This window comes from Malaclemys terrapin, chromosome 6 (genome assembly GCF_027887155.1).
Source record: "Malaclemys terrapin pileata isolate rMalTer1 chromosome 6, rMalTer1.hap1, whole genome shotgun sequence".
Classification (NCBI taxonomy): domain Eukaryota; kingdom Metazoa; phylum Chordata; order Testudines; family Emydidae; genus Malaclemys; species Malaclemys terrapin.
Genome location: NC_071510.1, coordinates 90569610 through 90713788, shown reverse-complemented (window position 1 = coordinate 90713788; position 144179 = coordinate 90569610). Strand labels below are relative to the sequence as shown.

Genomic DNA, 144179 nt, shown 5'->3' with positions numbered 1-144179 from the left:
GCCCATAAGCACAAGGTCTCACCCTGGCTTCCACCAGCCCAGTTATTCACTGCAGGGTGACACCAATGGCCCTTCCAGTCCTGAGTGTCCCAAATCTGTTCTCTCCAAGTTCTTAAGTACCAGACTTTTGCCCTCTGATTCATCACCCCTGAAGGCATTAACCAGGGCAGGCAGTGAGAGAACCCCTTACTGGTGTGCATGGTTCCCCAAAATGTGTCAACTAGAAATTTCAGATTTGTTTTATTTAGTACTCCCGAATGAGATCTGGCATGCCTGACTATTTTTGATAATGTCAGGGGCATAACTGTAGAGTTCTTTATAATGGATTTTTGGAACTTCTCAAGATATGCTGGTATAAAGATGTGCTGGCAGAGTCTGTAAATGCTGTCAGCTGAACTGCCCAAGTTTAAGAGAAGTTACACATGTGCCTCTAAAGACTTGATTTAAAGACTGTTTTGTCATATGTTCTATTAAATAACCTGTGTTCCCTGTACATCACATCTAGAATTGTAATAAAATATCTTTCTATCAGAAAGCAAAATAACTATCCTTAGCAAGCTTTCATGCAATATAGATATTTTTTTCTGAAAACTACTTTAAGATACAGTTCGGGCTTTAAATAGGTATCAGTTGTATTTAAACGTGAGTCTTGTACTTATTTAAAAATGTAAAAGCCTACACATTCGAAGTTAAGGTTCTCTAACAACCTTAACTCTGACTCTATTAATATCCATATTCTAACAGACCACCAGTAGCCTCCATACCTCAGTCACATCTACCATAGGCCACAAGCCCTCACCAACATACTGTGAATTACAGTAAAGATGTAGAACTCTTTAGCTGCTAGGATTACCTCTCTATTGAAGTTGTATGACTTTGGCTCCAGTTTGTACAGGAAACCATTACCTGCCATACTATAGGTCTACCAAATCTCACAGACTGGTGCTGATTCTAACCTAGCCTCTTCACCTTCATCTACTTCCCGAGAGCAATAAACACCAATATCTCTCTCAGCCCACTTAGTTCTGTAACTGTCTCAAACCCATTCCCCCATTTTGTTCCTCAGTGAAGGATATAGTGTGTGATAGTGATATTATAGTGATATAATCTTTTCCTGTGACATCAACACTGCTCAGTAAGATGAGTGAATGATCTATAAGATCAGTCGTTGATTTATTTAGATCCTTCACTTTGAATGTTATGCATTAACTACAATGTCCTAATGTCTTAATTTAATAGGAGCATAGTTACAGCCTTAACTGTCTCTTAATGCCTGGTGTGTGGGAATATAATTTAGTAAGGAGCCTGCTTGCTTTTTTTAATACTATGAAAATTCCTATTATATGTGTAACAGAGAACCTTACGCAGTCTTTATGAAGAAAAACATAATGTTTTCATTAGAATTCCTATTAACTCTTGTTCATGTTCTTCACTATGTTGATACAGCTGCACACGTTCTGGGTCGAGGCAGAAAATTACTGTACTGTGACAAAGCCGTGGTTTGCTTCAAGGATTCCATTTCCATTGAGTTTGTATCTACCTGGGAAGATGTCCAGGGAAGCACTTAACAGGATCCTGCTGACGAGGGGAGAGCCTCCACTATACAGTTTGAGTGAAGTAGAAGCACGGGTATGCTTTGCTTTATGAGTAACGTAGGTCACAAATTGGTACTGACAAGGGGAAGAACTGAAATGGAGACTTACATTGTGTAATGATAAACGCTGTTCTGCATACTAGTCTTCCCACTTTTTATTGCTCTTAGGTCAATTTTTCTCTTGTTAGATATACAGAGATGCCAAGGAGTGCCTAAATCTTCTATCAAACAGATTGGGAACATCTCAGTTTTTCTTTGGAAATATGTGAGTGTAAACCTTTTTATGATTGATAGTCATCTCACATATTGCATGCTCTAACATTATTGATTATGAATGTCTCATGCTGCTCCACAAGAGGTTCATGTTTAACATTTATCTTTGGAGGTAAGATCTGAAGATAAATGTATATGTTATAAGGAAACATAGTACTTCAGTGTCAAAGTCTATTCAGACAGGAGTCTTGGTGAACCAAAGATGATAATTTTTCACTAGAACCTTCTGTGCTTTCTCACTTACGTATATGTCTTTTGCTGGTGATGGCCATTGCTTGAACAAGATAATTAAAATCAGGCCCATCCACTTTAACTGTAGCAAACTCCCAATTTTGGCCACATCATGCTGCCTCAATCCCCAAGTGTGGAAGGCCCTAAATACAGTAGACCCACAGGTCTACTGTGCAGGTGGACATTCCATGTGTGCTAGCTCAGCAGCTCTCTCCAAAGTAGTTCTGGGGGATTTGGAAGCAGGAAAAGGGAGGGGCAAAGGCGTGGTAGTTATCTAAATCAATGCAGTGATCCCCCCACACTTAGTCAACTGCTGCCTACTTCTATTTATGGGCTGTAGTGCTGGATGTACTAGTGCTCTGTGGCCTGTGAGCGGATTCTGTTTCCCTGCATAAAGTTTGTTCACTTGGTCTCTGCACAGAAGACCAGACTGTTCCAGAGGTGGTGCAAGAAATGGTTTGTAATGTGACTTGAACGCCTACCATACATGGAATCAGGGCTGAATTTTAATTCTGAAATTATGCTGCTTGAGCTTGTAGGGCCCTCTCAAATTCAGAAGCTGTAAAGTCAGAGAAGTGCACCCAGCTGATGGTGTGATGGAGTCCCGGAATAATTGGTTAAATTGTGCTTTACATTTTTTTGGTGTGTGCTCAGAAAGTGGTTTATGGAGTATGGCATTGTTAATGTTTTGTCTGTTTTTACATTCTCTATAGGCCTACAACCTTAGATGCCTTTGTATTTGGTTTTCTTGCACCTCTTTATAAAGTGCACTTCCCTAGAGTCCAATTACAAGAGCACTTGAAACAGCTTTCCAACCTGTGTCGCTTCTGTGATGACATCCTGAGTGGCTACTTTAGACTTAACGTTACAGGTAAGTCATATTTGTTTTTCTTCTTTAACATGTATACTATATTCAAAAGAAGGATGCCTCTTTCCATTGGATGCCAAATTGAAACTATATTAGTCAGTTACAAAGCTACAACTTTGGCCTGTGGCTTTTCATGTTGAGGTTGTGGAGAAGAAATTAAGTCATGATCAGTTGTCAAGTTGTATAGTAGGATAAAGTAATGCTTTGGAACAGTGGAGTGACAACAGCACTTGTTTAACATTTTTAAGTAGCTTCTCCTGCCCCTTACTCTTATCGTATATTATTTGGAAATGGGAACAAATCTACATTTGTTATTCTGATGTATGAAACTGAGAAACTGGATTGTTCCTCTTCTTCATCTTTGTTCCCGCAGCCTAAACAGACATCTCCTTTGGGTTAAGAAGATAACTTAAGTCTATATGGCCAAATTTGGTGGTCCTTAAATTGCGTAGGTCTCCCACTGACATTGGGGGAGGTTTTGCTCAATAATGGATGACAGCACTTGGCCCTTATTTACCAATTTTTCCTCCTGTATTTAGAATCTGTCCCTTCAAAGTCAGATTTCTTTTCCTTTTCTAGAAAACAACCTACCAGTGTAAGCCACACCAAGACCCATAGTGTGCGTCTTTATCCCTCCTCTAGTGACTAGATCATGTAAGAGGTTTGAGTTTGCTACTGCTTCCAATGGATCTGGTCCTTTAACTGAAGCAGTAGAGTTTCATGCTTTTAGATCCAGAGATCCCAGCTTCAGTCCTGCAGATGACCCAACCCGAGGCATCAGTACACCAGCATTTCATGTTAGGATGTAGATATAAACACAGTACTGACAAAAACTCAAAAAGCCAGACTGATATTGCCTCTTCTGATTTGCCAGCTGATATAGTGTTAGATGTGTGTGTGTTGTGGGGGAGGTTTCCCTTTCTTTGGAAGGCTGAGGGAAAGGATAGAAGGCATGGAATATATCTGGGAAGGAAATGGGTACTCTTGCATTACAGTAGATAAAGGGTTACCAATGTCAATTGTACAAGAATAATCCCGTCTAGTCAGTCTAAAAATCCTACATAAAATATCTAATGACTTGGGATGGGGAAAGGAGAAGAGGAGAGTTCATAACTTCTCAACCACTTTGGACAAGTTAAGATTAGCATTGAATTTTGAAGACTAAAGGCTTGTCTACACTAGGGGGTCTCAACCTTTTTCTTTTTGAGGCCCTCCCCTCCACCCCAAAATGCTATAAAAACTTCACGGCCCAACTGTGCCACAATAACTGGTTTTCTGCATGTAAAAGTCAGGGCCGGCGTTAGGGGGTAGCAACCAGGGCAATTGTCTGGGGCCCCACGCCACAGGGACGCCACCAAAGGTACATTGTTCAAATTCAACTTCATCCCTGGCTGGTGGGATTCAGGGCCCTGGGCTTCAGCCCCATGCAGTGGGGCTTCGGCTTTCTACCCCAGACCCCAGCGAGTCTAACACTGGCCCTGCTTGGCGACCCCCCCCCTGAAATCTGCTCTTGGCCCCCCAGGGGTCCCCGGACCCATGGTTGAGAACCACTGGTCTACACTACTGCTTAAATTGATGTAAGTTACGTCACTCAGGAGTGTGAAAAAACTGCCCCCCCCCCCGAGCGATGTAACTTACATCGACTTAAAGCGGTGTTTACACCGCACTATGTTGGCAGGAGACGCTCTCCCACTGGCATAGCTTCCTCTTCTTGTTGAGTTGAGTAATTATGTCGATGGGACAGTGCTCTCCTGTCGACGTAATGAATCTTCACCAGACGTACTACATCGGCACCACAGCAGCACCAATTTAGCACAGAAGTGAAGACAAGCCCTAAGTATTTGACTATTGCAAATCTTGCTTATGGCTTTAACTTTGCTGTCAAACTTCTGTGCAAATGGCTTCTTTATGGCTAGATGGAGTAAGGAAAAGAATCACAATTTTTTTTAATTAAGGGGGGATCCTGAAACTTTCTTTCGTTGTTGTAACATGAGGACGTGGTTTTTAAAGGGTTGAAAACCACTTAATCCTTGCCTTTAAAGCATGTCATGAATTAGCAGGGTATACCTATATCTACATAGGAGTTCAGGTTCAGGATTTCAATTTGGAAACAAAAGGCTACAACGTTGTCTGCAATACAAAGTGTTTCTTTATTAAAGACCTGTTTATAGGGGTGAAAAACTGCATGATCTTTCTGTCCAAACAAGCTTTGCAAGAGACTTGTGAAGCTCTTCTAAATTTCATTTCAATCTTCATCTTTCTGCTTTGATGCTTTAGGCTTCTCTCCATCTGGACAGGATACGGTAGATGCAAATCTACAGAAACTCACACAGCTTGTAAATAAGGAATCCAACTTGATTGAAAAGGTTATTTCTCTTCAGTCTTTATTTTCCATTAGTTCTTGTGACTTCATTGTTGTTCCCAGTTATTCTTGCATATTGGGGCCTGGTCTACACTACAGATTTATGTCGATGTAAGGTAGTTTATGTTGACCTAATTCTGTAAGCATTTACACTAAAATGTCACTCCCACCAATGTAACTCACCCATTACACCGACTTCCTAACTCCACCTCTGTGAGAGGTGTAGCGCTTAAATCGATGTAGTTAGGTTGACACAGTGCCAGTGCATACATTGACTGTTGCTGCCTTTCAGAAGCTGTCCCACAATGCCCCACGCTGACAGTTAAAGTGGTGCAAGTGTTCCAAGTGAGGACACGCACCGCCAACATAAGGAGCACAGTGTGGCTGCGTAAAACCGATTCAATTACTGTGGTGGCTGTACGTCGATGTAAATTAGGTTGACCTAATTTTGTAGTGTAGACTTTCCCTAAATAATCATTAGAATTTGCACTTTAAAGTTACTTCTTTCCTTGTTTCTTTGCTAAGGCATTAATTTACATAGAAAAATATTAACATAATGTCATAATTCAAAATAAACCAGTAACAAATTCTTGTTCTTCCCGAAGTAACTGTTTCATTGTATTCAAAGCAGTACTGTTGACAAAGGAAATACTGTGTGTTCAAATGTTGAAGGATAACACAACATATTAATAGGAGTATGTATTATTTGTGATGCAGTAGCACCTACAGGCCTCATTCCAGGATCAAGGCCCCATTGTGCTAGTCACTGTACACACATGTAAAATACACAATCCCTGCCTCCAATCTTGTCATCTTCCAAAGACTAATGTCAGCAGTTTTCTTTTGAATAAATGCTGTTCACCAACAGAATTTGGTTAACTATGTCCCTATTAATAATCCAGACTTCTCCCTGAATTAAGGAATTGGTAATGAGAGAGGCAGCTTTTCACTGTTAGGCCTGCAGTTCAGATAATCCATCTGAACTAGAGACCAAAAGTCCTTCCCATGTAACTGTTCAGGGCCTTGTGTGAATAGTCTTGGCAATCTAGAGATGTCCACATCATCAAATCTGCTGCAGTCTGACACTACCCCTTTTGTTATGGTTTCTGTTATCACCACTTAAATCGGCAACTGACAAAGTTTTTTTCATGGTGTCCCCTAAGATGTGGAACTTGCTCCGTATGGACATCCATTTAAGCCCTTTCCTTTCGGTTTGAAGACCCAAAGACCCTTCTATGTAACTACTTGTTATCCCCTGTCTAGGAACAGTCCTTCTTTCCCCTACTCACCCTGTATTTTTAATCCCATATTTGTTCCCTCTAATGCTTGTTGGGTTCTTTTTTTTTTAGTTAATGGGTGAGTCAGAAGTTCCCCAGTCTGTCCTGTACTTGGTAAAGGGCACTTGTTTCCAAGGCTCTCTGTCAGAACCTTTCATAAGAACTAAATTACTGGGGAAAATATTTGAGGACACCAAGTATATTAATTCTCTAAAAAATGCTACCCAGATTTTACTGAAAATAACATTCAGAGAAAAATGTCAATGTATCAAATGGTTTGTTCATGAATAATGTGGAGAATTTCCTGCATTAGGTATTGATTGTAACATATTTGATGGACTTTATGCACTGTTCTATGTGGAGTGTTTCAAATTCCATTTATTTCTTCTGGGAAGTTAAAATCCTTTTATTCAGAGATTGCTTTTAACCTGTCTTTGAAAAGATCTTATCACGCTCTTTTAGCAATATATTTTATAAATCATTAGCTAATTGAAATTCCCCCAACTCCTTTGCAGCTTCAGGTGCTGAGCAGGTTAATGCACCAGTTGAATTTGGCAGCTTTATGACTTTTGATCCAACAGAATTTGGCTGTCATAAAACTTCGGTACTTCCTTGGAGAAGGTGAGCCACAGCATTCCCTCAATGCTCCCAGTTAGATGATTCAAGGAAGAGCCCACATAACTGTCCCACCTCTTATCTGTCATGATATAAATAGCTATCTCAGCACAAGCAGGAGTTTAGGGATGAGAGAGGAACTAAAGCATCCCTTATGACCAGGGCTGAGAGCAGAAATAGCAGGGTGAGACCACTCACAAAAACTTTCATGACTGGAACCTCGTATGCAGGCTCTTGGCATGCATCTGTGTTCTTCTGTATGCCAGATTCAGCTTCCATTTTGTTTCCTGCAGATGGATGACAACCTTCGTAAGAGTCCTCAACATCCCCCTCGGAAGTTGACAACACTCAAACTTAGTGCAGCAGGAGATGAAAGCAGTTCATTGAATCGCTTGTCGCCCTGACAGCCTGTGTTGCCATGTACGTGTGTTTGCCTTCAAGTAATCTGAACTTCACAGTAATTCTTTACATAAATGCGGTCTGACAAGGGGATGAATCACTAAATATGGTATAAAACCAATAAAACATCCCGTGCTGTCTATTCCTATAGTCCAGTGAACTAACACTAAGTTAAACAATGTACTGTATGAAATTGCCTTAACTTCTGGAGATTTCTGCCTTTTAGGCTAGCACATTTGTCGACTAAGATTTCATTTTACTTTTAAGATTTTTGGTTTTACTGTAACCATGTTATAGGTTGACCAGGTTGCTATACACTAGTGTAGCTACTTAATCATCACTTCTAGCATTTTTCTAGATTTTAGCAGATTACCAAATTCAGTTCTAAAATGGGTAGGCAATGAGATTATCTTTGATGGCAGACAAGAACTGAAAGTAATGAGGGGTGTTGGCCATTTGTTAATGTGCTTTCACAAATAATGTATTGTGTATGTCTTATATTTTAAGAGTATGTATCTTTTAAAAGTCACATTGCACTGCTAGGAGGCACAGTGACCAAATGTACTAGAACATCACCTCTGAACCTTTATTGAGATCTGGCCTTCGTCAAACAAGTTTCATCAGCCTACTGGATAGCCATGCTACAAAATCACAGCACAAACTATAGTATAAAAAGATTGGCTGTGTTGGTTCAACAAAGGCAAAAGACCAGACTAGCTGGTCTGGACTGAAGTGCATTGGTTAGGGTTGTGTGAAGAAGCTTGCACATGCCTTTTTACTTTATACTGCTGGCCAGTCTCTAACAAGTCATCAGTGTCTCACTTTTATAAGCACTATAATTCACCCACAAACTAAAACAAAAGCCATCTAATCTTATTCCTTGATCAAGTCCTTGAGAGCGTCACACTGCAGATTCTTCATTGAATTGTTAAGAGATGCACATGTAATTATGTTTCCTCTTAGCAGCACTGTCAGTTCTAGAAATCCAGATAATTCTGAAATGTTATGTTGACAGATGCTTTATTAATGATATCATCAGATTACTAAAAATGCTCAGCCAAAATGGGAGCTGCTTTTCGTCAAGTGTTAATTCAAGATTTCATCTTAGATAGAGATGATGCAGACGGGTATATGTGCAAGATTACTGCTAACTTTATTTGCCAAGTCAAACTAAGAAGTCTCTTGACATTTTTCTTCTCAACTATTTCCAGTGTTCAGTATATGTAGATAAACTATTTATACAGACAAGACTGTGGGTTGTGTAAATACTGTACTTTATTTGATCAGCAAGGAATGTAATCTTAACTTTAACATATCTTGTTATTTATAAATAAAATGTTGGGTCTCCAGTGGACACGTGGAAATAACTTTGTTACATGCTACTTCTAGAATGTTTTAGCAATTTGAGACATACTGAAACCACACACAATAATTGAATAAAATAACTTTCATGTACATCCCTAGGGTTGAATTTTTTTATTGTCTGCATCTTGATGAGATTTAGAATGAGATCATGTTGCATAATTTCTCCAAAGTTCTTTCATAATCTAACAAATGTAATTGTGAAGAAAAGTATAACTTGATTAGTCTGTTTTGTGAATATGCATGTTTTCCCTTTAAAACTTTATTTTGTAAAATAGTTGATCTCTTGCTTTGAGATTAAAGGGGTTTTTGAAGCACTTCTTATTCAGAACTAAAAGTTTGTGTTTGAGGTAAAGTTTCCTATGGAAGGGTTTGCATATGATCTATGAAACACTTCTACAGAGTAATGAAAGGGAAGCTTAATTGGCAGTTGGTAGAACAAGAGGGATCACGATAGGTAGATTTGTATATTACGTCATAGATTTTGTTTAAATTATAAGCTTTTTTGAATAATTTATTTTTTTTATATTATATATATATATATATATTTATTTATTTATTATCAAGGCTCCTCCAATCTGATTAAATCTGAGTACTCTTATTGTTAGAACCCCTTTGGCCAGACTGGAATCAAGCCCCATTTAGTCTTAATTTAACAATTAGTTAATATTAATATTAAGGGTTTGTATTTAGTGACTACTCATTCCAGTCAGTGGCCAATTGTTGTTAAATCTTTTGTGCAGACCAATATTTAAGCAATGTAACTCAAATGTAAAAATAAACTTTATGTGGAAATCTTAACCTCTGGTATGAAGACAGACATCAGATTATGTGTGCGCTACACGTAGGTGGTGGGCAGAGTTTGATGAATCAGTTGTGTCATTCAGTTACTGCCTCAGGCTCGGTCTGAGAATGAAAATGGGTGGGCCTGTGAAGTCACAATGCAGTTCTGTGTGAACTAAGGTATATAGTTTGGTGTGGATGTCAAGTTTTTAAATATGGCTTGTGTGTATAGGTCCTTTTGAAAACAAAAAACAAAAATAAAGCAAACTTTTCTGTAACTTTCTCTGTTCGAATTGCAGGGACATCTGTAATATCCTAACGAAATAAGATGAGAAGTATAAAGAATGAGCTGCTGTAAATGTGCTCTATTTAAGGCTTCAAAGGCTAACTTTTAAAATGGTCTTTATTTATTTTTGCCGAAAATCTTAGTGGGATATAGCATGTTCTTATAAATAATTGCATTTTTATAAAGTTACAGCACATATGCCAAAATGGCTTAGAATGGTATTAAGAAAACCACTCAAATTATTTTATTTCTGGTTAAAATAGTTTTTCAGACTCTCAAAATATGTACCTCTCTTACTCAACATTACTATTATTTTTGGCATTCCAGTGGAAACCATTTATAATGGTATTTCTTATACATAATATCAATAAAAAATGTTCTGTTATATATTTAAAACCTTGTTGCTGTAGATCAAATACTCTTTGCTGATCTAAGCTATTGAAAGAGCTGTTAAACACACTGGCCTTGTCTAAGACATATTACTTAATGACATGTTAGATTTAGAATGTACTGATGTAGACCCCAGTTTATCAAAGCACTTAAGCATGTACTTAAAAGCTAAGCCTGTGGCTAAGTGCTTTGCTGAATTGGGGCCGTAGATCACAATCCTGCAAGGTGCTAAGCAACTCCTGTGAGGTGCTGAATTCTCTCAACACTCACTGACACGTCTCACAGAAGTGCTGAGCATGCTGCAGTATTGAGCCCTTGTTCATAAAGGTTGGACTCGATACAGAGCAGGTTTAGGCATAGACACTTACGCTGAGACTAGTTGCAACAAGCGCTAAAAAACTTTAATGTTAAATTGCTTAAAAACATTTTCTCACTTGACAATGAAAAATCCACGTAAAGAACTGATGGCCTTAGGCTTGTACTTATTTTCCTCTCCTTCTCATGTTATAATGTACTCTATCAGGACTGTGTGGGCACAAGGGTTGTACCCAGTTTTATAAAAAGAGTATTTAAGGATAAGCACAGATGTCATTCATATGTGTGCGGACATTCTGCAATTGTCCCCATTTTAAGAGTGAACTGTCTATCTTTACTGTTAGGTGTCATTTAAAAACTAACCAAAAAGAGTTTACTAAAGAATCTTGCCTACCTTGTGGCAGTAGATAGTGCAATTTTATTGCCACACCATTGCCTTTAAAAACACATCTGCCAATAAACAACTTTGGGAAAAGATTTCCCTTTGGCACCATTTAGCCTTCATTCGCATATTCTGTCACTGCAACCCTATTTGTTTAAATCCTAACTGTCAAATATATTCAATGTTTTACAATATTGAAGTTACATATGTGGCTCTGCGGGTGCTTTTATTCCACTATCAGTATACATAAATATTCCTTTTCTCATAGTTAAGCCAACATTGAATGAGAGGGTAGAGAAATCAACTGCCTTGTGTGTCAAGAATGTTCATTTAAGTAGAAACAGCCTTCTTTTTAAGCATTCTATATTCAGTTTGAATTGGTTAAATTATTTTGACATGGGTGGCAAGGTAGTTTGCAGGTATCTTTGCTGCCAGACTTTCCACTGTAACATTTAATGCTTGACATTTCCAGGGCACTGCAAACATTGTCGGATCATTGCAACCCCTTTATGAGCCCAATGTGTAAGTGTTATCCGCATTTTTATAAATGAGGGAGACTTGAGCCACAGCAAAGTTTAGACTTACCCAAAGCACATCTAAAATAAAGGTGGTGGTGGTCCAGCTTCATCTTATGCCTTCCTGTGTTGCTTTTCCTCATTCTTTTTGTTAAACAAGCTAACTGGGCATTTATGATTTCTGCTCACTTGTTTGAACGATCATTTATCAGCTGACTTAGCTGCTTGGCAGGTACCTGTTGTGGAATTACTATTTAGATTCAATTAAGTTAGGGACTGAGCTTTTTTACTTAAAGAATAGAAAAAATTTCTTACCGAGGCTGTAAATATTCCTCCCTTCCTGATAGACAATGTCAGTTTATAGTGTCCCTACTGTTTAACTGTTTTCTACTTTTTTTTTTAATATGGTGTTTGTGTTTCCTTGGCATTTCCTATTCTGAAACATCTCTTGTTTGGACAGTTATTTCTGAATAAAGGTGTTTGGCTTCTCTCTCTCTCTCATCCCTTCCCTCCTTCTTTTATCTTGAGTAAATCTCTTTCTATAAACTCTTTCTATTACTGCAAGGCTCTTGTTCACTCCTAGCTTATAAATAATGTGAGTTGGAGAGCTATGGCATGCAAGACTGGGGTGCTAACAAGAAGCTCTCTAGTTTTCATGTGGTAGTGTCCCCTGAGAATAAACAAAAATATTTTTGTGGAGGGACACCTTCCTCACTTCCTTAATCAGATTGGAGTGCATATGAGAAGAATTTCTCTCTCACTCTATGCATCCGAAGAAGTGAGGTTTTAACTCACGAAAGCTTATGCCCAAATAAATCTGTTAGTCTTTAAGGTGCCACCAGACTCCTTGTTGTTTTTATAGATACAGACTAACACGGCTACCCCCTGATACTCTCTTCAACTTGGCTTCTCTCATTAAATTTTGCATTTTAGTTCTGAATATGGTGAGGTGATGCGAGGCGAATCATTATAAACTCTTTTACTTGCGAGTTCCAGTGTTAGGGTCCAGGTTTGAGGGGGGATGGTTGGAGACTATAGTCTTTTATTTGTCTCACGAGACTTCCCCCTGTTGAGTCTAAAATTTCGTTCTTCTAGCAGAACATGGCTGGTATTGCAGAGATAAGACTGAGACCTTGAATTGGACTCTGTATTTAATGGGGAGCCAATGAGCACCAGGATGATATGCTCACAAAAATCATGTGGTGTTCAATATGCAACATCCTGACGATTATTCCAGATGGAGATTTTACAAAGGTGTGCAGCTACTCCCTAAATATGAGTTCCAGTATGTGGGGAGGTGTTGAATGTAGGGAGTGGGGAGTTTCTGTTGTCATGGCTATTTGGGATCAAACAGCACTGAAGAGCCAAAAGATTGTGGATTTATTTAAGGCCTTGTCTACACTACCACATTTTGTTGCCTAAACTGCCATTTGTCAACCCAAACAGTGAGTGCGTACACACTGCGAGGTGACTTTTGTTGGGGAAAATGCCCAGTTTTGGAAACAAAATACATCCACCCTCACAAGAGATTTAAGAATTTTTCATCTATATTTTGGTTGACAAAGTGCCAGTGTAGACACCACTCTTCATTTCATCGCTTTAATTGGCCTCCAGGAGGTGTTCCACAATGCCCATCCTGACCGCTTTGGTCAGCAGTTTGAACTCCACTGCACTGCAGCCAGGTAAACAACCATCTGTCCCTCCCCCTTAGAAGCCCTGGGAATTTTTGAAATTTCATCTCCTGTTTGCTCAGCGTGGAGAGGTCTCATCGCGTCTTTCCAGATGACCATGGCAGGTTATCACAGCAAACGCTCTCCTGCTTGGAGCACTGTGGAACTGTTGGATCTGATCAGTATATGGGGGAGGAGGCGGTGCAGTCCCAGCTGCGCTTGAGCCATAGGGATTGGGATATCTACAGGCACATTTCTCGAGGCTTGTGTGAAAAGGGCTATGATCGGGACATGCTGCAGTGCAGAGCGAAGATAAAGGAGCTGAGGCAGGCGTACCATAAGGCAAGGGAGGCAAACCGTCATTCAGGCGCTTCACCTAAGACCTGCCAGTTCTATAAGGAGTTGGATGCTATCCTCAGGGGCGACCCCACCTCCATCGCCAAGAGCCCCATGGATACTTTGGAGGGCACAGAGGCGGTGGAAAGAGGACCTAACCTGGAGGATGAAGTTACTGATGAAGAGGTGGAGTTAGATGAGGATGTGCAGCTCCTGGCAGGGTTGCCCAGTGGGGCAGGCAGTCAGGAACTGTTCTCCACTCCAGAGGGGTCTAGCCAGTCTCAGCAGTTGCTCTCTGGTGAGCAAGAAGCAGGAGATGAGACTCCTGGTAAGTGGCTGTGGCTTGTGTAGTGTAGAGGTGGGTTCAGGATATAGAAATGTAGGAGGCTGGCTGTGTTTCTGTGTGCTGGACATTTCCATGTGTAGCTAATCAGTATGGTGGAACAGGGTGCTGATGCCTGTCGAGATCTCACGGGAATCTGCCAGAGAGATCTCTAGGAAAGGTTCCTGGAGGTAGTGGGTAATCTTCTGGTGCAGGTTCCATGGCAGAGCAGCTTTGTTCCTTCCCCCATTGTAGGAAACTTTCCGGCACCATTTGGCAATCACTTGTGCAGGGACCAAAGCAGCAAATAGGCGAGCAAGGCAGAAGCCACAAGCATGAAGTAGATGCACCCTTGTTTCTCTGCTTACCCTTAGCAGTGAGATGTCTGCTAGAATTAACCCCAGCTGTGGAAAAGTGTGGGAGAGTTTTAGAATTTGTTCCCTAGAGTGCTGCACCATGACCATTGCAAAGAGTGTGTGCTCTTTTCCCCATATAGAGTGCACCCCTCACTCCCCGCCACCAACACTCACCATGCTTTGGGTGTTTGCAGAGATCTGTGCCTGGCTAGGATCAGTGAGAGAGTGATGGCAGTGTTGCAAAAGTTGTATGTAACAGAAATGTTTCAATGCTCTGCGTGAATTTTACAATCCCGCTTCTGTACATTGTCCCCTGTGCTTCACCAGATGTGGCCTTCAGGAACACCCCATGTATCCCGCCCAAGTGTCGCCCCCAGATAAGAAAGCAGCCAAGATGCATCAAATAAGACATGTTCTGGGAGGTCCTGCAGTGCTCCAATGCAGAAAAAATGGAGCGAAAGGAGTGCTGGGAAGCCGAATGGCAGGACAGAAAAGAGAATCACATGTTTGTTAAGGACGCTACTGAGCAGATGCTTAAAGTAATGAAAGAGCAAACACAGATGCTGAAGTCCTTAATAATGCTGCAGACTGAGATCACTGCTTGAACTCCACTGCAGCACATTCAGAACTCTTTTTTTCCATGACCCCGCAATCCCCAGACTCCACGTGGACATTCCTTTCTACCTTCTGGGACTTCTCAGTTTTCCCTTCACTACACCCCCTTGGACAACTTTCACAATGATAGCTGGACTTACACATAGCTATCAAAGTCTGCCCGTCCCTGGTTCCTCCTTTCCCGCCAAGCATGTGTGTGTTTGTGTGTTCTGTTTCTTGTGCAGTAAAAGCAAACTGGTAAATCATCTTTATTTTTTTTCTACAAGGTGAGATCACAGGTGCTGCCAATACATGCCTAAGCATTTTAATCACTTTATTACAGGCATATAAGGCCACAAATGTCACCATTGCCTCGTAGGAAAACTACATATAATGTAACATTGAAGCAACTCTGACAGAAATATGTTAGTAGTGGTCATTGTCGAAGTGCTGCCTCAAAGACTCCCTGATTCGAATAGCTCCCCTCTGTGCTCCTCTGAAAGCCCTGGTATCTAGCTGCTCAAAATCAGCGGCCAGGCGGTCTGCCTTAGCACTCCACCCCTGAGCAAACCTTTCATCCTTAGCGTCACAGAGATTATGCAATGTACAGCATGCAGCTATGACCATAGGAATATTGTCCCCAGTGAGGTCCAAACTGCCACAAAGGCATTGCCATTGCACCTTTAATCTGCCAAAGGCACATTCAACTATCATCTAGCACCTACTGAGCCTGTTGTTGAACCTTTCCTTACTGCTGTCCAGGTGTCCCATGTAAGGTTTCATGAGCCACGGCTGTAAGGGGGACGCAGGGTCCCCCAGGATCATTATGGGCAACACCCCACCCTGTAATCTTCTGGTTAGGAAAGAAAGTGCTCGCTTACAGCTTTCTGTACTGGCTGGTGTTCCTGAAGATGAGTGCGTCATGCACCTTCCCAGACCACCCCATGTTGATGTCAGTGAAATACCCACAGTGATGCACAAGTGCCCGCAACACCATGGAGAAGTACCCCTTCCTACTGATGTACTCTGTCGCAAGGTGGTCTGATGCCAAAATTGGAATATGTGTGCCATTTATCACCCCTCCACAGTTAGGGAAACCCATTTCTGAAAAGTCATCCGCTATTTCATGCATATTTCCCAGAGTCATGGTCCTTTGTAGCAGGATGCGATTTATTGCCCTGCATTAATGCAGCCCCAATGGCCAACTTCCCCACTCCAAATTGATTCACATTCAACCGGTAGCAGTCTGGAGTCGCCAGCTTCCACACAGCAATTACCACATACTTCTCTACTGAAAGGGTTGCTCTCATTCTGATGTCCTTGTGCCGCAGGTCTGGGGCGAGCTCTGTGCACAGTTCCAAAAGTTCTGTAGCCACTGCTCATCATCCCAAACCTGCATGACGATATGATCCCACCACTCAGTGCTTGTTTCCTGAGCCCAAAAGCGACAGTCCACAGTCTATGCAGCTGCTCTGTGAATGCCAAAAGCAATCTAAAGTTGCTGCTATCCATATCACGCATGATGTCTGGCACCTGTGAGTCTTCTTCAGTAGGGAACTTCATGATTAACTGAACTGCCATCCACAATGTCTTCATGACAGAGCATAGGAAAGCAGTGTGGGATCCATCCCTTCTCACAAAGATGCTGGGGTGCACAGCGAAGAAGGGCCATTGAAAAAAATGCCGCGAAAGAAAGCCAGAAGTCCATGGAGTGCTGGGACAGAAAGCAATTCATCACGGGACACTTAGCACTGTCTCAAGATGCACCGCGATCCGCTCCGTCATCCCACAACACCTAGCAACAGAAGGATTGTGGGATAGGTATCCACAGTGCATTGCTCACACAGTCGATGATGGTGCCCGCACTGTGGATGCGATCTGCCAATAGAGGGAACAAGTGTGAACACGAAATTGCCATTTTTAACATGTCAACTTTTGGGGGTCAACATCACTTTTGTCGACACAAATTGGTAGTGTAGACATGGCCTAAGTCTGAGGGCAAAGTCCCATGGTCGTGAGGGATGTTAAGAGGTGGCAAGTTTTTTGAAGGTCTTCCATTTTCCTGCCAGTAGCATCACCTCAGTCTTCCACCAATTCAGCTTTAGCTACCTGCTCTTCATCCAAGAGCTGATTTCAGCTAGGGACTCTGAAAGCTGTGAGGTGGTGCTGTTTAAGTTTTACATAAAGGACATGTAGAGGTGGGTGTCTTCTATGTGCAGCTAGCACTTCAGCCTGTGTTGTCACTGCAGTTCTCCCAACAGCTTCATAGGGATGTTGAATAGTATATCGAAGCCTGAGAAAGATGATTATGGATGTGTTTTCCTTGTGCACATACAGGAGACAGTCATCCACCATAGCAACAAGTGCTGTCTCTGAACCAGAGTCTAGTTTGAAGCTTGACTGAGAGGAGTCCAGGATATTGGTGACTGATAGGTGCTGTTGGAGACTCTGCTCACTTCTCAGTTTGTTTAGCAATGGGAGGTGAGAACTAAGGAGCAATTTGTGAGGAGTCTAGCACTGAGTGATGCTTTCTTTTGTACTGGAAGGTACTTTGCTTTAGGGTGGGTGGTAGAGTTCTTAAAGGAGGATTTACAATCTGATATTAGCTGTCCCAGGTGTGTGTTTTTGTTGTTTTGTTTTTTTACTAAGGTCAGGAGTCAGTCCCATGTACGGCCTTGATTTCTGTCAGTGCTGCTACGATTGCTTCTTGTGTAAACAGGCCAAATTCTTGGAAGCAGGGTATTGTGTTCTGGGTGACTCATAAAGCCATCATGTAGGTGGGTGATCTCATGAAATGAGGGGCTGGTTTCCAGGGTTGAGTTGAGGCAGACTGAGTTTATGAAGTGATTTACAGTCTGGAAAACCTGTGGAGGGCATGACTCTGCTATTTCTGAGGCAGAGGAGACGTGCAATCTCTTTGCCTCCTTTGCACTAGTAGCATAGATTGGTAGAAATTCTTCGCCTGTTTCTGTACCAACTGTTTTCCACTACTGACACTCTAGCTTACCTGTTTGACATCCAAATTTCCTGCAGTTCTAGTGGCTTCATATACCTGGCAAAGTATGACGTAAGTGGAACATCAATTTAGAGATGCTCTTTGTTTACTAGAAATATTATTTCTGAGTAAGAAATCTTCTATTGATAGAAAAGAAAAGTATTACTTCTTTGAAATGTGGCTGAACTCCATATTGTAATGACATTTTGTGAAAGGAAAAATAAATGCCAAAATTAAATCCATTCTCTGATTTATCAACTTCATAAAGGGTGTTTGACAGTTCTGCACAATGCACTATTTCATTGCATCTTATCCTCTGTCAAAACATTATTAAAATAATACATAGGCATAGGGGGAAGGATATGTTGGGAGTGGGGAAGAGTAAATTGGATGTTTATCTTTCAGAAACCTACCACCCTTCTTCCAAAAAGCATGTGAATGAAATATAATAGGTTATGCTCACTGAAGGGTATGTGGAGCAGCTGAAATGTTACCCACAGGATACAGACCATGTGATTTCTATTAAGTAACTAGCTGGTGGTTCTTATGGATAATTACACTTTTTTCCCATTCTGTTTTAGTCTGTCTGATAGTGTCCCGTGGGGCTGTTGTCTGAGACTTTAATAATATTTTTTGGAGTATTTTCAGCTTTAGTAACATCTCCTTCAATCCTAGGCTTACCACACACACCAGACTCTCCAGGGTCTGGTCTGAGATACTTCTATAAACTTAAGTAACTGAATATACACCATGGACACATTCTGGAAAAAATGGATCTAGACAGACTCATTTTAAAGACTTGCACACACATTTCTTCTAACCACAACTGCTGATTTTATATATATATATCATGAATTCTAATCAACTAACTTTTTTCCATGTACTTTTCCTGAAGAATTCAGTTTTGTGTCAGTATTTTGCTAACAAAAAGTTATTGCTTTGTGGAGACAGAATGGCTTGACCTCCTGGTAAGAGATTATAGAGCCTTTCACCTTAGTCAGGCTCTTCCCAGTTCCCTAATGGCCGAAACATGTTCCGGTCTGACACCAGTCAAGTTTTGTGTGAAATGAGTTCACTAGTTTCATCCTGGATTTAATGAATATTTTTCCACAGCACAGGTGCAACCACTATTGGCATCTGTTTAGGTATTTCTAAGGTGCCCAAGTGCCATACGGTGACATAACTGAGAGTCTAAGGACTGAATTATGGTGGAGTATGAAATACCCTTCCACAACTAGAAATGCCTAAAATGGGGACTGATCAAAGCAGCAGGATAGTGCTAGGAAGCTTACAGCATCGGCTGCAGCAGTGCAGCTGTTCAGTGGATAAAGGATTTTAGACTGGAGTGATGTCAAGCTAATACCTTTCCTTTCAAAATCATAATTGAGAATTAAAGGAAAGAATTGAAACTGATACCGGTGCATAAAGGGATGTGTATTGTCCACAGTACCCATCTATAACTGCACCACAAAGGCGGGGTGGGGCTTTTCCATTTCTGAAGCGTATAGTGCTGCTTTTTTGGTACCAAAACTGAACAATCCTCTTTGGAAAAATGTGTAGACCTCAAGCTTAAATGTTTCTGTTGAAAAATTAAAGACACACAAATCCTTCTGTTTAACCTTATTCACCTGAGGTAGCAGCAAAATAGCTTATGAAACAATCACTGCTCAGACAACAGCAGTAGACAGAAAACTTGAAAAAAAGTGATTACAGGTTAAATTTATCAAATGGATATTACAGTTTGTAACTTAGGCTATATATTATCCCTATAACATAGCCTCCATTTAAGGACTTGCATATACTACAATTTCCAGTTGTGTTTTAATACCTGCTAACACCTGCTTTTAACACAAACGCAGACAAGGAGCAAACATTTGTGCCTTCTGGTTAATTCTAAACACAACTAAGAACTGTAGGTGAAATAAACCTGGGCAGAGTTAGATTTTTTTCAGAGGCTCAATTCTGTGCTTGCCAGGCTTATGTTCACCAGGGCATGAGGCAGACTTTCAAAGGCAATGCAAAAGCATTATTTCACTGAGGCCCAAAGTGCTGTTTAATCTACAGAAACCAATATTGTCTCATTGTTTACTTGTACTCTCCCATGGTCCGTGACTAGGGCTCCTCAGTTCTACAGTAATACAAATAAAAATGGGAGCACTTTACCCACCACAGAACTGCAGCGACCTGTGTGGGCAGCCCAGGAGCTGTTTTACAGCACATTGTACCACTCCACAAAAGAGTGAGACAAGACCTGAGAAGGATAGTGTACCTTACTGTGGCCTGGAATCAGGGAAAACTTAAGCATGTATTTAAGTGCTGCCCTAACTAGTGGTGCTTTTTGGAATCAGGACCGAAAAGTGAAGGGATGATTTAGTGATGCCAAATGCAACTATTGCATTGGAATAGGGCCAGCACACTAACACTACCAGCCCAACTTTTAGAGAAAAGCCCATGACTCTTTTCATTTTGTTTTTTTAAACACATTTATTCTCATTTTCTCAAATACTTCACCACCAATGGGAAAAAATACTTGATGATAAAAACAACGCGCTTCAGGTCATACAAAAAGGTGGGTAACGTGTGGATTATGTTCTCAGAAGAGCCACCCTGTAGATGCTTCAGCAAGCAAAGACCACATTTTAAATGAGGGTCGTGACGTTGTTTCAGAATGTACAACGGCGAAATATCCAGAGCAGCCTCAAGAAGACCATGCGCGCACTGAAACCAAGCAAGCCCACAAGGGTTTAGCTACAGCAACATGAAGATTATCACCACTCACGGTGGTGTCATTAAACCCCCTTTTAACTTGTTAATTATTTTGTTACTAACAGTTTGGCATCATTTTAAGAAAATGTATTTCTGCTCTTCAATTGTGATACAGCTTTACAAAAAACAAAGTGAAGTTGTCATTCGGAGAAAAATCAAACGCTTAATTATGTTTATGCTGTGCCTGCACTGCTTCAATAATGTCAGGGAATAAATGGGTTTTTTTTTTCTTCTCACTTCCAGATTTCTGGTATAACTCTTTATTTATCCAAAACAGACAAAAAGGAAAGCACTAAAATTCTGCATGTTATTGAAGAATGGAGCAAGTCAGGTCGAGATTCGGTCTTTATAGAAAGGTATTTTGAAAAATGTAGGAGAAGGGAGGAGGGCAGTTCTTGGGGAAGCTCCAACTCTGAAGGTGTATTGTCACGATAACTAGTTTCAGAATTGTCAGTAAGCCTCAAACAAAAACATGCCTTGAAGTTCACATTATTGTGATTTTTCCATGGAACAAACTGCCGTCTCTTACAATGGTAGCACAAATAAATAAATAAATTAATGGAGATAGCCTATCTCCTAAAACCGGAAGGGACCTTGAAAGGTCATCGAGTTCAGCCCCCTGCCTTCACTAGCAGGACCAAGTACTGATTTTGCCTCAGATCCCTAAGTTGAGGCCCCCCCTCAAGGATTGAGCTCACAACCCTGTGTTTAGCAGGCCAATGCTCAAACCACTGAGCTATCCCTCTCCCTGAAGTGCATTTACACTCCAATTCTGCACCTGTACTTCAGACCCCATGATACTGATTCTCAATTACACTATGCTTAATGTTCTTTTAACCGTTTCTTGTATGTTATAAATCTAGGGTGAAATTCTTCCTTTATTGAAGTCAATGGCAAAACTCCCACTGACTTCATTGGAGCTAAGATTTCACCCTTTGGTCAGTTTCTGACATTTTCAAACTTATATGGCTACCATTGCTCCCCCTGGCTCTCTAGAGGAAAGCAGTATTAGGCAAGTGTTTTTTATTGGGGGCAGGGGAAGAGGAGTGTGTTTAACATGCTTGTGATAATTTCTCAGTGGTCTTTGAGAGGTTAAAAAATATAAGGAAGAGTTAAGGAATGAGAGAGACCTCGTTAAGTACAACAAAATACCAAATTATAACAGTGGTCCAGCTAAAATAACCAGGATGAGCAAATATACTATTAATCATCAACTGGATCTCAAAAATAGCAATGGGCCAGCATGGGCTATACCACCAGGAGAAGTAATAAGAAAAATTTCCACCGCAATTAAGTTAGAAAGGTGAACTCAGGCCCCAGAGAACTAAAATCCTCCGTGCTTCTAGCCTCCTTCAGAAACAGTGAGGCAATCCAGGCTGCCATGCAACCATTAGTGACCCCAGTTGAACCAGACCTTAGTTTTATGTTTCATAGGTAAAACAGCACCTCCAATATCCCACCGCCCGGTGGCACCATGCGGTTACATTGCGCCAGTATTGACTCCAAACAAATGCTGTTTTGTGCTGAATTACTAACGCCAGTAATTCTGATATGACCTAAATGTTGTCCAGAGGTTCTGTAAACAAGGATTGAACAAACCTGCACCTTAATTCAGGATATGTGGCATAACATGACATGTCCATAGATCAGCCCCATAAGTCGTCTCTGAGTCTCTAACTTTTATAACTCTAGGTTGATGAATTTAGCTAGCAGCATTCATTTAACATCAAATCTCTTCCTCTCCATTCTGGACAGTATTTTTCCTATAGGCTAATGAAAAATAGGTCATACCTACATTTTCAAAAGTAACCAGTAATTTTTGATTACCTCATTTTTGGGTGCCTAACTTGCAACCTTAATGTAGCTTGATTTTGAAGAGTCAGGTGATCGGCCTCTTTTGAAAATCAGACTCCTTTCAGATGTCTCAACTCAGACTCCCTAAGCCATTAATTACTTTTGGACATCACATGTTAGATATCAACAGGAAGATATGGTAAGGAGATTGCATCCATGGGAAAGATTATATCAATTCCAAGGGGTCTCTTATTCTTGGCAGAGATAATAAATGTAATGGGGGGAGATTACAATGCTATAGAAAAGTCTCTCTTTGCCATTGTACAGCTTTGATAGTACTAGGAAAAATCTGAACTCATCTGACATATTTTCCTAGAAGTCATGTAACCACAGTGCGAAGAATTACATTGTCATTGGCTTGCTTTGCAGGCTTGGTCAGAGCAGCGATATGCTCCAAGGTTGCCTTATAAAAGTCAAACCCTAAGCTTTACAAATGGTGAACAATATCATTCCTATAATGGCTTGGTCAGCAGGTGAAAGTTGAGATTCATGAGGCCTAATCAGAGTAGGGCTCATCAGTATTAAAAAGACATTGCTCACAAGCAAGAATATTGTATGAGGAAACAGATATCTTTCCTTGGTGCCACAAAATATTTGCAGTGCAGAGAAAAATCTCCTCATTATTCCTCCCAGTTTGCCAATAGACTGTTAAAAACATACATATAAATGAACGCCAAGCGTACTCGCCTGATTTTTCTCCAGGATGGATGTAGTCATGTCCAGGAACTACCTCAGAGACCTTTTCCATCAGCAGAGGGAACTGAAACCAAAGCCTTCTACTGGTTTTCAAGTGGTTACTAATATTGATAAGTATCCTTGGAACAAAGATCAAAGTGTTCTGGAGGTAAGACTCTCTAATCCCTATGTCAGCTTTTTAGCAATGATCTTAAGGGCTGTGTTGAACAGTGAAATGTGCTTATAAAACTATCTTTCCTTAGGCTGCTTCCCTGACTTCACCACTAACATCATTAGGGTAGTTTTTAGTGACTCTGGAGGGAGTTAATTATGCTTAACCTCTATAACATTTGCAGCACATAGGGCGCCTATCCCTGTTTGAACTGTTTGTAAAATTCAGATAATAAATCATCTGTTCCTAGTGTTTTCCCAGGGTACAAACTGAGAAAATAGAATGTTTTGCAAACTGTGCAACCAGAAGCTACAATGGTGATCACACTTCCATTTTCTTTAATGGTTACAACATCTTTAAACTTGAATCAGTTAAAACACATGTCAGTAACACACATGCAAAACACATTAAAGCAGAAAACAGTGAGGCAATCCAGGCTGCCATGCAACCATTAGTGACCCCAGTTGAACCAGACCTTAACAGAAGTGGCTCCTTAAAGCTGATACTTTCATTCACTAATGACAGTTTTAGACAAGCATTTGATTTGCACTGATTACTGCATTCTTCTGATAGACAGAAAGACACCCTTCTGCTGGTGCACTATAGGGAATGTATAGTTAACAAGATGGATCAATGCATTACTGGTAGGGTGACCACTTGTCCAAAATTGGACAGGACAGGCCCAATATGTGGCGTTAAAGTCCCAGTCCTGGGCTGAATGACTCAGGGTCTGCATTTGTCCTGGGTTCCCTGCGGTGCTACTGCACACCTGCCCGAGGCTGAGGGGCAGTGCCAGCCTTTTCCCAATGGGGGAGGCTGAAGTGGGCTTTAACCCCACCCTTTGCCATGAGGCCCCACCCCTGTTCCTCCTCTTTTCCCCAAGCCCCACTCCCTGGCCAGGCTGGAAGCCAGAGCCAGGTCATGGTAAGAGCCACCCAGGGAGCCTGGGCTGCTGTGGGGAATCCCAGACCCTCCACCTGCCTTGGGCAGCAGGCCCTGGGGGAGCAGGGACACAGGCGGGGGCTGCTCTTGTGCACCCCAACCCCCCATTCAGGGTAGAGGGTCCTGCTCATCACAGCAGCCCGGACTCTTATCATGGCCTGGCTCCAGCTTCTGGCCTGGCCTGGCCAGGGAATGAGGCCTCACGGGAAAGAGGGGCAGGGGGCGGGGCCATGGATGGGTAGGGCTCCTGCATATGTCTCGCTTTTGCCTTTTGAAAAGGTGGTCACCCTAGCTACTGAGACATTCTGGGTTCAGTTCATGGGACCATCACAGCAGCTCTTTGAGAAGATGGCTAAAGATGAAATGCAATGGGGAACAGTCAGGAGAGTTGCCTAGAAGTGTTTGGGTTTGCATAAGTTTTGCGTAAACATCCAGACATGTCTGGACTGACCATTCAGTCCCTTTGAGAGCTTTTTAGTCTCCCATATAGGGTGTTTCAGCACAGATGGCATAACAGCCCCAGCTGGTGTGCACGGTTACGTGCCAGTCCCCAACGTGCTCTAACCTATTTCACAGCCGTGTTTATGACTGAGTGCAGAGGGGATCAGGATGATTAAAAGTATGGCACCAAGTGTGCTTTCCAGCCACATACAGAGGCAGCTTTCCACGGAGACATATTCAACAACTTCCAGGGTCCATCCAAACAGGAATGGCAGAACTGGAATAGCCAGTGTTCAGAGAACTCTTTCTTGGACCTTTTCCTTCTGAGATGGAGTGACTCTCTAGCCTAATAGTGGATAGGACTGTCCTCCACCAGATCCACTGTAGCAAGGTCTCTCCATGCCCAGATCGCCCCCATTCCTCTGAATACTGTTGAAGGTTCTCCAAGTAAAGGGTTTGCAGTGGGGGGTGGGTTGAACAGGAGGGCTGCTGAGTGAGAGGGACCACAGGAGCTGCATGTAATCTACTTCTACTGTCAGGATCCTAACAAGGGCAGTCCGGACCAAGAGTCAGAGTCAGGTCAAACCTGAGACAAGGAGAGGGGGAGGAGTTTGTAGTCAGGTTCCAGGTCAGGGTCAATACTAAGCATCAGAGTCCGAGTTAGGTTTCAGGGTCCAGGTCAGGAGGTGAAGACCAAATAAAGCTGAGGTCAAAGCCAGACGTTCAGGAGCAGAAACTATAATGGCAATGACAGGAGATCCACCCTGTTGTGTAGACACTTCCGGGAATGTCTGTTGGGTTTATATATGGTGGGGAGCCAATCAGGAGCCATGAGCCTTCTGCCTATCAGACCCCTTGAGGTGTGACTTCCGATGGTCTGTAGCCACAGCAGGTGATGGGCAATGGTGCACAAGCTGGTTACAGCTGCTGCTGGCTGGCATCATGGAGCAGTCAGCTGCCTGGCTGCTCTGTAAACCTGGCTTCTAGACCTGCAGGGCTTTACAGAACTAGTATCATAGAGGTTCCTGGAAAAGATACTACAACCTCAGGCTGGATAAACTTTTCTACAAAGCTGTATGGGGATGAAGGTGGGGAGTTCCAGGTGGCACCTTCAGCAAGATGGGCTATCTCTAGTAGCACTACCTGAAGGAAACCACACTGCTAGGGGCAAGGCAGGTGTGTGATCACTAGTGGCTAGACAGTGTAGAAGCACAAAAAGACCTCTTCCCAGGTGACCCTCCTGGCAGGGCAGGGCCTACAGCCTATTCCATAGGGGAGTCAAACCATGTTCCCTGATGGAGTGATGTGGGGAGACGGCTGAAGAGGGTCATGGTGGGGCATGAACCCCTCTTGTGAGTATTCCTGTGGGATAGTGCAATTTGTCTCACTTTGTTTACGCGCTTCACTCATTTTCCTGTATCAGGGGGTAGCCGTGTTAGTTTGTATCTACAAAAACAACAAGGAGTCTGGTGGCACCTTAAAGACTAACAGATTTATTTGGGCATAAGCTTTCGTGAGTAAAAACCTCACTTCTTCGGATGCAGCATTTTCCTGAAAGCTTTCTGGCAGCAATGTCCTATTCAAACTCTGCTCAAATTCATGGCTAAAAAACCCCCTCAAAAGAAACATTCCCAGCGTCACTCGTCAGACAGGGATGTACGGGAGCAATTGGACAAAGGAGGCAAGGATCTCAACTGTTAGGAAAGTCTTGTGTGAACACTTCCCCAGTTTTCAACATTTGGTGAAAATCAGTGAAATATGGTGCACAGATTATACAGCAATTTCTTCTAAATGACAGCACTGGATTCCGAAATTATACAAAGCAGGACCAAAGCGCCCCTCTGGATTTCTAAAGATGCCCTAAGTGAAAGCAACACACTAGCAGAACACACACGGCATATTTTGAAGCAACTTTGTCAGCTCAGAAATGTACCTCTGGTGTGTTCTTCCACATAACCGCTTATTTGTAGAATAAACTAGGTAAGACGATGCCAGGTCTCAGGAATCTAGATCACAAAGTACACACAGCCAAGCTGATGTCATTGAGTGTTGTGAAAAGTGGGAGGAAAGAGACAATCTATGTTTTGACCAGCGGGTGGCAAATGAGTGCCAACAGCTGGAATGTAGGAGCAGGAAAAAGTTGCATTTGGAAAATAAGGGATATTAAATGGAATCCAACCTCTTCAGGATTAGCAGGAAACCTAAGACCCTGGGATGTGGTCTAGCCGGTTATTGGAGGAGTGGAAAAGCAGAGAACCACAGTAGCTGTGGTTGAGAACACTAGCCTTCAATAGATTGATGCCATTTACATGTTCCAGGAATAGATTATTTTCAGTGAAATAAGGCCATCTCATGTCTTTCGGTATCTAGACTATCATGACTGTCTGGCAGGTCAGCATAGGCCATATCATAAAACTCATTTCATTTTTGAAAAATTAAAGAAATCAGTAGCAATAACGTAAGTATTGCCATGGCTTTCCAGCAGGAGCACATGTTTTCCAGTGTATGACAATGGGCACAAATCAGACATTTTCTAGCTTTTCACCTGTTTTAACTGGAGTGCTCCCTTCAAGATGGAGCTGTTCAGCATTTCAATTCCCACCCTGCTCTTTACCTGGAGCAAAGATAACGTTCATTTATTTAGTGCATTGGAGCCAAAGGTACTCTACAAAGTATCGCTTCATCCCTCATTGGGGTGAAATGCAGGAACTATTAAACAGTGCAGAGTAACAATCTACATAGTTTAGGACAGAAAATGAAGAACAATCCCACAGCCAATTGAAACTGCATGAAGCATTTAAATAGGTTGGCTGTAACTACCTAAGTTGGAATCTAGCCATCCAATCAAACTTAACTCTCTCACAAAAAGCCATCTGTGATAGATGCTTAAATACTACAGTGATGTCAGCCATATAAATATTTAGTGTGAGAGAATTATTGCAGGCATTCAGGACCTGAGTTTTATGTCTCATTTGAAAGATGGCACCTCCAGCAGCAGCACGTTCTCCCCCTAGCACCATGCTGTCATGCTTGTTCTGAGCCCACTCAGTTCCACCTACTCAGTCAACAACACCATTGCTTGCAGCATGTGCATATTCCTTAGCAGTCTCCCATCCAAGTAGTCTCCTGGCCTCACGCTGCTTAATTTGTGAGAGCTAACAGGATCACAACACAAAGTGATGATGATGCTATTGACATGAGTAGAGCTTTATAATCTCAGATACACCTGATGCACTTTTTCATAGTTTAGTTGAAACACCAGTGGTTTGAAACTCTAACGGCGCTCTACAAAAAGCAGTTCAAATAGAACTAGTATGTATTTATTAACTAAGGGAGCAACACAGCCTTAGGAAGCCTGTATGTGGCCTAGATAGCAGTACAAGCGGACAACTGAGTGTAAATCACTTATGGTGATCCTCGGGTAGCCCTACTCTACTAGGAGTACTTGTGGCACCTTAGAGACTACCAAATTTATTTGGGCATAAGTTTTCATTGGCTAAAACCCACTTCATCAGACACATGGAGTGGAAAATAAAGTAGGAAGATATATATATATATATATAAGAGAACATGAAAAGATGGGGGTTGCCATACCAACTCTAACGAGACAAATCAATTAAGGTGGGCTATTATCAGCAGGAGAAAAAAAACGTTTGTAGTGATAATCAGGATGGCCCATTTCAAACAGTTGACAAGAAGGTGTGAGTAACAGTAGGGGGGAAATTAGCATGGGGAAATAGCTTTTAGTTTGTGTAATGACCCCATCCACTCCCAGTCTTTATTCAAGCCTAATTTAATGGTGTCCCCTCTTTCCCCTTGCTCTACTCCTCTCCTCCAGTAGGAATTGTAGTTCCTGGACTCAAAGGTACAGGAACCACCTAAGAACAAACATACAAACGCAAACTGGGGTAGCTATCTGCACCTAGCTAGATACACACTTTCCCCCAGGCTAAATAACCCAGCTGGGTACTGGGGAGCCCCACTGGGGTAAGGAGAAGGAAGTATTCTTTGCCGAGGCCAGGGATTGGCAATGGAGCTGCTCTGGGGAGTCTAAAGACTGGAGTAGCCTCTGTTGCCAAATCATGAGCTTCCACACAAAAGATGGGCTCTGCAGCAGCAGATCCTATAGGTAGGTAGGGTTGCCAACTTTCTAATCGCACAAAACCGAACACCCATGCCCCGCCCTTTCCCTGAGGCCACGCCCCCTACTGCACCCCTTCTCTGAGGCCCCCGCCCCCATTTACTCCAGCCCCGCTCCCGTTGTCACTCGCTCTCCCCGACGCTTGCTCACTTTCACCACGCTGGGGCAGGGGGCTGAGTGCGGGAGGGGGTGAGGGCTCTGGCTGGGGGGGGTGCGGGTTCCAGGGTGGGGCCAGAAATTAGGGGTTCAGGGTATAGGAGGGGGCTTTGGGCTAGAGCAGGGGGCTGGGGTATGGGAGGGGATCTGGGCTGGGGCTGAGGGGTTTGGGGTGCAGGACGGGGTTCAGAGCTGGGGCAGGGGATTGGGATGCGGGAGGGGGGAAGGGGTGTGGGCTCCGGTCGGGTGGCGCTTATGTTGGGTGGCTCCCAGCAGTGACCAGCATGTCTCTCCAACTCCTTAACTCAGGGGCGGCCAGGTGGCTTTGCGCACTGCCCCTGCCCATGGAGCACAGCCCCCTCAGTTCCCATTGGCCGTGGTTCCTGGCCAATAGGAACTGCAGAGTTGGCTCTGGGGGTGGGAGAAGTGCATGCAGACCCCCTGGCCGCCCCTGCGCCTAGGAGCCAGACATGCCGGCCGCTTCCGGGAGCTGCGCAGAGTCAAGGCAGGTAGGGAGCCTGCTTTAGCCCCACTGCGCTGCTGACCAGACTTTTAGTAGCCTATTAAAATCTCCCAAGTTGCATTCAACCTTACCTATGGGGCTGCTGCTGTCCCCACCGACCTGTGTGTAGCTGCAAAGAGAGACCTCACAGAGCAGATCTGCATGCTGCCCAGGGTGTGTATGCTGTTTCCACTGCCAGAGAACCCACTGTGACCATGCATGAAGGAGAAGGCAAAATTTGCCCCATTGTGCATAGTTTTTCAGAGCATTTGGGGGACTGTTGGCTCTGAGTTATGACATTCCTACCTCTCCCTGTGGCTCTTCTTTGTAGGACAATGGGCATACGGGTATTACTGAACATGATCTAGAGGGAAAAGCTCTTGAAATTTAAGCAATGTGCACTAGCCTCCTTGCTAGTTTGGTTAATTGTGAATTTCAAATATGGGCAGATGAAGAGATCCTCTATTTTTTTACTTAGTGCTTTGCTAAAATGTAGGTACCTTCTGACATTGTTAAATCTGGCAAGATCTGTAGAAGGCCTTGGCCCAAGGCTGTGCACCCTTCCAATCATTTCACCCAGCAAAAAGGTGGGGCTCAGAATTCTCTTTCCTTTTGTTAGGCAGATCCAGGTCACAAAGTGATGGGCATTTTAATGAGAACCTTCCTCACCCCTCCCAAACGCCCCACTGATTCAACAGCCCAGTAGCCAGGGAAGAAATGTGTGTGTTTTTCTTAGTATTAATCCAGCTGTGAGCTGGGTTAACTGAAGTGGAGGCCTCTGATGGCCACCAGATGTCTTTACAGCCCCTAATTGGCAAATATTTGTCTGTTTTTAAATCTGATTTGCATTCATGAGGGAGAATGGCGGGAGGCACAATTTGACCAAAGTTGGATTTTTGTTGTTTTTACGATGGTAAAAAAACATTTTTTGTTGTTTTTATTTTGGTTACTGTTTTTCCCCACACATGTCCAGATCTCTGGTCCTTAAGTCAATAGCCTCTTAGCTTTTTTTTCTGGTAGAAAAATGTGACATACAGGGCTAGATACTTTGCTGATTTAAACCCATTGCCATCTCATTAAGTCAGTGCAGAAGTTAGCCCTTAGTTTTGCTAGTATATGTAAATTCTTAGGTCTTGTCTACAATAGCAAGTTTCTGCACAGTAAAGCAGCTTTCTGCGCTGTAACTCCTGAGGTGTACACACTGCCAAGCCACTTAGTGAGCAGAAACTGCACAGTTGCAGCGCTGTAAAAAAAACCACTCTGATGAGAGATGTACAGCTTTCTGCATTGGGGCTACAATGCCACGGTGCCAGTGTAGACACCCTGGTCGATTACAGCGCCGCAATTGGCCTCCGGGAGGTGTCCCACAATGCCTGTTCTCACCCCTCTGGTCATCGGTTTGAACTCTGCTGCCCCTCCCTCAGGTGACCAACTGTGAGCCCCACCCCTTAAATTCCTTGGGAATTTTGAAAGTCCCCTTCCTGTTTGCTTGGTGACGCGTGCAGTGCTCTCAGCGCATCTTTCCAGGTGACCATGTGCCCGCTCCCCCCCCCCCCCCCAACACTGTCAACACACTTATCAACCTCCTGGCTCCAGTCTGTACCCGCAGCATTCCACTCCTCCCTCCTCACAGTCCAGCACTGTGGACTCCCAGTACCCACTGCACTCAACATCCATCCCTCTACAGTTTAGCCCTGCTGAAGTACAGTGCCCGCTGCACTGTACTCCAAAGGACAAGGTTGCATATGATACCGGGATATACACAAATCTTTAACTGTCCCCGGATCCCACCTCCTCCCAGGACCCTCCCTTTCCCCATTCCCTTCAGTGCTGATGTGGTTTTTTGTTTGTCTCTCTCCTCCGGTTGTTTTTTAATAAAATAATTGTGTTGGTTTGAAAGCAATCTTTATTCCATTAATTGAAAGCAAACAACAGAGCCCTGCAAAGCAACAGGCAATTTTCTTAAACCTTCATAGTGCATCATCTGCACCAATCACAATCACCTCTTAGCATTACAAGCACTGCACTCTTGAGCATAGCAACAAATATTACTGGCTTTCAGCTTCAAACTGCTGCCTCAAGGCATCCCTGATCCTTATGGCCCCACGCTGCGCCCCTCTAATAGCCCTGGTCTCTGGCTGTTCAAATTCAGCCTCCAGGCGCTGAGCCTCAGCAGTCCAGCCCTGAGTGAAGCTTTCACCCTTCCCTTCACAAATATTATGGAGCATACAGCATGCGCTATAAGCATACTGAACCGCTCCTTGCTGCTGTCAAGGTGCCCCGTGTATGGCTTCATAGGCCACAGCATTAAGGGGCTCCCAGAATCACAATGGGCATTTTTACTTCCCCTATGGTGATCTTCTGGTGATGACCTGCTTGCAGCTTCCTGAACAGCCAGTGTTCCGAAAGATGTGTGCGTCATGCACCTTTCCGGACCACCCTGCATTAATGTCCATGAAACACTCACGGTGATCCACAAACGCCTGAAGAACCATTGAGAAATACCCCTTCAGATTAATGTACTCGATGGCTAGGTGGTCTGGTGCCAGAATTGGAATATGTGTGCCAGCTATCGCCCCTCCGCAGTTCGGGAAGTTCATTTATGCAAAGCCATCCACAATGTCAAGCACGTTGCCCAGAGTCACAGTCTTTTGGAGCAGGATGTGATTAATGGCCCTGCACTCTTCCATCAACACATGTCCAACGATTGACTTTCCCACTCCAAAATGGTTAGCAACTGATCGGTAGCAGTCTGGAGTAGCCAGCTTCCACAGTGCAATCTCCATGCACTTCTCCAACGGCAGGACAGCTCTCATTCTTGTTTCCTTGTGCCACAGGGCTGGGGTGAACTTATCACACAGTCCCATGAATGTGGATTTCATAAGAATGGCCATACTGGGTCAGACCAAAGGTCCATCTAGCCCAGTATCCTGTCTACCGACAGTGGCCAATGCCAGGTGCCCCAGAGGGAGTGAACCTAACAAGTAATGATCAAGTGATCGCTCTCCTGTCATCCATCTCCACCCTCTGACAAACAGAGGCTAGGAACACCATTCCTTACCCATCCTGGCTAATAGCCATTAATGGACTTAACCTCCATGAATTTATCCAGTTCTCTTTTAAACACTGTTATAGTCCTAGCCTTCACAACCTCCTCAGACAAGGAGTTCCACAAGTTCTGCAGCCACTGATCATCATCCCAGACATGCATGATGATGTGATCCCACCACTCACTGCTTGTTTCCTGAGCCCAAAAGCAGCGTTCTGCTGTGGTCAGCACCTCCATGAATGCCACAAGCAAGCTCGTGTCGTAGCTAGTACACGTGGCAAGATCTATGTTGCATTCCTCTTGCCTTTGTAGTTTAAGGAGTAACTCCACTGTCACTCATGACGTGTTGGTCAGAGCGAGCAACTGGTCAACAGTGCGGGATCCATTCCTGTAGACTGAAGAGGCAGAGTGCACAGTACACAAACTGTTGAAAGATGGTGCCAAATGCAGACGGAAGCACAGGGATTGCCAGGATGCAAAGCAATGCATCATGGGGCATTGGGACAGGACCCAGGATGCCCCGCAACCCCCTCCACCTTCCTACAACTCTCAGCGGCAGAAGAGGAAGAGATGCTCTGTGGGACAGCTGCCCAGAGTGCACCGCTCCGAATACCGCTGCAAGTGCCGCAAGTGTGAACACGCTATTGCGCAGGCAGCTAATGGTGTGAATACACAACAGCGGTTTCCCTTCAGCACTCTCTGAGTGGCGCTGTAACTGCCAGCGATGTAACTCTGCCAGTGTAGACATACCCTTAGATCCACTGTCTGTCTTGTCCCCTACCTGGTTGTTTCGCCTTGCACCAGCTACTGACTCTTCTGATCACAGATCCCTGTCCACCTAACTGAGATCAAGACCATGCAGTGCAGCATTGCTCTAGCAATGTGTTAGGAAGGACATACGAGAATTTACAGTGTTAGTGTCTGACCTACCACCTACTGACATCAAAGGCAAAATTCCCACTGACTTCAGTGGGACAGGGTCCGGAGCTAAGCTCCCAGGGACTGTTTTTGTACAGTGCCCTGCACAATGGACCCCCAACCTAGGCATTACTGCAATAAATAATAATAATGTAGCCTCAGGTGTTTCTGACTAAGGGTATGTCTTCAGTAAGTAGGTAGGTAGGTACCTACTGTGGGTGAATCTGTGGTTCCAGGATCGGACTCCTGAGTCATCTCAGGACCCATATGTAAATCTGTGATACATCGAATCGAGGGATCGCCGATGATGATGTCTATAGTGTAATCAGGAGGTGTAATTGCAGCATGTGTAGACATACCTGAGTGAGCTTTCAATACAGACAGCTCACGTATTGATAGCAGTGAAGTCTCAGCAGTATGGACTTCAGCACAGGCTAGCGACCCAAATAATTAGCCAGGGTCCCCGGAGGGCTGGAACAGCCTATGCTGAAGCCTGAGCTGCCAGGCTTCACTGCTATCAGTATTCAAGCTAGCTAGCTTGGCTCCGTCTACATGTGCTGCAATCACAACTGATTGCAATGCAGATTGCACATTGTAAATTCTCCATCAGAAAGCAGCCAGCGTCCCTACATGACAGTACCTCTCCCTCCTGGAGTTGGCGACATGCAACCCCATCCCTCAAAAGAACACTCCATTTCACTTGCCATTTCCCCCGCCCCACTCTAACCACACTCCCATGACCCAGCTAGTATGGGAGAGGAAGGCTTTTCCAGTAATAGCAATTAATAGTAATCTGAATGGTACAGGGAGCAGGATTTTCTATGCATTGGCCTCAGCAAATCTGTCTGCTCGTAACCTGTTCAGTGTATGTTTATATGATACCCTGGAAAAACTGTAGAAGTACAGCTTGTTCTTAAGCAGCAAAGGTTGTCCATGTAATGATGCCAAAGACTTCAGGCTATCTGAGGTTTTCATTGAGAAATTTGTTCCATTTGCTTGTTTTGGACGAGCTTGTCCTCATTGTCCACCCACATCTCTCAACACACCGTAGCTGTACCCTGATATATCGTTTAAAATCCAGGTCACTTAACACCATGTTATTACTGATTGAACGTATGTCCGCTGGGAATGGAGGAGACACATTTCCATAGAATTCATCTTTTTGCCTTTCTTATCCATTTGTCTATATGCCTAATTTGTTGGTATTTGTATATCACACTCTTAAGCAGATATTTCATCATTTCTGTACAAAATACAAGAAAAATGGACTCAAAGAAATCACAAACCTCAACCAAATATGGTCTTTAATAACACCCTTTGCTTTTCCTAGGCCCTAGCCGAGTGGGGTCTTTAGGTGCTACAACAGTACAAATAACAGGGAATAGCAACAAGAGTATCGTATAGGGTTCGATATTTAAACACAAAAGTGCTTGAAGAACAGTTCCCATCTTTCCACTAAGAAATTAATAGTTCCCTTTAATCGCATTGGAAATGTGCCTGTGGATTTTGCTATTAAGAATAATCTGTGGTACTTCCATTCAAACCGTTACCATTTTATCACACTACATAACCAAGGTTGTTAGTGACAACAATAAAAATGTTATGAATAGTGCCTGCTGTGAAGCTTTCTAAAGTCAAATTTCTCAACTGCTTTAGTTGCTTTTTAATAGCTCACAATAAAGAATAAGGAGGGCATTTTCAAAGCCTTGTATAGAATTTAGCTACATAACCCCTGATGATCTTAAAGGTAAAATCCCTGTGTGATATATTGCAAACGTTCCCCTAAGAACTTTTAAAAACGAGGCTCGTATTACCAAAAGATAGCCAATAAACGGTCTGAAAGTCTATATAAGGTAAATGTCAGGTTAATCAATATAAGCTATTATTTAAGATAGAAATTAACTTCAAAGCTGAGAACTTACTGCCAAAATTTGACATCCCGTCCTGCACAAGCTAAATTAAAATGGCTAGTTTATAAAAAAAATAAAAAATCTGAAAACCAGGTTTTATAATAAACACCAACACCGTTTTAACCCTTTTACTAAAACCCCAATGCTATAATATAACATTATTTCAGAATTTTGCATACAGTATGAATAGTATCTCCAACATTTATTGATTAAAAACAAGCAAAAAATATATATGTTATTTCAGCTTTGATTGACTTATATTGTGCAATATACTAGTCGGATCATTTGAGACACAAAAAGGGCTATCAGCTTTCTGAAAGAAATAAACCAACTATGATGTTTGGTTCACGGATGATGAGCACCTAATAAACCCTGAGTCCCCAGAACATATTGGAGAGAACATAGAATCAGAGAAATGTAGGGCTGGAAAGGACCTTAAGAAGTTATCTAGTCCAGCCCCCTGTGCCAAGGCAGGACCATAAGCCTTGGGGACCATCCCTGACAGGAATTTGTCTAACATATTCTTTTAAACTTCCAGTGATGGGGATTCCACAACCTTCCTTGGAAGCGTATTCCAGAGCTTAACTAGCATTATAGGTAGAAAGCTTTTCATAAGAACATAAGAACGACCGTACCGGGTCAGACCAAAGGTCCATCTAGCCCAGTATCCTGTCTACCAACAGTGGCCAATGCCAGGTGCCCCAGAGAGAGTGGACCTAACAGGCAATGTTCAAGTGATCTCTCTCCTGCCATCCATCTCCATCCTCTGACAAACAGAGGCTAGGGACACCATTCCTTACCCATCCTGGCTAATAGCCATTAATGGTCTTAACCACCATGAATTTATCCAGTTCTCTTTTAAACGCTGTTATAGTCCTAGCCTTCACAACCTCCTCAGGTAAGGAGTTCCACAAGTTGACTGTGCGCTGCGTGAAGAACTTCCTTGTATTTGTTTTAAACCTGCTGCTTATTAATTTCATTTGGTGACCCCTAGTTCTTGTATTATATTTTCCTAATATCTACTCTAAATCTCCCTTCCTGCAGATTAAGCCATTACTGCTTGTCGTACCTTCAGTGATCGTGGAGAACAATTGATCAGCGTCCTCTTTGTTACAGCACTTAACATACTTGATTACTGTTATCAGGTCCCCCCTCAGGTTCTTCCAGAGGAATGCCTTGGGTGTGTAAAGAGGGGAATATCAAGTAGAAATAGGGAGGTTATATTACCTCTGTATTTGGCACTGTTGTGACCACTACTAGAATTCTGTGTCCCGGTCTGGTGTCTACAATTCAAGAAGGATGGTGATAAATTGGAGAGGGTTCAAAGAGACCTGAGAATGATTAAAGGATTGGAAAATATGTCTTATATTGAAAGACTCAAGGAGCTTAATTGCTTTAGCTTAACAAAAAGAAGGTTAATGGGTGACTTGATTACAGTTTATAAGGACCTACATGGAAAATAGAAATTTGATCATAGTGGGCTCTTCAATCTAGTAGACAAAGATATGATAAGACAAAATCCAATTGCTGGAAGTTGAAGCTAGACAAATTCAGGCTAGAAATAAGATACACATTTTTAACATTGTTCAGCAGAGCTAAGGCATTCCTGTGACATTCATACCATATGCATGCCTTATTTCCTATCTAGAAGTCCCCCAGGGAGGTATGTCCACAAGGAGACCTTTGGATGTGGATCGCCTGCTGTCCATGAAGAGAAGGATCATGTGTTACCTCCATAACACCATACTCATGTCTTTGGATTCTGTGGAGTGCCTCCATAGGGTCAGGAATCTGTGCGTGTTAAGGGAGACAGTGAGTGGGAGAGGAGAGTGCATGATGCCAGGTTTATTAAGTACACCATCGACTCACTCCACATTTCCCAACATTAGTGGGGAATCTGCTTTTATAAACACAGCATCAATCTGTATTGGTTTTTATATAGAGTCACATTGTGCTGTTGACCCTTCCTTTGGGGGAATCTGGAGGCAGCTGCCATCAAGAAGAGAAGGCTTAGGAGTGCAACTCCATCAGTGCCACGTTAACAAGGGAGACGCCTCTGTGGCCCAAGAAACAGTATGGAGGCACAGAGTCTCCAAACAGACAACAGAGATGTGTGGCAGATCTGAGGGTTCCAAATTAAACTCCTTACCTGTTCTAGAGGGAGCAAGGCTGGATATTTTACAGAATGTTCCCACTGCTTCCTGCCAGCTATACTTGTTTTTCCAAGAATGGGAATAGTTCTGGGCCTCAGATTTTTTTTTTTTTAAAGGGATGCGGTACCATCACAGGGAAGAACTAGGCTGCGGTGATCTGATGCCTACAGTGGCATAAAGTGAGGGACAGGGAGGGATACTATATTTTTGGTATATTAGGGATGGCAGAAGCTTATTTTCTGACACTGTTACACAACCATATTACATATCCTTTGTTCTGGCCTTTAACATATGGAAAGAACATTATGCTTTCTTTTCTAAAACAGATGGATGTTGCTGGTCTCCACAGTTCTATTGAAAGTCAGTTCATTATTTGTACATAGACTTTGTAAAATACATTCCTCCTATAAACTTGCAAATCTTTGAAATTTAAGTTTCCTGAGTTTCCTGTACCATCTTCAAAGAAAAGCGGTTGATGCTTTTCCCGCCCCTTTTAGCAATCATGCTACAGAAGTCAAATAACACAGAAAACAGGAAATTAAATGAATTACTGTGGAATCCTGCAGATGATTCTAATTTTGTTTTTCCAGCTAATAAAGTTTTTTTGTTGTTGTTGTTTATAAAAATCATAAAATAACCACCCCATTAAAGTGTTTTGTCTGTAATTACTTTATTTATATTATTCTCATTGTCCAGTATACGTCTTCCATAAATTCAAATTGTAATAAAGGAAAACAGATATTTCTGTTTTGTAACATTTTTGGAACACATTTGAAGCATTTCATTGACACTGTTAAGTAGCGGTTAGATCCCTTGGGTCCCTGTTCACGAAATACACATTTTCACATATACCAACAAAAATGGCAGCAGTTTCTGGATAAAGGCAGGCCCAGTGTCAATTAAAAAAAAACCAAAACAAAACAAAAACCCTAAGGCAAGTATCCAGCATAAAGAATATCTGCAAATTCCTGGAAAATGAAGAGGGGAAAGCTTAATTTCAGGACATGTTAAGAGTATTACAACTCTGTACAATACCTGTTCCAGTCATGTCTACTTGCCAAAAATCACAGCATTCTCCTTTTTGAACCAGTTCACTTTGGCAGGACACTAGCATGTCTATTACTCCAGGGATTATTCGGTGGTCTATATGAATCAAGTTTTTCTCGTCTTAGTCTAGTTGCTAGCACACAGATCAAATAATAAAAAACCACCATGACAGCTGACACTGATTTGCACCTTCGTTGGAAAGCCCAGCAGAAAAACCAAGTACTGAATGTGTTTAGAGACTGGTCTACCTTTCTATGGGGGAGGAGCGGTCCCAGGAAGTCAGAGTGGAGGCAGATTTGGGCAGCGGTGTGAGGAAACTTTTACTGCCATTGCCCATTTTGTACTTACTCTTTGGCCTAGCAGAAAATGTCAATCTCTAGTGCTACCACCCTGCCACGGGTACTAAAAATGACTTACCGTTTCTTGTAGAACATAAAATGTCTGCTACTCATTCTCTGGCACAAGCAAATCCAGACTAAATACATAGAAACAGAATAGGAGATTTTTTTACTTTCTGAGATAGGTGTTGGCATGTATCATGCAGCTGAGGTTACCATCTGCCCTTTAGTTAGTAAGAGAACCCACTATATGTCATCCCTGCAACTCACTTACTCCAAGCTGATATGTATCCTTATGCCTGCCAACAATCTGTAAACAATTGCTAAATTTACAGCTGATGCCTTTCACAGAAGCAGCCCATTCAGACAGTTATGTTAGGAGCTGTCTCCCTCCCCTACGCCCCAACTTTTCAATTGTGGATCTCAAAAAATAATTGACAACTTCTTATATCGAGAGAAAATGTGAGCCAATCGCACCTGCAGTATGTTTTGATCACCAATTGCTTTGGAAGGATTGACTGAGGGTAGGTTAAATATATATGCGGGGGTGCTGGAACAATTTGTATAGTGGGGGAGCTGAGAGCCATTGAACCAAACTGTAAATCCTGTATATGATGGAAACCACTTCAAGCCAGGAGGTGCGGCAGCACCCCTAGCTCCATCACCTATGACTAGAGGGATGCCCTTTTCAAATATTATCCATCAAATACCTGTCTAAACCAATAATTTCAAGCATGTAACTCAGTGTCCATTCTGGAACTCAAAGCACACACTCCTTTCTCTTTACCATCTATAAAATTATCAGAAGCAATCAGGATGAACTCCCCTACAGTTTCTGCCTAGGAAAGAATGTTGGGGCTGCTTACTGATGTCATCCCCTCAGAAGCTAACACAAATGACTATTGGAAAACGATTGTCGCTGCCTGTAGCTGTAGCATTGCAATAGCAGAATAAAGAGTCTACAAGAAGGTGCTCTGTTTCAACAATTAAGGGAAATTATTATTCTGCAATGTGGCTGCCACTACTATGGATGAATGGGGGAATCTTCCTCAACAGTCAATAAGGCAGATTAGAGAGATATTACCTCACCCACCTTGTCTCTTTAATATCCTGGGATCGACACAGCTACAATTACACTGCATACAACAGTGAGGCAGTTGGCAACCAATCTGCAAGCAAGATTTTTCAACCAGTATCAGCATAAATAAAAATGTCAAAATTCAACCCTGAAGTTTGACAAGCTCATAAAATGGCCTCGGTGCAAGGAGAGCATCACCAGACTCCAGAACACAAAGCAACTGAATACAGAGAACATTGAATAACAAGGCCAGCCTACAAGTATTAATATTAGTTCATGCAAAGGGAAGTCAATCTGAAAACATTTAGAAATAGTTTGTCCACAATGAGGAAAAAGATGAGAATCATTGTAACATAAGTCTTAAGATGATATATGATGAGCATATCATTCCAGAAAGGAATGTAATACACCAAGGTTTGCCCAGGGTCTGAAAAGATGCAAAGACACACTAGTACTGTATGAAAAAGCACTGTGATTTCAGAAACATTACTATTAATATTTTTGCTAATTCTGGAACAGGCAATGCAAGTGGCACAGCTGCCTGAGCCACTGACAATGCAAGACACCCAGCAAGAAAGTAGTAGAAGCATGATGCAAGAAGTAGCAATGAAAAGGAATCACACTGAGAAAAGGGAAGCACTATAAAAATGCATCCTTGGGAGCTCTGAGTTCCCTAAGTAGAAATGAGACAAGTGTGACAAGGAAAAACCCAGGAAAGATGAGGTGTAGATTTTAAAAAGCTCAGTGAAGCAGTATGGAGTTATGTTATTCTCCCCCCTTCCTCCCCCCCCCCCCCCCGCAAAAAAAGAAAAATAATAGTATAACCTTTGGTGCAACGGTGTTAGTTTCACTAGAAGCAGATAATGGATACTGGTGAATTCTGCTTCACCCTCAAAGTAAGAATCTGACAATTTTATAACACCAGACAGAAGAGATTGCTTTTTTCCCCTCTCACTCAATATCACAAGTGCTCCAGAAATCGTCCAAAGGAACTTTATAGATTCATAGATTCCAAGGCCAGAAGGGACCATTGTGATCATCTAGTCTGACCTCCTGTATAACACAGGCCAGAGAGCTTCCCCAGAATAATTCCTAGAGCAGATCTTTTAGAAAAACATTCAACCTTGATTTAAAAATGGTCAGTGATGGAGAATCCACCATGATCCCTGGTAAATTGTTCCAATGGTTAATTACCCGCACTGTTAAAAATCAATGCTTTATTTCCAATCTGAATTTGTTTGCTTCAACTTCCAGCCATTGGATTGTTATATCTTTCTCTGCTAGACTGAAGAGCTCATTATTAAATATTTGTTTCACATGAAGATACTTTAGACCCCTTAACCTTCTCTTTGTTAAGATAAATAGATTGAGCTCTTTGAGTGTATCACTATTAATCATTCTCACAGCTCTTCTCTGAATCCTCTACAATTTATCAACAGCCTTCTTGAATTGTGGACACCAGAACTGGATACAGTACAGTATTCCAACAGCAGTCTCACCAGTGCCAAATACAGACTTAATATAACCTCCCTTCTCCTACTGGATATTTCCCTCTTTATACACTCAAGGATCACATTAGCTCCTTTGGACCCAGCGTCACACTGGGAGCTCATTTTTCAGCTGATTATCCACCACAACCTCCAAATCTTTTTCTGAGTCATTGCATCCCAGGACAGAGCCCACCATCTTGTATGTATGGCCTACATTCTTTGTTCCTAAATGTATACATTTACAGTTTGCTGGATTCAAGCACATATTGTTTGCTTGTGGCCAGTTTATCAAGTGATCCAGATTGCTCTAAATCAGTGACCTGTCCTCTTTATTATTTACCACTTCCCCAATTTATGTGTCATCTGCAAACTTTATCTGTGATGATTTAACGTTTTCTTCTAGGTCATTGATTAAAATGTTATATAGCATAGGGCCAAGAACCAATCCGTGTGGGACTCCCACTGTAAACACCCACTTGATTTACAAGGACTTTCTGAGATCTAACAGTTATCCAGTTTTTAATCCATTTAATATGAGCTTTGTTAATTTTACATGTCTAGTGTTTTAAATCAAAATGTTGTGTAATACCAAGTCAAATGCCTTAGAGAAATCTTAGTATATTACAGCAGCATTATTATCTTAATCAACCTAACTTGTAATCTCATAAAAAAAATATTAAGTTAGTTTGACAGGATCTATTTCCCATAAATCCATGTTGATTGGCATTAATTACATTGCCCTCCTTTTAATTCTTTATTAATTGAGTCCCATATCAGCTGCTCCATTACCTTGCCAGGGATTGTGTCAGGCTGATAGGCCTATAATTTCCTGGGTCATCCAGTTTACCCTTTTAAAAAAATGGCATAACATTAGCTTTCTTCCAGTCTTCTGGGACTTCCCCAGTGCTCCAAGACTTATTGAAAATCAACATCAACATCCAGTGAGCTCCTCAGTTAGCTTTTCTAAAACTCTTGGATGCAAGTTATCTGGACCAGCTGATTTAAAAATATCTGACTTTAATAGCTTCTGTTTAACATCCTCCAGAAATACTAGTGGAATGCTAAAGATATTGCTGGAGATACGAAAGTTTACAGTTACAGAATAAGCTGTAAAAAACCTAGACAAGGTGTCTCTTAGATCCCAGAGATTGCACATACTACTGCCAGCCACCAGCTGCCACAAGGGATTGCACAGGCAGAGAGAGCAGAACACATTCTTAAAACAAAACAAAAAGCCCCCATATTAGAGTTGATGAACAACTGAAAAATACTTTCTTCTCGGACAAAAGTCTAAGACCAGTTCAGCTTATGGGTTGAAAGATCAGAACAACACTGCCCACCTCAGAGCTAAATCTTCATCTTATGATAAGCAGCCCTGCTTAAAGGATTCAAGATTGAGACACACCAAATCTACAAGGTCGTAGGGAAGGACGTTTTTATGCTGTCAGAATACAGTCTGAAACCTCAAGACCCTCATATATTGAATCAGGAAAAATATTAACCACCACCAGCCAGTCTCACTTGTCATAACTGCACCCAGAGATCCTATATGGTTGAAGCTGATCAAGGTGCTCAGTACAAAAGAAACAAAAGGCATCTTTTAAACCCAGTTGAATTGCTGTCTAACTCTAGCAGCAATGGTACTTGCATCACAGCATTAGTTCAGGGAGATAATCCTATTGAGAAGACTCCCATCACCATTGATCAGAAAACTACACATCTGTGATTTGATAGTCAAATGAATAAACTGGACCAAAACCTTCCCTGAGGCCAGATGATTAGATCTGCTTGAATGGTGAAGCTGGTGATTCACCTGAATCTATGACTCATTGTTAAATATTAATTAATGTTAAAGACTGCTGATACGGAAAGGAGTGGGAGTTGTGGGGATATGTGCACTGTCTCTTTAAACTGTAGCAGTAAGGTAGGCATAGTGAGGTAGGCTGGGGAAGGTTGAAGGCCTAAGTGCTGAATTGAAGCAGAAAGGGAGAAAAAGATTAGTTTTAGGTATAACACTGTTTTCTTTATTCTACTAAAGTTCCTTGTTCAGTGTTAGAAGAAAGTGATTCTTTCTATTATTGTTTACCATTGTCATATGACAATTTGCACCCTACACAGCCAAGAACTACATCCTCCAATAGACAACATACCGCCCTTCTCTCAACAGGCCCATGCCCCTAGTAAGCCCCGGGTTTTTAAAAAATTGGGAAAAAATAGTTTCAGGTCAAATTAAGTGTTTCATTTAAATTTTGAGTGTTTTTATATTTCTAAATTTTTTTTAAATGAAGACATTTTCTAAATGAAAAGATATTTTGAATTGGAAAATTAAAACATAGCTTTTTGTAAAAGCTGAAACAAAATGCTTTGATTTTTTTTTTCTCAATTTTTTTCCAGGTTTTTTTTTTTTTCAACTGAAACAATTGGGTGAAATTGACCCAAATCCATGCAGTGGTTTGGTCATGCTGAATCTGCATTTTTCCCTGAAAATTTTTTTGGCTGTATAATTTTGCTCAGTTCTTGGGTATACAAGATGACCACTCCCCATAGCAGGCTACTCAAAGAAACCTCACCTCCCATTCCTATTCTCCTGGGTGAGTGGGTCAGAGGGATGTACTATCTCACTACCAACTGCAAAAAACCTGCTTCTCCCCTTGCAGCCAATCTGTAACTGACCACAGGGACAGGGAAGCCCCATAATACCTAACTGTGGCTAGGGTACTGTGACCAAATGCATCCCTGTGTTCATAACCTACAGACTATTGTAATAATCCTTGTACAGAATATGCCCGTGAAGTATCACTTGAAAACTAATAACTTGGTGGTCAATAATATCATGGTTAAATGTTCGTAGCAACATTATATGTAAAGTTATGAACCTAAACTGAAATGTGTTTACCAGATTGGTCTGGGGAGGGGGCAAATTTGTTCCTCAAAGACAAAGGACAAGGTGACACCTCTAGTGAGGTGTCATCAAAGTTGATTGGCAATCACCAGTCAAGCAGCCATTTTTTGGCCAGGAAGGGGAGCAGAAACAGATCAAGCAGCATTTTAGCAAACAACAACATGGCATCTTTTTCACCACTAGACTCCACGTCTCCATCCTCACAGCTGGAAGAAACTTTATTTAGGAGTAACCCTCAGGGAAATGCATTTCAAAGGGTGACTGGACTATAAAATTGAGGGGCAAAAAGACCTCAGTGTCCCCTCTTTCTTTCGCTCCCTAACTCACTCTCTCTCTTTTCTCTAAGAAGACAAAAGAACCAGACTTTGGGAGTGGTTCTGACTGGAGAATTAGATCAGCCCTGATGCTGGGAACATGTGATAAGGATTTTATCTTGAACCAAGTCTAGTTTGTTAGTTTTAGTTACTAGAAAGAATTTTATTTTTATTTCTCTTGTAACCATTTCTGACCTTAATGCCTTATACTTGTACTCACTTAAAACCTCTCTCTTTGTAGGTAAATAAACTTGTTTTATTTTTTAAATCAAAACTAATCCAGTGTAATGCTTAAACTGAACTGTTTGGGTAACTCCAAGTAGAGCAGCAAACTTGCATGTTGACCCTTTACAAGGACAAAGGACTTTTAATATCTGAACTGTCCAGGAAAGGGCTGGTCAGTGCAGAACACATGTTTTGGGGGAAATTCAGGACTGGGAGTGTGTTAGAGCACCCTGGACATAGTAACCAAGGTTGGTGCAAGCAAGAGCATGTCTGGTGCACTGCTGGGGTCAGAGCTGCTCGACCAGGGCTGTAGCCATACACAGACACTCAGGATATGACCTGCCTGCTGTTAGGCTGTTTGAGAGCAATCCAGACTGGAAGCTACAACAACAAAGCATTGTGAGGCACCCAAGACTGCAAGGCAAGTGGTGACACAGCCCCTCATTGTTACGAATTGCACCCTGGAATGTGACAGGTACTCTTGAGTTTCCCTAACAACCATGTGATAGGGATTATGGTGCATCTTTTTTAGCATGTAGTTGCATACATTATTATTGTGGTAGCACTTAGGAACCCCACCCACAGACCAAGACCCCCTTGTGCTATGTGCTGTACAAATATGGAAGTGAGGGAGCAGTGGGGGGGGGGGAGGGAGAGAAACTTAACTAGCTTTAAGACTGAGCCTGATAAATTTATGGAGGGGATCTTATGATGGGACTGCCTGCGATGGCATGTGGCCCATCAGTGATTGCTAGTAGCAAAAAACCCCACGTGCTGGAGAGGGGACACTAGATGGGGAGGGTTCTGAGTTACCTGGGAAAGAATTCGGTGTAGTATCTGCCTGGCGGGTCTTGCCCCCATGCTCAGGGTGTAACTGATCGCCATATTTGGGGTCAGGAAGGAATTTTCCCTGGTCCCACCCCACCATTTGGGGTCAGATTGGCAGAGACCCTGGGCGGGAGGGGTTTCATCTTCCTCTGAAGCATGAGTCACATGCAGGTTTAAACTAGAGTAAATGGTGGATTCTCTGTAACTTGAAGTCTTTACACCATGATTTGAGGATTTCAGTAACTCAGCCAGAAGTTAGGGGTCTATTTCAGCTGTGGGTGGGTGAGGTTCCGTGGCCTGCAATGTGCAGGAGATCAGACTAGATGATCACGAAGGTCACTTCTGACCGTAAAGTCTATGAGAACAAAGAGATGGTTCTTGCCCCAGAGAGTTTACAATCTAAGTACCAAACCTTGAGGCCCGTTCCCTGCAGGGTTCACAGCGCCCTACGATCTGCTAGCTATGAGAAACAAACCAGAGAAGCACAAGCAGCCAAAGAAACAACTCAGAGCAGAAACAGCAAAAGCAGGGATTGCTGCACTAGGAAAAAAGAATTAAAATGGAGCCCAACTGGGACCACTCCTCCTCTGCCCTCAAGACTCCCTCTCTCCCTGATCCAGAACTGTGCTGGGTAGACCAACACAGTCTAGGGTGGTGCCTTTCCTCTGCACCCCCTTCCCGCATGCAGTCTTGGAAAAAAACCGCTGAGAGGAGCCAGGCAGACACTCCAGCTGGTAGGAACAGTTGCAGAAGCAGCAATGCAAGGCCCTTCAGACATTCAGGGACTTAGCTACTGTTCTGACTGACTTTCTCTACCCTGTGCCAATTGGCTGTTTCCTCCAACCCTCTCCCTCCCCGTCCTCCTTCTCCCTCACAGTCTCTTCACCAGCCTCACTCCATACCTACCCCTCTTATCCTCTTCCCACCTGCCCTGTCCCCCTCTCCCCTTCCTGTCAATGCCCCTCTCCCCTCACTTTTCTTTCCATTGAGCTTATTCCCTCCTAACTAATCCCACCCAAAAAACCTGTGGAACTAACATACCGTGTGCTGCCATCGCATTGTTCACGCTGCTTGTGAGCTCTTCCACTTCCCTACCCACACACCATCTGTCTTTAGATTGTAACCTCGTGGGGGAAGGGGCCGTCTGCTACTCAGGGTTTGTACAGTGCCTACCACAATGGGGTCTCTGCTCTTCATTGGTCCGTGGGCACTACAATTAATAACAATAACTACCTGTCATCTCTGTAGTCCCCATTTTTGTTAAGTCTCTTGTCATACAATAAGCCCCTTGGGTCCTTTCTCCTTCAACCAGAACCACAGAGCTTCTTGATCTCTAAAGACACTGCCATAAACCATTCAGGTCCATCCAAAACAATCGCACCCCTGATTGTGTAGAAGCCTTGCTTTAAAAGATTTGGCATAATAAGGATCACACTACCTTACCAGGCATTATCTTAAAGTTTCCTAACACAGCACACAGAGCTAACATAGGGTCCTTAATGTGACTGTATAGATAAAGTAGGTCCAAACCATAAAACACTCTGGCCCCAGGGGGGAGGGGGAGTTGTCCTGTGAGCGAAATGACAAGTATTGAGACTTGCTACCTCATCAGTGTCAGCTCTCACCTTTGTAACCCAGAACAAAACTTTACCTAGATTGTTTAAAAGCAGCAACACTTTGGGTTTTGGGGGGGAATCTCATCTTTATTGCAGATTTTAAAAATAGCAAATTACTTTATCATCCACATTGTAACGTCTCATGGCAACTAGAACAAATAAGGCAGAGCTAAATGCAGCCATGACTTACAATAAAAGCACATTGCAGGAATCAGACATCTGTTGTTGTTACCAAGAAGTGGGACGAATTGTGGCTAAACTCTTCAGCAAAGCTCCAGACCACATTCTTGGTAATCTCAAATTTTTTCCATTGGGTGTCTATCAATAAAACCAAGGGATCTGAGAGGAAATCCAGACTAAAACTGCAGCTTCCAGTGATTTAAACCTGAAAGGCGATATATATTTTTCTAACATCTGAGAGTAGCTGGAATTCTCATTGGCAATGTTTCTAGCACAACTTTTTGTGGGACATGCTTTATTTGCTGTCACCCCGCCATGATTAAATCTGAGATGCAAACAATAAAATCTCACCTTCGTCCCATAAATCTATTACCAATAGGAAAGCAGAACCATACACACAGGGGAATTTCTGCGTATTACAAATCTAAAGGTTATTTTAATCAATTTTGCATCTTTTTCCATACCTAGTATAAAAAGATGATTATTAGGACACATTGAGTGCAATAAACTCCTCCTTCCTAACCCAACATGCCCTCGAGTCCTTACAAAACTCAGCTGCTAAGATCCTATTCCTTGATCTTAGTCTGTAAATCTGACTCCACCTTTAAATCTCCCCACTGGCTCCAACTTCTCCACTGCATCATGTTTAAACTTCTTGGATGAAATCCTGGCCCTATTGAGGTCAATGGCAAAACTCCCATTGAGTTCAATGGAGCCAGGATTTCACCCCTTGTCCTCATCTTCAAGGCCATATATAATCCCCCGCCCCTTCATTTTTTATCTGACCTAGTCTTCTGTCCTGATGTCCCCTACCTCCTCCCCTCTAGAGAAAGTCTGGGTCCAAAGGGTCCTGGAACAATGGAAGCCAAGGAGAAGTTATATATCTTAAATTAAATGGATTATATCCTAAATGGCCACCACATGCAACACATTGAACACAATTACATTCAGAATTATTATTATACACAATAATAATAAGATAAAATAATAATAATAATAATAATGAATGTTTATTTCTGTGGCACTGCATTTCCAAAGGCTTCTTGGGTGCTTAAAAAATATAATTGTAACAAAGACCAGGAAAATAATTTGTAGGGTGTAGTGGCCACATGAGTTCCTGGTTTGGTAAAGATTAAAATATCAGATAGAAGACAGGGATATAGAAATAAGAGGACTCAAGCAAAGATCAGACCCAGGAGTGCCGCCAGCTTTTCTGCTGCCCTAGGTGGTGGAAGGTCCCGCCCCGAAATGCCACCCCCCACAGAGGTGGCGGAAGGTCCCGTCGCCGAAATATCGCCGCGGTTGCCTCCCCCCAAATTGTAGTATCCTAGGTTGCCTAATGGGTTGCACTGGCCCTGATCATACCAGACTGCTATGGCAAGCTAGACAGGATTAGAAAGACTGTGCAGAGCACCCCGACAAGTTTGGAGCACCTTATTGCCAGAATGATAAAGTATTAGAAAAGGCAAAACGACTGGTAAAGGATGGGAGTATAACTGGTGGAGTGGTTAGCAAAATTAGGGGTACATTTATTAGTACCAAGTGATCTGAATCCTGAAGTACTTACTTAGAGGATCTATGGAAAAATTCATGGAGTGAGGTGCAACTCAGCAGGAGAAAGGGTAGTAGATTTGGGTCCTTAGTTCTTACCGTTGAATTATTCATGGAAAATAAATTATCCAGTGCATTTAGTGCTTTCTTTCTCTTGATGAATCATTCACATGCCAGTCCTGATTTCTGAGAATGGGTTTGCTAATGTAAAGATCCAGCTTCAATTCAGCAAAGCATTTAAGCATGTGAGTAGTCAGTGACTTCACTCATTAAAACCTGAGCACTGGGTGAAGTGTGGAGCTTTAATCACCCCCTCCACTCAAGACCAGGAGATAGCTGCTGCATAGCCCCACTTACACACTCACTGCTTTTTCATCATCTGGGCTAGACTAGCATCGTAAGCCCCTCCCCACCAATTGAGTGGCGTACTAGGGTCAGTGGATCCACATCAAGATGGACCTGCACCGTTCCCTCGCCCAACCCCTTTGTGGCTTTCTTCACTAGACTATGCAGGTCTGACATGGAAGCCATTTTCATGGCATATATGGGTATTATTTGGATACCTTTATGTGGCTGCTCCACCAGCAGATAGCCTCCCAGCTGAGCCTCTATGTGGGGCCTAAGAATACAGTAGGAACAGAACTCTGTTATTCCTAGTTTGCACTTGTACATTTTTTCCAGGCTCCTTTTAGCTCTTTCCTGGTGCAGAATTATTCATTTCCCCAGCGCTTTAGGATTCTTCTGGGAATTGCTTACCTGAAAAAAGCACAGGCCCTATTAGCATGATCCATGGGAGGCTTCCACGTAACTCACCTGCTAGAGCTGGTGTGTGCAGACTTGAGCTTTAGCGGCTTGACTCTTGGCTGGCTCCCAGCAGCTGTAAGGGAGCCAAATGTAAGTGACTGCAAACCGTCTTCCCATTTTGCTTTTGAATGGTTTAACAGCAAAACACTGTCTTCAGGATGTAAAAGTTAGAAACAATGATCATTAAACGAGCAGCAAGGCCATATGGAAAGCGGGGCATGTTCTCTGACATGGCACTGCATGGTGTTGGTGTCACAGGCGCTGTCACTCTCCAGAGTGGAGCTCACTGGCTAATGTTGGAAGAGGGGTTTAAATTAGATTTTCTTCTTATTGGCATTCTCAGTAATACACATACTGTTGTTAGAACAATTCAATATCATGAACCTTGCAGGTGGGTACAATAAAGCTTAGCACAAGAGGATATGTAACAGCTGAAGGAATTAAGCCTTTCCTCACAATAAAAACTCAATAAATAACTTTCCAGTCAGGCAAGACCTGCTTTTATTTTTGGTCAGAATAGCTATGTAAGCTGGCGGGATGACTGAGCAGAATCAAATCACAGCAGCAGACAGTAAGGTGTTTGCAGCAGGAGACGATCTTTATAATCACAAATCGGAACAAGGGAACAAAGAGTAGCAAACAACTTCACTAGTCGAGGGATCCTCCAGCCTGCAGAGCATGAGTAGGGAGTCCTGATATTCTCCCCTTTCTGTCTCTCCACCAGTCCTTCTTATAACCCCTCCCCTGATTACCTGCACTAGAGAAGAGAAAATGTAAGTTGGTGATGACACCATATGTACTAAGAAGAACAGGAGTACTTGTGGCACCTTAGAGACTAAAATTTATTAGAGCATAAGCTTTCGTGGACTACAGCCCACTTCTTCGGATGCATATGCATATGCATCCGAAGAAGTGGGCTGTAGTCCACGAAAGCTTATGCTCTAATAAATTTGTTAGTCTCTAAGGTGCCACAATACTCCTGTTCTTCTTTTTGCGGATACAGACTAACACGGCTGCTACTCTGAAACCATATGTACTAAGGTCCAAGTAGTGCCTCATCACTCTGTGGCAGTGTAAGCCCAATACATCCACTAAATTAGAAAGGGCAAGTGACTCTTCCCCAACCCCCATCTAAAAATCCAGAGGAGAAGGTTGCTGTTCCGAAATGTTACAGCTGGGAGAAGGGTCTGGGAGCACATGGATTTTAGAGGAACTATAGGCCCCAGGGAGGAGGACAATCCCCATCTACAAGAGACATGAGCTATCTTGCAGGAATACCCATTGTTCTGCTGGCAGGCACCTCCTCCATCCTGGGTCTCCTGGGGCTGCCCAGTAGAAGCCACAGAAGAAAATCAGAATTCATTATAGCCCCAGGTTGTTTCACCTTCCAATTGGGCTTCCACATGGAAATCTCTGAGTTCTGCAGAAGAGGATACTACAAAGATTATAAATTCCCTGCACTGTTGCCCTCTACAACCTTTACCTCTGCCTTCAGAATCCAGCAGTGCTCAGCTGGATGGTTATCTGGGCAGAGCTAGGGAGGCGAAACAGCGCCACAGAAGGCAGATCTCTTTCTACATGAGCAGGGACAGATCCACAGGCAGAGGCCTCCTCACATGGACTATTGGGGCAAAGAAATTAGTTTGTCTTGTGCTGCAATGTGGGGCCAGCAGCACTTGGTTGCAACGCAAATGAAATGGATGGATAGTGTACGAGGCAATAGAGTAAATTATTAAGCTAATTCTATTTTTTCTTGTAGTTTTTAAGTGCATTTTAGGGATGTGACAAATATTCAGTTTGCACTTGATATATTTATATATTGATCCACCTGTCCATTTCAGGTACTTAAATGGCCTCCATCACCATAGTATCTGTTCACTTCACGATCACCATGGTATTTATCCCACACAACACAGAAGTACTATTTTCTCAGTTTACAGATGGGGAACTGAGGCACAAAGAAACTAAGTGACTTCTCCAAGTCTCTGGCAGAGTTGGGAATTGAACTTAAACTCCCTATTCCACACTTAGTACCAGGGGCGGCTCTAGCTTTTTTGCTGCCCCAAGCACGGCAGGCAGGCTGCCTTCAGTGGCATGCCTGCGGCAGGTCCCCGGTCCCACGGCTTTGGCGTACCCGCTGCCGAATTGCAGCCGAATCCGCGGGACCAGCGGACCTCCCACAGGCATGCTGCAGAAGACTGCCTTACTGCCACCCTCACAGGGACTGGCAGGGCGCCCCCCCAGGCATGAGCTTGGAGCTCTGGTGTCTGGAGCCACCGCTGCTTAGTACCTTAACCACTGGACTGACTATTCTTCCTCCCCATGTAGTAGAATAATAAGGGCAAGAAATCTCATCCAAAGGGGTAAACTGCAGGCCTCACTTCATGCAGAGTAATAACTTACTCTGTGAGTAGTTTCATGTTATCTGATCATTTCTCAGATTTATAAGGAAACCATATGATCAATGCAGAGCCTGGATACAGTGTTGCTTTGGCATGACTGGCACTCACGAGTTTGAAAATGGGCCTAGAATGAATGGTTTATATGCTGTTCTTATGGGCATAAATGCAGCTGATCCCTGATCAATGTTGCCTGAAGTTAACATTGGTATGGTGACGGTAACAGCACTGACACATGATTTGCACAATGGACTCTTATTATGATGGTTTTTCCCTTGCCCTTCTTCGCATTGTGCTGTAATACATTGAAGCCAATGGTTTCATAGCTACTTGTGAAACATCAAATGGGAAGTGTCCTTCAGCAATACTAGTTGATCCTTATAAGCTCCAACTCTCAAATCTGATATAAAAGTGTTATCCCTTTCCCAGGGGCAGCCTGCTGAAGGTGGTTGTGTTGCTGTAGCAGATCACAGCCACATTTTTTCAAAGGCCAACAAATGTTCCACTGCAATACTGACAGTGCAATAAAAATGTACTAGGTACACTGGGCAGCACTTGAAATGCCCTTTAATCCTACATGCTATACCTGGTGTATGATACAATAGCACCAATATAGTTAACCTAATATCTACAAATAGAACCTAACCACACAATTTTCTATCATGCAGATACAAACTTTTATCCAGCCACACCAAATAGACATCAAGGTTGTATGTAGTTAGACATCAAGGACTGCCAAATTGGACAGATGATGTTCAGATATTTAAGTGCCTTCAATTGAATAACCCCATTTGGTTAATATAAACCAATGTACCATGAAAATTATTAACATAGAGTACTAGCCAAACTCTTAGCCAAAAGCCATAAAGAGAAGTCTGTTTGAGGTGCTCTCTCACCAGTCTCTGCAAGTTCCTCAAGATTTAACTATCCTTCTTAGTAATAACTCTTAGGGCATAGCCAACTATAATAGATCTCATAAAGGTCAGTCATGTGGGAACATATGTGAGGGGAAAATTATTTGTAAATTTTTAGAAACCCAGGAATATTGGCGGACTATGAACATCAGCTTTCTTCACTAATGCACAAGTATTCAGACTGATAGCTCATGGGAGGCCCATGTGTTATCCTTGGAAAGTATAGGCTTCAGAGAGAAAATTCTGAGTTCTTTTCTATATTATCTTAATTAGGTGAACAGGAAAACACTTGGTAAATACATTATTCATACAAAGGAAATATCTCTTTCCCAGTTCTGGGAAAATAAATGATTTAGGTTCCTTTTGATGTTTTAGTTTTACTCTGCAGCCAATCACTCTAACAGTTCCTCTGTCACTGTAATAATATGGTTTCCTTTCCTAACTGCTTATTTATCTCTCCTGGTAGAGATGACATATTACATTCTTGGGGCTGGTTACGGGCACACTCAAATTTAGTTTCTAAAATATTTTTATGCTGTCCTCATATTTTAGGTGTTCTACTGTTTTAGCATTCCATCATTCTTAGCTGGAAGTCTAGCCACCCATAGGAAATCCAGTAAACTTTGGTTTCTCCCCATTAGCCTGATGATGTGGCAGAATTAGAATCTGATCCATGCTACTGTAGAGTTAATTGCCTTATATTGGTGGGAGAGCAGCAACTGAATACACAATTATTTAGTGACAGCAGTACTTTAAGACAAAACCTTTCCGAACTTGCAACAAATTCTTCTCTGTGCTTTCCACTCATAACAATCCCACTCCCACCAGAAAAAGACAGATGTCAAAACACGGCTCTGCTCCTAATTTGTGTGTGAATATAACAGAGTCCTCTTAATTGGAGCATCCTGGTGAGTGGCCTTTTGCCTCCATTGTCTGCTATTCCCAATTTACAGAGGACACCATTTTAACAATGGGGCTTTCTGGGGCGCTCCAAAGTCCATCATATTACTGTTCAATTCAATGAGTTGCCTGTGTGAATTGGGACAGGGACTGAGCTTGCTGCCTGACTAATGCTAGAAGCAGGAACAGTTGCAAGATTCCCAGTACGGTGGCCCAGCACGTGTAACTGGTGCAGAAAGAACATACTAACAACCACAGCCAGCCAGACATCTAGCAATTCATCCACTTTTTGTACGCATCATAGCCGAGGTTGGACTGAAAGCTGTTGTTTGAGGAGCAAACACGCAGAACCAGAAGGAGAAGGAGACAAACAAAATACATAAGCAGTAGGTGTCTCCATTTAGAGAAATGAGTGCCCCCATTAAGCAGTTGTCATTGCTATAAATAGCTTTGGACTTAAAGGTCAACTCTTGGGAGGCAGCCCAATTAAGAAGCTTCCCCAATTAAGTGTGGAATGCATTATATTGAAAAGTGTCCAGTATGTGGGCATCATTCGGAACAAAAAATGAAATTGGTAGCATATGCACAGTTTGAACTAGGCTGCAGTAAAATAAACTATACATGTGATTAGCATTTACATTAACTCCTTTTCTGCCACGTCCTCAGGAGCACCAGGTTTTTAAAGGCAGGTCCATAGTTTTCTGAAAGGGTAGCTATATATTGTACCAATTCAAAGGGGCGTATGAGTGCTCCTTCCCAGGCCTGCAGCCGGAATTCTGGAGCACTAAAGAGGAGGTATACATTAGCAATCTATTGGGTGCGCTGGAGTTCAATCAGCCCTCTAGCTCAGAGAAAAGGAAAGTTATACAAATGCTACTGCTTATCTGACTCCAGAGCAGAATTTAACCATTTTTTGAGGGTATTCAGATGTGGAGTTTTGACTGAGTCCATTACAGAATCAAGGACCAGGAAGTGCTCCTAAGCTCCAATCTGGATCCAAACTTTCTCAAAGATCAGCATGCTCCAATTTGGAGGGCTAGCTCAGTTCTCTCTCTGTTACTACTAATGTTATTAAGCACCTATATTCCATTTTATATCTTCAAGATCTCCTACAAACTTTAATCCATGAGGAAAGTGGAAAAACAGTTATTTTTCCCCTTCAAATATAATTTCCAAAGAAAGTTTCCTGGTCATAATATTGTAGCTAGCTTTCTAACTTTGATATAGATTTCAGCTACGCAGCATGCTGATGCAGTAGCCTTCTTTCTTTTTGTTTAGTTCCTATATAATCAAACTACACCGACATAGTGGCTTCAGACTTTGGATAAGCAATCATTCATTTTCTGGATGGGTACACGATGTTACCTTAAGTCACAAGTCTCTCAAGACATGCCCTCTGGATAAAGACAACATCCTAAGAGGAACACTCCTAAGTTACGACATTCAGATCCAGATGCTCTTGAGTGATGATCTTGGTGTGGGTTACTGGTCCTTAGGCCTCTTCCAGAAGAAGGCTGCTAATGGATAAGGGATCTCCTAAGCTTTGGTCTTAGTGTTTTATTTCTGTCTGTGTGACTGTGCTTTAGTTTCCTAAAATACTGCTACTTATTATTGACACGATTCCTCTAAATCTTTTTAAGACCTCCATTTGCCTTGTTCCAGGTTGTCTTTTAACTTACCAAGAACACCTTTCACTCCTTCCATATGTTGAGATGGCCTTCTCAGACAGAAGATGAATGCTTTTAGTAAACTAAATATTTTTGCCTTCTGGGGAGGATGTACAAAAAATCTGTTTATTTTTATGCATACTTAATACTTTTCCCAACAGAAAACCCCACTAAGATTCCAGTTCCACATCTGTGAAACAGATCTACAGAGGAGATCTGTATCACCAAACTGAAGTAACATACTTTTAATATTTTCTCAGTGCAGTAAGGCAGTAGTTGATATAAAGTGCACTCCACTTAACACAGATACACTTAATTGGACAATCAGTTAAAAACACACACACATCTATATTTCAGTCAAATACAATGCATCAAGTGCACTCATTTCGGCTTAATATAGATCATTAATTGTTCTGCAAGGACCTGGGTTTAAACCCTGTCACTGCAGCTAGGTATTAACCAATTAGCACTTTATTGTTGTGCAAAGGTGTAGATAATTATCATGTAATTAAGCAATTCTACTATATTAACCCTGTGTCATTGATTCAGGGAAACACTTAAACACATGCTTAACACTCAAGTCAACTTAAAGTTAGGCATGTGCTTAGGTGCTTTGCCAAATCGGGACCTTAAATTACAAAAGCCACATTGTGTTTGACTCAAATGCTACAGAACCAAAGACATTCTGAGGCAAGAATAAAAATTCAGGCCAACATTCTATCGTACAGCTGTAATGGTTTAAAAAACAACCCACAAACGCTTCACTTTCTGCTGCTTTTACTAAGTTGTATTCATTAAAAAGTCATTTGAGCATCAGTGTGAGCTTTGCCTGAGTAAGGACTGCAGTGAGCTTGTAGTAAGGTGGGATGCTTAGTGGGGCACCCCATAGGGAAGCTTCTGGAGCCCCGCATCTGCACTAGGAAGAGCGCAATCTGCAACATCCCATGCAGGAGTGCAGCAAACTCCCCCTCGTGAGACCGGAGAACTGGGCTGGCTAGTGCATGGGGGAAGCTATGACTCTGCCTACTCCAGATTAGGCAATTTGCTCCCAAGATAGGGGAGCAACTCAGCAGGAGTTGGGGGGACTGCCATTCTGGCCAGCCCTTATGCTGGGTGCAAAGCAGACTCTTTACTCAGTGTTTGACCCAATGATAAGACCACCATGCACTTGTACAATGTCTTTCTTCTGAGACTCTCCAAGCACTTACAGCAGTGGGCAAGTAGTATACAGGGAGATTTTGGAAAACCAGTAAAGTGCCTGAAACCAGTATTGCTTATTGCTAAAAGCAGTCTCAGCTTGACCAAGGCAAGAGGGGAGGGGGTTTTGGGTGCCACAGAAAGGGCAGTTTGCCCGCATGTCCTTCCTTAAAAAAATTGTGTTCAAGTTGCTGATACATGCATTTTAGAAGAGCAGGATGTGCCCTCAGGAATGTGTCTAACAGGGTCTCAAGGCTGCCAGCTCTGGGAAAAACCCACACCTGGTTAATCAATAATCAGAAGGAAGCCTCTTGCTTGACCATTGAAACTTCTTGCTTAACAAGTTTTCTTTGAGGAACATGTTATTCTATTACTTTGTATAAATAAAGGGGGGAAAGTTTGAGGTAGTGGGACTCTTCGGGACTGGACTCTCCCTCCAGATGCATCTTGTGTTCCCGACCGGCAGACGGGCTGCTGCTGTGCCACTCGAAGCCACACTCAACTTTGGTAATTATCGAGGGTTGGGAATGTTTTACTAACCTGTTGCAGACGTGTGTAAGTGCTTGAGACTAAGTAAAGTTTAGCTTTAAATGAAAGCACTTTTGTGTTGTCCTGTTTGTGCCAGCCATCTATCGGTCGGACGGCCGTGTCTCTCCTGATTTATTTCCTGACACCACCTCACACAGAGTAAAAGTTACCAAGAGCTTTGGGTTGAAAGAACCCCGGGTAACAGTATCATCACCACCAAGGGAAGATCATCAATAGGATTTTGCCTTCTTTGAAGGACAGATAATATTTACTGCATTGGAGCCTTTTATTGTTTACCTTCTCTGGACTGCCAGTTCTTGGAGTTCTCTTTTATTCTATAGATCAGTGACCGAGTGAACTATGTTCGAAAAACGTAACAAATAATTTGCTGAAAAACACCTCTCAATTTTTAAACCAAATAATTTGTTTAGAAACTATTTCTCCCCGATAGCGAGAGGTTAGGCACCATTAGAAATTCTATTACACACAAAACTGTTTGAATGTTCTCTCCTTTCCTTGGCTGCATCGAGTCTGGACAGCTTCATTTTATTTTAATATCTCTTTGCCTCAGTTATGCTGCAGCTGGAGAATTTGTGACCTAGCTCACGTTCTTACAAACAAGGAAAAATGGTATGTATAAGATGAAAAAGGACTTCCTCTGTCTGTTTTGCTGCTGAAGGCAGTTGGCCTGGGTTAACATCTCTGTTGTCTCAATCATTGATGAAAGAGGGAGAAGGAGAAAAAAGCCCCTTTAAAGTTGTGAAAAGTCTTATTTTTTCTGAGAAAAGAATGACTTACAGGAGTGACGAGTTTATCACAAGTTACACAGGGACAGATTGCAAGCCCCTTACTCTTGCTGGATCATGAAATCAGTGAGATTATTCATGCAAATTACTGCTCACCAGTGGGAGTAAACAATTTCACTCATAATTACTGTTACACAGTACCAGTGTAAAATATTTGGAACCTTATTCTGCCTGATTTACACTTTCATGCAGACCCAATAACTTCAGGGGTGAAAATCGGACCAGAATTTGGTGTGTCTAAAATCTTTTGCAAAGGATTTTGAATAAAATAAATCCTCTTCCTATATTTGATCCCTTGGACTGCATATTACAGTATCTGTTAGTGGGTTCATGTGAACCATTTTTACAGTTTTAGTTTGGGTGGATTCAGTTGAACAAACACAAAACATACAGCAAAACTCAGCTGAAACAGCAGAGTTTCATTTGATTTGGAGGTCTGGGCAGGTCTACATTTAAAACGCTGCATCAGCACAGCTGTCCCATTGCAGCTGAGCTGTATTGCACTTAAGTGAAGGTGCTCCTATGTGGATGGGAGAACTTCTCCTGTCAGTGTAGTTAGCTACCACCTCTTGGAGAGATGGGTTATGTCAATGGGAGAAGCATCGACATAGCACTGTCTACGTGGTGGGTTAGGTCAATGTAACTACATTGCTCAGGTGTGTGGATATTTCAGATCCCTAAGTGATGTAGTTATAGGTCTGTAATGTAGACCTGGCCTATGAGACTCAAAACCAGATGGAGCTGCTGAGTTTTGCATGTCTTCCACCAGAACCATAAAATTGGCCTCTTGGTTTGTGGTTTATGATGTTCCAGGGTGCAAGCCAGACCAGTGAGGGGCTGTGTCACTACTTGCCCTGCAACCTGGGGTGCCTCACAATTCTTTGTTGCTGTAGCTCCGAAACTGGGCTCCTTATAAACAGCATGCAAGTCACACCCTGAGTGTCTGGGTATAGCCACAGCCCTGGCCCAGCAGTTCTGACCCCAGCAAGCGGGCAGCAAACACCAGCCGCACTGTGGCTTCCAGCAGCATTGGTTACTATTTGCATGGTGACCCCAAGAGGCTCCCTGTTCTGAACTTTCCCCCCCGAAAATGTGTGTTTTTCACTCTTCCGCCCTCTTCTAGACAGTCAGGTATATTAGTCCATTGCCCCTCTAAAGGTATCAACATACAACAGTCAGCTTTCTTAAATGAAGTTACCCAAATAATTCATAATACCAGATTAGTTTTAATTAAAGAAGAAAACAAGTTTATTTAACTATAAAGAGAGAGATTTTAAGTCAGTGCAAGTAATGAGGCATTAGAGTCAGAAATGATTACAAGAAAACTAAATATAAAACTCTTTCTAAACTTAAACTAAACTTGGTTCAAGGTGAAGTTCAAGGTGTTTTCAGTACATAGCTGAGCAAACTCTCAGGCCAGGATCTGATCCCAAAGTCTACAGATAGGCTGTTTCTTTTGTCTTCTTATGTGGAAAAGAGAGATGGATAGGGAGAGATAACTTCGGGTGCTTTTGCCCCCTCACTTTTATAGTTCAGTCACCCTTAGAAATGCAGTTTCCTGAGAGTGACTCCTAGATTAAATTCTTTCAAGCAGAGAGCAAAGCGACATGGAGTCTGCTGGGGGGAGAGATTTTATGCTGTTGTTTGCTAAAATGCTGTTTTGTTTGTTCCTTCCTTGCCAAAGAATGGGCACTTGACACCTGGCTAGAGGTGTCACCCTGTCCTTGGTCTTTGAAAAACAGGTTTACCCACTCCCAAGACTTGTCTGGTAAATGAGTTCAATTAACAAATGACTCATCACGAATGTACCGTACTTGCAAATATCTAAAGAGTTTCTGGTTCTCATACAAACCTTCAGAACCTATTTCTCCATCTCATAATCTAAACTCTATCATAGATGTAAAATGTCATGCTTTACACACTGACATCTGATTTTTTTCCTGAACAAAATATAGATGCTAGCATTTTTTATGGATGCTTCTACTTGTGTGTGTGTTTATATGGGCGGAAAGTCAGAAGCCAAGGTTGAGGTTACCTGGAAGTTTTATTCAAATTGTGTCTTTCTCCTACATGTATAGCTTTTCTTCTTTCCTTTGTGGCCTTGCTCCAATGATCTCATTTTCTCTTGTCTGCCACTATTTCTAGTTTTTAATGTCTTTTCTCTTCATTTATGCACTCATCTCCTTTCATTTGCCTCTCTTTCTTCTCTATGCTCCTTGAACACCTTGTTTTTCCACTGTTGAGTGTTTGGGGTTCCTTCCCCCCCCCAGTTTTGCATCTCTATTTTTATTTCCCTTTTGATTTTTTATTTCCTGTGTTTGTTTCGCTTCTTTAGTTTCCCCTCTGAATCATTCTTCTGTTTTGGGCTTTGCAGCATCATTATCCTCTTTGAATCTTCTTGTCTCTTGACTACAACGCCCTCTCAGTCCTCCCTGGTTGACTCAGCCAGAGCTGTGTGGGAAGTGATTGCGAGTGAATCAGTGACTTGGTGCTCAGAGGGGCATTAATAATCTATTTATTTGCAGTTCCTACCTGTATATCTAACTCCTTCTCCAGTGACCATTTTTCAGATGGAGCTATATATAATCCTTAGACGTATGAATATGGAATACACTTCAGAGAGGCTGGAAGAGTTACTTTAAGGACGGAAGTGGCTGAAAAATTGAAAAGTTACAAGTAGCAACAGCTAAAATTAGTCCTAGTGGAGAAGAGATTATTAGCTAGGTGAATTAAGGATCTTAAACAGCAGGTGGCCTGTTTCCATAAATCAAAATGTTCTAATAAACCTACAGTATAATTCACATTCAAGTGTTATATTTTTATTTAACTGTAAAATGCAGAAATTGTCTTTCATCAGGCTAATGTAACATATTGTGGGACGGGACCAAATTAGGGCATGGTCTAGAAACTTTTATAGTATATGGAAATATTTTGTGATATCTTAAAATACAGTTTTGGAGCATTTGTTTTCTTTCCAGCACAAAAGCCCCTTTCATTCCTGTAATTAAAACTGGTAAATGGTTAAAGTTATGGAACACACAGAGATGATTTTTAAATGGAACCAGATTTGTTAAAAGGCTGTAAAAGTACCTCTGTCTCCTGGGAATCTCACTGGTGGTTCCCTCCTGAGTCTCCTAAACACACTAATGTGTGCTGGCTCTGGGGAAATGTTCACATTAATAGGACACTGGCTAATGCTTTTTTATTGTTTTTAATGTTATTTTACTACCTGTTGTTTCCAGTGCCCTCTTGAAAGCTTGAGCATAAGGGACCTGAATTTCCTATCATTTACACTGATGTAAATCCAGAGTAACTCCCCTGACATCAATGGAGTCACAATGGTGTTAAACTGGTATAAGTGAGGGGAGAAAGGTTGTACAGAAGAGCTGCTCTAGAAAGAGATTTTCCTACTTATTTCAGCTCCACTCATCGATTGTATCTGTGCAGATAGACCCATGTGCTTGTGTGGACCCATGCAGTCTTTGTCCTTTCCTATTTTGGTAAATAGTATTTTCCCCTTGGTTTGGAATAGAACTGAAATGAACATGTTTCTTTTACTTTCCCCCAGAATAACAGTGACCAGTCTAATTGGTTCACAAAGGGTTTGAAGCAGCCCAGGGGTCATGGACACAATCATTTGGGGAGGGAAGGGAGCTGAAAAACTCTGATAATATCCCTTTAAAGGAACATGTGACAAGCACATCGTAGCTATTTCTTCCAAGACTGGTGAGCTTTAAACTGATGTATCAACTTCAAACCAATCCTCTATCTAGTGAGCCATCCACCTGAATCTGTTCCTTAGTGCTTCTGTTGAATAAATATTGTTCAACCAAATTATATGTGTCCTTTGTTAATTTGCTTACCACTGTGTTTTCTTTTTCCTGAGTTTTAAGAATCAGAAAGATATTCTATGGAACTTCCTCCAGCTAAGGGAATGTATGTGGCTGTGTTATAATCCCCAGAGCTGAATGCTGTTGAGTGAGACAAATAAAAGAAGAGTATGGAAAAATGAATAAAAAGTTGAGAGAAAAGTTGGAATACAGCATCTTTTTCTGACAGTAGCTTTTCATTTTAGGAGTTAGTGGGGCAAACCTTCATTTTGGAGGTACATTACCTCACTCCCCTTCCAATTTGGGCACTGCATCTGGTAAATATTAAACTTTTAACCAGTCCAACTGGAAGTTGACTTTTAATATAAAACTCTTGGAAGCAACCCTCCTTGTAAATACAGTGTTATAGGCCGGCCACAAAAGAATGGCATGAGATCAAAAATACCATACACTGTTACTAAACTTGAAATAAAATTTGCCATAAGAAGAGTACTTGTTTAATTTCTACTTTCAAATGACCCCCAAGTAATTAGATAATAGCCTAAATGGAGTTCCTAATATGGATATAAATAAGTAAACCTGGAAGGTCGGACATTTTGGAGTGTTCTCAGATTTAACACTGCAATAAAAAACCTGTGTACATTAAACCTTACCAACACCCACACAGAACGTTAATCTGTATCATACAGAGAAGCATCAAACAGAGAATTGAAGTTCAAGAAGGTGCAGATCCTTCAGACATCACTTTTGTTTCTCCATCTTTGTAACAACACACCTTATTCCTTTTCTTGTAGAATTATCCAGTTACTAATATTTTAAAAGACAAATTTTCTAGATATTGGACAATGAAAAAGCATCCTAAGAAACTCCAAGTTGGTTTTCCAGGTCATAATTTTTTATATTCATCATTCCATGGGCAGTATAGGGAATGATCATAAATTTTATCAGTGGTGCTGTAGAGAAAACAAAATCTGAATTAAAGCTGAGATTTTCTCTGCAGACAGACTCAATAAGAGGGATATTTTCATGTGACACAACAACCAAATGAGTTCAATTAACAGTTATATAGCAGCAACCACACCTAGACTCATTCTAGGCTCTTCTGTTTGAACGTGGGGGGGTTTCTTAGGTTTTTTTTTTTTTTTTTTTTTTTGAGTATATAAAATTCTTAAGAGGAAAATTCCTTTCAATCTTTGAATTTGAATTATTTTCTCCCTCCCCCTTGTTTATTTGGTGTTCTCTTTAACTCTTATTTTAAAGGTACTTTCACTACCATTCTCAAAACTACGATACCTGCACGAGGAAATAAGGAAACAAATCAACAGAGCCAGAAGTATACCCAGAAGCCTCCTGCTGCAAGACAAGCCCAAGAATGAAACCAACAGAACTCCCCTGACCATCACCTACAGTCCTCAGCCAAAACCTTTCCAATGCATCATCAGTGATCTACAACCCATCCTGGACAACAATCCCTCACCTTCACAGGCCTGGGGAGGCAGGCCAGTCCTCGCCCACAGACAACCCGCCAACCTTAAACATATTCTCACCAGCAACCACACACTGCACCATAATAACTCTAACTCAGGAACCAATCCATGCAACAAACCTCGATGCTAACTTTGCCCACATATCTACACCAGCAACACCATCACAGGACATAACCAGATCAGCCACAACATTACCAGTTCATTCACCTGCACATCCACCAATGTAATATACGCCATCATGTGCCAGCAATGCCCCTCTGCTATGTACATCGGCCAAACTGGACAATCCCTACGTAAAAGGATAAATGGACACAAGTCAGATATTAGGAATGTCAATATACAAAAACCTGTAGGAGAACACTTCAATCTTCCTGGACACACAATAGCAGATTTAAAGGTAGGCATCCTGCAGCAAAAAACTTCAGGACCAGACTTCAAAGAGAAACTGCTGAGCTTCAGTTCATTTGCAAATTTGACACCATCAGCTCAGGATTAAACAAAGACTGTGAATGGCTAGCCAACTACAAAAGCAATTTCTCCTCCTTTGGTGTTCATACCTCAACTGCTAGAAGAGGGCCTCATCCTCCCTGATTGAACTAACCTCGTTATCTCTAGACTGATTCTTGCCTGCATATTTATAACTGACTCTGGAAATTTCCACTACATGCATCTGACGAAGTGAGTATTCACCCACGGAAGCTTATGCTCCAAAACGTCTGTTAGTCTATAAGGTACCACAGGATTCTGTCGCTTTTTACAGATCCAGACTAACATGGCTACCCCTCTGATACTTTCACTACCAGGTAACTCAAGAGATGTGAAGAAGTCCCTGTTGCACTGAGTTCCCTGGGGCCACCACAGTTTTGTTTTGCTTGTTTGCTCCAGTTCTTTTTTCTCCTTTTTGGCCACTTAGAAAGAATTTATGCTTTTAGATTATAACTAAAGAATACAAATTTCAAATTCAGGCCCTAATCCTCTGCTGGGTTCTGGCCACTTTACATTGTTCCAGCGGTGCATGGTGGCCCTATACCTACACCTAGTATGATCCACATAGGAAGGATCTACCCAGCACCTGGGAAGCATGTTGTGATGCAGAACTGGTATAAAGGCAACTTTACCCAGTGTGCAGCAAGTTTCAAAGAATACTGGTCAGATCTTGCTGTAATGCTATTTTCAGAAAAAAGAAATGATTTTCTGAAGAGATGGATCAGGACTGACTCACACTGCATGGTATTTAGATATGTGGATGTTGGCCTCTGTAAAAGCCAATGACATGTGAAGATATTTTTTGCCACTCTCCCTGGCATGAATTCATAGACATGGATTTATAGACATTACAAGTATAGCAGGGGACTCATATAATACAATTAGATCAGAGCTTTGACTTAGACATCTCTCTTTACTGACTTTTGGGGGGGGGCTTGTTGTGCCACATTACTCTCTTTAGCTTAAGTAACCTGTCCATATATTTACTTATGTTTCATACCTGTGCACTCGTTCCACTTTTACTGTGTGTAACTATCAGAACAGAGGACTAGTGAGGCAGTATAGTAGGATTCCATTCTCTTTTATTCTGCCATCGCCTTGCCATCAACACAGCATGCACAAATGGGGACAGTGCAGGAAGAAGCTCCTCTTAAAGTTATTTTCTCTTACTTGAACTAGCATTCAGTGTCTTGCCTTGTCTGTCTTAGATTGGCAGCTCTTCAGAGCAGGGAACAAGCATTACTATATGCTTGGAAAGCACAGGGTAAACTTCTGGTGTCATATATATTATTATAACATATACAAGGCCAAATTCTCATCATGCTCTTGTATTTTTGCACCAAAAAGGCTATGAAGCCCACAATCTGGTATAGGTGTGTCAGGGTTCCCTCCCCACTCTGAACTCTAGGGTACAGCTGTGGGGACCTGCATGAAAGACCCCCTAAGCTTATTTCTACCAGCTTAGGTTAAAAACTTCCCCAAGGCACAAATTCTTCCTTGTCCTTGGACAGTATCGCTGCCACCACCAAGTGAGTTAGACAAAGTCAGGAAAAGGACCACTTGGAGTTCCTGTTTCCCCAAAATATCCCCCCAAACCGCTTCAACCCCTTTCCTGGGGAGGCTGGAGAATAATATACCAACCAAATAGGTAAACAAGGTGAACACAGACCAAACTCTTGGGTTTTTAGGACACTAAAAACACTGTGCTACAGCCAAAATGCTTCTGAAATAAATGTAGTCAAAAGTTACTAATTCTGGGTCACTGAAAACGAAAATGATGCTTAAAATTGTTAATTGGCTCTAGTTTTCAAGATATGCTATTGGGTCAGTATATACGACCCTTGACTTGGGAATGGCAGAGGATAAGTGAGTTATAAAGGGAAGGGATCTCAATTTAAACCAGAAATGACTAAAATACATCTTTGACTGGATCTATGAATAAATCTATGACTGGGTTTGGACAGTACTTGCTTTTTAGGCAAAACAATGAATGATGCAATCTGAAGCTGATATTGCGTCAAACATGATATGAATTGCATTGTGTTATTCCTAGAAGTCATGGATGATGCAATCATAACGAAGCTTGCATCACTCTGCTGAACAAATTACCCTATATCAGCTCTAGAAATCATACAGTGTCGTGCTCTCTTATTTGTCAGTGTTTGATTTTGCAAAGGGACACATTTCTGTTTAGCCAAAGTGAGCAGAGATGCCTCATACTTGTATGAACAGTGCAGATAACTTCTGCTATGTTTGTAGTGAAGTGACTTTTGCATCACAAAAGCGCAGTATAACCACTATGGTTAAGAAAGCCTATCACCTTTATTTTGGCAGCAAAATTGGAGATCAGGACAAGAGGTGGGCCCCACGCATATGCTGCAACACTTGTGCAACAAATCTTTGCCAGTGGTTGAACAGGAAAAGGAAATCTATGCCGTTTGCAGTGCCAATGATTTGTAGAGAGTCAACAGATCATACCAGCAATTGTTACTTCTGCATGGTGCCTCCAGTTGGGAAAGGTGTGTCAAAGAAGAAAAAGTGGACTGTGCATTATCCAAACATTCCATCAGCTATATGCCCAGTACTCCACGGAGAAGGACTGCCAGTTCCTGATGCACCAGAATCATTCTCACTTGAGTCAGACGAGGAAGAGGAAGAGGATGAAATTTCTGGTCCTGAACCATCAATGTCACAGGATCCACATTTTCTCCCATCCTCCTCCTCTGAACCACACCTCATAACACAAGGTGAACTGAATGACCTTGTCAGGGATTTGGAACTACCCAAGAGTAAGGCAGAGCTTTGGGTTCCAGACTACAGCAGTGGAATCTCCTGGCAGGTGATGTTAGGATTTCCATGTTCCGTGACCGTCAAAAGGATCTTGTCCCATTCTTCTTCATGGAAGGTGATCTTGTAGCCTGCAACAACATCGATGGTGTGATGGCAGCCCTCAACATCGTTCACGATCCAGATGAGTGGAGACTGTTCATTGATTCATCGAAGACGAGTCTTAAAGCTGTTTTACTGCATAATGGCAATGTTTTGCCATCAATTTCAGTTGGTCATGCAGTCCATATGAAGGAAACCTATAACAACATGAAACAACTTTTGAGGTGCATAAACTATGACCAACATCAGTGGCAGCTTTGTGGCGATTTGAAGGTTGTTGTTCTCTTGCTTGGTCTGCAGACTGGATACACAAAGTACTTCTGTTTTCTCTGCGAATGGGATAGTCATGCAAGAGATTCCCACTACATCAAGAAAGATTGGCCACTCCGACAGTCATTGGAGCCTGGGAGGAAAAAAGTGTTCAGCAACCACCACTTGTTGAATCAAGGAAGATTTTGTTACCACCCTTACACATCAAGCTGCATCTGATGAAGAACTTTGTCAAGGCCATTGACAAAAGACAAGCAGCTTTCAAGTACCTCCGTGGAAAATTTCCAAGGTTAAGTGAAGCTAAGATAAAGGAAGGTGTCTTTGTTGGGCCTTAGATTCATGAACTTCTTCGAGATGATGCATTTGACCATGCACTGCGTGGCAAGGAAAAGACAGCATGGAAAGCCTTCCAGTTAGTGGCAATACATTTTATCAGAAACAACAAGGCAGACAACTACGGGTTGTTGGTGGAAAACCTCCCCAAGGCATACAAAAGCCTTGGTTGCAACATGTCACTAAAGATACATTTTTTGCACTCTCATCTAGATTTTTTTCCACCGAACTGCGGAGCAGTGAGCAACGAGCATGGCGAGTGATTTCACCAGGACATTGCAACAATGGAGAAACGCTATCAGGGCAAATGGAGCCCATCAATGCTTGCAGACTATTGTTGGACAATGACAAGAGATGCTCCATTTAATGAATACAAGAGACAAGCCAAGAAGCACCGAGTAGACACTGAATAGGACTAAACTATGTACATAATAGGTTTTTGCCTTTTGTTTCATAATAAATTTTATTTATATAACCCTTTTGCTGATTTTTAAAGTGTTACATAAACAGGACAGGTGAAATATTATCATGTAAAGCAACCATAAACACATGAAAAGACCTAGGTTTACAATTTATGATTAAAACTCTACTATCTATACAATATACATAGACATAAAATGTAAAAACTTAAATATCTTAGAAACAGTAGTCAATCAGTTGTTTTAATTGTCATATTTGAATTCAGCACATCAAAATACATAATAAATAGCACATTTTATCTCTGAAGCAGACTTCTCAAAAATTGTAGACCAGTGAAACCAATCAGGTTCTTAAAAACAGAACTTTATTATAAAGAAAAAAATAAAAGAAGCACCTTTGTAAAATCAGGATGGAAGATAATTTTACAGGGTACTAAGAGTTAAAACACAGAGGATTCCCCTCTAGGCAAAACTTAAAGTTACAAAAAACAGGAATAAACCTCCCTCTGAGCATAGGAAAAATTCACAAGCTAAAACAAAAGATAAGCTAATGCAGTTCCTTGCTATTACTTACAATTTGTAATCTTAGATGCTTATTTCAGATATGGCTTTAGGAGATGTATTTTTCCTGCCCTGGTCCCTCTCTGTCCCAGAGAGAACGCAAAGAAGCACAAACAAAATCCTTCCCCCCACAGATTTGAAAGTATCTTCTCCCCTTATTGGTCCTTTTGGTTAGGTGCCAACCAGGTTATTTGAGCTTCTTAACCCTTTACAGGTAAAGGAGGGATTTTATGCTACCCTTAGCTGTATGTTCATGACAAGGTGGAACCCTTGGGTGACACAGAGCCAATATTGCTCCATGCTCCCATTCACACAGCCCCTGGTACAGCCAGGAGAAATAGTGTGTGGCTAGAGTACGGCTGCTCTCTGGCTAATCCTGACTGCTAGAACAGATCCTTGGTACTAAAGGCATCTGATCACAAAGCCAAACTAGCCCCAGAATTGAAAACTTGCTTAGCAGTCAAATAGCTCCTATTCCCCACCTACTCAAGTCCTGTGATGAGCACAGCTTGCCTGGACCCAAAATTCAGGGTGATGGCGTATGGATGCATGAGGTTCCTGTATTCTAGTCTGTTTCCCTTTTGATTGATGTGATAAGATATTCCTCCTGTATACATGTCTGCTTGTTTTTTCCTATTCCCAACCCTGAACCATATAACGCACAGTCTATACAAGCCTCTTCAGATCACTGCTTGTTAACTTCCTGACAGATCCAAAAAATCAGAAAGGACACTTTCTACTCTTCATTTCTACACAATTTTATCTCGCCCTTTGCTTGAAAATAAAAGCCAACTAAAGAAAACCTCCATTCATAATTCCAAAGCATCTTGGTCATATAGCAAAATGAAAGCTCCACTCGACTGCCAGTCAGGCACAAAATTGATTTTAGAAATACCATAGTCGATATGGGGAGTGGGGAGTCCTTATTTTTCCTTCTCATACAAAAGGAGATAAACTGTTCGATTAGAGAAGCCAATGTACACTTAATCTTGTGTCTTGCTAGTACTTTCAATGAGACCCAGCAATTCTGTTCTTCTTGACATATATCGCCCCCTTATGGACAATGAATAGTTATAAACAACAACAGCAAGCACATTTATTAAAACAGTTTTATTTGCAGACTATTTACTGGGCAGTACAAGTTTCTCCCTTTGAAAAATACACATCTATAACCAGATGTAACTATGTGGGACATTTTGTGATGGCTTTGTACAAGGGACCTTGTGTAAGAGAGACTTTCCAGTCCTCTCTTTGCATTAAATTGCACATCACTATTTTACAGTACTATTTTATACCACACTAGACATGGGCAACTCTCAGTACCAAAGAGATCAACATTTCAAAATTACAGTTATAAAAACAGTCCAGCAATATTGTCACAATGACATAATGTTAAGATGCTAAGTGACGTCAAGCACATCAGATTATATTTCCCAAATGACAATGCAAACCACAGAAAAACAGGAGAAAAACACATTCCCTAGGTAGGAAAATACTGCTTATTTAGAACCAGGGAATAGATAGTTTAAAAGGGAGCGGGGGGGGGGGGGGGGAGGGGAGTCATGGCTTTTTTTTCTTAACTACAAATAAGTGAATGATTAACTTTTAAATAAAGCAAATGTGGAGAATAGCTGAGAAACATATTTTGCTTTTTTCTCCTCTCCACATACAGTCTCTTATTGTCTTGTCATAGGGTATGTGTATGTGCAAGAGAGCCTTTATTCTTAAGGAGAGGGCAACATATATTATTATATAACATATGAGGCCAACCTCAGCCAGTAACTCATGTCATTCACCTCATTGCTGGTGGCATGGTGCTGGAAGGACTGGGGACCAAGCAACCCAAATAAGCCAAATTTGAGTGGCATTGTGGCATGCACCAACTGAAAATGCCACCCACTCAAATTTGGCCTGGCCACCCCTCCACCATGTCAGTAGGGAAGAAATTCTGCTATTACACCAGTCCACTTTGATGAGGGGCCAAAGGGGGGAGGCAAGTTCAGGTTCTCAAAAGGGTGTTCTTGGCCCCCGATTTAAAAAGGGGGCATGGCCCTTTGCTACCCCCCATCTCCAATGCCCATGGCTGGTGGTTCGTCTGCTGGAACATACTCAGAGGTGGACTGGGTTGGTCACAAGCCTCTGCTGATGTGCTTCTTCCCTAATATGCACAAATAATCATTCTCCATAACCCCCAGTTCAGACACCCATCCCCTCTTGTCCTTTCAGCAGGTGCATGTAGACATTAAATGCTGGTCCTGGGTGCTTGTGGGTGGTCTCGGTGGATGGTGGTGCTGTGATTGTGATTGCTCTGTTCAGACAAGTGTTGATAGTGCTACTGGGACTCAGGATTGAAACTAATTTGCTGAAGCATATAAAAGTTCTGTAGTCCAGCTGATTGTGAATGACTGTTCATTGCTCTCTCTGCAGCAACCTCAGGACTCTTGCTCATGAACTCAGCCTTCTGGAGGAAAGAATTCAGCAGGCTTTGGGTGTTGGGAGCATCTGGGAAGCTATGACCGATCCAAGAGCAATGCTGTGGCTTGTCTCTGAGACATATCTGGCTAAGTTCAGATATTAGCAGAGTTCTTAGGGTGAAGAATAAACCCACATTTGGGTACTGGAGGTCTTTGTGATGTGATTGCTGCATGCCACTGACCTCATACGATTGCAGCTCTCCTCTTCCTTATGATGACCGTCACAAGAACCAGCTCCCAAACTGTGAAGGATTTTTTTTCCTGAAGCTGTTCTCGGTTGCTAAGCAGACTCTTTGGGTTACTATGTGGGCATTAGGCCTCTGCAAAATTTCTGGGATCTGTTTCACCAAAATGTCACAGGGAAGCAGAATGATTCCACTGAGATGTGATTACACTCAAGATTTCCAGTGATTAGTTTGCTGTGGTGGCTTGAAATACATTTTTAAAAACCAAGAGGATTTGCTATTAGTTTTGCTAAGAGCTTGGGAGGTCAGGTGGAGATGAATGAGCTTTCAGGCTTTTGAGAGCTTGGTAACACAGCAAGCAAAAAGGAGACAAGCAGCACTATTTCCCAAAGCAAACAGCTTCAAAGATGGTGATGGACTCACTTCATTCACCTGACTTTGAGGACCTGGGGCAGTGCGGGGGAAGTAGGATACAGGAACTATGTGACCCACCAGGATTGCACAATTTTCTCCTTCTGGAAATCCACACGTGAGTAGCAGTTAGGGTGAAATCACCACCTCGGACAGAGTGATGAGTTAACATAATGAAGTCCATGCTAGAAACTGGGACTACCAGAAATCTCTTTCCTAGTGTGATAGTTCCAGGAGTGGTATCACAGAAAACTGTGATATCATCATACCTGTGGGTATGTGGAGTATTTGGTGACACTCCTTGATAAGCTATACTATATATACAGTACTGCTGCTGAATATATTGTAGAATAGGTAGGAGAAAAAGAGAGACCATCTCATGCTGGTGTATTCCCTCAGGGAGCCCACTTGTCTAAATAGGATTCAGTGTTCTAACTACCGGCTGCATGAAAGATGGAAGAGAAGGTGCAGTACTTGCTAAAACTTCTAGTGTACTTGTTATTTTGTTCTCCTGATGCTATTCCCCTGAGGATGAAAGCCATAGGCTGTTTCTACCATCTAACCCACTTGTTAGTCTTTAAGGTGCCACTGCTGGACTCTTTGTTGTTTTCATCTAACCCACTGCATTTCTGCAAACCAAAGAAAGCAGAATTGCCCCATAACATCGCAGACAAGGCCTCATGTGTTGTACAATGCATCAAGGCTCAATTATGTGCCTGACCTCAAAAGTTATGGTGAGGAGAACCACAGTGAATTCTGCAGCAAAACAGCCTCTACGCGGCAACACTAATTGATTGCAGACTTCTTCAGTGCCCTTTGCTTTTACTGCAGGAATTCTAAAATGCACCAGCAAATGAAAATAATCCTGCTAATATTATTTATTTGCACGGTAGAACAGAGGGACATGCCCTGGCACATCCTGAACTTTTGTGAGTGTGTCGGGTAAGTGGGCTGGGAGAGAAGGGGCAGAAACACTTGTTAAACTGGAAAACTGGGAGTAGCAGAAGAATATTCTCTGCCATACCCTGGCATGCCTGGTATTCTGCTGTGGGGGTGGAGGGGGCGCTCTCTAAGCTCCTAAACCCTCACAACTGGAGCTCTTTGCAGGGGAGTTGCTGGAGAAGGTGGTAGCTGTCATGCCAAATTCCTATGATTCTCATGAAGGGAGTTCTGGTCCTGAGCCACTTAGGAGCTACACATGTAATATGCTTTTCCCTCCTGTGCAGTTCTTCCCCTGCAGAGGAACAGAGCTCCCCTTTTCGCACAACTCAGGGTTGGGGCATGGGAGCAACCTTCTGCTCCTGCATTTTCTTTGTCGTGCAGGAGTGGAGTTCAGAAAGGGAAGTCAGCTGCCATGCAGAGCTACAAGCCCAGCAGGAAGCCATACTGACGTCCTGTGCAGGCTCTTTCAATAAGGTCACCCATTTGCAGAAACAGGCTACACATTTAAGCCTGGTTTCACCTACCCTTCCAGCTGGCTAATGCATGTATGTTTCTGTCACGCCCCAGGCACCAAGACCCATGAAATTTTTTAATGCTTTGCTGGATCGGGGCCTCTCTAAATGTAACCTTCTGCCAGATGTTACCAGCAGCAAAAAGAGCCAGGTTCAAACAGCTAGAGTTCCCTCTGAAAACTAACTACAACCACCAGCTTGACACAACCACCCAGAAAGTCACTAAATAGCTTCCCTGGGCTCCCTTCACAGCCAATAGTTCCCCACCTGCAAGCACTGAGTCTGTGTATGAAACAAGGAAAATGGTATTAGGGGAAGAGAACACAGCAGCAGTACATCTATATGAATGATCAGTAGATCACTTTGGCATGGTAACTAATTCCAGTAAGTCAGTTCAACACCCACAGTGTCTATGTCCAATAAGCAAATGTGTTTTTACTGTATCACTTCTCCTTCCCCATCCACTAAGCCAGACTCATGGTTTGATGTCAGTAGGCCACGTAGTCCCACAGTCCTGAGGCGCATGCATGCAGGCCTGTCTGCGGTCTCTTGGGACGTGTTGCCTATGCCTGTCCTGAGGCTTCACCATCTCATCCAGCCATAGTGATTTCAGCTTTATTTAGTGGTTGAGTAGGAGGGCCCTCACTAGAGTTCACTCAGCTCTGCTTCTGTTCTCAGAGGCTTTAGAAGAGACTTCTCTGCATTGCACTTCATCAGAGAATCCTCCTAACAGCACAGTACTCCCATTGGAAAGGAATCAGTAACAAATAGGACTCCAGAGCAAAGTCCAGGCCCCAGGGATGCACTCCTTGCCACAATATAGGAGCATTTCCTCCTCTCTCTTCTCAATTCAGGTCCACTTTTCAACGAACTCTGAACATTGTATGTGATTGTGGTGAGTCCCAAAGTGCCATTGGAGGAATTCTGGGTAGAAAGTTTATGCAAATAAGGCCCTCTGTAGCCATACTTCCACCTGTTCACCAAGTGATGGGAGCAGAGAGCTTCTTACTCTCTAAAGTTTCAGGCCGCAAGGCTTACAAAAGAACCACAGCACACAAGTGTTTGAGAAGGAGAGGCTATTCTCCCTTGTGCAGTGTTAGGGGGCTTATTTTTTTTACCCTCTCACTTCCCTGGTCCTTCTCGCACGAACAGAGAGCAACAATACCCGAAAGGCGCAAACAATTAGATGTTTGTTGGGGTGAAGTTTCAGCAAGCATGATTCCAGTTTTCTCTCAGTGTCCCCCTTTCCAGCTTTGACACTGCAGAGCCTTGCCTGTCTCCCTTTTTCCATTCCCTGTTCCCATTTCCACCCCCCTTAGCAAAACATGATTTCAGTTCCCCCACCCCCACTCTCTGTTCCCATTTCCCCCCCCACCACTTCCTGATTGACTGCAGACTATATAGTAAAACTTGAGTTTTGCTTAGCTATACCTTAACCAATTATTTTACTGAAATTTAACTAACCAATTCTAACACATTGTAACATGGTTATTTAACCAATTATATCCCACCACCTTAATTGGTTTACCACCCAACAAAATTAATTGTACAGCAGACAAACAATCTCAGAACCAGACAGAGATTATACGGACAAACAATAGGGATGTGAAGACTACAGTGATAGAACAATACAGAAATGAGGATTGTACATTCCAGCTATTGATAAGTGAGTTCTTGCCAGACAGGATGTTACAGACTTATTATTATAGTGGGCCCGAGAAGGTTGGGTCCAGGTTGTATTGCACACTGTGGGGTGAAAAGGGCTTACTACATTACTTATAGGTTATTTTCATATGCAACATAACACAGGTACAGTTAACAATTTAACTTTCACCAGAGTTCTCATTACTTTTCACTTTCATCTCCTGCTCCAAAACACACAGAGATCTGAAAAAAAGCACAATCTACTATGGCTCCTTTTGGAGCCCTAATAGGATTTTAATTAAGTATCATGTTTTGTTTGCATTTCTTTTATTTCTTTTTCAATATACACAGCACACATCCTGGGAAATAGTTTAACCTCCATAACATTTTATTAGCCATATTAATTTTACACAAGGTGTAACTGCCTCCCCGTGCCCACTTCCTCCATTTCCTTCTTAATCTCATCCCAGGCTGACCCCTGTACCTGGTATGGGCCCTGGTTCTTCCTTATCCATTTATCCAAAAAATCCTTTACCCTGGCTTGCCAGAACCCTCAACTACCATCACAAGAGTTCACTATACCCCCTCCAAGCAGCTGCGCGGACTATTGGGGAGGGGGACTTACAGGCTGCCACTCACCTATCCGATGCGATGCATCCGAGTCAATGGCACCAAGATGTTAGGGGACTTATTTTTTTCACCCTCTCGCTTCCCTGGTCCTTCTCGCATGAACAGAGAGCAACAATACCTGAAGTCCAAAGGCGCAAACAATTGGGGTGAACTTTCAGCAAGCATGATTCCAGTTTCCTTCCTCAGAGTCCCCCTTCCCAGGTTTACACCCCAGAGCCTTGCCCGTCTCCCTGTTTCCATTCCCTGTTCCCATTTCCACTCCCCCTTAGCAAAACATGATTTCAGTTCCTCCACCCCCTGTTCCCATTCCCCCCCACACTTCCTGATTGACTGCAGACTATATAGTAAAACTTGAGTTTGCTTAGCTATACCTTAACCAATTATTTTACTGAAATTTAATTAACCAATTCTAACACATTGTAACATGGTTATTTAACCAATTATATCCCACCACCATAATTGGTTTACACCCAACAAAATTAATTATACAGCAGACAGAAACAATCACAGAACCAGACAGAGATTATACAGACAAACAATAGGGAAGTGAAGACTACAGTGATAGAACAATACAGAAGTGAGAATTTTACATTCCAGCTATTAATAAGTAAGTTTAATAGCATCCTGTCTGGCAAGAACTAAGGTTTGATTTTGTTTTTTTGTTTTTTTTTACATTTTCTAGGCTCTTCCCTTTCTCTGGAGGTAATAAAAATATCAGAACAAAATTGTATTCCTAACAGCCCAATAGCACCTTATTTTAATGTAACTAGTTTAAAATGTGAGGATGTGACCGTTCACTTTTTAGCTTATGGCTGCCTCTGCTGCTTAGCCAAAGGCCGTACTTAGCCTAAGAACAGAGCCTCAGACTGTCACAGTACAGAAAGGCTCTTACACAGACAAACAGTGATTTTAATTCTTTTTTTTATTCCTCTATAACTAGCTAAGTAATAAAAATGCATGTAAATTCTTAAAGTATAGACCTTTGCAGACAGGCCTAAATATCTATATCCTAACATGCAGTAAATGGAGTTCTGCAAGATGTGTACTCCTGTGTGTGTTCCACTTCAGCTGTGCTTGTTCCCTATGCCTTTGATCAAAAGTTTTTGGTAGCCATGCCCATTTGGCCTATGTATCCTAATGCTCCACACTGAGGCTATATGGGGCTGCGCAGGTGAACTGTCCTCAGTTCCTTCTCCATCGCAAAGACCCACAAGGGAGACTCCAAAGCAGAGGAGCAGAATGACAGGTAGTGGAGCATGCATTGGTAATAGGTAATCAGGGCGACTTTGAAGTAGGTCCATCACTGGTACTTAGCTACAAGAATGAACATAAGGCAATTGCCTGGTTTTTGCCATTCGCAGATGATCAGCAATACATTTCAAAGAGAGATGAATACAGCAATATCCCATGTTTACAGTTCATTTAAATGCTAGGATGTTCTTTTGATCTTTGAATTAACAGAATACAGCATAGACAGGGACCGTTGATTACATTGTTGACCACTACCTATATATATATGTAAATACACAAAACACAAACATTATCGCCCTATATGTCTTTAAGGGTTGAATTTGAGTAATTTATCCTTCAGGATGTTTAAACCCCATTATGCAGATGGGAGATTCCGATCAGGTATCAAAGCATAAGGATTAGAAAAAGAACCAGATGACCAATTACACCAAAGATAATATTGTTTCCATTTCTGGAAGTAAGTATTTCTTGTAAATTCTTTTCTACTATTTAATCAAATGTGTTGTACAGCTGATGAACAGGATACCTCTATTCACAGAACTACTGAGGTCCCACCATGCTTGGAGCCTGAGAATCTGCAGGTTGGGGTGAAGCGTAGGACCAGCATCCTGGGTCAGTAGGTAAGGACTGAGCTGAAGCCTCCACAAAGGGTCAGAGGTCAGTCTGACTAAATAGGGGTACCTCCAGACCTGTCCTGGACACACAGGTGCAATCAATTTGACTCTGTCTTGATCTTGTTTGATCTTATTGAGAACCTTGAATAGTAATGGTGTCAGTGGATATGCACAGAGAAGTGCTTTCATCCATGAGTTGAGGAACACATTTCCTATTGCTCCCCCTCTGGAGCAATAGTTAATGCATTTTGTATTGGCTGCCATGGCAAGCAGTTCGACCTCAGGGAGCCCCCAGACTAAAAATATCTTGTGGGAACCCTGGAGTTCAGTTTCCATTCATAATTTAGAAAGACATGTCTGCTGAAGTCATCTTCCATGGTGTTCTGAATACCTGGGAAGTAAGAAGCTGCGATGACACTGTGTTGACTATGCACTAATTCTGGAGTTTTATCACTTTGACACAGAAAAATGGAGAATGTGCACCTTTCTGACAGTTGATATAATACATGTGTGCCATGTTGTCTGTTATCATCATTACTGATTTCAGTGTGATTAGTGGTGGAAAACATTTTGGGCAGCTCTCAGTTCCAAAAGATTGATGTGGAGAAAATCTTCTTGTAGTGACTATTTGCCCTGCACTTTGTGAGGTTCCAGATGTGGTCCCCAACCCAAAAGTGAAGCATTTGATCTTATCACTATAGTAGGGGGAATATGCAAGAATGGAACACCTGTGCAGGCTTTGGTCGGGTCCTTCCACCAATTGAATGAGTATAGAACCCATTGGGGAACAGACAGTAACCTACCTAGTCTGTATTGGCTTGATTTGTCAACTATTTGAAGCCATCCTTGTAGACCTTGGAGGTGTAATCTGGCATTCTGCACTATAAAGATGCAAGCTGACACATGTCCCAGCAGTTGAAGACAATCTCTTACTGTTACTTGAGGCCTTCTCTGAATCTTTGAGATGAAATTCACTAGTGAGAGAAATCTGCTGGACGATAGGCATGCTTTGCCTGTGTCTGCATGAAGTCTAGACACTATAGTGGAGTAAAAATGAACTTTTGGAGGTTTATTTGAAGGCCCAGGCTGTGAAACAGGGAATACCTAATTTTTGTTGACATGAACACTTCCTGATCTGATCTTCGCTGATTAAACAATCGTCTAGATATGGGGAAATTATTGTATTCCAACGACATAAGTGAGTGACAACTACTGCCAGAATCACTTTGAAAATACCCTTAGTGCTGAAGATAGGCCAAAAGGGAGTACCCTGTATTGGTACTCCTCCTTGTTTATTAGAAAACAAAGACACTCCTTGTGTGAAGGGTGAAAAGCAATGTGACAACATGCAAACCAATCTCCTACTTCTAACGAAGGAAATATTGCTGCAAGGGTCACCATCCTGAATTTTTGTTGCTTTACATATTTGTTTAGAGACCTGAGGTCTAAAATTGGCCTCCACCCTCCATTCTTTTTGGGAATCAGGAAGTAGTCTGAATAGAATCTGCTTTCCCTGTGTTGCACAGGAACTGGTTCTATTGCTCCTATACTCAGAAGAAAGGTCGCCTGTTGCAATTGATCATGAGAGGGGTTCCTGAAGAGGGATAGGAAAGGTGAATGGGTAAGTGGGAGAGATTTGAAATGGATAGTGTAACCAGGTGTTATGGCTTCCAAAACCCATTTGTCCAATGTTATATGCTCCCATGCATCCTGTGGGAGAGGCAGCATCTAAAAGGATGGAAGAGGGGGTAAGATATTGCAGCCATAACAACTTGTCAATTGGATGGTTGAGACTCTCAACCAAGCCATCAAAACTGTCACTTGGAGGACAGGAATGGCTGACACAATGTAGCTGAAAGAGGTGGGTTTTTTGAGTATGTCTGTCTCTTGGCTAGGGGTTCAGAGATTCTACGAAACGTTGAATACAGAACTGGGCATGCTCTTTCTGCCATCTGAGACCTATTAAAGCTCCTTTTATTTACAGGAGAATAAATCCTTAGGCTCTCAAGTCCTTTAAAGTGTGGAGAGTTGTATCCACTAAGTCCACACAGAGCTTGCAACTGTTAAAGGAGAGGTCTTTGGCAGACTCTGAACCTCTTGGAAAGCCCAAAAGCTGAACCAAGATACTCTTCCCATGATCACTGCAGTGGAGGTAGACTGTGCTGCAGTATCTGCTGCATCCAAGGAGGCCTTGAGCAATGTCTTTGCTAGCTGACCTTCTTGTATAATGGACTTAAACTGGTCTTGATGTTCTTCTAGTAGATGCTCAATAAAATAATTGAATTTATTATAATTTAAATAGTTGTATTTGGCCATGAATGCCTGGTGGTTTGCTATCCTGAACTGAAGTGTGGCTGAAGCATAAGATTTATAACCAAAAATACTGAGCCACTTGTGGTCCTTAGTGTATGGGGTGGACTGAGTTATTTTGACTGCCTCATTCATTAATGGCCTCCACTATTAGGGAATTTGGAACTAGTTGAGAAAATAGAACATCACTAGACAGGCATTGCGGTGGAACCCCCAAGGCAAGCGGAAAAGAGGCCGTCCAAGAAACACCTGGCGACGCGATCTTCAGGCTGATAGCATAAAAATGGACTATACCTGGAACCATCTAGAGCAGATGGCCCAGGATAGAGGACTCTGGAGATGTGTGGTTGGTGGCCCATATCCTGATTGGGGTGACGGGCATGAGTGAGAGTGAGAGTGAGAAAATAGAAACTCTGATTCCCTAGCTGGAACATAATACTGTTTATCTGCTCTCTTGCAGGTAGGCGGTGTGGTAGATGATGTTTGAGAAACCATCATAGCAGGCCCCATAAGAGCAGCTTTTACTGGAATGGCAATCTTCATACACACTGAAGTGTGTAAAATAGCTAGGAGTTTATGATGGAACTCCTGCAATTTCACTAAGGAAATCTGCAGCATGTCAGCAATTCACTTCAGTTTCTGAAACTGCCTGAATTCATCTGCCATAGGTGGTGGCAGAGGTATGATAGCTTCGTCAGGTGACGATGAGGAAATGTTAGTAAGAGGTGTCACCTCCTTATAGGCCCTTGCCTCTTGCCCCTCAAAGGTCTTCTCAGGCATAGGTGATGGTAAAGGAGGTTGAAGCATATGGGCTCTTCTCTTTTCCCTTCAGTGGCATAAGAACCTTGATGTAAATTGTTGGTGATGGATCTCAGCAAGGCCACTGAGGGGGCCCAAATGGCATTGGTGGAGGAAGCCATCTGTGTTTCTGCCACGTGGATGCCATTTGAGGCCTGTAATAAATCAGCATAGGAGGTAGAGTGATGTGTCCTAGAATAGGTAGGGGAACCCTGCACCGAAATTTGAGTCAGAGGAGTCCTCTTCCACATTGTCTGGGGAGATATCTGTTCAGCTTGCAGAGTAGATGAGGGTGCGTGTGGTGCTCTAGATGATAGAGGAGTCAGTGACAGAGAGGCTTGACACTGACAAACCCACAGCACTTGTTAATAGAGGAAACTCCAGCTCAGGAGATATTATCATATCCTTAGGGCACCTAAACTCTTACGGTACCAACAGTATCAAAGATGAGGCTGAGTGGATACCTGGGGAGGACTGCTTTGGTACTGATGCAGCTGGTACTGAGCACGTGATATGGGATCCCCTCAGTACAGTAGGTGTTTTGTTTTTTAAGACAAAAAAGAAAGCAAACAAAGGGAACAATTGTTCCAACAACTATAACGCTGTAAGATAAATAACTATAAGGTAGCTATCTGAGAAAAAGCTAAATATTAGAGAATAGGCACACAGTAGACTCCGTTTGGGGCCAAAGGCAGTTGTGGAGGTACTTAGGGCGGTTTGCCTGTGCAGCCCCATGTGTGGGGGCACTGCTACCAAAAATCTCTGATCAATGGGGCACAGCAAAGGTGCGCCTGAAGTGGAGCACCCATGGGATACTACCCACAGAAAAGCATTGCTCTAGACTCATTTTGTTTTGCAGCATTACAGATTCCTAAGATTTGTAATATTTCCTTGTCAAATGAATATGTATGTGATCTAGTTAGTTCAGATTAAGTCTAAGATGTCTAAACACCATACAGGTTTGTTTGTTTTTTAAAAAAAGACACACCAAGAGTCAAGTTAAAATAATACAGCTCATTTCCCCTAACCTACAGTGTCTTCTCAATGATCAGTTAATAGAGATTTTTGAACAAGGAAAAACAAAAGTCATTTTCTCTGAATATATTTAATGAAATAACCACTTCCAACAACATTTCTTCAACAGCAACCTGGGTAAAATACAGCATATTACAATAGAAAGCATATGAATTTTCATATATAATGCTTTGCTTAAAAAAGTTAGCACACTTTACAAAAATAATTTTTATTTCTACAAAGAAGAATTTAAATACAGCAAGCGTCTCAGGCTTTCCCCTATATTTCTCTCTTGCAATGTCAAACACCTAGCTGAAGTGCTGGTAAAATCACTGCTTCCATCTCTCTTTCTTGTTTCTCAGGTCCTGGGTTTACAACATTAGAAAGTAGGTTACAGCCAATTTAAATAGGCTGTTACGTGTGTATCATGTCTAAGTAAAATTCTCCCCCTTGATCTGCACGCTTGCTCTTTGATCCACCATACAGGTTCATATGGCATATTCTGCACTTGTAATATTCAATAAAGATTGCAGTACAATTCTTAAAATGCCTTTATTTGGTTTACAACTTTCCAGTGTCCATATGCTTTTGTCCTCCTAGCTAACTTCCCCTTCCACATCTTTAGTGGTCCTTATGTTTTTTAACCTGCCTCCTTATCAACATCTCATTAAAGCACACATCTGCGGCTTTACATTAGCCCACTACACTAAAACCATTAATTCTCTCTATTACCTCTGCACTGCAGATAAAAGAAGTCAATGCAGTTTAGAGAGGGGGAATTTTGGCCACACAATGTGCATCACCTTTAAAACATAGAGATCCAGGTATTTCTACTCCACAGTCATGAGAGAGAGACTTCATTCTAAAAGGTTCATTACTATCCACTGGGTATGTAGTGTCAGAGATTCCACAGTACTGTCTACACAAAATGAAAATTCTAGATTTGTTAGTTTTAAAAATCTGAAATGCAGATAATTCCGTTTAATATCTCTATATTTTAAAAGAAGCTTAACTGCCGGCCCTTAGGTCAGTTGCTAAGAGATGAGCTCACTACTATTTTAAACTCCAGAAGATCAAACCAACCTGCTTAACTCAGTATCAATATTGTATTTGTTAACAGAGAGTTGCACTAATTAATTCTAGCTTTCTTTGAAAAATAGCTGACTTTAAAGAGAAGTGCTTATAACCACTCAGGGTTTTAGCATCTTCCTTATTTGGCCGTTAATGGAGATCTTTAAAAAAGCAGCAAAAATGCTATAAACTAGCAATGAAGAGTAACCGTCCAGCTTGTTACGCATGCACAAGGGAAGCAAAAAGTGTGACACTAAATGGGCCAAATCCTCTCATATACTTTAATGAAACTACCTCCTTGACTAAGACAAGAGGGATTTGGCCCTTTTCTTCTTTTTGGTGATTTACTTGTGCACTCTTATCTTCAGGAAGAGTAGTTTAGATTCTCATGCAGTCATTTGTAAATAAACATATGGGGCCCCGTCTTGCAGTCCTGAGTCCTGAAACTTCAATGGGAGTTTTATAAAAATATGTTCTGCAGACACAGACCCACAGCTGTGACGGATACTTCCTTTTCCCCAAAGATGCCCCTGACTTAAGCCTCAAAGGTGCTCTGATACTATGGTGATGACAGCTATACAAACATCTGTGTAATGTCTTGTGCTCCTATAGAAAATGTGCTGTTAGCTGAATCAAGGAAAAATCTTTGACTGTTTTTAAAGCAAGAGATGGAAATGTGAATGGAAAGAAAATCTCATCTTTTTAAAGATAAAATAATCAACATTTATTTATTAAGCATTGGCAGTATGATAAATCTAGGAAGTATCCATGTAAATAGTAACTTTATATATGGCATTTTATTAATATTAGAGATAAGAAAATATACATGTATAAGAAAGAACTGCATGATGATTCCTTGATATTATGTAATCAGTACATAACAGACAACTGTGTGTGTTATGGGAGTTGCATGTAAACTATTTTTTCCTCTGGTTTTGGCCTACATAATACTATTTGTATAATTTCAGTGGGGTTTCTTGGCTTTATGAGTGTGAATTTTGATAGGTCTAGTTGAGGAAACATAGGGAAAACAGGCAGATAACTAGTACATGGTTACAATAACCTTAGTTAATTTTACCTGAAGATGCAGTTCTGCTCTGAAAAGTTTCTCTGTGAAAATGGGTGTGTGGGATGACATATGTATCATGTCCCATGATCCAAGTCTGCTAAGCACCTCTCAGGAGGATTTTAGCACCTCGCAGGACTGGAATATGTAATATGTACTTGACTTACAAGCAGAAAGATGATTTTTCTCATGGTCAGGCCTGCAAACTCAGATTAGACTCTGAAAGTCATACTGGGTTCACTCCTTCTTGTGCCTTATCACCTGAAATAAAGATTCTGCAAGGCATATTATGCCCCTAGTTATATCTGTGCAATCCCCTGGTCTTAAGTGGATTTGTAAAGGTTGGAATTGGAATTTAGAATTGATTGGAATTTAGCTAACACATCTGTTGATGCATAATATGTAATAGACTCCAGGTATTAACATCACTCATCATTAACAGCATTGATTCTGCAGGGTTAGCCGCAATAAACTAAAATAAGTGAACATGTATTTTTGTCAGTAAAATGAGCAGATGCATCTCTGAATACAGTCAGGCAACGTACATGCTGTGTAAGAAGGTGCCATTTATACAAAGTCATTTTTCAGAATAGAACAATACTTTAAACTATACATTTTTCACTTGATGACTTAATTATAATTGGGACAATTCTTCTGTTTGGGGGGAATCTCTGCTCCATTCCCCAAGTGTTGTGCCTCATGAGGAACTGCAATGAGATGTGGTCCGTGACCAGAGAACACTACCCTCTGGATTGCAGAACATAAGCAGAAATATCTCTGTTTGTTACAATGAACTTTGAACTCATTTGCACAACACACTGTTGAAGGCAGAATAGGGGCTTTACTTTTCCTGGAGGGTTAGGTAAATAATCTGATAGGATCTAGCTTCTTGTTAATTATGAATTCCTTGTTTGTTAAATATGAATGACTTTACGCAGATTAGTGATGCTATAACATGTATTGCTATTTTCAAAATCCAAATTAACCCTCAACCTATCTGAAGCCCCAGTTTGTGAATGATTTTGGAAGAGAGAAATTCCAAATGAATCTAACTTCACTTTAGTCTTTATATGCTATTAAAAAAAACAACCCAACCCTACAGTGGCAATAAGAATGTGTAGCTCACTCATATACCAAAGAAAACATCACTGTAATGGGGATTTAGCACCTACATGTCATACTTTAAATTAGGCGTGGTGATTGGTACCATAATCAAATTCCATAATCCATAGTTGCATCACCCACGAAAGCTTATGCTCCAATACGTCTGTTAGTCCATAAAGTGCCACAGGACTCTGTCACTTTTTACAGATCCAGACTAACAGGGCTACGCCTCTGATACATAATCCATAGTGTAATTTTTTTTTCTTTCTTCCATTACATATCTTCAAAATAAGGTCTCTCTAGACCATCTTTGGTACAAAGAAATTTAAACGTAAGTGATGTTTCCCTTAAAAAAAAAAGTACTGACTGCAACAGAAGAGGAAATTATTACTCATAGACACCCCCGCCCCCATATGCTCTGCAGTGCACTCGTAAAAGCAAGTTCTATTTGATATATACTATTACAAGCTGGCATTGAAATGAAGCATTTAGCTTTTTTTCTGGAATAGAAAGGCCTAAGCGAGATTTGTTTTTGACAGTAGAAATTAATGATCATCTCTTATAGTCAGGCATATATTCTTACCTCCGAGCACAAGGATTTATGGACCTAATCCAAGCCCAGTGAAGCTAACGGGACTCTTTCCAGTGCATTCAGTGGGCTTTGGATCAGGCCAAATATTAATTAATGCTAACAACAGCTGCAAGTGCAAATCCCCATGCCTCAGGATAAAAACACACTTCAGGGTATTTCGAGCATCCTTAGTTTCTTACTGTTGCATTGTCTTGACTCTGAAGCGCACCTGTGCAATGATAAGCATGGAATGATGAACAGACTGTGTACACATATTGCATAAACTCATTAGCTTTTGGGAAAATGTCTCAGCCACTACCAGCTGAGCTAGCAGCCTATGCATAAAAAATAATTCACACAGCTATAATGTATCATTAAACAAAAACATCCTCAAGAACATTAGCAATATATTTACTTGGATCTTGTTTTTGCATAGGTAGCTATTAATCACAGTAGCCAGAAAAATGGGTGTAACAAGCCCCAACATCTTGATTCAATACACTTCATAGTGAAAAGCAAGAGTGACTATATTTTATATTCAAATTTACACTAGAAGCACATTCTGGTAAATAAATTCTAGGAGCTCATCTCTGCCCTGTAGTCACAAAAGCAAATACAAAAAGCACCATAACTGCATCTCTAGGTTCTTAAGGGCAGCAGAGTTTACACTCCATACTGCTGTGTTTTGGCAGATCATATTGTGGGATTTCAACATCTGTACTTCTCGTAAATTTGGTAAATCTCTAACCAATATGTATGCTTACAAGTCTTGGGTAATGCATTTTATTTACCATGTGCTTTGTTCTGGCTGTCCAAGCGAGGATGAGCTTCCAAGCTTTGTTCATTCAATATTAATTAATGTGGACCAGATTAGTAATTGAGACTGGCATTATGCAAGAAATAAACACTGACAGCTCAAAAAACAAAAGTATCCAACATCAGAGTGGGCAACAAATATATACAACTTTCTCCTCATTTCTTATAGACAGTTCCTGACAGCTGCAAACAAAAATGTATATAACCCAAGAACTAATTGTTTTTAATCAACATGCTTTTCACCATTTAAATATATTTATCCTTTTCCTACCAGCATTCAATGTTCTATTGTGTTCTCTCACACATGGTATATTGAAACAGGTCAATTAAATAGACATTGTCCACATATTTTAGTAATCTGTACTGCATTATTCTTGAATTATTGGTTAAATTAAGATTATCCACATACTTCACAGAAAACATATAGACTGTTTGAGAAATCCTGGCCACACTGAAGCCTATGGGAATTTTGCCATTCACGACAATTAAGTTGAGATTTCATCCTGTATGTGGATGAGTAGAACCCTTACTTAAATTTATGAATCCAGAGGGCTAAATTCTGCTATCATGCACATGGATTTAACTGAAACAGATTCTGGCCCAAAATCTACCAGGGAGAATCACAGCTTCATATGATGTGTTGCATGCTGGATTTTGCATTTGTTTCGCTAATTTGCTTTGAAGAGGTGTAAAGTCACAGGTGGGCAGACAGCTCTATATTTATTTTGTATCCGACCAGTTCATCTGTCTTGGATATTTCCAGAGTTATTTGGAATATATTACTAATGAAAAATGCTCCAGATCTTCTGTTTTCAGACAGAAGTATGCAAATAACAAAAGCGTAGAGATATACTGGTATACTGCTTAGGATCAACCCACAACCACCACTTCTTACGTTTGACAGGTCTAGCTTTTGCAGTAGGCAAATGGCAAAATCCTTCTGAAATCTAAATTTTGGACACAGCTTACTTGTAGTCCTGTAAACACATTCCACTTTTTGGTGCTATGCACATATGCATCCAAGGTCAAAACTGAAGCTTAAAAATGTAAATATAAAAATACTGTACCCTCCCATTTAGCTAAACGGCCTGGGGGACATCTGAACATTTTGGATAACCAAGTGTTCAGCTAAATGGAAGTGCTATTTTGAACATAGGACTACATGGGGGACACACTGGATTTGGATGACTAGGATTTTTGGATGAAGGGAATTTGGATAACTGGAATTGTACAGTACATCTGGGAAGCCTATCAGGTAGTCCTTCAAAACAGACAGAGATCCTGTATTTGTATAATTGGAACCGTTTTGAAAAAGCCTTTGATCTAGAAGGACTATTATAATGCTACCTGCACAACAATGAATGGTTATAAACAAGGCTTTGTTTTGCCATTTGTAAATATTGCCTGAAAGAGTCTAGTTTGTCACAAAACGTGTTTTTGGTTTTCTTTGCCATTCTTGCTCTCCTTAACCCTGATTTGTCCACCCTGCAATACATCATGGCATTGCTGATGAGTGAAGCTAACCTTGGCTCGTGGGACACAGCTGCCTGCAAGGATGCAGCGATGACAAGTAGTAGAGGACATTGCAGATAAAATAACTGGAAAACTGGGATTTGCAGATTTAGTTTCATTTTCATAAATATTTTCTGAATTTAGCTATTAAAAGCTCAACCCTGTATTGTTTCTGCACTCAAATCTCCAGTGAAATCATTGGCTATCTGGGAGCTCCAGGAATGCACACAGCCTGCACCTCTGACCTAGCCTCTTAGCCTCTCTCCCTCTATTCTATTTTTCTGCTTTCCACCTCCCCCAGCCCCTTCAGCTCTGATAATATCACCACCTTCAGTGCCCCCTTTGTGTCTTACTTTTCCAATCATCCTGAGGCTTTTTCCATATCGTCCCCTGCACACACATGGAATCCTCTCCCCTCTCCCAAGCCAACAAGCCAGCTGAATCCCTCTCAATTCAAAGGACTCCTTAGGATGCACTCCTTCCAGGATGCTCCCAGTGAGCCAGGAATAATTTTCTAAAGCAAAAAAGCACTTTTAATTGACTCATCAAGATGTGCACAGGCTTAAACTAAATGACTGTGTGATCTTGTCATTCCCACCTTGTCTGTCCCTGGGTATTTGTTACACCTGTCACTGCACCAAAATCAGAGCGTAAACCCTATGGGACATGGAACATGTCTTACTATTGCTTTGTGAAGCCTCTAGTGCACTTTTAGGTGCTGCTAAAATAAAACATAAATAAAATAGACTGCAGATTGGACACCAACTGTGATCTTGACAAGCAGAAACCTAAATTGTAATTAATTAAAAAACTATTTTCAACAGCAACTCCTCTCAGTTAGACATGTGAAACTCCACTTACTTCAGAGGGTACCAGGGATTAATTGAGATGAGAAGTGAGCCCAGTAGGGAACCACAAGGATGGGCAGTATGCATCACATTGCCTGCCATCCCTTAGGGTCAATACACACCAAAGGGGGTCACAGGGCTTCATTGGCACCACCACCAATGAATCTGGCCGGGAGAGGAAGGGCCCATAGCACTGATTTGTAAAGTGCTTTGAAATACAGTTCTATCTAACACTGGCCAGGTTAATACCAGAATATAGATCTGCTGGCAAATGTTTAATCATATTCCGATGCCATCTTTGTCTTCTTATCTAGCAATGTCTAGTGAACCCATCACAATAGCCCCCAAGCATTGCAGCTTGCTAACTAGGGTCCAATGCTAGTGTAGACAAAGCTCAAATGGGACAAAAAGACAGAGTAGAGCAGAGGCAAGGAGATCATCTATGGGTAGTTCTATACTTAAGTGTGAAACTGGGTAAGGTAAGATCAAAGGCAACAGCAATTATGTCAGAGATGAAAAAGGGACAATTCACAGGAAGGTTGATGACAATTTTACTCCAGAGTCGCAGGCGATAGGACCCTATCTATTCTTTAAGCCATCCAGGCAGTAATTTTAGGGCCAGAAACGCAGGCAACACTTTGGACTCCAAAATTGCACATGCATATTTTTGCTGAACATCTATTCACATTTCAAGTGGCATTTGTGCACACAAATCAGATAACTGTGACTGTCTGAACAATATGGATGGGAAATATTGAGTCTATGGATTCAAAATTTGTGTGAGCAATGTTGGAGGCTAGTTTGGGGCTGGCTTGAAAATGTTGCCCCTTTGATCTTATTTTCTCTGCCCATTTATTTTTGTAGAAATGCAGATTTCTAAAGCTCAAAGATAGAAGTACTTATCTCATATACAAGATCATCATCAAACGTAAAAAAATTCAGCTAATATTGTAATTATTTTTTATCGTAGTAAAGACTGCAGTTCCTGTTCCTGAATTTATCTTCCCCCCTCCCAGTGCTTGGTTCTAATATACACCTTTTTCCTTTAGAGAATAACTCAATATATACCACAAGATACATACTAAGTGGGAGGGAGCCTATTATCCTCTCTATGCACAGAGTGCTATTTGTATAATTACAATTAGTGTTGATGTGCGGGAGAATGGTGTGGGTAACATTCGCTAAGAGAAAAATAGATACCCTCTCCCCGCCCCCCCAAAAATTATAATGGTTTGTCTTCCGGGTGGTTTGAAAGCAAGAGATTAGCTGTGTTTCACAAACTCTGGCAGCTCCATTCCTGTGTGCAGGTTAAGTACGCCAGCTTTCTCCAGAACAAAGGCAGGGTGAGCAGCATTGGTAAATTTGTGCCTGATGGTGAACAGAGCTAGTCCTCTCTCTGCATTGAAGAATGAAAGTCTCCCAGCATTATAATCCAGCAGAATGCCGACCCTGGCTGGCTGCTCCGTCATGTAAACATCACTCATTACACCATGGTGGAAGAATTTATAAATGAAACTATAGAGAATGGGAAATAGAAACAAAATGAGAATCCATGATGTCATTAATCAGAAATAAACTACCACCATTTATTTACCAGCCATTAACAAATTGCTGCCTCTCGTACACTTTGCACAGTGCAGTTCACACACTGAAGGAGATTTCCGAGAAGAATGAAACTTACTACACATCTAAGCTGACGTTATTTCACAATACTACCTTGTACACTCTGAACTCTTACACTAGCCCCTCAGCATTTCAAAGAACTCTCTTTCAGGAGAAAGACACCCATTTTAATCTTCTTCATCAATGCCACCTTCGTTCTTTTCTGGCCTCTGGGCCCAGTTATGGCGTCATGGGGATTTGAGGATGCTCAGCGCCTCACAAGATCAGGCCCTATTGGTCTCAAATGCTGTATTTAGTTGATTGTTACTAATATGTTCAGATTTAGGATTAAATAAAAAATGTACTCCCCAAAGGTTGGCACTTTACTTGAACCTGTAGTATACTCATGTCCTATAAATAGGGCTACGATATTGGCTTGGAAATTTTTAGTAAATTTCATGCCAAAAGTGTGTGGGGGGGAATAGAAAGGTCACAGAAAGGAGAAAAAGCCCACCCCGCCCTCACCCCACAGCAGCAGTTCTGTCCCACAGCGCTGAGCCCAGCTCCCCTTGCTGGGCGTTGCAACCTGGCACACGGGGTCGTACCACCACTTGGGTTTGGCCCATCCACTGCTCTGCAGATAGAGGCAGAGGGGCCAAACCTGAGTGGTGCTGAACCTTGTGAGCCAAGCCACACCACCACTCGGGCCTAATCAAATGTCTTTATACAGCCATTTCCAAGATTGCACTGACTCCATTCATGTTCAGGATTTCCGTAACCACAGTGACCTCCGTGACAAATCATAGCCCTACCTATACAGCCCTAAGTGACCTGGGACTGTCCCTTTCCCCATGCCACAGCTGCAGCCGACAGGGGCGCTCTAGCTGGATCCCCCTCATTATAAAAGAGCGGAAGGGCTGGCAGGGTGTGCTTTGTGTGATCTCCAGCACTCTGGAACTTGCTCCGTGCTCCAGAAGTGACCTTCTGCACATGCTCCAAAAGCCCTTTTTGATAGGGTTTTGCAAACAGGTTGAGGGTATGTCCCCAGAACCCTGTACGTGATCCACTGGCTGGTTGAGCTAGGTTGGGGTCATTTGTGCCTGATAAATGTTTGTTTTTTAATGCTGCCGGATGTGCTAAGCTGCTGTCAGACTAAGTGTCAGGTACTTTTATAGGCATATTTTTATAGGTATATTTTTATCTTTTATGGGTATATTTTTAATTATGACTTAAATCTGAAGAAATAAAAACAAAGATGTCTTCCACCATGTGCAAAAATGTAACTTTGCAAGTACCTAGACTCACTCAGCTTTACCTTGTTTGTGTAGAACAACAACATATGCACCAAGAAGTATCATCCTGCCCCAGGATGCTGCCTTGTGGTGTAGAGTTACAGCAGATTCCAATCCGGTAGCCTTTGCAGCCAGTGACGGTGGTTTCCCAATAATGCCGACCACGAGCTGGCAGCAGCTCACCCAGGACAGATGGAATTCTACGAACGAAGAGAATACAGCAAAGCCAGTATTTCAGCATAGTGACTGCATAATGTTCTTTTCATCGCTTATAGTCACATCATGTGGCAGCATCTTATATTGCTTACATAATAACTTCATTCTCCTAAGTGAAGCTTTTCAACATAAATAGCTTAGTTACTTTTAGCAAAAATCCTTTCTGATTCTACCTGCACATTGTGGTAAACTTGCTGTGAGAATTTAAAACTATTAAACATTCTAGAAAGCCATATGATGTCCAGTAAAAGACACACAAGGATGTAGAATAACATTTTCAAAAGTGCCTGGCTGATTTAGAAGTCCCATTCTCAAAAGAGACTTAGGCATTAAGGGCTGGTCTACACTAGAAAGTTTTTATTATACTAGTACAGTTAGATTGGGAAAAAGAAACTAGTATGTATATGGTTATGTTGGTATAAAACTACTTGTACCAATGTAGATTACTGAGGTTCAGGAAGCCAAACACGCTATATCTGTATGAACATCTTCTATGCAGGTATAACTGCATCCACACTAGGGCTTGTACCAGTATAACAAAAAGACCACATCCCTAACTGACATAGTTATACTGGTTTAACTTTTCTAGTGCAGACCAGCCCTCAGAAGTCCCTTTTGAAAATGAGATTTAGGCTCTTAAGTGACTTTGGGGAAGTTTACACTTAAAACGCTGCATCGGTGTCGCTGTAGCACTTTAACAGAGTTGCTGTAAGTCGACAGGAGAGAGCTATAAAGAGACAATAGTGAATACTCCTTATGAAAGGAAAGTAAGATGACCAGACATTTTTAACCATGGTCAATATGGCAACACAATCACAAATCAGATCTTCTTGGGGCAATTTTCAAGACAGAAAGCGTCTCGGAGAGCCAGAGAACTGAACATGGGCCAAGACAAGGGCAGAGCCAGTCACTCCAGTATGTAGCTTATTCTCTGAATTCTTATCTCACAAAACCATGGTGACTGGGCAATAAAACAAAATTCAATGTTGATAAGTGCAAAGTAATGCACATTGGAAAGCATAATCCCAACTAGCATATAAAATGATGGGGTCTAAATTAGCTGTTACCACTCAAGAAAGAGATCTTGGAGTCATTGTGAATAGTTCTCTAAAAACATCCACTCAATGTGCAGCAGCAGTCAAAAAACTAACAAAGTTAGAAACAATTAGGAAAGGGATAGATAATAAGACAGAAAATATCAGAATGCCATGGTATAGCCACATCTGGAATACTGCTGGCAGTTCTGCACTTCCCATCTAAAAATAGATATATTAGAATTGGAAAAAGTACAGAGAAGGGCAACAAAAATTATTAGGGATCTGGAACAGCTTCCATACAAGAAGAAATCAAAAAGACTGGGACAGGTCAGTTTAGAAAAGAGAAAATTAAAGAGGGATATGATAGAGGTCTATAAAATCATGAACAGTGTAGAAAAAATGAATGAAGGTGTTATTTACCCCTTCACATAAGACAAGAACCAGGGGCCATCCAATGAAATTAATAGTTTCCAGGTCTAAAGCTAACATAAGGAAATACTTCTTCACACAACACACTTTTGAAAGCCAAAAGCATAACTACGTTCAAAAAAGAATTAGCTAAATTCATGGATGATAGGTCCATCAATGGCTATTAGCCAAGATGGTCAGGGATGCAACCCCATGCACTGGGTGTCCCCCTAAGCTTCTGACTGCCAGAAGCTGGGACTGGATCACTCACTAATTGCCCTGTTCTATTCATTCCCTCTGAAACATCTGGCACTGGCCACTGTCAGAAGGCAGGACACTGGTCTGAGCCAGTACGGCCATTTTTATGTTTTTATCAGTTTAATTTTCAGTGGAGGTTTCTCAGTGCAGCCTTAACCTCTTTACAACATTAAAAAAGGTATCAGACTAACAGACATTGATATGTTGTATTTTCTCGTCCATCTGGCCTCCATTTTATTAAGGTATCTGGATAAGCCAGCTTGATGGTTTCTTCATTTGAGGATACAATGTTTTGTTACCCTTCTCTTCCTCTCTTAATATTAAAAGTTAGAATATAATATTTTTAAAGTGTATATTTTGATAGTATTTTGTATCCCACTCCCCCCACCTTCAAATATTGGTTTGGGGGAGGGGAGTGTTTTAATAGTTTGAGCTGTAATGGACAGGCACTACACATCTAATTTACTGAGGTGAGCCAGCTACTTTGCACAGCTCCAGGACCACGGACTGTCACACATAAAAGAACAGCTTTCAGGTTGCCTTAGCTTACACCAGAGACCACACTGGGACATGAGAGCATAAAAGGTGGTTGTTTATGCCAGTTGAACCACATAATCTGGCCCATTTCATCATCTGTATTGACAGTGCCTAGCATATTGTTGCTACCAGAATGCAAATAATTTAATTAATAATACAATAACAAATCACAACATCAGTGCTATCTTTTCTGAAACATTCCCTTGATACCTCTGTTTTAAAAAAAAACAAGGTATTTTCTAAAGTTCCATAATAATTTATTATAGGTGGGTTTTTCTAAATCAACTGTCATAAGCAAATAAATTGACCGCAGATCACTCTCCTGTCGACTCCTGTACTCCACAAGAAGCACAAGGGGAGTAGATGGGAGAATGTCTCCTGTTGACATAGCGTAGTCTGGACCCCAGGGTAAGTAGATCTAAGTATGCCAACTTCAGCTACGTTATTCACATAGCTGAAGTTTCGTAACTTAGATTGATCTCTCCCTTAGTGCGGACAAGGCCTCACTCTCTTATGCAGGATGAGGCAGATTCTTGCTCTCATTGAAGAGGTGTTCTTTTCCCTCCTAAAGCAGTTCAAGTCCAGTTTCTCTTTGTTTTTAAGGAGAATTCTCCACTTCCTTGCACCCTATATAAAAGTGGGTGTAAAATGTTGCCATTTGATTAAGCATTTTGCATCCACCTGGTGCAGGGGTAGATTACACAAGGTACAAGGCAATGAAGACTTGACCAAACATAGGTTTTGCACCGATTTAACTAAATCAGTAGAAAAATAACTTAGTTAAACTGGTGCAGCCTTCGAGTGTAAACTCAGTTATACCATAACAGGGTGTTGCACCAATTTCACTAAATGTTTTTTCTACCATTTGAGTTACATTGGTGCAAAAACTGGGTGTAGACAAGCCTGAAGAGTCAGGCGCCATATTGAGACCTCAGAACTTCCATGCTCAGGATTCTGATACTTACCCAGTGAATTTAGTTCTCTCAGGAAGGCATATCATAGTTCCATCGGACGACACTTGCAAAGCAGGATGAGCTGTGTCACTCATCACATGAAATCTAGTTCCTGTTGTTATTCATGACAAACAAACACACACCAGTTCAGGGATGACTACAATGCTCATTTGAAATGAATCATAAAATACCAAACAATACAACAACATTTACTTTTTTCTAAACAAGACACAGCAGCAAGATGAGTTTCTCTTAGAGAAGGGCAGAGCCCGAACAGTGCATCCTTAAGCGCAACTACTCTTCTCTTGTAATTCAGATCTGGATCTGAACGTGGCTGCTTGGATCCATCTTATTTTCAGAAAAGGAGGAGGTGGTGTATGCAAGTGGTAAGCCTTAAATCAGGGTGATACCTATATCAGCAGTGTTTTCCCTGCTTCACCCTCCCACACATAAAATAATTATACAGCAAGAGCAGCAGTGGCTACCAGCCTTGACAGCCAATTTTATTTTTGTAGCATTTTCTAGCATAACTATGAAAGTTTCACAAAAGGGAACCCAATAGTTTTGAACTTTAATAACTTTCTTTACTAAACTATCGTGATCCAGTTCCCCACTAGAATAGCACACTCATAAACACGGCCTCACTACATAGACTTCCAAGTGAATCTGCCATAGGCAATCACACATTTAAAAATAAAAATAAGACAACTAAAGATATCCTGGAAAATTGTATGACTACTGTACATAGGGTTTGTTGCTGTAATGGTTCTCCACATTTCTTTACTAAATTTTATTGCCACCATCTGTTCTGTGTCCATCAAAATCTTTTTGATTAGTAATGGGTAATGTTATGCCAAAGAAGGTAAAGGCTCCCAAGTGCTTAGGGTAGTTCAAAAACTCTTTGGGCAACACAGAAATCCCTGGTATTAAAAAAAGTTTTGAAGTCAATCAATTATTTTTCAAAACACGGTTCTTGAAGTTTGAGCTTGCCATAATGTATCTTCTCCTAAAACACTGGACTAAGTTTTTGGGGTTTTTTTTAATTCACTTACAAACTTTTAGTTGTGTTTCAGATCATTCTGTATAATTTTGAATAGACTCTATTAGGAAATGTCTTGCCAAGGTAAAAAAAAATCCCCAAACATATCCAGGTAAGGCACACAAGGGGCTGAAATGCAAACATGAGTTTCTGTCAACTGTTGAATTCACTGGGATTGCATAGGTCTAATGAGGGCAGAACTTGGTATTGTTTTAGGAGTTTTATATTCATAGGAGTTGTACAAAACTCCAGAACCTGAAGAACACTGGACGGTTTCCAATGGTCCTGATTTCACTTACACCAGCTTTATACTGGCATAACTCTATTAAATTCAGCTGAGTTATTCCCAATTTACACTAAAGGTCAGTCAAATCAGAAGCAGGCCCAGTATGTCACAATGAACTGGTTACTTTTGGAGACTAAATTTCAGCATTAAATTCTGGGGCAATTATGCCACCTTTGAGTGCCCTGACACTCCACCTCATTGTTTTGATGTCAGAAAAGGCAGATCTACCTTTCGTTGAGATGAGGGCAGCTTCACTCTGCTCACTTGTCCCAGATGAGTTGGCAGCTCTCACATAGAAGAAATAATTCACATTGGGCTGCAGATTAACTTGCAGTTCAGGCTTTTTTATTCCAGCAAAAGATCTAGAAAAATTCAACAATTTTTACAATTGAAAATGCATACTAAAACTATCATGATCAAATGAAAATGATCTCTTATACAAACAGCCAAGCCATTTTAGCTACGTAATACTGTACTTGGATATTACAGTGATGGGCACTGTAGGAAAACCTGAGGTTGGATGGAAGCGTAGATAGACAGACAGATCTTCTTTTCTTCAGATTACAGACGGATTTTTCCATTTTACCTATGACATTTTCCCTCGCTTTACTGGCTTTAAAATGACTTGAGTCTCTACTGCCTTGCACCTTATATAGTTATTTACACCTATGTAAACCAGGTGTGAAATTCAACTAATCTGATTTAGTAGTATTTTACACGCACTTTGTGCTCAGCTTGCACAGATGGAAGTGAGTATACAAAGTGCAAGGCAGTGGAGAATCAGGACCCCTAATTTTCATTGATCTTCCCAGTAAAACATCCATGTTGCCAGATGAACGAGTTAAACAAATAGAACTTGCAATAAATACAGCCACATATGAAAACACATGGCTGGTATGACCGGGCTACTTAAATACAGATTTCAACTGTGAGTGGAAGATACCACTTTTTGAATATACATGGGAACCACACATCTTATTGTGGGCTCTTATCTCACACATCATTCAGCAAAAAGAGCTGGCGTCCCCCCCCAACTTCGCAGTGCACTTTAACTGGCAAGCTTTGCAAGATACAGCAGTAGAAGAACTGCCTTGGCACAGTGTCCTACTTTGATTAATCCTGCCCTTTATGATTCCTCAAAAGCTCCTGCCTTCACATCCTCGACAGTCGGTGCCATTACACACTCCAGGAAAACTGAGAGAAACAGCATTCACTCGATCTACTTCACAGACACTTTGAAGTGACCTTGAAGGCACCTGGGTTGTCTAGAAAAATATGAACTTTACTTTTTATTCTGATGGAAACATGGGCTGAATTTAATGTTTTCTCACTTTCTGGGTCCATATTTTCAGAGTCCCATAGAATGCACATACACTATTGCATGCACAAAACCTGTATCTGAGTGCCCAGCTAGCAGTTACCTGCACAGATTAGGTAACTTTGCCCACAAGTACCAGTCTGTACATACCATACAGCTACCCAGTTTTCAAGTGTAAGTATAGGTTGTTGTCTACAATGTGCACTCGCGTGTGCACATTTTGGGGCAAATTCTGCCCCCTTCTGCATGCCTGTTCCTTCACAATGGAACCACATGGTTCTGTTGTACAAGGAGGAGCTGGGTGTGGGGGACCCTAACTCTGAACAAGACCCCTGTGTGCCAGCTTATGGAAGTGGGAGGAGTTAGAGTTGGGGATCAACCACAGCACAGAACCTCCTTCTCTCTACTTGCTGTGTCGCGTCTAGATAAAAAAAGGCTCTGCAACTTTTCTGAAACATGGGGAAGAGGATTCCTCCCACCCTGGCTCCCACTGTGCATCTCCCCAGCACCCAGTCTGACTATTTAGATCAACTGCTCGGTTGGTCTCATTACTACAATTACTGCTCCTGCACTGACAGGGGGATGGAACTAGATTAGCCAATGAGTCTTTACCATCTCTAATTTCTATGATCCCACAGTATGTCAGACAGGCAAATGCAGTTTGCTATGCAAGTCCATTATTATTAATTTATCTAAACTGTTTTTCTGCAGATGTCCCACCAGAGAGCAGTACAAACTGAAGAATGATCAGTGAGTGCTCTTCCACTAGGATTTTCACATGCACATCTGAGCCTTGTTTATCAGTATGAGCAAAATCTCGCAGTCCTTACACATTCTTCATGAAGGCAAAACTCACTTTAACTTCAAAGGGAGCTTTGTGTGCACAAAGATTGCAGGATTGCACTCTATGTGCGATTTATTTCACCTCTCCATTGTATGCATTTTACAGTGCCTTTTGTCATGAAAATTTGAGAAAAAAAATCATTATGTTCTTCAAAGATGTTTCCAATCTGAGTGAACTTCAAAGGGTGGGGGGTTTTAAGCTTATCAGGACCAAGCCAAACCTTGTTATAGAAATAAGCATGCAAATCCCAAAAGAGATGCCGTAAATGCAGAATCAGGTAACCCAAAGTTGATGGAGATTGACAGACTGTATCACTATCAAGTAAGTGATAAAGACCCTGATTCAACAAGGTACTTAAGCATGTGCCTGCCTTTAAGCAGGTGAATAATCATATTGGTGGATTATCCCGGAAAGGCTTTGTGGGAGAAGTGTGACTAGAGGAGGGATGACTAAAGAGAGGGTGGTCTCAGAGGAGAAAGACTGGTCTGAGTATAGAAGCAACATGGAAAAAGGCATGATGAGAGTACAAGAATAATACAAAAGAAGCACTTTGGAGGCAGGCTAAAGTAGAATAAAAGAAGCAAGAAAGGAGAGACAGCCAAGACTCAGGCAGGAATGGAGTTTTGCAAAGCTTTGAAATAAGTTGTCCACACTTACTTAGACTAGGAAGATAGCCTGGGACACTCTATAATGTCCTGTATCAGAGGGGTAGCCATGTTAGTCTGAATCTGTAAAAGGTAACAGAGGGTCCTGTGGCACCTTTAAGACTAACAAAAGTATAGGGAGCATAAGCTTTCGTGGGTAAGAACCTCACTTCTTCAGTTTCAGAGTAACAGCCGTGTTAGTCTGTATCCGCAAAAAGAAGAACAGGAGTACTTGTGGCACCTTAGAGACTAACAAATTTATTAGAGCATAAGCTTTCGTGGACTACAGCCCACTTCTTCGGATGCATCCGAAGAAGTGGGCTGTAGTCCACGAAAGCTTATGCTCTAATAAATTTGTTAGTCTCTAAGGTGCCACAAGTACTCCTGTTCTTCTTTTCACTTCTTCAGATGCAAGCGGGCTTGCATCTGAAGAAGTGAGGTTCTTACCCACGAAAGCTTATGCTCCCTATACTTCTGTTAGTCTTAAAGGTGCCACAGGACCCTCTGTTATCTATAATGTCCTGATACCCCAACAGTTTTTGCAGGTAAAGTTATTTTTCATAGTTCTCCGTTAAAAGTTCTGTGACAGAAGCAGAACACACTGGAAAGGAGCCATTTTGCTCAAGTAGTTAAAAGAGTGCTAAAAATCGAGCTACAAGACGACATATAGAAAACTGAACAGGAGTACTTGTGGCACCTTAGAGACTAACAAATTTATTTGAGCATACGCTTTTGTGGGCTAGAGCCCACTTAAATTTATTAGTCTCTAAGGTGCCACAAGTACTCCTGTTCTTTTTGTGGATACAGACTAACACGGCTGCTACTCTGAAACCTGTATAGAAAACTGCTTGTCCTAATGAATGGGCAAAATCTCTCAAGCACAGTGATTTCCTCTGCACAATGCCTTCCTGTTTTCCCTATGAGATGCCACAAAAGTCACTGCCCTATCATGAAAACAGGAGGTGTCCTTTCCCCCCCATTGCAGAATAATTATATCATAACATTTGAGATGGCTTCTTAGCCTAACCAAAGGCTATACAACACGTCCATCTGAGTAGAGAGGGGAGCAAGCTGCAACATTCACATCCTGAGTCAGAGCCAAACTTTCTCATAGCGCAGGGGCGTTCAGATCTGCAGTTTGTGTTCAGAGTAGGATCAGCCATCAAGTTCAGACTGGGATGTCCTCCAAGTCTGAGGATATTTGAATTCCGGCTTTGGGCCCATCTCAATATGAGAGTGCAATATTTCAGCTACAGCTCAGATTTAATAGCAGCACAAAGTTGTCTGGACTCAGACTGGACCTATCAGTAAAACAGTGATCAGGTTTGCCAGTAAGGTACTGTGCCTAGTAACCTATTTTAGCTAGCTTTGAGCTTCCTAAGAATACGAGCCCATCAACTTTATCTGAGATTAAGGTTTAAAAAATATCCCTGCTGGTGCCAACTAATGAAAGAGGATAAGCCAACAAGATGGACATTCATTTGCAACACTCAGTTAATTTCAGCCAGCTCCAGACTCACAACAAGCTGAGTCCCAAACGAGAAATGTCTTTGAATGCCTTGCCTTTTGGTCTGGCTGCTGGGGGAAGGGATGAGGTGGAAAACTGAGCCAATGAGCACCCCTCCCACTGCCCCAGCCCGAGCCACAGGCAATCACTTTTGTTGGTTATGCTTTAGGTCAGCCCTCTAGTCAGTAATACAAACTTTAGAGTGAAAAAGGCGTGATTACTGCCTGGTTTATGTGAGTATAAGGCAAGTATGTGGGAAGGGAATCGGCATTGTTAACATCCTGATGGTGCTATGGGAAAAGCCTGCTCCATTTCCAAGTCCCTGTGATAAACTGTGATGCTAGATCTCCCTTAATCTAGCATAAACCACTGAACCCTGTAATTTCTGTCATAGAAGGAAGGGAAATCAATCTAACAAAATATGCTGAGTGTTCGGTTATATACTTGCTGTTTAAAATATGCCTGCACATTTTACAGACAATTGGAAATGTAAAAAGATAATTGTATTGGCAGAGCATGACATAACTTGGCCTTTTTCCAAGAGGTTTTCTTTAGGTTTCATACTATGGCTACAAAACCTTTGACAAAAAGTACAGGGCGTTAAAAGTAAAGGAACACAAAACACCCGATGTTTTAATTTTCTCTTGCTCCTGTTTAGAATGAGAAATCTAAAAGTCTCAAAGCCAGTCTCCAAATTTCAGGTATTATATTTAACAGGAACACTATCTGACTTTAAGCAAGGGGGAGTTACATTTTTCTTCACATTTAAATTGGTGAACAAGATTGTGTCACCTGACTGATGTGGCTCAATGCTCAGAAATTGCCTAGAAAACTGGAGCTTTTTCTAAGTCATGAGAAATCTGATTTATAGCAGTTGTTTGTTTTCATCCACATAACAATTATATCCCATTTATTCCCATCTATTTCAATAAAAATTCTAAAGCCAATGGGTGACATATATATATTAAAATGTTCAGAATCCCCTCTGTATTTTAAATAGCTATTTTCGCTTCCAAACAATCCACCAGTGAAACCCAACATCTAGAGCTGTGCTGACATCATTGATATCCGTGGTGGGAGCTGAACGTACACAACGTTTTGCAAGTATAGCACCTCACAGGATTGGGCCCACTGAGAGGGAAGGATGGTCTTGTGGCTAAAGCAAAGGCCTGGGAATCAGGTCATCGGTGTTCCATTTCCAGCTGTGCCACGTACTTCAGGCCTGCTTATCTGCCCATCTACACCCTTCTTAAAGGAGTTCGAATTGCGCTAGTATAACTGAACACAGTACCAGGCTCTTCTTCAGTGACTGTGTGCAAATCATTTAGGCCCAATTTTTTTTTTTACAAGCACTGCTTAATCTTGAATGACTGTTTTGGGATGCTCATCTTGAGCCACCTAGGGCTGATTGTCAGAGGGTCTGAGCACCTACAACTGCCATTCACTTCAGTGGCAGATGCAACTGCTCAGCATGCACAAGTTTTCACATCTCCACAGCACTGTTCGACACTGGACAACATTGTTAGATCATTCCCAGACCTATCTTCTCTGTGGAGACTGTACTTCTGAGAGTGGCCTCAAGCAAAACGGTCCATTCTCTACCAGGCTAGTGTTCCTGCCAGTAGATAGGGGTAGTATTGCATAGACATCTGAAGGTTCCAGTTGGCATCAGGATGCCAGCTGAAATCCAGCACAGATCAGTGGTACTGAGGGAAAGCTTTGCCAGTAAGTGGTCTATGTGAAAGGAGTTGGTGGTCTCAATCCAGTTCCTACTGGACAAGTGTACATGTCACCATATCATCACCATAACTGGCCCTCATTGTCACTTTTCATGGCAGTCTCAACAAGACTGAATAGGCATTGGAGACTCAGTATTATTCTTTTGCTGCTAGAGGTTGTCCCCTCCAGTTTAGGAGTCAAACATATTGGCAAGGCAATGGGCAGGGATGCTTGCCCTGCTATTCTACACATAGATGGAAGATTTCAGTCTCTAGGGGTGTCTATCTCACACTGATCACAAGGATTAAATTCACTCAGGAAAACACAAACACAATTATTTCTACTTTTTATGAATTCACAACATATTAATTTCTGTCTCTCAGGTTTCTCACGGTTTCTATCTGAACAGCCCACACAGCTAATCCCAGGACTATATTTCTCTAAATTTTCCATCTTCCACCCACAGCTCCATTGACTTCTCCGCCCAGAAAAGGCAGAACTGTGAGAAAATAGCAGCAGTATAGAAATCTAAAGAAATATTTCAAGCCCACTTAGCCTGGAAAAGGATTAAAGAAAAGCAAGGATGTCTGAGGAGGAGCTCCATGAGTTTACACACAGCCAGTAGGAAATCTTCAGCCACCACAATAGCAAGGTTAGGGACTGATTGTTGTCAGAGACTAAAAAGGTTCTGAACTAAATCATCCCGGATGCATGCGGATGAAAAATTGAAGGGGGTGGGAACATTTGGGGAGAAAAATCTCTGTGCCGATTTCTTTGCAGAGATTCCCCCAACTCTCCCATTGGGGAGTGGGGATTGTCTCCACAGGAAAGGGTGTGGTCTTTCCACATACCTAGTGGATCTCCTGGAACCTGCAGGAGGCCACAACCATTTGTGTGTAGGCCCTGTATCCTTGCACCTGATCCAGCCCCCTGTGGTGCATTGGAGACCCCCCTTGTCTGTGGTGGAAGGATATATGCAGAGAAGTTAATGTAGCCTAGGACTGTATTACCTTTTCCTGGTAAGTTCTATATACCAGCAGGAGTGTGCGATTTGCATCCTGTACCCGCATTTTGCCCACTACTTCCCCATGTCTCCTCCCTCATTCTCTGCTCCCTCCACCATGCCCAGGCCACCCCAGCAGTTGTATTAACTTTCCATTAGATCCCCATTGGTGCTGCAGAACCCCCTTTTCAAGGGAAATCCAAGAGGCCTGCCTCTTGGATTTCCCTTGAAAGGGGGTTCTGCAGCTTCTGGGCTTCATGGAGCTGGAGCAAAACAGGATGGGACTAGAGATACAAGTTTGCTGTGTAAATGGCCTGTGCCTGGCATATCCCCAAGATCTGTGGTGTCTGTCAAATGTACTCCCTGTTTGCTTTTATTTATTGTCCTTTCTGAAATTTCACTCTGGTCACAGTGAAAAGCTATTTTCTATCCACAGAAAGGCCAAAATATCAATTTAATTCAGTAATATATAGATTCATGAATATTTCTGATTTTGCACAGGCATACTTGACAATGAGGGTCAGTCAATTCTGTCATTTTGTAGGCACAGTTATCTTCACACAAGCAAACTGCTCCACACTGAACTTATTTTGCTCACCAGTGACAGAAAACTGAACATTTTCAGCTTTGCTGTTGAGCAGAATAGAGGCTATTCCAATTAATAGTAAGTAAACTTGTAAACTTGGAGTAAACATGTACTGTATGGTCAGGAGCAACCACATTTTGCCTAGCTGAAGACAACATTGGCTGGAATTCAAGGGCCTCATAAAATTTGTATGAAACTGAGCAAACTGCAGCTGCCTGCATACCAGGGACAACCATGCAGAACTCCTGTTCCTCCTCCTGCTTGGATTAAGACAAAGCATCATGTGCTGGCACATTTAGTCTATGCAGGCCTCAACTCCCTATTTAAAGATCAGGAGGAGCCATGGTCTACATTGTAGAGCTCTGGGGGCTACATTTGGCACATGGGTACTGACTTTTTTTGCAGGCTATTTAAATATTCTTTTAAAATGTATTTATCCCGTTTGTTTTTCCTTTTCCTTAGAGACTATCACCAACTGCCTCTGTGTGCCACCTAATTCATTTCTGTTATTTTTAAGAACAATTAAACTATTCCCCCAAACGTCTTTGGGCAATGGGCTCTTCCCTCTGTATAACCTCCGTCTTCCTTACTGTCCCTGCATCATGTGGGGCTGGAAGGTCATGAGGGGCCTGTTTTTTTTTCTCATTCTCTCTGTTGCCATCCTTTGCGCAGGTACAAGAGGACAGAAAATATACTGATCAGTTATGGGGAACACACACTGAAGTCAGTGCAGTCTGGGACAGTGCTGATGTCACTGAAACCTGTCTATTACCCTCACCTGACAAATATGAGCCTTGATATGGATGATGACAACATATATACTCAGTGCCATCATTACTGTGTTTGAAGTGATGGATGGTAAGAGAGCTGGGTGGGAAATGGTTCTGCCGACCCATGAACATTTGAGATTTCGAAAATGGACCCATTCCATGTCAGGATGAAACAAAGACCCTTTGAAGTGTTTTGGTGAAAAAACAGAGAGAAATAGCTCCACTCCAGAATAGCCAATAGTCCAGTGGCTAGAACAGTCATGTGGGACATAAGCAACCCATGTTCAAGTCCTTGCTCTGCCTGATTCAGACCCGGGACTTGAACCTGGGTCTCTGACATCCCAGGTGAGTGACTTCATCACTGGACTCTTCTGGGGTGGGTCTCCCCCCTCTCCTCACCTCCTGAAATTCCATCCTGGACTTGAGAAACTTTTCCCAAAAGTTCAGTCAAAAGCAGTACATTGTCACAAAACGTTTTGGTTTCAATAAATTAGCATTTTCTGACCCAAAAAATTGTCAAAAAATTCCAAACCAGCTCCAATCCAAGAGTTGGTTTGTTTTTCTGTGGGGAGTCTTTTTTGAGGTGGGGTAGGAAAGGTTATTTATTAGTGATGATTAATTATTATTTATTTTCCTAGGAGAAATGGTTTATAAGTTGTGTGCACACATAATTTGGATATGCCTGTTGTTGTAGTTTTTAGAGTACATGTATTACTAATTATTATTATTTGCACTGCAAGAATATCTAGAATCTGCACCCACTCAAGATCTGGGGCCCCATTGTTTTGGGTGCTGCACAAATACATAGCAAACTAGGTCTCTGCCCTGAGGATCTTACAATGCAAGTTTTTTTGATATAGCAAGATGATTTGCACAGACAGATACTGTGCCAGCATAAAGCCTGATTGAAATTACCAGGCGGTCACCCACACAGAACTCATTGATGGATCAGGTCTTAGGAAAGCTTACAATCTAATTGTAAATCTTAAAATTTAACATAGGAAAGCTCCATACCGATAGCATACTAATACTTGCAATGTGTTTAATAAAGAAATCACATGAATGAATCCTTCTGCTATGCTCTAGTGATGAACCCCCACAACAGATTTTCAGGTCTCTTAATCCGTTTTTTTTTTTTTTAAACAAACATACAGACTTCCCAGCCCCTGCCCTTTTCAGTGCAACACAAGTGCACTGGTTCTGCTGTGGAAGAGGGGGGCCTCCATAGGTGAAGAGGAGGAGGTAGAATTTGCCCCTTAATGTCTTTTATTTCCCAACTGAGGACTAGCTCAATGGAAGTTTTTCCTGAGTAAAGACTGCATAAGGACTTCAGGTTTGGGGCTGAAGTAAATGGGTTCATTAGTTTAGCAGAATAAAATGACGGTATTTCTAGTTTCCCCCGATCTAATATCAGAGATTAGCATCTGGCCCAGAAGCTGATTTCTTCTTTATGTAATTCAGGACAAACAGAATAATCACTTCTATAATAATCCATGATCTGGAAAGTGCTCCTTAGCTTCTATTTAATCTCATCTATCCACATTTCAAACCTTAGGGACTGACCTGAGACCCTCTCCTTCAGGAGAGTACTGTCTGCAGTACTCCAGTGTGAAAGACTTTGTTGCTTCTGAGTTGGCTGTGCTCCATCGGATGATGGCAGTGTCCCAACACACAGTACAGTCTTCTGCCTTTAGTAAGGGGGTAGAGGGTGCTGTGAACACAATGATGTATTAGCTGTACTATGAAGAATGCTACAGCAACTGCAATATATATGCTAGGCAGATTGAAATGAAAAGACAACCACAAAACATATAGGTCACCAATCCTAAAAAAACAATAAACTGAATTAGCGTAGAAAGATCTTTTTCCTCAGATGGAAATAATGTGTGTGGAAACAACTCCACTACAATAATGTTCTCCCATCCCCTGTTAACTTTTTTTGGGGGGGAGGGAGGGGGCAGGTGGCATGCTAATCAGGAAAAACACTTTACTACTTTACCCATCTCTTTAAAAAAAAATAGTAAGAATTACGTGCAGTTTATTCTGCAGTTTAAATGATAGTGCCCTATGCTTTGGAGCTGAAGGTCCCAAGTTCAATCCCTCCAGAAAGAACCCATTATGTAAATTCATGCAGTTCAGAGTTTCCTTAACAAGTTAATTTAGATCAGGGGTTCTCAAACTGGGGGTCGGGACCCCTCAGGGTGTCGCAAGGTTATTACATAGGGGGGTCGCGAGCTGTCAGCCTCCACCCTCAAACCCCACTTTGCCTCCAGCATTTATAATGGTGTTAAATATAAATTAAAAACACTTTTTTACATAAGGGGGGTTGCACACAGACGCTTGCTATGTGAAAGGGCAGTAAAAAAGTTTGAGAACCACTGATTTAGATGATCTCGAACACTTTTTTCACTCATTTCTGTGGTGCTTTAAGGAATAGACCCATGAAGCAGCATAGGGTCTGGTTATACCTAGATTACCACAGCTCTGTCTTCAGCAGCCCTTGCATCAACTATATAACAAAAATTAATATGATGCAGAAGAACTGAGTAGTAGCAAAGGGATAACTTTGCTGCTTTAATTGTGTCCAGTATATTGTTGCAATACAGCTACCAAAATTTAATACATTTCTCTTCCCTATGGCCTAAATTCAAGGACTACAAACCCTATTGCACATATAGACAAATGTACATGAAGAAGGACACGGATTGCAAGTGATCAAAGGCATATTGTGTGAAATAATGTACCGAATTAGCCTATCAGATTCAAGGTCTTATTTTCTAGGCTGAAAGTGATTTTGTTTACTCACTCAGTTTCTCTCTACAAACTTTTCTCCACTACATGAAGTATTGGCATCATGTGAGCTTACCAAGTTCTGAATTTAACACTTCTGGGATAATATTAATATCAGTCCCTAAAATATCATCACTGGGATTTCTGTTCTTTGATAATAAACATAGATATATTTACAGTGAAAACAAGGCTAAGTGCTGTGGTGTTAAGCAATGTGGTGATCCTGAGCTGAATCTTGCAAGCTGGTGTAAACTATTTCTTTGGGAACAGCAGGTAGTATTAGTAATATTGCACAAATGGATATAAACTGGCCATCAGGAAATTTAGACTTGAAATTAGACGAAGGTTTCTAACCATCAGAGGAGTGAAGTCCTGGAACAGCCTTCCAAGGGGAGCAGTGGAGGCAAAAGATATATCTGGCTTCAAGACTAAGCTTGATAAGTTTATGGAGGGGATGGTATGATGGGATAGCCTATTTTTGGCAATTAATTGATCTTTGACTATTAGCGGTAAATATGCCCAATGGCCTGTGATGGGACATTAGATAGGGTGGGATCTGAGTTACTACAGAGAATTCTTTCCTGGGTGTCTGGCTGGTGAGTCTTGCCCACATGCTCAGGGTTTAGCTGATTGCCATATTTGGGGTCAGGAAGGAATTTTCCTCCAGGGCAGATTGGCAGAGGCCCTGGGGATTTTTTGCCTCTCTCTGCTGCGTGGGGCACGGGTCACTTGCTGGAGGATTCTCTGCACCTTGAAGTTTTTAAACCACAAGTTGAGGACTTCAATAGCTTAGACATAGGTCAGGGGTTTGTTACAGGAGTGGGTGGGTGAGATTCTGTGGCCTGCGTTGTGCAGGTCAGACTAGAAGATAATAATGGTCCCTTCTGACCTTAAAGTCTATGAGATAAGGGGCTGGACATTTCAGGGAATGATCAGAGGACTCGGGGGTTGGAGAGCACCTATCACAAACTTGTAATGTGGGGGCAGGGGGACGAGGAGGCTGGAAAGTAGTGTTTGTGCTGCCAGAGGCTTGTGGTTTCAGGGAGCTGATCCACAGCAGGCACAGATAAGACTGCTTTATGCTAAGGACAGGTGGTGGTACCCTGGGAAGCATCACGCCAAAACAAGAATTCAGTGGGCCTGATCGTTAGCTGTTGTAACTTTGTGTGGCTCCATTAATGTCAATGGAGCCATGCCACCTTATACCAGCTGATGATCTGTCCCATGTCCTGGCCCACCACAGGTTTGGTGATCGTCAGGATGTTATAAGGCTCAGCCTGTTTTCCAGAGCTTTCAAGGAGGAAATAATGGTCACTGAGTGTCACTCTGAAACCTAAAAGTGTGAAGTGATGGAAGCAGGTACAAGCATGGTTGAGAGCTTTTTATTCTGAATATCACAAGGCTGAATCATGCAGTCTGTTACTATCCAATTTTTAAGTTCTCAGCAATTTTGTCTTTTTTATTCCCATGACTTTACGAATTAAACTGTGCAACAGTGTGATGCTGGCAGACCAGGTGTCAGCTCATGCCAAGGCCCATAGGCCTCAACTGAAGACTGACCAATATATAGCTGGGAACCAGTCTGGCTCACCTGTTAAAATAGGTATTACAGTTATAAAAATGTGTTTCGTGTTTAGACTTTGTGAAACGCTAGTAGGAAGCTGCATGTATTCATCTAATTTATAACATCTGTACCCCATTATAAAGTTATATTAAGGGTTTGCATTGTAATCCTCTTTAATTGTATAAATCAAACAAGAATGAAACATTAATTCATGTAAAATGCTGGATTCCTACAGAAGGTGTTAGGTCCTGCCCATCAAGAAGGCCCATTGTAACCAAATGAGACATTGTGAAACATCAAAGAACAAAGACTTTGTTAATAGTATTCCTCCCTCACCCCCATGAAGAAGAGGTGAACGTATGAACTCATCCCATCAGCTTGAATTTGGGGGAGAAGGCAATAAAAATCCCTAACACAAAGAAACTGTCTCTATGCTGTTTGGACTCTGAAGGGCAAAGATTTCTAAGCGTAAGCAAGGGATCCGCAGCTGCTTAGTCTGGGTTAGCCCTAGGCTGTAACTCATTCGTGTGTGTGTATGTTTATCTGCTTTAATATTGGGAATAACTCTCTTTGCTTTTTCTTAGTTTATACATCTTTAGTTAGTTTATTATAGGACTGGCTACAAGCATTGTCTTCCGTGTAAGATCTAAAGCCCAATTGTCCTAGGGTAAGTGACTGGTCCTTTGGGACTGGGAGTAACCTGAACATTGTTTCAGAGTAGCAGCCGTGTTAGTCTGTATCCGCAAAAAGAACAGGAGTACTTGTGGCACCTTAGAGACTAACAAATTTATTAGAGCATAAGCTTTCGTGAAGAAGTGGGCTATAGCCCACGAAAGCTTATGCTCTAATAAATTTGTTAGTCTCTAAGGTGCCACAAGTACTCCTGTTCTTTTTGCTGAACATTGTTGTGATTTGTGGTGTAAGGGACCATCTATCGCAAATGCAAGCTTGCCTAAGTGGCAAGATAGACTGGAATCATTTGCAGACCCAGAAAAAATTGTGAATGGACCCCTTTGGAAATCTTAGACATAGTCTGTGGACCCCCCAAGGGTCCGCGGACCATAGATTGAAAACCTCTGATTTAAAGGATCTGAATATTCCAGCCTTGTGACCTAGCAGTCATTCCCTTAACTGATACGCTGGAGAACTAGTTTCTATTGTCAGTGATAATTTTGCTGTCCCTAGATGTCTGAGAGGGCAGGGTGATATAGTATCTTCCACTATACAACATTACCATTAGTCCATTACAGAATGTAGCATCAGTGGACTCCAGAGGGAGTTCTCTTCAGATGGATGGGCAGTGACCAAAAGATGGAAGCAGAGTGAATAGTTCATATAAAAAAATCATCCAGCTTCCAAAAGGGGCAGGCATAAATAAAACAATATCAAACATAGAACAGGCCAAAGAGTTAGCCTTTTAAAAAACTTCAGATTTTGTGAGAAGTATGTTGACTTTCCAGCTGGAACAACTAATTTGCACTATATATATTGCACTGACGCCAAAAATAACATTTAGCTGCCAGAAGCCAGATTTGGAGAGGTTAGATATCAGGGCAGGACAAAACTCTGGTGGAACATTTTTTGTGAAAATTCATGTGAATCATTTGGCCATTTAAATGTAAAGGATTTCGCACCCCCAAAACTGCGGGTTTTTCACAAAATTTGGCAAGTCTGAACTTTTTTTCCAGTTATTTTTTGCAAAAATCTTTGGTAAAAAATATGCACTATGACTTAACATGCCACAGGATGAGGAGGAGGAGGATCCAAAGACTTTGTGGCTCAGTGGATTAAGCACAGGGGTCAAAGTCACAGCATCCACCACGTGGTCTCAATAATACTGTTGCTTTATAAACATTATTTCATTATAAAGCGTGTAAATATCATTATCCATGTTTTACCAATAGGGAAATTGAATAATCCTCCTCATCCTGCAGAGTTTAAATGATCTGACAAAAGTCATCCAGCAAAGTAAGTGTCAGAACATGGATTAGAACACAGGACTCCTAAGCCTATGCCTAATGTGCTAGATCATGGTGCCCCCAAAGCAAGTCACAAACTCTGAACCTCAGTTTCCTAATCTGTCAAATGATGCTAATACATAATACTTATCTAATTACTTGCCGTTATTATAATTTATTAGTCGTATCATGATAGTGCCTAGAATTCCCAGCCAAATTCAGGGCCTCTGTGTGCTAGATGCTGTACATACCCATAATAAGAGACACCCCCCCCCCCCAAAGAGGTTACAATTTAAATAGACAAGACAGAAAAAAGGTGGGGAAAAGTAAGTATCAATATCATCCCCATTTTATAGATGAGAAACCGAGGCACAGAGAGACTGAGCGACTTTCCCAAAGTCGCACAGTGAATGTGTGACAGAGTCAGAAATTGAACTAATATTATTTCATTCCAATGCCTCAAGTACACGTCACAATTGGGGACATTTTAAATTCTGTGTTTTCTCAAATTTCACATATGGTAAATACATTGCTGTCATTTTACAGGTGGGGAAACTATGTGACTTGCCTATTATCTAGTGGATGGAATCAGTGAAACACTTCTCTACATTTCTAATAGCATTGTCTAGTTAATACTGTCTCAGGAACTGAGAGCTAATCTTTAAATGCCAAAATATACCTACCAGTTCTGAAAGTGGATTTGTGACTTGGTAAGCTACATCCTGTGTAGTTCACAGCCATGACCCACACACCATAATAGCGATCCGGCTCCAGGTCTTCCAAAATGCAGTAACTCTCCTTCACTGTAACTCTGTATTCTTCTACCAAGGCTAGTACAAGCACACACATATAGGTCATTAGAGAAATGCACACCTGTTAGAAACAATTTGTATGGTTTAGGGTCTCTTATATTGACCAAACAGGAGTCGATCATATTGGGGCTTGTATACAATAGGCATAACACGTGCCACAAAAATATGGTCAAGAAGGAACTAAATGAGTTCTGCAGAGTAAGGAGATAATGGGAAGGTTTATTTGTGGTCATCAGGGGTGCTGGAACTAGGGGTGCAGCAGCACCAGGGCCGGTACAAGGATGTTTCGCGCTCTAGGTGAAACTTCCACCTTGCGCCCTTCCCTGAGCCCTACGGCAGCTCCCCGCCCCCTCCTCCGCCCTGAGGCACCCCCCCCTGGGGCAGCTCCCCACACACACCCCCGGGCCCGGGGAGCCATGCGGCAGCTCCTGACCCCAGCTCACCTCTGCTCTGCCCCCTCCCCGAGCCCTGCAGCAGCTCCCCACCCCACCCCGCTCTGAGGCACCCGCCCCGCAGCAGCTCCCCACCCCCTTCCGCCCTGAGGCGCCCCCCCTGTGGCAGCCCCCCGCCCGGGGAGCCATGTGGCAGCTCCCCACCCCAGCTCACCTCTGCTCCGCCTCCTCCCCGAGCATGCCGTCGCTGCTCCACTTCTCCCGTCTCCCAGGCTTGCGGTGCCAATCAGCTGTTTGGTGCCGCAAGCTTGGTAGGGAGAGAAGCAGAGCGGGGTGGCGTGCTCGGGGAGGAGGCGGAGCAGAGGTGAGCTGGGGAGTTCCCCTGCGTGCCGCCCCCCCGCCCTTAATTGCTGCTGGCGGCCCTCCCCACGCCGCCCTGCCCCAGCTCCCTCCGCCTAAATGCCAGTGGTGACCAGGGCGGCCGAAGATCCAGCCGCCGCGGTCGCCGCCAAAGAAAATGCCACCCCGCAAATCCTAACGCCCTAGGTGACCGCCTAGGTGGCCAAATAGGTTGCAATGGCCCTGAGCAGCATCCCCTGGCTTGAAGAGGTTTCCATCATATACAGGGTTTACAGTTTTGTTCAATAGCTTTCAGCACCCCCAGTATACAAATTGTTCCAATGCCACTGGTGGGCACCATCAAATTTAATTGCCAGTTGGCCTTTTATTGCACTTTGCATTTCTGGAGATAGCTCAGCACCCCCTCGGCTAATTAATGTGGAGGTATTCTAGCACTTAAATTGCTTTAACTCTTTACCATTCACTCTCAAATAAAATGGCAGAAAAGCAAAGTTAAGATACAAAGGGATTACTACAGGCAAATGTGCTAAGTTCTTCTTGCAAGGCATTGAGTAAAGATGTTTGAGAAACAGATGAGTGTTTTTCTGTAGGAAATTTAGACAAAAATTACTTTGTTTGTTTGCTTTTTGGCAATTTAATCACAAACCAAAATATCTCCAGTTAAAATGGTGCTTCAGTGCCTCACAGGAGTTGTAATATGGCTGCTCTCTTGGTGAAAAACATCTCCTTCTCCCCTCTTAGTAAAGGCATGCATCATAGGAATCCCTGTCTGTGGTGCATCATGGGAGATACAGTCCAACCAGAGAGCCTGGCCTATAAAGGAGAATGTAAGTGTAAAACACCCAGATTAAAATTCCCACGAGGAACTGGGACACTATTTTGAAAAGAAAAATCTTAGCTTTCAGTCAAAATTGAAAACTTTTTGGTTGGGGGCAATTGTTTTTTCAATTATATATTGAAATTTTCTCCTGAAAGTAGAGACTAGATGGGTAAGGTAATATCTTTTATTGGACCAACTTCTGTTGGAGAGAGAAGCTTTCGAGCTACACAGAGCTCTTCTGAAGAAGAAGAAGAAGAAGAAGAAGAAGAAGAAGAGTGTGTGTGTGTGTGCGCGCGCCCAACAGAAGTTGAGCCAATAAAATATATTACCTCACCCATCTTGTCTCTCTACTATCCTGGGACCAACATGGCTACACCACCACTCCGGAAAGCAGACATTTTCTTTGGAAGATTTTGTTTAATTGGAAACCCAATTTTCCACTGAAAAAAAGTTCTTATTAACTCTTAGATCAGCCCTAGTGCTGAGTGCCCTCAGCTCCCATTGAAGTCAAACGGATATCAGAGCACTCAATGCTTTGAGGGACTGGACCCCAAATTTTTAGTAATATGTCAGCTGTAAACAGTTGTGAATCTTGGCTTGTGTAACTAAATCTCTCAGAAATGAATTTAATTTGCTGCACATCTTACAAAAAGTGTTTAAGCAACATTCAAATACTTTAAATAATTCTTATTACTAGTCTGTTTTTTTACTGTACAAACTTCTTTATTGCACCTCAAATTCACATATTTAAAAAGTAAAATATTTTTGTGCCATTTTGAAAAATCTGTACCTGTGTGTTGAAATGTTGCATTTTTGCTGAGTTTTTCCTGCTTTGTTACCACTGAACATATTTTTCCAACTTGAGAGCATAAATCCAGACCCCTAAATCCATAATCAGGCACCTGATTTTTGGAGGTGGAGATCTGTATCTGCAGCATTATCTGTCCTTACTACTGTTAATATTAACTCTTCAGTATCAGTCATATTGTGCTCTTCCCCTTTATAGCAATAGCTTAGCCACATCTTTTAAGGATCATTTTAGATATAATTTTATTTGAGATGTTGAACTAATGTTGGTGAGATGCAGGTTCAGTCACATACCACTTTGATCTTTGTTTGGTTGAGGTTCCTCCATGCAATACACCTGGAAGCAATCAATGACGTCTCCTTCACTCACAGTCCAATAGATTGCAATTGATGTGCTTGTAGCAGAGTTTGGTTCCTGAGGTAGCAATTTTGGAGTCTGTGGAACTGGAAGATAGACTTTGGTAGTTATTTATACTGCTTATATTGAACCACATCAACTCCAGTTATGCATGTCATGAGGCAACCAGATGATTTATTTTCCCTTAACTATGAATATTTGAGATGACAGCCAGTTAAGGATTCATTAAAATAAAAAATAGGGGGACTATTTCAAATAACTGAATAAGGACAATAAGGTTGCAATTTTAGGCCAATAAGTTCATATCAATTAGGGATGGGTGAATCAACTGCTAGGAGTAAAATTCTGTCTGTCTGATTCACTACTCCCATACAATTCCACTGATCTGAGTGGGGTTGGCATAGGTGCAGAGGCTGACAGAATTTAGCCCAATATTTGTCAAATAGTAAAAATTTCAGTGCTATCCAGCTAAGTGAATATTCAGCCCATACCCAGCTACCAGTCTCAAATGGTCCATTTTCTCAGCAGCAGCAGTTCCCAGGCTTATGGGTGTTCAGCTAGTTGTTGCTACACGAGTACCAATGAACTCCTCCTCAGACAGCATGCCACAACCAGCAGAAGGTGAGCCACTGGCCTACCTCCACCTCTTCCAAACCTAACATGAGGCACCCAGAGAGACATAATGATAGTTCTTGGGAGGCTCAAGGATTGAAGCCAAACCCTGAGTCCAAGAGGAGCCAGGCACAAGGCTTCCAACACCTGGAAGGGCTAAATACAGATTATCAGGCTAAGCAGAGGCAACAGTTACACCTACAGAGGGGTATGTTTGGATCATATGCACATTTGGAGGCCAGAGTACCATCCAGTTGATAGGACCCCAGATAAAATAATCCTAAACCCAAATATTGAATTGATCACCAAGGCCTAACACTATTAGGTGAAGGCAGGTAAATGTTTTGTTCCCTGAGGTGGTGTAGAGCTTCCTAGCTCGACAGGTGCAGATTTCCTTTTTCTGCACATTTAGTCAGAGCCTATGTGTAGAATCAGAACTTCTCAACAGCTAATGATAATATCCCATCTTGTCCATTCTTTTCTTTAAAAACAAAAAAAGAAAAAACAAAACTGTCACACAGGTCTACAATCTGTGATGCAGACAATATTATTCCAGCATTAGAGGTATGATGTAAATGATGCCCTCATGAGGTTGGGAAAACTACTGCCCATTCCTCAATCCCCATTCCTTAGCCACAGTGGCAGTTCTTAGGAAATCTATCCAATGATTTGCTTCCTTTCAACTAGCTACAAGCCTCCTCTTCAGGGAATGGTAAAGTGGGACCTTCCCCACCAACCCAGAATCTGGTCAGCCTTAGGAGTGCCCGTGTCACTAACTTGCTTTCTCCCAATCTACATATTAATAGATACAGGCTGCCTCTATCTGCCCTTTGGTGATATGGGAACCCGCATTCCACCACTGAGTCCAGTGATACCTTTAAAACTTAAAGCTATCAGGTATGTACTGCAGTGTAGTAAAATGTCATGGGCATCATCCCTTCCCCTGCCCTTTCCCCATGAGGCCTATTAACCTTAGTAGAAGAGAGTGAGTCCACGTGCTCCGGCATCTACTACTTTGTAGTGCTTTGTAAATTCTGCTGAAGCCTCAAAGTGCCTCTTATAATTTAAGATGTCAGATTAGAAAACCCAGCAGGAGGGTTACTACTGTGGGTTGCACTGTATTAGAGAGAGAAGCAGGCTGCTTCTTGGGAGAGCCTATTTTTGTGGAACTGGCCTTGCCCTGAACAGAGAGATAATAACAGGACAGCACCTGCTGAACAGGAGACCAACCAAAAGGACAAGTGAAACACTTGTTCATAAGAAATACTACACTAGAGCTAGTTAGTGGGAAGTGGAAACCTACTGAAGAAGGGAGCCAGGTTTCAGAGGCAGGAGTGGATGTACCCCACTGCTAGCCAAGGGCAGAAATAGTTGATAAGATTCCTTGGAATCTAGGAAAAGTACCCGTCATACCATGAAGAGATTGTACAGTCTGTCAATTCTAGAGGGAGAGGTGACAGCTGAGGAATAGGTCTTTAAAAGAAAGGATGTGAACTAGGGAGAGGCCATTGCTCCCAGAGAGGAACAGACTCTGCTTGAACACAATGCTAAGTGGGCTCTGCCCTCCAGGGCTCAGAACTTAACAGCATGGAGAGGGAGAGACTCTTTGGAGTCTCACTATTGTTGAACTGTTCCCTGGATGTCCAGGGATGTTTTGTGGGGAGATAATCCTTTCAGGGGATAGACATAGAACTCTGCTTGAGCTCTGCAAGGCTGCCATACTTTGATTTTGAACCCTATATCATCTGAAACCTTGTGACCTGATTGGGGATGCCACAAAGTCCTCTAAGATTTTCACAAACCTCAGATAAGCACCAAAAGTTTGACTGCTGATCCAAATGGAACCAGCCCTCGTGAGATTGTTATTTTTCAGGATTATGAGTCAATGGAAGACAAAACCATATCTCACCATTAAATAGTCTGATTGCACAGAACAAAAATATACACTGTTTTTTCATTTACCCAGTAAATTTCCATGTTGCATGGATTCTATAAAGATCTAAGCAGAAAGTTTTTGCTCTTTTCAGTTATCTTCAGACTAATGATGATGATCGCCTGTGGCATTAACAAAGTAGATGCTGATGCTAGCTGTTTTCCTGTGATTTATACAGAGAGATACAGTAAGATTACATCTGCCTGTCATTGAAAAATTCATCCCTTTAGTTGCTAACAGCAAACCAGATTTGGGTTTTTTATTGCATCTAGAAAAGCCTGTCTTCTAATAGTATCTAGTGGGGAAATTATTGTGGGTTTTCAGTAGAGTTGTATGGAAACCAGAATTCCCATTTAATGGGAAATTATGCAATTTTCAAATTTGTTTCTGTTCCAAATTAGAATGAAAACAAAAAATTTCAAAATTTCCCAAACCATGAAATTTTTTGAAAAATTGTTGTTTCAAGTCAATCAAAACATTTAGTTTGTATTAAATCAAAGTATTTTATTTCAATATCAACTTTATTTTTTATAATATAGAATAAATTTCAAATTGAAAAGTCATTTCAAAACAAAATATTGATATATTCCCTTCAGAAAATGTTGAAATGGAATGTACTGACATCATCAAAATGCTTCATGTTGTGGCTTTTTTCCTGAAATAAAATGTAATAAAAACTGACAAGTTTCCAGGGAAAGTTTCAATTTCAATGAAATGGCATTTTCCAATGGAAAAATAATCCATCAAAAACATTTCTACCAGCTCTAGTTTTCAGTGACATGCTGTCGCATAGATCATTTCATCCCGGATTCTACCCCCTCTGCTCACAGGAAAACCAAGATGACCCAAACATATAGCATTCCATGGAGGGGTTTTCACAAGGTCAGTGTAATGGGGAGAACGGTCAGTTTCCCCCTCCTTTCATAGTATCATTGGCAGAAAGTTGCAATCAGTGGAAGTGCTTGAGTCAAACAGTAACCTGATTTAAACAGCAGTGGCTGGTGGCAGGTTTTTATCAGTGACATGTCCTTGACCTTGGAGTTTGTTCCCTCCTTTTCTTTCTGACAGATCTGATTACATTCTGGGTATGCCGCAAGGTTTATCTATGGTCCCAGGCCTTTACTGAGAGAATGGATTAAGTGAAGAGACGAATGGGTGGAGGAGAAAGTTACTGGGTGGGAAGCTCTTGGGGAGAATTTTCTGATGTGGTGGAAAGACTTTGAAAAAAAAATCTATTTTTGCTATTTTATCAACCCACAGCACCTAGAGAGAGAGAGAGAGAGAGAGAGAGAGAGAGTGTGTGTGTGTGTGTAGTGGATGACAGGACTTCAAAGATCAAGATCTGAGGAAATTTCATTTCAGTGTCAGTACACTGACAGAGAAGTGGAAGAAGTATGGTCCAGTAGTTATGGCACCTGGGATTGAGAAGAGCCTGGTTCAATTCCCTGCTCTGTCACAGGCTTCCTGTCTGACATTGGGCAAGTCACTTAGCCCCTCTCTGGCTCAGTTCCCCAGCTGTAAAATGAGTATAATAGCACTTCCCTACCTCTCAGGGGTATTGAGAGCAGAGCTGGATGAATATATTTTTCTGCTAGTTGGCTGAAAAAACATCAGAGAAAAAAATTAGCTTTGGATTAACCTGAAACAAAAATGTTCTGGTGATTTGAAAAACTCAAAAATATTTGGTTTTGTTTTCAACTGAAAGAATTTGGTAAGTTCAGCATGAATTTGCTAAATTTTCAGTCGACCCGAATGTGTATTTTTTTGGCAAATACTCTATTTGCGAAGATAAATAGATAAATACTGTGAGGCACAGTCACTTCATACAAGTACTTTAAATAGAATAGAGTGATGTAGCAGAGGTGAGCAATCAAAAGTCACAGAAGAGACAGTACAAAAAGGAGGATTAGATAGGAAGAAAAAGGAGCTAGAACTGCATAGGGAGCTAAGGGAGAGAGAGCATTACAAGGTATGGAGGAAAAGAAAAAAGGAAGAGATGATATCTTCTGTTTATATAACAGACAGTCACTGGAATACAGAATTGCCTTGATACATCTAACTACATTTAATTTTCTTATTTCTTGAAACAACATTTAAAAATGTGTTTTGAAAAGATGAAGAGAATGGTTGGCAGGATGCTGACAGGAGGGAAGCTGAATGGTGGCTTGCTGCAAAGAACTATGCTGACTCTGAGCTGTTAGTTCTCAGAAATCATAAAACTGAAGAGAAAGCTAGTAATGGATGAAGCTGATACACCATGGCCAGTAGACAAACATGGCTTGTTTATTCTCTTAACTTCCATGACTGCTGGTCAGATCTGGATGATCTTCATAGGTAAAATTCACACACACATATGGCACAAAGCACAACTAAACAAGCTTTAGTTTAAATTAAACAGGCTTGTGCACTAAGTGTGGGCTGGGAGATGGAATACACCCCATTACCCTCCATAGTCACTGCCCTTGCCTACAGAGCGGGCTGGGTCCAGCTACTGTAGCCACTGCTCCTTCATATCCATATGTGGATAGGTTTTCCAGCCACTAGATCCACATAAATACACATCCAGTGGCCTCTTTTTTCAGTCCACCCCAACTTTTCTCTCCACTCCAGAGGCCTGCTTCCCCAGCAAGGAGGTGGTTCAGAAGCACACCCTGAATGGCTGCCATATTTGTGACCCCACATACATGGGCACCATGGGGCTTCCTCAGCATGGAGAGTGTTACACAGGCTTTATGCCATATGAGATTTTCATTTTGGAATGGACAGGTATTGTAAAGGGTGATTAGAATTTAAAATAAACAAAAGTTAGTGTTTTCTCCTGTGCTACCTTTTCCCCTGCCCAGCAATAAACCAAGCACTTGTGCACAATTAGACTTCATTTCAAATTCAGCTCTGATTGCTAATTACACAGGCTCACAACTCAACTTTTTTTTTTTTTCAAAGCACATTCTGATTTTACTTTTCTATAAATTCCAAGGTTTTGTGAAAATGTTTATTTTTCACAGGGTGCACCCATAGATTCTTACCAGCGACACATTTTAAGGTATTCTGATCACTTCTCACTGAACCGTCTGCATAATGGTCAAAAAGTGAAAATGCACTGGGCATTTTTTCTAATGAGAGAGATTTATCCATTGCAGAAAGTAACCTATTGGGAAGAAAATATATATCCAAATAAATCCCTGTAGTATTACATAGCTTCCAAAGCTCAAAGATGAACAACATGTGACATGCACTGCTCAAAATATTTCCCATGGATTTAAGAGCAACAACCAAAGAGAAGAGAACTTCCTAACTTTGAACGTTAAGTAGGGGGTACAGTGTTTAAAATTAGTTCAAAGATATCTTAGCAGTAAAGATGAACCCAATCTAACTACACAAATCTGTACACTCATGAACTGTGGGAAAGTTTAGATATGAAGTTCTCAGTAAGGCCCTCAAGAATATGGGGTTTAAACTTATTGACATTGTCCCTTTGTATATTTAAAGGCTACAGAAAATTACATCTATCGACAGGAAGCTGACTTCAGAGACATAATGTAAAGCAGCTGGTTATGAGGAGAAAAAAAGAAAAAGGAAAATGGATTGGACTCAATTATCCCTTATTTGCTTCGTTCATTATAAAAAAAACAACAACATATTTTTAACTTTGAGGCAAAAGCAGCTCCAAGGAAATGAAAGAATTCTTTCTACAAAGCAGTCAAGCAACCCCATTTGTTTTTACACTGAAGTTGTTAGTTGTTCACAGTTTTAACAGGATATACATAATAAAATAATAAATTTTCTTTAGAAAGACATGCAGCATTATATAAATCCTTTTCTTAATCTTTTTTAGTAAATCAGATACAATCAATTAAAATAATCTGGTTCATGCACAAAACAAACTAATTTTAATATGTAAGCTAATGCTAGTAAATAACATGCAATAAAAATCCTTGAAAATTATTTTTGCATAGCCTACTTTTCAATAATCTACAATATACAAGTAATTGGACAGATTGCCATATGTTGGTATACAATTTTAATGTAGTGGGTGTCCCCCAGAGGTCTGTACTGGGACCAGTCCTATTCAACGTATTCATAAATGATCTGGAAAAAGGGGTAAACAGTGAGGTGGCAAAATTTGCAGAGGATACAAAACTACTCAAGACAGTTAAGTCCCAGGCAGCCTGCGAAGATTTACAAAAGGATCTCTCAAAACTGAGTCACTGGGCAACAAAATGGCAGATAAAATTCAATGTTGATAAATGCAAAGTAATTCACATTGGAAAGCATAATCCCAACTATAGATATAAAATGATGGGGTCTAAATTAATTGTTACCTCTCAAGAAAGAGATCTTGGAGTCATTGTGGATAGTTCTCTGAAAACATCCACTCAATATGCAGCGGCAGTCAAAAAAGTGAACAGAATGCTGAGAATCATTAAGAAAGGGATAGATAATAAGGTATAAAATATGATATAGCCTCTACATAAATCCATGGTACGTGCACATCTTGAATACTGCATGCAGATGTGTTCATCCCATCTCAAAAAAGATATATTGGAATTGGAAAAGATTCAGAAAAGGGCAACAAAAATGATTAGGGGTGTGGAATGGCTTCCATATGAGGAGAGATTAATAAGACTGGGACTTTTCAGCTTGGAAAAGAGACAACTAATGGGGGATATGATTGAGGTCTATAAAATCATGATTGGTGTGAAGAAAGTAGATAAAGAAGTGTTATTTACTTCTTCCCATAACACAAGAACTAGGGGCCACCAAATGAAACTAATAGACAGCAGGTTTAAAACAAACAAAAGCAAGTATTTTTCCCACACAAGGCACAGCCAACCTGTGGAACTCCTTGGCAGAGGATGTTGTGAAGGTCAAGACTATAACAGGGTTCAAAAAAAAAAATTAGATAAGTTCATCGATGGCTATCAGCCAGGATGGGCAGGGATGGTGTCCATAGCCTGTTTTTGCCAGAAGCTGGGAATAAATGACAGGGAATGGATCACTTGATGGCACTTGTTCATTCCCTCTGGGGCACCTGGCATTGGCCACTGTCAGAAGACAGGAAACTGGGATAGATGGACCTTTGGTCTGACCCAGTATGGCCGTTCTTATGCCACATGATTTCATAGCACAAATTCCGTGAATAATGAGAAATATGAAAGGATGTTTTGAGCATCACTTAAAAAAATAACCCCTTACTCACATAGAAATTTCCAATTTGATATTTCTTATAATAAAAACGTACTATTTTACAGTCTGTCCCTGAATTGGCCACATATGATTTACCTAGGCCCCAATCCAGCTGAACACTTTAAGCACATGCATACCTTTAAGTGCATGACTAAGTACCATTGACTTCAGTATTGATTAATCATATGGGATGAATATCAGTACATAACTCCGGTTTAAGTCAATAAGTGAAATCCTGGCCCCACTTCAAGAGGCGTTTTGCCATTGACTTCAGTGGGACCAGGATTTCACTCCATAACAGTGTTGTGCACAAAAGGGCTGTGGGTTCAGGCTTTATACATAATAAGAGATAACTTGTGCAGATTTTAGCAGATGGCAAATGATTTTAAGATTAAATTCTCTCTCATCAGGATGAGTCCCCCTAAACAGAACCCTCAGTAACAAATCAGATGGGGAATAAGGGTTTGATTATGGGTTTGGGGGGTTTGTTGGTGTGTGTGTTTGGGGAGGAGGGGAGGATACAAACACAGATGAAATAGTCAAATTCAAACTTCACTACAGTTGCAACCATTTATACTAGCTCTGAATTTATCCCAGCAGTTCCACCCATATAGGTGACATGTTGGATGATTTTCATTAAGATTTCATCTCATATGGAAATTACACTAGTAAAATATGAACACTTCAAAACAGGGTATTTAAGGCAGAAATCTAAGCATCATCAGAATGCTCTTATATAATTACAAGCAGCAGCTATTTAAGAATGGCTATGCAGAATATTCCAAGTGATCTGACATTTAAAAAAAGCTATATTTATTATTATTTAAATTATGAATTATAAAACACATGCAAAACCCTTCAAAAGCTGTCAGCTACAGTAACAAGTGTAAGATTTCTTCCCAGACTTTTATTTCTGGTGTTTTTAAAAGCAGAGATTTATACTGGAAGCATGCTTTCAAGAAAGTATTAAATAAAGCAGCCAAACATGCTAATCCTAATATTCACTACAATGCACCTAAATCACATTTCATGTACCTTTTATTCATTTCTTTAGATAACTAATAGAGAAAGGGGAAAAGAATGCATTAACAATAAAAAACAGAAGTCAACATAATATTAAAGCAAGTAATTTAAAGACTGAGTCTGCTCTTTTCTGTTGATGTAAATAAGCACCACTTCATGAACTTCACTGGAAATTTTCCCATACGCACCAGCAGAGAATTTAGGTCTCCAAGTATTTTCCCCTCTTTAAGGCCATGAATGACTCAGCATGTTATCTAAGCACCTGCCTAGCTTTAAGCACAATTAGTCAGCACAAGGCTTAATTACTTTGCTGAAACAAGTTGTAAGTTACATTTACAGGAGGAGATATAATTTCTACATTAAAACATTAGGGTCCAAATTCCAAGACCAAAATTGCCTCCACATTGCTGACCCTTAGAAGCTCCATGACCTTTACACCAGTTGAGCTGGGAATACTCCCAGGTCATGGGAATCCTCAGCTGTCTCTTTAGCAGCACAAATAGGACACGGAACAGATCAGGATTAACCCTCAATTCCTTATAGAAAGGGCTAGAGGATATCGGCATTGCCAGCCTCAAGAGATCAAAAATCATGAGTTAAAGACCCCCAAAATTAGGAGATTAGCCCCCCAAATCATGCCTTTTTTAAATAATAAAAAAAGACTATTTTGGGGAGAGTTTTAGCCTTTTTGTCTCACTCACATGTCTGCCCATCCCCTGCCCAGCAATTAATTCTGCCCCATCCAGCCCCCAACCCCATCAGCTTAGCCCCCAGTCCTCACCAGTTTAGCCCTCCAAGTTCACTCCCCCCAGCTCCCAAATCCTCAGCTTTCCCCCCCCCACCTCATTCAGCCTCCCCAAACCCCATCCCCTCAGTCCTACTCCACAGCTACATCTCTGCTCCTCCTAAGCTTCTTCGCACCCCCTCCCAGGTCTAGGGGGACTGCAGTGGGTCCCTTATCCCCCTTCCAGGCCAGGGGAGAAGCACTTGGGGCTGTTCACAGGAGGAGGGAATGGAGTCACCCTGAGCTGCTGCACTCGTTGGGCATGTCTACACAGCAAAGAAAAACCCGCAGCTGGCTTGTGCCACCCGGCTCAGGCTCATGGGGCTCGGGCTGCGGGGCTATTTCATTGCTGTGTAGACTTCTGGACTTGGGCTGGAGCCCAAATACTGGAGTCCTCCCACCCTGCAGGATCCTAGAGCCTGGTTTGCAGTTCAAATCCGGAAGCCTATACAGCCATGAAACAGCCCCGCAGCCCAAGTCAGCTGGCACGGACCAGTCATGGGTTTTTCTTTCCCATGTAGACTTACCCTTAAGCTCCCTCCCCGCCTGCTATGAGAATGGCTTCAGGATGTTGTGGGGAGGGGAGGAGAGGGCTCTGCCTGTAGCAGATGACTGGTTATTCTGCCTTGGGGGCAGACAAGTGAGGCCAGCAACTAATCAGGGAGCGCCAATTCTCTAGAGGGCTGGAGCCTCTTGCATTATTGAGAGACTGGGTCCAGCCCCAGCCAAAATCATGTAACTGTAATCTTTAACAACCACACATAGTTAGGGCCCCATTTTTACATCTGACCTGAGACATGGCATATCCAGTGGCACATGCCCCCCCAGATATTGTGATGGGCATTGAGTCAGTACTGACACAGAGGGGGAAGTGCCACTCACTGAGTCACTGACAATTCTTGCAGCAACTGTGCATTCCTATGGGCATAGATTTTGGCCAGTGATTCCTGCATCTAACCCACAAAACATTTAGAGACTGTAAGTAATGGAGAATTTACCACAACCCTTGGTAATCGGTTCCAATGATTAGTTCCCCTGACTGTTAAAAATGTCAGTCTTTTTTTCTGGTTTGGACTCTTGCGACTTCAATTACCATTTCCATTTTCTTCCAATTTCTTGTTACACCATCATTTGCCGTAATAAAGAATCCTCTCATAACAGATATCTTCTCTCTGCTAATTATAGATTGTGACTGAGTCATTTCCTAACCTGCTCTTCAATAGGCTAAATAGACTGAGTTCCTTTAGTGTCTCACAGTGAGGCATGTTTTCCACATGACAGATCATTCTTTGACCTCTTCTCTGAACCTTCACATGACCCAGCAGTTCCAGACTGGTGTATCTGAGATTTCAGAATTAATTTACCTCAGAAGACAAAGTAGGTCTTAGGATATTATATCAAATGCCATATGTGACTAATATCATTAAGGTTTCTGTTATGAATGTAATTCATACTTACATTTAGGAAAACAACATAATCAAGTTCTTCAGTTTCTGTTACAGTTGTCTCTAAGGTTTCCTTCGCCGTAACAATACTTTGCTGAAAGTTAACCATCTGTTCATACAAGTATTCCATTTTCATCTTCTTCACCTCCTCAAAGTTCTGGGACATCTCATCATAGTGGGCTATCACTGTCTTAACCATCTCTTCATTTTGGTCTTCTAAAAACTGCTCATTTTTCTTACTGTTTTCCTGGAAAATAAAACATGAAGACCTGAGAAGTAAAACTACATCAGTGAATGAATATACATAAAACTCTCTAAATTATGTAAACACCAACTATTAGTCAGGCAGCCTTTGGCATCCTTACAAAAAGACGTATGTAATTATCTAAGCAAGTTCATGTATAAGAAATATCATTAGGTAAATACTTTAAAAACAATGGCCAATATTTTCGAACTTGAGTGCCTAAAGTTAAGGTTTCTATAGTTAGGCACTTAAATAAGAAGCCTTATTTTCAAAGCAGCTGAACATCCAAATTTCCTATTGAAATCAACATAGGCTACAAATACTAAGCACGTCTGGGCATCAAACCACTCATTTAGATGCCCGAACATGAATTTAGGTGCCGAACTTTAGGTATCCAACATTTGAAAATGTTGATCCATGTAAAAGTTTAAAAATTAAACAAAACAGATTGAAAATGCTATCACAATCATTTCCCCATCCAGTGGGGAATATTCCACATAGTGTTCACTGTGCAGCGGCGCTGTATAGTAAAGGAACTATATATTTTTCTCAGTTAATCACTCGTAGTAAGGAAACTTTGTTTAAGGACTAGTGAAACAGATAATTCCTGTGAAAATGATAACATGAAACTACAAAATAGTATAAAATATCTTAAAAGGACTGCCAATATTGAAGGAGGAAAGAAAACAGGAGTAGTGTAGATAGATATTAGACTTACCTCAACAGAATTAAACAGGGATTCTATTTCACTAACCAACTCCTCAAACTTCACTGACTTTTGCTGTAACTCTCTTAGAAATTCATCTAATTGATCCTGAAATAAAAAAGTGGCAGCAATTTTCTAAATATGATGCTTGGGAAATACTGCTTTATAAAGCTTTCACATAAAATATATATGTAATGTTTCACCTCTAGATGTTATTAGAACAATTGTTAAAATTAATTTCATAGCTTCACCATGACTAGAAAGGCAAGCACAGGAATAGTGGTTGGAAAAGGTAGAATACCAAATTCAAAGAAGAAACAACAATTGATCCTTCAAGGTGCTTATGTGAGCTGTTTCACACCCTCCATTCTCACTGGCTGTGTGGGAATTTGAGGGTGCTCAGCACAGCACAGGAATGCTCCAGAGACTGCAGGATCAGGCCCACAATGAGAAGTATCTAGGAAACTAAACATAAATATAGATGTTCCTGAGGTTCACTTTTAAATATTTTAAATAAATATACACAATTTAAACTATGTATGTATTGTACACTGAAGGTCTGAACTTCCATTCCGTTTACACCCAAAACTTCCATCAAAGTCACCGGTTGTTTTAGATGTGCAAGCAATACAGAATAAGGCTCTAGGAACAATAAAGACAACATTGACCAGATATTATAATAATAATAGAGCTGTCTCTCTATGCAGCAGTCCTTCTTGACCTTCCTTGAGAGAGCTGGCCATCTGCTCATATGCAATTTATATTTCATAAGTGCACTCGGTTTTAATCAATTTGTATAGTTCTGAATGGAAGGTTAGAGGAAGGTTGGTAGCAGCTTCCTATAATTTGGCAAACTTCCACATCCAAAACATGTTTGAAAAATACCACACGTGACTTCTGAATTATAAATATCATATTCTATTGTAAAATGAAATGTTAAATTGATAAATATTTAGGATTGATCACTTTGAGATCCCAATGTGGAATTCTGTTTGTGAAGATAAAGGCTCTGTCAGTTTTTATAGGTTAACAGCTCATTTCACTTAACATGAATTTCTGCTCTAATGCCAAAAGCTGAGAAGGTGAGCATTGTGTTGTCTTCTTATTTCTTTAGCAATTATATCTGTGTGAGTAGGGAGAACTACACAGACAATCTAAGAGTAACATGAGCTTTGGCTGGTAGAAATCATGTGAAGTCAGACATGTGTTGTGGCCAGATTTAATTACTGGCTGTATCTCCAAGTTCCACAGCCAGGGAATTACATCAGGGGACATAGCCATCTCTGGAGTAACTCCACTGGCTTCAGTGCAACTACACCAGGGAAGACTTCAGACCTGTGACTTGATTAGTGACATTTTGGCAGCTGATCATAATTCACAGCCAAAGCAGGAACTGCCGTAGATAAAAAGTGATAAAATGTAGTACATGCACAGACCAGAGAAAAAGAAAAATTAACAGTTGCAAAATTTTGTAAATATTTATATTTGAGGGCAGTATTTCATCATCCTATAATTTTTTATTCTTACTTTTGAATTAGTGTTATAATATACTAGTGCAACAGAACACATGCCAGAGATCCACTTTCAGGCCAAATTCAAGGGTGAAATGTATACATTTAATGTTAATAAACCATACTGGTTTTAACAGTTAGTAAGAGAGTGAAAGTAACTTACATGCAAAGAGGCCAGAATGAGATGCAAAAAAGTGCAAGTTAAAGGTGAAATCAATAGGGAATTCTACTTAAAAACTGATGCAACATGGCTCAGAATTTTTAATAAAGTTCCAATTGCAAAATGGTTATTACTGGTGACTGTGCACAATCCAGAAAACACAGCATGACTTTCAGACGCTGGATTCAGATTGCAGAGCTGGTAACTATAAAAGGAATACCTTTTGACAGGTAAACTGAGCAAATTGGATATGGAATAAATGAGATCATAGAGATTAGACCTCATACCACCATTTTTATAGTCACTTTTCAGAGCCGAACTGCAATTAAACATAGACAAGTTTCTAGAGGAGTGAAAAGTGTTTTCACAAGTATTTATATTGTAGGCATATCTGGATGTATTCATTATACATAGTATATTAATTAATGTATACCTATCATAATACTAAATTGTATACTGGCAAGAATAGTCTTGCTAGAATTATGGATGAGGTGAATTTTAATTTCATACCCTTATTTTTGAGTTTGTTTCAACCTTTTATATTGGATAGATCTGACAATTGCTATCCTAGAATCTGGCCGCAAATTTTTTAAAACATCAACAATGGTGCACATTTAGGCTCCAGATCAGGCACTTCTCTCCCCTCCGCTGAAGACAATAAGAGCTCGTCTGCACTACTACTACAACCAAATGAAGGAAACGGATTAAAAAACATGAGTCTAATGTGTAGTGAAAGGTAAGATTTTAGCCATGTTTTGTAACCAGGCTAAAGCCTTTGTCTGACCTTTGTACTTAAACTGGACCGCTAACAATCTTGTGACAATGTCAGTGCAAGCATATAGAGGTTACTCTACAAAGTCAAAGTGAAATGAACCAGTGTTACTAAAGTTATGCCTCTCCACATGCCAAAAAATCCCACCTATATTAAGGATGACGCCAGGGGTGAAAGTAAGTTTTAGGCCACTTACTCGTACGGGCAGAAGGGGCGAGGCTGGGGGGAGTCAGCATTCCCCAACCAGCCCTTTCAGGCCACCTGGCCCACGCCGCCTGGGGCTCCTGTGTTGATTTAAAAGGCCCGGGGCTCCGGACACAGTGTCTGGAGCCCAGGGCCCTTTTAAATCGCCGGCTCCAGGGCAACTGCTCCCTTTGCTCCCCCCCGGCCTGTTGGAGGCTGCGGGGGAGGGGGGAAATGGGGCAGGGACATTAAAGCACTGCAGGGTCCTTTGCCGCGGTGGGGGGGGGCAGGAACATCAAAGCGCTGCCGCAGCAAAGGACCGTCCTTAAAGCGCTGCCGTGGCAGTGCTTTAATGTCCCTGCCCCTTTTGCCCCCCCTGTCGGCAGTCCTGCCAGTACAGACCCTACCAGCAGGGCCGCCGGCAAGGGGAAGGGGTAGCAACATTAAAGCTTTGCCACGGCAGCGCTTTAACATTAATAACAACTCCCACCTTCCAGTGGATTGGGAGCCAGTGCTGCTCACGGAGCACAAGGGTGATGTGTTAATGTTGGCCCAACCCAAGAGGTGAGCACTGCATGTATGTTCAGCACTAGCTGAAGCTTCTGAATGCAAGTGTAGGTGAAGGTAGGTGGACCCAAACTTTTTACTAAGGCAATCCACCCACTACATTATATCTTGCTTTGCAACCCACCCAGGGTCCATATTGGGGGAGGAAGGGGCAGAATCATAATCCAGCATCCTTCTCCTCTGCTGCCACCTTCTCTTCCTTGTCCTGTGAAGGGGCCACTGACTATCCTCAGCAGTTTCCTCCCACCCTCCACCCCAGCACCACAACCCTAGTCCTGGCCCACGGCAGAAGAGAGGCCGGAGGCGGGCAGGAGGGGAAAGGATGCCAACCCCAGAAGGGCTGCTCCTGTCCTGCAGGGCTGGGCCCGCTTCCCACTCTGTGACTCTGGCACATGACCAGGGTCACATTGCCTCTCAAGGTTTGGCCTCAGAAGGTAGGAAGCCAGGCCCAGCCCCATGGGACAGGAGCTGCTGCTGCGGGATAAGTGTGGGGTGTGCTTAGTCTCCAACTCCCACTCCTCCCCAGGGCCTCACTCCACACTGGGCCCATGACCCATCTACAACCTTTCCATGACCTATTCCATGACCCACCATTTAGGAAACATTAGTATAAAGAAAGTGTATTGTAATAATCCAGCCCAAGGATGACTAAAGCATTGACAATTATAGCAAAAGGAAAAGTTCCTGTTAACAGCTAGTATATATAGAAACTGAAAACCAAAATACTTGCATTCTTTCTGCTGAATCTGGAGCAGTCTCCAACTAATAATTTCCAATCCCAAATTTGGGCTAAGGTTAAAGATGAAAGATTCATATTTTAAACTACATAGTCAATCAAGTATCAGAGGGGTAGCTGTGTTAGTCTGGAACTGTAAAAAGCAACAAAGAGTCCTGTGGCACCTTATAGACTAAGAGACGTATTGAAGCATAAGCTTCTGTTAACAAATTCTTACCTTCATATCCATTACAGCAGTGTCCAGTGTTGTCACATCATGGCCTTCATGCTCCCCAAAAAGCTTGTCAATAGCAGAAATTGGGCACCTGCACTGGCAGCAATAAGTATCAACATGGACCTTCTTAATTTCTTTTTGTTGACTCTCACTTTCAGATATGTCGAGTGATGATTTTTCAGAATTCATCATCACAAAGCCTGAATCCTCATGTTCAATGGGTGTGTCTTGCTCTGCCTCATTTACAGATTCATAACTATGGCTAATCGGCTCAAACGATTCCCTGTCTTCAAACAATAAATCTTCATGTGCCAATTCAGAGGATATTTCATCTTGCAAAAGTTCTTCTTGGGTAATCACTTTATAATCCATTGACTCAGCAAGATGTTCATCAGTCTCCAAGCACTGCTCCTCTCTTGTTGAATCTGATGGAAGGTTATCAAAATCAAGTCTAAAGGGCTGTAAGTCTAAATCACCTGATGCCTTATCAAACTTTACTCCAGGTTCTGGAAGGCCAGTCTTAGCTACTTCTAGGATATGCTTTGCTATATCGTTGGCAATATTTTCTCTGACTCTTTTTTCATTTGTCTGCTCACCTGTATCCAATAGATATTTTTCCCTGTTGATCACACTTTCAAAACGATCATGGTCTAAATCATATGCCTCTTTTGTCATGGGTCGAAGGTGATTATCCAAATATGAAATTAATTGCTCTGGTTGCTGAGAAGTACGAACATATTGATTGCTTTCACTTTCATCAACAGGTGTTCTTCCATGAGGCACGTAATTATCCATTTTATTAACTGCTGCTATTTCATGTTGTTCTTTCCGCTCATCTGTTCGAGGAGTTACTGTCTTTGATTTATCTTGCACAGATGCTTCTTTTTGATTGGCAGTTACCTCAGAATCTAGTACTTGACTGGACTCTTCATGACTCATTTGCTCTGACAATTCCTGGTGTGTTGCTGCAGGTGCATTTTCTTCCTCTCTTTGACTAGAGGGATCATTTCTTGCATCTGAAACATTAAGCTTGCTTCCAAAAGGAACTGCCTGAGTTGGTTGACAAATTGTTACTTTAATATCACTAATAAATGGGATTGTTTCTCCCTCCACAATTTCCCCTTCTGACAAGACCTGGGTTTTGGTGGATTCTTCAGATAAAATATGAACAGATTGCTGCTCCTTTTCAATTACCTCATAAAAATCCTTATGTTTGTCTCCTGAAACCCTCAATTGGCCTGACGGGTCTTTATTAACAGACTGAGCTTTTGAAGCTTCATCTTTTTGAGACCCAGCCACGTTGCAAGGAATATCATCTTTAAGAATGTATTTTTCAAAATATATTCCAGTTTCATCGTCTGTGTCAGAATTTCTAGGAAAAGATGCATCAGAATTCCCACTCTCTTCATCAGAAGGAGGCTCATTTTCACCTTTTGCATTTTCTCCCACTGCTTCTGCATAGAGGTCCTTGTATAAAAATGCCAGTGCAGGTGGCTCCTCTAGAAGTTCTGGGTTAATCGCGCTGACTGATGTGGGAAACAACATGGATCGTTCTAACACTCCTTCTTCTGTATCAAATAAGGGTGTGCCTGCTAACTTCTGTTCATCTTCTATATTTATCACTTTTTTACTACAGTCAATTGATTTTTGCATAGTCAAAAATTTCTGAGTATCTACATGAGACTGCATCGTGCTTTCTTGTTCTATCATTCCATAAAAGGCTTCATCTAAGTCATTATCTAGTAAAGTAAATTCATCTTCCAAGGTATTAACATCAGAACTTCCAGTTGAAGAGATGGTTTCTTCTGTATGTTTCTTAGGGTTTGCCATTACAGCATCAAAGGGAGATAGCCCCTGAACAGATAGTTCAGTGGGGGATTTGTCATCAATCAAAGTATACTTTTCAAAATAATCCATCTCAATGGTACTCTCATTAGGATTCAAAACTTCGCCACTTTTATTTTCTGACACAGTGGAAATTTCCTCCTCTGTTTCTACAATTTCCTGAGCATCTACTTCTTCAACCAATTCTTTTTGTTCCATATCTTTAACTCCCGTGTCATCTGCCACTGAGTTTTCTGAAATTTCTCTAGCTGTTCCATATGCTGACGCTTCATGGTCACCACATTCAAACGGTTTTGTTTTAATGAGGGTATTTGTTTCTAAGTATTCTAGTTTATCTGGCATGTGTTTGCTTTCTTCTTCGTCCACTGAAGAAATGAGTGGGACAGCATGAATATTCAATATCTCATAGCCTTCTGAAATTATATTAAACATATCTTTTTGTTCATCAGGTTCTGCAGTATATTTGGATTCTTCTGCAGAGTTCACACGTTCTGTTAATTTCTCTTCTCTTGGTAGATAATGTTCAGGCTCTTTTGACCCTGCTTCTACATTTGAAAAATGCTGTATTTCTTCTGCTGTTGAAAGGTTTCCAATGCTAGTTACTGTTACATTATTTACATTTTTATCTGAGACTGGATTACCTGGTAGTGAGGAGTATAAATTATGTGTGTGGCTTTCATTAATGGGCTCTGATAGGAGATTACGGGAAGCTTCATTTGAAACAAAATCAGATACCATTGTCATGTCTGATTTATTCTCATTAGCACTTTGGGCTGTTCGTGCTGTCTGAAGTCTACCTGGAAATTGTTTTGATTCAAAGCATTTAGCTTCATTTGGAAAAGACTGAATTTCTTGCTTGTCTGCTTCGTTATTATTTGTAGGATCCGCTGAGCCAGTTTTTGACTCTTCTGACAATAAAGCAGTTTCCTCAAAAGCATAAGCTTGAATTTCTAGTTTCTCTGAATCATTAAAAGGCCTATCCAAGGTGGTTTTTAACTGTGTTGATGGGTCACTGTCTGTTTCAGCTGAATAAGACTGATTTTCTTGCATCCCGGTTTCATCAATAAAGTCTGATGAAACAGCCATTGATTGTTCAGATGAAGTATATTGTATGTCAGGCAAAGAAGAATCAATATCATGCTTCTCTTCTTCATTAATGGAACCAGCTGAAAAGTTCAACACTTCTGAAACCAAGTCTGGCACTTCATGTGCATCAGGTTGTATTTCTTGCTTATCACTTTCAGCAATGAAGATGGGAGAAGGAGCTGTTAACTGTGCTGACAGCAAGTATTCTGTGCCCAGTGAATAAGCTTGAAGTTCTTGCCCATCTCTGTCATCAGTATGCATTAGTGACATAGTGCCTAACTGTTCAGACATCAAGTTTTCTATTTTAGGTGAATGTAGCTGAATTTCTCGCATCTCTGCTTCATCAGTGTCATATGATGAAAGTAAAGAGTGACACTTTGATTTTGCAGGCTTGGGTCTATATGGCTGAATGTCTTTCTTCTCTTCATCATCAATAGAATGTGACAAAACTAAATGTTTAGGCATAGATTGTGCAGTTACAGGTGAAGAAGATTGAATTTCTTGGGGAATTACTTCATCCGCTGAATAATACGAAAGTGAATGTTCAGGCTCCAGTCCTGCAGGTATATGTGAATAACATTGACTTTCTCGGGTTTCTGTATCTCCAATAGGATATGATAAAATTAAATGACCAGATTCCAATTGTGGAGTTGTGGGTGAATAATGCTCAATTTCTTCACTCCCTGTTTCAGATAAAACTAGATGTTCAGACTCGAATTGTGTGGGTACAAGTAAATATGGCTGAATTTCTTCATTCTCTGCTTCTTCAATGGAATCTGATAAAATTCGATGTTCACACTCCAATTGTGCAGCTTGTTTCTCTGCTTCATCAATGGAATATGACAAATCTGAAAGCTCAGACTCCGGTTCTGCAGTTACTTGTGAATAATACTGACTTCCTTGTGTTTCTGTTTCATCAACAGGATATGATAAATCTACATTTTCAAACTCCAGTTGTTCAACTGCAGGTGAATAAGACTCATGCTCTTCTGCTTCTTCAATGGAATAGAATAGATCTGAATGTTCAGACTCTGACTGAGCAGTTATGGGAGTGTTGGGCTGGATATCTTGCTGGTCTGAATGTTCAGACTCCAATTGCTCTCTCTCTTGTTTCTCTGTTTCACAAGTAGAATATGATATATCTAGTTGTTCAGATTCCAGTTGTGCAGTTACAGGCGAATAAGGATGAATTTCTTGCTTTTCTGCTTCCTCGATGGAATATGATAAATCTGGATGTTCACATTCGGATTGTGTAGTTATAGATGGATAAGGTTTAAAATCACGCTTTTTTATTTCAGATAAAACTGAATGTTCAGGCTCCAACTGTGTAGTCACAGGTGAATAAAACTGAATTTCTTGTTTCTCTGTTTCCTTGGCAGTATGTGATGAACTAGAACATTCAGAGACAGATTCTGTAGATAGAGACACATATGGTTGAGTTTCTTGCCCCTCTGGTTCATTAATACAATCTGTTGAAATGGTCTTTGTGGTCAAAAATGAATTAGGCTGAATTTCCTGGTTCTCTCCTTCATCAATAAGAGATGGGGTAATGGACAGTGACTGTTCTGAGATTACATTTGCAGTCTCAGGAGGAAAGGGCTGTATTTCTTCTTTCTCTGCTATATCCATAAGATCTGATGGCTCGGATATTGACCATTCTGATATTGATATCAAGGGCATGGGTGAACTTGTGTGGATTTCCTGCTTCTCTTCTTCCTCAGTAAGGTATGGTGAAAAAGACAGTGACTGTTCTGATGTCTCATGTAGAGTCTCAGCTGGAGAAGACCGTGTCTCTTTTCTCTCTTCTTGATCAAGAGGAACTGTTACACCCGCATTTGAAAAACTGCTAGATTCAATATTCGTTTTGACATGTTTTATATTATGAAGTGAACCATCATCCCCATCAGTGCAATCCTTTTCAAGATGCACCAAAGAAGGCGAGGAAGGGCTTTGATTTAGGAATCCTTTGTGCTGTTGTTTCTGCTTCCTTTTTATATCTGATGGCGTAGCTGGATCTTTACTACTCTTCTTTTGGAAAAATGTTGGCGTTTCTTCTTCTGAAATTGAACTGAACTTCTGGATTTTAGCTCTTACAGCTCCATTAAGGGCTGGCCTTCCTTTTTTCAGTTTATTTTCTTTACCCATGGACTTTGAGGCAATTGGAGCATGTGACACTGATTCCCCTGTAATGTCTAGCAAATCCTCTTTATCTTTTGAAGTTTCTGCATCCATAGCTTGTGCTTCCAGTTCAGCAGCATTTAACTTCGCATCCTGCACTTTTGCGGGAGCATCTCTTAATTCTTGCATCTTCGTTCCAGACAAGTCACTCTTTTTGCTACACTGGCCTCCCTTCAAATCTGATGTCCTATCTGATGATTTACACATTCTTTTCCGGACAGTCTTACCTTCATCCATGAGAAAGATAACTTTCCCTGGGGGAGAATCTACAGATGAGCTTTCAACACTACAAAGATCAGAAGTAGCACTTGCTTCTGAGGCCCAAGGAGTGGAACATCTGCTTGAGCTGGTTTCCCATGTTATTCCACTATCTTCACTTTGAACTGTTACCATAGAAAAGGAAGGGTCGGACATGATGCATTGTAGCTTGGGTTTCACATCTTCATTCTGGATAATGTCCTTTAAACTACAATAATAAATAAATAAAAGTATGGTAGGGTCATTTATTATAAAAAATCAATTACAGTAAAATCAAACATACCTAAGGAAAACTATTTTTCAGATTTGTTTAAATACTGTAACAAATATAGTCATAAATAATGTAACATTTTGTCTGACAAATATACTGTTGACATTGGTAACGTCGTATGTTGTAAGATTGTATAAAGACACTAAGGACTTCAAATTTTATCTCACTTATGCTAGCGTGAGGTCAGAATCTGGCTTTAAAACTTAAAGGAAGCTTAACGTTCAGCAAAAATCTAATCATGAAACAAATCAGCAATATCACTAAAGATCTAAGGCCTGATTCTCCAATGCCTGATACCTTGTGGAGTCATTTAAACCTGTACTATGTTGGTGTAATCACTGACACACTGATTTGGTAGCATTTTACACCTACTTTGCACAGATGTAAATGACTAATTCAAAGCACAAGGCAGTAGAATCATAGAATATCAGGGTTGGAAGGGACCTCAGGAGGTCATCTAGTCCAACCCCCTGCTCAAAGCAGGACCAATCCTCAACTAGTAGAGATTCAAGCCCATAGTTTATTACTACCTCTTAGTTCTCTTCATCTTCTAACTTTATGAACTTTAATTTAGGTCAATTCTGTGTACAAGGGTGTTACAAATAATAAAAATATTCCTCCAAAATCATGGGTTTATCTGAGTAAGTCCTCTAACATACCAATAAACGGTTAACCATGATTTTATTAAGAAACCTAAAATATTTATGGTACATAAAATTCCAATAGCTATCATTTCTATCAGTGATTTAAGTATATTGTTGCAGGAAAGACCTACAGAACCATTTAGCCCTCCAGCTTTTAAACTACAGCAGCAAAAAGGGTTAAAATGATTAAATAATTAAGGATGAAGTCGCAAACTTATTTCAGTAAAGAAATTTGAATAGTAATATGGAGAAAATAGAAAAGACTAATAGCAAATGTTCAACCCTCTACATTTCTTCAGTACCCAATACCTTAAAAATTTTCATCGAGAAAAGCAAACCACAGAGAAGGCAGAAGCTGTCATCCATTAGCCATCTTGCTATGGAAAAGACCTTAAGAAGCCCTGTAACCTACCTAGCAACTGACTGAAGGAAAACTGCCAGTGTCACCAGCCCCATCTGATTGAGTACAAAGAAGAGCTCTGTGTATGCTCAAAAGCTTGTCTCTCTCACCAACAGAAGTTGGTCCAATAAAAGATAACACACCCACTGAAGCAACTACAAACTCTCAAAGCCTACTTCATGGGATGAGGCAAACTTGCAGCTGAAAGATCCTAGTTCCACTAAATAGAGGGAGATAGTCATGCTTTGAACTACCTTTATCTGGCTAATATAATGTAATTACACAGATAGGAATGAAGAGCTAACCTGTGATATATGAGACTCAAGGATCAGAGCCAGGCGAACTCACTGTGTTAGTGGACACAAGAAGGAAGCTGAGCAGCACTGAGTGTGAGTGAGATCTATGGGAAGCGGGAAGACTCTGCCTTCCTCCCTGAACCATCAGGTGCAGTTAGTATTGGGTCTCTGGGGAATGAGCCCAGCGAGGAATTTCCATAGGACACTTCCTGTGAACTCCTCCTGGCTGCTGCTGATTTTGTTCCCCATTTAGTAAGGAAAAAGGGAGACCACAGGGCCAGACTTGCCTCCACTGCTTTCACCAGTGCTGGCTATTTTGAGGAAGGAGCCCCCAGATGTCAGAGGATTTCCATAGCCCACACCTGAAAGCTCTTCCTCCCTCATGGAGAGCAGCAACCAGGGAGGGAAAGGAGGCCATGGGCCTTGTGTCCTGAACAGGTCCCTCTGGGTTTGAAAAAATGGTAAAGATCCTCAGAGCTGCACATGACCCAAATACCATGGGTGAGAGAAGGCAGTGTTGGCACCAACCCGATTCAGATTAGTCGGTAGACAGGAAAAGGAAACTGCAGCAGGAATCTTGGCATAGCTGTGCAGGACAACACATCAGGTTGATCCAATGTACTGTGGTGATTTCGTTATCAGGGAGCATCTTACTGCTGTTCTTGCTATTTTACACTTGCAGTGAGTGGTAACAGAGGCATCCACCAGTTTGTTCATTTTGAGCCCTTTTACTTAAAATCTCAGCTCTAGTGGTGAATTTCCTGAGCCCAGACTACTTTGTGCCCACATTCTCGTGTGTTGTGGTAGAATAACATCTTTACCCATCCAGTATACAGCCTACTGATTGCACGAGGCCTTTGCATACTCCACACCTTGTTTCTTTCTCCTCTCCTCACCTAGTCAGAAGGTGCTGACCTATTTGAGAGAGGCTAAAAAAATACTGAAACAAGAAAATACTCTCCAACTCCCATTTACTTTAGTAGGTGGGTCTAGAGCACCTTACAGTTTACAAACTTACAGTTACACCACTGTGACAGTCCCCTCTGGGCCCCTGCCACATCCCACCCACTGGCTGCCAGGCAGCTCTTTCTCCATGCTGGCTAGCGGAACCTCTCACCTACTCAGACCAGTCCACTACTCATCAATCCATTTCTCCAGCTTCCTTCAGGCTGAGGGCAGCCTCTGACCTGCTCTACCGCCTCTCACCATCTTCCTGGCTTTGTCTCCTTTTAATTGCAAGTAGGCTTGCCAACCCTCCAGGATTGTCCTGGAGTCTCCAGGCATTAAAGATTAATCTTGAATTCAAGATTTCATGTGATGAAACCAGGAATACATCCAAACAAAACGGGCAACTAATTGCATGGAGGGCATGTTGTTGTTTTAATGGCAATTCTCCAGACCCTTGTATTGGTCCCCCAGTTCACTTGCCTTCTGAGATTTTATCCTTAACAAAAATAATCAACCCCAAAAGGTATAGGAAATGGTTACAACAATATAATGTAATCTCTGGTTATCTTTTGTTTTCTGAATATTTGAGGCTGGGAGTCTGAAGTCCTTTTATCTATATGAGCCAGCTAATGGAAGGAGCCCAGAAACAGCAGTATCTGGACAGCTAACTGATGTTCTTTTCCTGTGATTAAACTTTAATTCCACACGTGTATCAGATTCCACGGGGAATCCTACAAATAAGGGTCTGGTAACTTGCATCATAATAGTTTGCTTGGTGTTTTTCCTCAAAGATATGACACATCCTTTCCAAATACTATCACTGCTTTAGAAGAAAATATTAGTTCTAAATGGCAATAGAAAAAATAGATGTCAGTCAAGAAGATAATTTCACAAGGTACAGTTCCAAAAGCTAGAGCACACAGCACAGGAGTTTATAAAAACAACTGGTTTATTCATGCCGACAAAGGACGTGATGTCTTGTGCTGGCCTTACGACAGGGTTCTGACACTATTTGTTAGTCTCATTGTTTCCAGAAATGACAAAAGAATAACTGCAGTACCTGGCTTTGATAAAATGGTGTGAAAAGTAACGGACCGTGACTTTGCTGGAATTTTATGGAGACTGTTGTTATCAGAACTTTACAACAACAGATTTTAAAAAGGATAACTAGTTTCTGATAGAAACACTGCAGTGTAGCACTGACCCCGATCCTGGAAACAACAACATGCATCACTTTACCCACTTGAGCAGCTTCCCTGGCTTAATTAGGACTACTTAGTGCAAGTAAGGATTTTTTCATTGTAGGCTCAGGCCCTTTACTTGTATGTTGCATGTTTTTATACACTCTCTCTAGCACTCTACTTTAGAACTTTAAAAATGACCATTAAGCTTTATGCTTTGTCACATCGTCTTTGCCAGTTTAAACAAACCACGAGCTGCTGCTAGCTTTTGTTTTCATAGATCTTATTTAAATCCTTCTTCCTCTTGCATTGAACTATTTTCTCCCTACCAAATAATGCTAAGACTGACTCTGTATGGTAGCCTGTCTACTATTGTGTTTCAAATGCAGCCCACCTGCTCTGTAAAGCTTTAGTCTAACTGGGAAAAAACACCAGTTACTGTTACCAGCAAATCCTCACACATTCCATGCTGGATAATCATGCTTTAACACCACTGTCCATTACTGTTCCGTCCTTGAATGCTACTTTACTAAGCACCTGCCTAAAACACTTAGAATATCTTCAACACTTTGGATCTCTTTTAGCTTATCCAAATGGCATATATTGTGTACACTACATTTTTACCTACACCGCAAACTAATTACTTTTGCCTTTGTTTCTAAAGTACCAGACACCCTCTCCTAGGATGGCCTAGTCTCCAATTGACTGTACAAAGAGCCCAGTAATTTTTAATCCTGTACATTTTGTTGTATTCTCCTGTCTAAAAGGAATAACTCACAGTATTTTTAATATTTTAAAAAAATATTAGCCCTTTTTAGTAGATTCTGAAAAAGTGAAAAAAATGGTCACTCAAAATAACCTCTTCTCTTTGTTGGATACACAGGGTTTGTGTCAGGTTTTTCACAAGCACTGCTACAGCTTTTTTTAACCAGCACTGACAAACTTTATTTTTATTTATTCATTAACTTTGCACTTATCACAGCTGTAGATAAGTACTTTCTATTAAATATACATATTGTTTCCTTAGGCTTTAGATACTGACTCAATAATCCACTGGTGTCCCATTGCTCATTGAGATCTCACCTGTGTTATATACTAAATGACAAAAAGATTAAATGAACAGTCAGATCTCTCTCTCTAGCACAATATATGAAGCTTGTCAATTTGGGTTCTGGCAGAATGTCAGAGGAAGCAAGCTCCAGAGACAAGGGCTCTCAGCTAAGAGCATCCTGTATAAAGGAACGTCAACAAAAGTGCACTGGATGACCTCAACTGTTGTAACGGAATATGAAAAGAACTGACATAACACAATCCCAGCCTTTGTAGGGTTCTAAAAATGATAGATAGGAAGACAATGCTAAAGTTATTCTGTTTGAGCACTGCTGAGGGAGTCAGGAAACCTGAGTTCTGTTCCTGTTTCTAAACAGGCCTGCTGACTTGCCCCAGGACAAACACTTGACTTCTCTGTGCCCTGGATCATTATACAGTACTCATCTTGCTTTGTAAAAGCACTTAGAAATCTATGGATGAAAAACATTACATAGGTTCCTCTTACGTCCTATGGCAAAACTCCCCCCCGAGTTTAATAGTGCAAGGGCAGGCACTATTAAACTGTGTCTAGAGCTGAATAGGCAACCAGTCCTGCACACAGCTCACAAATGTTAAATTGCAGTTAATGGCAGAGTTGGCTGCAGAATCAGGCATGTACAGCCTTGCAGACAGATTTAACATATCTTGGACTTTTCTAAAAAACATTTTCAAAACATTAATAGCAATTGTAACTTGCAACAGAGGCACCAAATTTCACTTGTAAACTCACAACCAAGCTACAGAGTGCAGAATTACATCTTATTGGCTTGGCCTTTACATCTTTACTCATATTCCTGAGAGTTTTGCCTAAATAGTAATGACAGGGGAGGGTCTAAAGTTCCAAATCTTCATTTTATTTACATTTACAAAAATCCCTAACAGCTAAAAAAAAGTTTAAAAATTTACACCAATAAACCATTTCTGAGCTGTGAACTTGTTTTGCCTTATTTGCACTAAAGGCCAAATGTTAATTCCCATCACAGACCTCCTGGAAAAGCAATGGAATATCCTTAACAATCATGATGTGAGCAGAACTACACTAATTAAATTAGAAGCAAATCAAACTTAGGGCTTGTCTACACTGGAACTTTACAGCACCGCAACTTTCTCGCTCAGGGGTGTGAAAAAACACACCCCTGAGCGTTGCAAGTTTCAGCGCAGTAGAGTGCCAATGTAGACAGTGCACCAGCGCTGGGAGCTACTCCCCTCGTGGAGGTGGGTTTTTTTAGAGCACTGGGAGAGGTCTCTCCCAGCGCTATGCTGCGACTACACAAGCCACATCAAAGCGCGGCCACAGCAGCACTTTAATGTTGCAAGTGAAGACATGCCCTGAGTTGAAAAAACTCAGATGCCCATTAAACACAGCTGTTTGGAAGTCCCTCAGGTAGACCCACCTATCTTAATTAAATGTGGGGTGTACATGAATTGTGCCATTATTAATATAATTGGCTGCTTAAGGAATTTATCACCATGCTTTATCAAATACTCAGTGTATTAGAACATTCTTCATCTGCAGCAATATGATGCTATGCCTGAATAGGCAATGGTACTTTGCTTGTACAGTTGGTATTACAATAGCACCCACCCCAGCCAAGAATGAAATCTGATTGTGCTAAGTACCATTCAAATGCATAGATAGAGACACTTCCCGCACCCCCCACCCCCAGAACTGCTATTAAAGAAAGGATATCTGAAGATAGAAGGCGTGAGCTACTCCCATCTGTAGCTTAAAGATGATTGTTTAAACACCATTATTAACTATTTAATTGTTGCTCATAGAAGCAGAAATATCCAGCTGATGACCCTGATTCAGAAACATACTTAAGCATGTATGTAACTTTAAACCCTGCATAGTCCCATTGACTTCAGGGGGACTACACATGTGCTTCAGGTTACACACAGGTTGAAATAACTTCCCAAATCTGGGCTAAAGAGCTTTAACAGCATGGTTAATATAGATGCCAAACATGCAAGCGATCTTTTGGGGTATGTAGTCCATTCTCTTTGCTAGTACAGGACTGCTCCTATAGTACATTTTGGTACAGTAGGCTTGGTCCCCTTTACTTTGAAATAACTCCCGTGATGGGGATTTCCACTCTTTCCTTTGGGAGAGTAACTCACAATTGAATGGATCTCACAATCAAAAAGCTTTCCTAATGCTCTGGACTAAGTTCTCCTTTTCTTAATCTCATTCCTTTACCCCTAGTTAGAGCCAGGGAGCAGAGGAAAGATACCAGAGAAGAGGCTCATGGCAAAATTGAGCATTATTATGAGTAGAGTTACACCATTTTTTCTTCATCTTGTTGACCTCTGCCCATGAAGAACTTTCCTGGTAAGGTTCCAAATCACTCCAAAATTTGATAGGCTACTGAGAAGCTTTGTATAACCAAGAACAACTCCTATCACTTGGGTGGCTGGAAGTGTATTACTCAAACCACTTATCAAATAGACTTCAGAAAGTATTTTTCAAACATTATTACTTATTTTCCAACTCTGTTTACAATGTACATTTAACAATGATGGATTCTGTCCCCACACAACAACCTCCTGCTCTTGATCTACATTAGATGGACACGGATGGGCGCAAGGTGTCCCACTGATATTAGTGAGGTTCTGCAAGGGCACAAGGGTTTGCCCACATGGATCAGATTGCAGGATCAGACCCAGGATCATGGCGCAGAGAGGATCAGAACTCAGATTTCTGGCTCCCAGTCCTACATGGAGAGCACTCATTCAAGCTATTTCTCAGCAGTTTCTCTATGTTAGAAACTTTGGTCTCTGTATAAAAATGCCTAAAATCAAACAGTATTCTGTGTTCCTTTTCACCCCAGTAATCAGTCACAGAAGGCCTCAGATACCTGGTGGAAAGAGCTTAGAGTCCTCCTTCCGCACCCGACTGCTGACATGTAAATCCCCAGAATAAGTAAGATCAATATGTAACAAAAAGTCAGCCAGAAAGGGAGGGGCAGGAGATGCCACTCCAGCTGGCATGCTGCAGACTCTTTAAATAGAAAAGCCTTCAGTGCTCAGGATAGGCACTTACAGAATAAAACTTAATTACAGCCAAATTAACCAGAAAGCCTCGCTGGCAGATTCTCATTTGTTTTATTCAAATACGCTTTGGGGGAGAAAAAGAAAATAGGCCTGGATCCCAGGTCCCCCAAGTGTTACGCCCTGCCTATGCATGCAGAGCTTGTTCCTTTCTGGAGAGGGAGTACCTGTTAGTCAGCTCCGCCACTTCTTGGGGCTCCACCAACCCTTCGGGGACTTCATCCTCTATAGAGGAAATCTCAGACACTCTGTCGCACTCAGAGCCAGAGTAACCCTCCATTCAGTTCAAGCCTTTGCTGAGATTTTTACGCCCTACTCCGTCCTCCCCAGGGTTGCCTGAAGCGACTGTCATCCCCAGCAGCTTCAGTCCTCCTGACTCAGGGGAGTCTTTAAATAGAAGGCAGGAAAGTTACAACACCAAGTTGCTGTTGCTGCCTAGGTCTTACCACTGGGTCCTAGCACCAGCCTCACCCCAGCACGCTGTGAATAATAAAAGGGACAAACCAGCAATTGCAGCCACTTCTCTGGGCTACTCAAGC

At 41.6% G+C, this 144179-nt stretch overlaps 2 protein-coding genes across 4 annotated transcripts in view; one reads left to right on the top strand and one right to left on the bottom strand.

Annotated features, from left to right (window-relative positions):
• Nucleotides 1–9076, top strand: part of MTX3 (metaxin 3) — an 18814-nt gene extending 9738 nt beyond the window's left edge. For both annotated transcript variants that reach the window (XM_054032836.1, XM_054032837.1), the window contains 5 exons: nucleotides 1447–1629; nucleotides 1783–1859; nucleotides 2812–2969; nucleotides 5244–5332; nucleotides 7514–9076. In XM_054032836.1, the coding sequence (XP_053888811.1) occupies nucleotides 1447–1629; nucleotides 1783–1859; nucleotides 2812–2969; nucleotides 5244–5332; nucleotides 7514–7624 (618 nt within the window). In that variant the 3' untranslated portion in view covers nucleotides 7625–9076. The remainder of the gene's footprint in view (nucleotides 1–1446; nucleotides 1630–1782; nucleotides 1860–2811; nucleotides 2970–5243; nucleotides 5333–7513) is intronic.
• A 72841-nt stretch (nucleotides 9077–81917) lies between these two features.
• Nucleotides 81918–143941, bottom strand: LOC128839575 (cardiomyopathy-associated protein 5-like). 2 transcript variants are annotated; one of them, XM_054032661.1, is made up of 13 exons: nucleotides 143808–143941; nucleotides 130397–135968; nucleotides 126263–126358; nucleotides 125314–125547; nucleotides 123084–123106; nucleotides 119888–120009; nucleotides 114253–114402; nucleotides 111451–111597; nucleotides 106019–106166; nucleotides 96293–96426; nucleotides 94752–94851; nucleotides 91354–91530; nucleotides 81918–89951 (listed from the first exon to the last, which is right to left on the bottom strand). In XM_054032661.1, the coding sequence occupies exons 1-13, from the start codon at nucleotides 143918–143920 to the stop codon at nucleotides 89699–89701; spliced, it is 7269 nt and encodes a 2422-aa protein (XP_053888636.1). In that variant the 5' UTR covers nucleotides 143921–143941; the 3' UTR covers nucleotides 81918–89698. The 2 variants fall into 2 exon arrangements, with proteins under 2 accessions (XP_053888636.1, XP_053888637.1); XM_054032662.1 differs by lacking the exon at nucleotides 94752–94851 and having other exon boundaries at nucleotides 89830–89951.
• Nucleotides 143942–144179: the final 238 nt, after the last annotated feature.

Excerpts from the sequence above, each read along its gene's own strand:
- LOC128839575 (XM_054032661.1), bottom strand. The coding sequence starts at position 143,920 with ATGGAGGGTTACTCTGGCTCTGAGTGCGACAGAGTGTCTGAGATTTCC. Across the intron at positions 135,969-143,807 it reads GTGGCGGAGCTGACTAACAG|TTTAAAGGACATTATCCAGA; the intron begins GTACTCCCTCTC and ends TTATTATTGTAG. Across the intron at positions 91,531-94,751 it reads GAGAGAACTAAATTCACTGG|AATTCCATCTGTCCTGGGTG; the intron begins GTAAGTATCAGA and ends CTTCGTTCGTAG.